The following is a 112,331-nucleotide window of genomic DNA, read 5'->3' on the forward strand; positions in this document are numbered from 1 at the left end:
ACACACACACACACACACACACACACACACACACACACACACACACACACACACACACACACACACACAACACACAACACACAACACACACACACACCTTACTATACTTGTGATGACTTTTTGGGGACCAGCAATTGATTCCCATTCAAAATCCTATTTTTCCTAACCCCTAAACCTATCCCTTACCCTAACATTAACCCCTAATTCTAACCCTAACCCCTTAGCCTAAAATAACCTTTTTACAAGTGAGGACCAGTAAAATGTTCTCACTTCACAGAATTTTAGTTGGTTTGCTATTCTTCTGATGACTTTTGGTACTCACAAGAATATTAAAAGGTGTACACACACACACACAATACAGGCCAGTGTGTTTATTTCTGTCTGTGTGTCCACTCACTCCAGCCCCAGGTGTTGGGTGCCTGGTGCCCCTGTGCCAGGAGGGTGTTGCCGGGCAGCAGCTGTCAGAAGTGTGGACGGTGGTCTATGCCCAGGACATGCTGCTGCAGGGGGGCTGCTGCCTGAGCCACTTTGCTGGCTTATCGACTGGGTGACTGGAAAACGGCAGCCTCCCTGGGCCTGGCCTACACCACCTACTCCACAGATCACTGCGACTTCATCGGGTCAGTGTGCGTTTGTTCGTACGTGTAAGAGTTTCTAGCTCATCAGTTCACCACTGAGACATGTATATGGATTGTGGATTGTGATGAATAGGTTAATGAGATTTTGTGAGTTTCTGATGGCTGTTTGTTGCCACTAAAGTCTCAGGTGGAGAGAACTACATCTCCCAGCAACCCTTTGAGCATCTTTCATGGTCAGCTGCAGTCTCTACTGGGCAGGAAGCCCGGGTCAGAGGAGACCCATGGAGATGAGGATAACTATGAAAGCTTCACAGGTGTGTTGTGCCTGACGGTGGGTTTTTTTGTCATCAGATCCTGAATGTGTCAGTCATGAATGGGGTAGATATGTTATCTCAGCCCCTGGGTACTCTGCTGAACTCAGCCAAAGACCTGTCCTCCTGCCTTCCTGCTCTCGTGCCTATGGGCCTGTGCCTGCCTGCCCCTCCTCTCTGCTGCCCCCAGCCTGCACACAACACACAGGTGCTAAAGAGTATACCCACCCAACTGGGGGGGACTGAATCAATTGTCCACCACCATTCCAAACCTGAAATATAGAAATATCTAAAAACTGGAATTAAACCTGTAGGTGTCAATGCATACACTGGAAGGTCTTATACAGTTGAAGTCGAAAGTTTCCATGCACTTTGGTTGGAGTCATAAAAACTTGTTTTTTCAACCACTCCACAAATTTCTTGTTAACAAACTATAGTTTTGGCAAGTCGGTTAGGACATCTACTTTGTGCATGATACAAGTAATTTTTCCAACAATTGTTTACAGACAGATTATTTCACTTATAATTCACTGTATCACAATTCCAGTGGGTCAGAAGTTTACATACACTAAATTGACTGTGCCTTTAAACACCTTGGGAAATTCCAGAAAATGATGTCATGGCTTTAGAAGCTTCTGATAGGCTAATTGGCAAAATTCAAGTCAATTGGAGGTGTACCTGTAGATGTATTTCAAGGCCTACCTTCAAACTCAATGCCTCTGCTTGACATCATGGGAAAATCAAAAGAAATCAGCCAAGACCACAAGTCTGATTCATCCTTGGGAGCAATTTCCAAACATCTGAAGGTACCATGTTCATCTGTACAGACAATAGTACGCAAGTATAAACACCATGGGACCACGCAGCCATCATACCGCTCAGGAAGGAGACGCGTTCTGTCTCCTAAAGATGAACGTACTTTGGTGCGAAAAGTGCAAATCAATCCCAGAACAACAGCAAAGGACCTTGTGAAGATGCTGGAGGAAACAGGTACAAAAGTATCTATATCCACAGTAAAACAAGTCCTATATCGACATAACCTGAAAGGCCACTCAGCAAGGAAGAAGCCACTTCACCAAAACCGCCATAAAAATGCCAGACTACGGTTTTCAACTGCACATGGGACAAAGATCGTACTTTTTGGAGAAATGTCCTCTGGTCTGATGAAACAAAAATGTAACTGTTTGGCCATAATGACCATAGTTATGTTTGGAGGAAAAAGGGGGACGCTTGCAAGCTGAAGAACACCATCCCAACCGTGAAACACGGGGGTGGCAACATCATGCTGTGGGGGTGCTTTGCTGCAGGAGGGACTGGTGCACTTCACAAAATAGATGGCATCTTGAGGTAGGAAGATTATGTGATAAATGGAAGCAACATCTCAAGACATCAGTCAGGAAGTTAAAGCTTGGTTGCAAATGGGTCTTCCAAATGGACAATGACCCCAAGCATACTTCTAAAGTTGTGGCAAAATGGCATAAGCACAACAAAGTCAAGGTATTGGAGTGGCCATCACAAAGCCCTGGCCTCAATCCCATAGAAAATTTGTGGGCTCAACTGAAAAAGCGTGTGCGAGCAAGGAGGCCTACAAACCTGATTCAGTTACACCAGCTCTATCAGGAGGAATGGGCCAAAATTCACCCAACTTATTGTGGGAAGCTTGTGGAAGGCTACCCGAAACGTTTGACCCAAGTCAAACAATTGAAAGGCAATGCTACCAAATACTAATTGAGTGTATGTGAACTTCTGGGAATATGATGAAAGAAATAAAATCTGAAATAAATCATTCTCTCTACTGTTATTCTGACATTTCACATTCTTAAAATAAAGTGGTGATCCTAACTGACCCAAGACAGGGAATTCTTACTAGGATTAAATGTCAGGAGTAGTGAAAAACTGAGTTTAAATGTATTAGGCTAAGGTGTATGTAAACTTCCGACTTCAACTGTATGTACAGTATGTGTTACCTGCTCAGAGCTATAGAGAAAACAATTACATCTCTATACTTAGGACCCGTCAGGGGTGTTAGGACAGCTGTTGAAGGGGACATACCGTCACAGGTTGTCAGGGGTCCTCCAGAAGGTGATGCTGCTCCTGAGATCTGCCAACTGGTACATCAGCCCCCTGCGACGCTCTCGACATCTCCTGCACAAGGTATTTAGGCCCTTTCTCCTACACAAGGTACTGTACCCTGCTATCTTGCTCCAGCCCTCTGTCCCATAGTTACCTTCAATTTTCTTGAGTGAAATTAGACTATTTGGAGTATTATGTTGAATCTTGTGGTGACTAACTTGGTTGTCGGTCTTTATATCAGTCAGAAGGACTCCCAGCAGCAGCAGTGTGTGGCCAAGGCCAAGGCTTTGATGAAGTTTGTGACCCGCAGTGGATTCTTCAGACTGGACCCAATGGGGATGGAACTCTGGACTCGGTCACTATACAAACTATTAGTAAGAGAGTTTCTATGTTTGTCACACCATTGGACTACATTCATCCATAGAAGCATAGCCTAATTCAGAGCCTTTTTCCTCCAGTCTGCTGCAGGGAGCTGTCTGGCCTGTGCTGGATGCTGCATGTCAGAGACCAGTTCTCAATGTCTTGCAGGAAGTATCAGGCTGCAAGGAACCGTGGGAGAGATCCCCAGGTACAACACAATGTTTTTTTGGACTGTGTATGTTGTATATTATCTTGTTCAGCCTGGAGTGTGTGTTTGTGTTATCCTCTGTCATTTACAGTATAGTCAGTTAACAACCTGCTTATGCATATTTCATCCTGTAGGTCCCAGCAGATGATGGTGAGGTGAAAGCAGCCTATGAGGAGGCTCTCCACTGGGCCTGTCGTTAAATGTGGAAGACACATTTCAGTTGAATGCTTTCAGTTGTACATATGACTAGGTATCCCCCTTTCCCTTTTCCTCCTGAGCTTGGTCTCTGAACTACCCCTGGTAAACCTGACCAGCAGTCACCTCATTCACATGTATTCACAGACATTCCTATTCAGTTACTTGTGTTTTTCCAGGTCCTACACAGGAGAGGTACAGATTAGTGATATCATGTCTCTTTTCCCAGGCTGTTGTCTTCCTCCAGGTGGCAGAGACTGATGCAGGTCTTCACTGAAGAGGAGGAGGAGTCAGTCAGGGTCCCTCTGAGATGGAAGTACAACTCACTGCCGCAGAGACTAAGGCACTGCACTATCCCAGGTAGCTACTGTCTACTACTATCTCTGCTCTTCACCTTCCTGCCCAGCCTTAAGTAAAGGCTAATATTAATGTTTCTTACTGATTTTCATTCTCTCAATGACATTCTCTTTCTTTCTCTCTTCTAGCCTCAGGACAGAATGGCGCGGAGATGATTCAGGAGCGGCTCAGACAGAGGAAGAAGGACCTGAGGCACCTGGCCCACCTGGAGCTCTACCTGTGGGAGAGGGAGGAGGAGGAGAGGGGTAGGAGGGCAGGGGGCTGTAGCCCTGGTAGAGAGGTGGGGACCAGTCTGAGTAACCGCACCCTGACGGACTGTGGGCGCCCCCTGCTGTACAGCGATGAAGACACAGCCGAGAACACGGCTGAGAACTGAGGCTCTCTCTCCTAACCTGTACAGCAGGCCTCATAACAGGTAGAGAGGCTTAGACATTAGCTTTACCTTGATCTGATTCATATCTTCCAGAAATATTTCTCAGCTAATCCTCAGAATTTACAGTGTCAACCCTTTTTGTTTTCAGCAGAAGCAAGAGTGTGATGTTGCAAGACCGAGCAGACAAGCCTGGAAAAAAACAAGTACTGGTGGGTGAGAGCATCCAAGAGGAGGTCCAGAGCCACCCGGGTCCAGCCCAGGACCCTGCAGTGGGGGAGGACAGCCCCTCCCTGACCCTCCTGTGGTAGTGACCTGGGAGTTTGAGCTGGAGGATAAGGAGTACCTGCGTTTCCTGGAGCTATTCCTCAGCTAAGTGGCGGAGAAGGATGGCCCTGACCCAGACTGGCTTTGACCCTCCCCTGCTGAAGGGCTTCTGTAGCCACTCCCTCACCTTCGATGATCTCACCACCCTTTGCCGCCGCCAGAGAGACGGATGCCACGCCCCCATGTTCAGAGCTGGACACTGCTACAAGCCAGTCTGTCTTCATTACCATCCCTGAACCACCCCCTTGGTTTCTCCACAGCGAGCCCACCAACTCCCAGACCAGGCATGTCTGCCAGTGCCCTGCCCCTCCCTGGGCTCAGGATGCAGTCCAGTCCAGCCCAGCTCCAGAACCCACACCTCAGAGGCCTCCTCAGCTTGGAGCCTTTCCCCAGTCAGAACTCTGTTCCCTGGGAGCAGCCATCAGAGTGCTGGACGTTTGGGCCCCAGGCCTCCATGGAGGCTGTGGAGCTGTAGCTGGAGTCCAAGCTGGAGGCCCAGTTCCCCGGGCTTGGCAGGCTGCTGGATGGTGCTCATCCCCAACATCTCTGTCCACATCAAGAGTCTCCACCGAACACTGAGCCCACAAGACCAGGTGGTCTCTGACAATCAGGCCATTCCTGTATGGTTCTAGTCACTAAGTGTGCCTGTCATGTTTCTTCCCCAGGCATTAACACTAGCAGATTTGCAGTGCTCGGAGAGAGAAGAGGACATCAGCTCACAGTGAGTTCTGGGTGTTGGAAACCCAAACAAAATGTCACTGATTTATTATTTATGAACATACTCATGTTCTCATTTAGGTTTTGACACCAGAGCCAAAAGCAATCATGGCTGGTTGGTTGAGGTGAGTTGGTAGGCTAGTGTTACTATGGTGATAGAAGCTATGGTATGGTATGACAGACACGGTGGATTCTAACCAAGGCAGCCAGTTACTAGAGGGGTTGTTTTCTGTCCTTGCTCTTTGGAATAGTATGTTTACACAATGTTTTTGTTTACACAAAGGTTTCTGTGTGTTTTAGAGAGGAGGTAGAGAATATGCTGTCTCATGGCTCCCTGAGAAGACCATCAGATATAACTGTAGAAGGGACAAGAGATATGTAAGCAAGCGTAAACAAAAATAGGGGGATTTATATTGCTTTGTATTCCTTTTGATCCATATTATAACATTGCAGGAATACTTTGGTTCACTTACCTTAAAAATGGCATTTAAAACATTCCCATGGTCTGTTTTCTCCTCTTCAGACCTCCCAGTGAGGGTCCAGGATCTGACTCCCCTCTCCACACCAGCTTCCAACCCCTCCCCATGGCATGGCCTCAGGCGGGTGCTCAGACAGCACACTCTGCCCCTAATGGAGGACTGCCCCAGAGGAGCACCAATACTACCTGCCCAGACAGACCGTCAGACAGCTGCTGCAGGACCAGCTATTTATACTGGTGCAGATAAGTATGAACATCAGACGAGACAGAGGAAAAGGAATAAGGAAATGTATGTAGCTAAGCACTATTTAATGTTTGATTTGTGTTTCTTCAGTTGCAGCAGATCAACTTCATGTGTCTGATGCAGGTGGTTGGATCTTTGTTTGTCAACCTCCTACAGAACAACAAACTCCTGCCTGCTCCCTACAGCTCAGGACTGAAGCTGCTTCAGTTGCACCCTCCCCTGCTGTCCCTCCGGCAGCATGGAAACACGACCCCTGTACATGAGGCCTGGGGACCCCCGTCTGAGAAATCCAGCACTACTGTGCCCCCCCACCTGAACCCCAGAGGAGGAGGAGGAGGGCAAAAAGAGTCCACCGCTCCACCATCACACCACAGTATGTCCACCAGGAGCACAAAGCTCCAGAGGCCAGGGTGGAGAGGTCCAGAGGGGCGGAGCCCCCCCGCAGACCTCCCACTGTCCACGGCCTCCCTCTCTTCCGCTTCCACCCTGACCCCCACCACCTTCCCTCGCATACCCCTCCCACACTTCCCCCAGAACCCTGACTGTCACCCCAGCAGCCATGGACCACAACCCCAGACTACAGCTACTACAGATAGACCCAGACCCTCCTAGGATGATGTTGCCCCATGCCGGCCCTCGTGCCTCATCTCATCCCTCTGGAGGAGCTAATGGACTGTGTTGCAGGAAGACGAGTGGATACATGGACACCGAACCCTGCCCTTGCAACACCCTCCACCAGCACCTCTTCTGCCTCATGCTGGAGTTGGAGAGAAGAGAGGTTGAGGAGAGTGGGAGAGAAAGCAGAGGTCACATTTAGACCAGAGGACTCCATCATACCCCAGCAAGAGAGCAATGAGGATGAGCCTGAACAGCCTGTTCTTGGGGAGGGCTTTGTCTTTCCTCTTGGGACCTTTGACTTCTCCATGTTGACTGGTCAGGGATTGGTGGACAAGGCTCTGTCTACTGCAGCTGAGCTCCATGCCTTTGCCGCCACACAGAAAAGACCTGTGAGACCTGAGAGACACGATGCCTGCACCAACACAGACCCAGCTTCTCCTCACTCAGATAAAGCCATTTCTGCCCAACCTGCTGTCACTATTGCTGTTTCTGGACCTGCTGCTCTTCCTCCTGAATTGTTCCTGAATCTGCGGTTCCCTAGAGACCCTCCTGTCCAGCAAACAGAGACACAAGGGGAGACCCAATTAGAGAGGAACATGGTGAGAGGACTATAATGGCAAAATCTAATGGAACATGTTCAATACACCGGTACAGATTATTTATCCTGTTTCATGCGTTTAATCACTATTTAATGGTCATATCTCTCTCTCTCCCTGACTCTCAGGATGTGCAGGGTCGTCAGTGTATAAATGTGATAGATCTGGAGGATGGGGCCCTGATACAGGAGTTGCCATCATGCCTCTGCGGTGCGGGACCGGGACATCAACCACTCTCAGCCCTCTCCCCCCTCCTCTGCACAACTCCACCTGCTAGCAGCCTCTGTCACCAACTCAGCCCCTCCGGAACTCACTGCAGACACCAGAGCAGAGGATGACCTACCCCAAGCTCAGCCAGGTAGTCTGAGTCAATATCATCCATTCACTCTGCCAAAACAACAATAGAGTTGTAGCTACGTTTCTCCATATACAGTATTGTCTGTCCGTAATATGTCCTCCGGCTCCTCCAGGTAACTCTATAGCGTCCCCTCCACCTGCCCACCCTGAGCCCAGTGGACACCCAGTGAGTCTCAGCCTGCTGCAGGGGAGGAGAGCCCCAGGCTGCCCGCCTCAACAGGTAACAACCTGCACAGTGAATAGCCCTGAACCTGATGCTCTACTGGTTGAAATAACCCCCTAGCACTGTGACTGGCAGTGATGTGTTGTGATTGACAGCAGGCTGGACCAGCAGCAGGGCGGGACAGAGGGGGATGCGAGTGGATGGAGGAGGGTGGAGAGGGGACGCAAACCCTGTCGCGCTGGTGAGATTGGCTTCTGACTCATATTTATATTCTGTTCTTTTAGGGCCTTTGCTCAGGTTGTCACCATTTCTCTCTACAGAAACCAACTTCCAAAGATATACATAAACATCAATAAGAAAAACAAGGAAGAGAAAGACAAGATCTCGCAAGTTTAAACATTTAACTTTACTTGTGCATGTGACAACTTTCATTGAACGGACTATCTCATGGGACAAGAGATGTGCAGGGGTCACAAGGGAAGGATCACAACAAAGGAAACTCATTGATGTGCCTTTATGCTGTTATATTACTTGAAAGTGGCTCAACTGTTCATGGGAGCATGTGGAAGGAAGTCAGTACTGTGTGTGTCATGACTTCTCTTGGTACTAGAGAATCAGCATCATTGTATTATCAGTACTTGGTGCTTTCAAGACAACTGTGTATGTTTTTTTTGCGTAGAGATTCCCATTGGTTGATTCTGATGATGCATTCAAAGTCTGTAATTCAGAGCTCATCTTTCTACAATGAGTCAAGTGAAATTTCTGAGTTCTGCGTTGTCTCTAGCATCAGCATCATTCCACATCTTTGTAGTGTATTGATTGAGTTTGTCATGTCTGTTTTTGGAGATCCTGTGTGTGTGTGTGTGTGTGTGTGTGTGTGTGTATATGACATTTTTGTTTAAAATACCTGTATATTTTTGCATGAACATTCAACGGTTTTTCTTTATTTTTACTATTTTCTACATTGTAGAATAATAGTGAAGACACAAACTATAAAACAACACATGGAATCATGTAGTAACCAAATAGTGTTAAATACATCTAAATATATTTGAGATTCTTCAAATAGCCACCCTTTGCCTTGACAGCTTTGCACACTCTTGACATTCTCTCAGCCAGCTTCACTTGGACTGCTTATTCAACAGGCTTGAAGGAGTTCCCACATATTCTGAGCACTTGTTGGCTGCTTTTCCTTCACTCTGAGGTCTGACTCATCCCAAACCATCTCAATTTGGTTGAGGTCGGGGGATTGTGGAGGCCAGGTCATCTGATGCAGCACTACCATCACTCTCTTTCTTGTTCAAATAGCCCTTACACAGCGTGGAGGTGTGTTGGGTCATTGTCCTGTTGAAAAACAAATGATAGTCTCACTAAGCCCAAACCAAATGGGATGGCGTATCGCTGTGGTAGCCATGTTGGTTAAGTGTACCTTGAATTCTAAATAAATCAGTGTCACCTGCAAAGCACCGCCATAACATAACACCTCCTCCTCCATACTTTACGGTTGGAAATACACATGCGGAGATCATCCGTTCACCCACACTGCGTCTCACAAGGACATGGCGGTTGAAACCAAAAATCTCCAATTTGGACCCCAGACCGAAGGACAAATTTCCACCTTTCTAATGTCCATTGCTCATGTTTCTTGGCCCAAGCAAGTCTCTTCTTCTTATTGGTGTCCTTTACTAGTGGTTTCTTTGCAGCAATTCAACCATGAAGGCCTGATTCACGCAGTCTCCCTGAACAGTTTATGTTGAGATGTGTCTGTTACTTGAACTCTGTGAAGTATTTATTTGGGCTGCAATCTGAGGTGCAGTTAACTCTAATGAACTTATCCTCTGCAGCAGAGGTAACTCTGGGTCTTCCTTTCCTGTGGCAGTCCTCATGAGAGCTAGTTTCATCATAGCGACCAATGGTGGAAAAAGTACCAAGTTGTCATACTTAAGTAAAGGTATCATAATTGAAAATGACTGAAGTGAAAGTTAAGCAAACCAGCACCATATATATATATATTTTTTAATTTACGGATAGCCAGGGGCACACTCCAACCCTCAGACATAGTTTACAAACAAAGCATGTGTTTAGTGAGTATGCCAGATCAGAGTCAGTAGGGATGACCAGGGATGTTCTCTTGATAAGTGTGAATTAGACAATTTTCCTGTCCTGCTAAGTATTCAAAATGTAACGACTACTTTTGGGTGTCAAGGAAAATGTATGGAGTGTAAAATACATACTTTTCTTTAATGTAGTGAAGTAAAATTATAAAGTTGTAAAAAGTAAAGTACTGATACCTAAAGAATACCTAAAGAAAGTAATACCTAAAGAAAGTAAGTAGTACTTTCATGTATTTATACTTAAGTACATTACGTCACTGAAATCAACAACAAATTCACCATACATTTATTTTAAAAGGTGAATACAGAATTTTCATACCAGCCTTTCTCGCTTCCCTCCAGGAAAGAAAGCCTGCACTTTTGACCTGGATGCCATCTTTTGAGCAGACCCAAAGAATGTCAAGAGAGGAGTCAGGAGAAGAGTCAGCAAGTATTAGGTTTGTGACAAATAGCTAAGTGCCTTTTTACTCAGTTTTAGGATAGCTCCAAACAGAGAGACAGCTCCCTCACCCAGGTAACACACACAATCCATCCTAACTGACCAATTACTTTTACATGCTCTGAGTTAAAATAACTGGGTGGGAGGTTCATTCAAATGCACTGGATTTTGTATTTAATGGATCCCCATTAGCTGTTGCTAAGGCAACAGCTACTCTTCCTGGGGTCTGCGCAAAACATAAAACGTGACATAATACAGAACATTAAAAACAAGAACAGCTCAAGGACAGAACTACATACATTTAAGAACCAAGTGTTGTTATTACCAGTATGTGTGATTGGCTGGATTATTATAACCCATGGGACTCTATCACCCACTACCAAGCAGGAAGAAGGAGAGCGGCGGCATCAGTCACTCGGACTCCGAGCTCATCGGCCCCTCAGTTCCCCAACATCTGACTGGTCAGGAGGAGGATGCTGACTTGGTGGGTCCACCACTACCACCAGGGTACAGAGAAAGTACAGCAGACGATGATGAGGATATGCAGATGACAAAGATGATGTAAGTCTGTTTGTTTCTATTTTGAACAAAAGGAAATGACTAAACGTTTTACATTAGATTTCCTTGAGTTTAAAAAACTTCCACTCCCATACTGTTGCTAAACTACTTCTTAAGTACATACATTTACATAAGCAGGCCAAGTATATTCATACTGATGATCTTCACACGTTTCAGTCTGCAACACTGAACATTCTACAGTCATAAAAGCAGCATCATTATTTTAGTGTTGTGTTCTTACTACATTATACCACCAGAGGGTAGCACAGTCTTTTAATTTTTTACCTTTATTTGACTATGACATCCAAACCTGGGCCAATTGTGCACCGCCCCTTTTTTTTACTAGGCAAGTCAGTTAATAACAAATTCTTATTTTCAATGATGGTCTAGGAACAGTGGGTTAACTGCCTTGTTCAGGGGCAGAACGACAGATTTTTACCTTGCCAGCCTAGGGATTCGATTTTGAAACCTTCCGGTTACTAGTCCAACGCTCTAACCACTAGGCTACCTGCCACCCTATGGGACTCCCAATCATGGCCAGTTGTGATACAGCCTGGAATCGAACCAGGGTCTGTAGTGACGCCTCTAGCACTGAGATGCAGTGCCTTAGACCACTGCGCCACTTGGGAGCAAAGTCTTAGCATTGCCTGAGACAAGCTTTATTGTTCCATTTTACACAATGGTCTTGAGTCGACCCAGTGCAATCTAGGTTTACTGGTTCTTCACAATGAATCATGGGGAGCAAGAGTTGGCTTTCTCACACCAAGCTCCTGATAAAACCATAATAAAAAGCCATCGTTTTAAAGTATGTAGGCCACCGAAAGGCACCGACCAGACACTTGGCCACATGGTTTTCTCCTTAAAAAAGCATTCTCTCTCATCTCCTCCTCTCACTCTCTGAGTAGTAAATGTCTCTTTGCTGTGTGTGCGATATGGGTGATGTAGCCCATAGTGTTGTCACGATAACAGTATCACTATACCAGGAAGCAAAGAAAAATTAACAGTACTAATGTTGGAAAAAAACAGCCTTATATTGTCACCCAGAGTCACATTTGTGTCTTTTCCAAGCTATATCACACAATATTGTACCAAAATTGGTTTAAAAGAATATAATCTGCTTCGTGTTTTCTTTTTTGCCAAGGAAAATCTGTTATCGTGACAACACTAATAGCCTAGACACCTAGCGTTCTCAGGGCAGGTGTGATTTGATGGTGGCCTGTGACAGGTAATAACACAGCCCTCAGGCCAAACCTAGACCTCCCATTGGGTGCAGGTGTACCTAGTGGGCACTGCTTTGGTAGAAAACCAGCCTGTAATTTTACCTTTATTTAACTAGGCAAGTCAGTTAAGAACAAATTCTTAATTTCAATGACGGCCTAGGAACAGTGGGTTAACTGCCTTGTTCAGAACAACAGATTTTTATCTTGTCAGCTCAGGGATTCAATCTTGCAACATTTCAGTTACTAGTCCAACACTCTAACCACTAGGCTACTTGCCGCCCCAGGTAACCTAACATATCACACAGCCCACTAAAGCTGAAATATCGTGTTTGACAGAGTGCCAGGCAGCCCACTCCACCACCAACCACCACCACACATGTATGACAGTCAACTTCTTCTCTCTCAGAATCCAGTGAAAAAGATTCCAGACAATCATGAGATCACTCTGCAGCATGGCTCCAAAAACAGTAATATTTCCCTACTTTCCTCCCTTTTAAACCCCCTCTATATTTATTAACTGCCAACGGCTGAGCTGGAGCGAGCTTTCCCTGAAATGTATTAGCAGAACTATACGCCATATTTAGCCTGATTACAGAGCCATCCATTAGCCTTTGCGGTCACTGACACACTGGGCCATATTTGGAGAGCCGTGCAAAGCCCACTGTTCCTCCCTTCATGGCCTGCAGGGCTCACACTAATGTTAGGGTCTTCTCCTCAACGAGGAACCTTGATTGGTTCACTGTTGACTCTTTCTCTAAAGGAAATCCAGTGAGTGATTCCTGCACTGTGTTCAAGTCCCTGGAGATAGGAAACCACTTTATTTAACAATGGTCCCCATCCCTGAGCTTATTGCTTCCCACACGAAAATGTCTCTGGCCCCTCTACCCCCTGCTGTGTTAATGCGGTTTGATATTGACCTGAATTGCTATCTGCACTTTGGGAGAGTAGTTATGTGCGTGCTCCGTGTTGTATGCGTGTGCAGCTTAGTGGGTAACAGTTCAGCAAACAGATTGGTATTGTGAAGGGGTTGCTGGTGTAGCTATATACCAATCTTTGGGCTCATTTGAACCCTCCACTCTCCTTTTGTTGATGGAAAGAAGAAACCCAACTATGTCTAGTGCAGCCAAGGTGTGTTCCATTCTCCTGCCCAGCCTGATGGGCTTTTCATTGTGTTGAGTCTGAGGGACTGGACAGAGGGAGACCTAGACCTAGACATCTCCACTTTCTGTCTGTATAATAGCAGTTTACATTGTTTGTGAGATTAGACATATAACTATAATCTGAGTTTTGATTTTCGGAAGTTGCTTTCATTTAATTTAGCTCATCTAATTTGTAAACATTTCAACTGTATTAAATAGTAACTTTTTTCATTTCCACCAAAAAATGTACAACCTTCAAAATAAACTAATTTCTTCTCTTTCTTGTGCTGTAAGTGTCGAGACGATGCGTTAAATCCCAGACGAAGCTTTAGCGTTCTTATAGATGCAACAGAAAAACAATGTATTCCTTTGAGCCCATTTCAGCCATTACCGGGGTGTGTTTGAGTGGTCATTACAAACATTTCCACAATTATAACATTAACAGGAAAAAAACGACAGGCACAAGCAAGAGTATGAAAGAGTCGCAGAGGTAAAATGAAAGCAATCAATCCAGCAATATTTAAGTGACAAGTGGATTTTGCATCCCTCAAACACAGGAAATAGATGGTTGAAAAAGAAGATCTTCAGGGGGGCGGGGCATGTGCACTGCATCTCTCTATGATGTGTGTTGTCACGGTTCCTGTTTTAAAACTGCTTCAGGATTTAAAGCTGTTATTTATATAAAACGTTACTGGATTTTTGCAACCCTACACAGGAATGAAGTAAAAAGCTTTGCCTTTGTCATCCTCTCACTTTGTGTCCCCTCTCAGGGACCAGATCAGGTCCCTACAATACAGCATCCCCGGTGATGTCATCCTGGTGGTCTCTGGGAATGCCCAGGCCAAGGTGTTGGACTGAGACGGGTTCCCGGTCATAGTGTCCCAAGGGAGACCAGTACATTGTGGACATGGCTAACACCAAGGTATGCTCTCATCTCCTACTCTCAAATATGTGCTCCCTCTGTAGCTGAGCACTGTAGTTTTGAGATCCACAAAGTGGGTGCGGAAGAGTTGATCATTTTATTGCTATCTGTAAATAAGGACAAACCCCTTGTTACCGACAACCTGGATGGTAAATTGCTGAGGTTGGTAGCGGAATACATTGTGACTCCTGTTTGCCACATCTTCAATTTAAGCCTAGAAGACAGTGTGCCCTCAGACATGGAGGGAGGCAAAGGTCATTCCGCTACCCAAACAGCCAACCAATCAGCCTGTTACAAGTGCTTAGCAAACTTTTGGAAAAAAATTGTGTTTGATCAAATACAAAGTTATTTTACAGAAAACAAATCAACAACAGACTTTCAGCATGCTTATAGGGAAGGGCTGTCAACATGCTCGGCATTGACACAAATGACTGATGATTGGCTTTAAGAAATTGATAGTAAGAAGACTGTGGGAGCTGTTTTGCTAGACTTCAGTGTAGCTTTTGATGTCATTGATCATAACCTATTGCTGAAAAAAACATAGGTGTTATGGATTTGTATCCTCTACCTTATTATGGATAGCGCATTACCTATCTAATAGAACAGTGTTTTCGTTATTGGAAGCCTCTCATGCAAATTCAGTTGAGTGTGGTGTACCGCAGGGCAGCCGGCTATGGCCATTACTGCTTTCTGTTTTTACAAGTGACCTTCCACTGACCTTGAATAAAGCCTGTGTGTCTATGTATCCTGACGACTCAACAGTATACACATCGGCTGCAACACTAAAATAAATAACTGAGACACTTAACATAGAGCGCCCGTCAGTTTTAGAATGGGTAACTAGCAATAGGCTGGTGCTAAATATCTCAGAAAATGAAAAGCATAATTTTGGGGACAAATCATTCGCTCAACACTAAACCTTGTTTAGGTCTATTATTGAATAATATGGCTATTGAACAAGTTGAGACTAAACTGCTGGGTGTAACCTGAGATAGCAAACTTTCATAGTTAAAACATATAGACTCAATAGTTGCTAAAATGGGAAGAGGCCTGTCCATGATAGGGCGTTGCTCTGCCTTCTTGACATCTCAGTCAACCAGACAGGTCGTACAGGCCTTAGTTTTGTCGCACCTGGACAACTGCTTAGCTGTGTGGTCATGTGCGGAAAATAAGGACATAGGTTAATTGCAGTTGGTGCAGAACAAGCAGCACGTATCGCACTTAGATGTACACGGAGGGAAAGTGTCAGTAACATGAGATTGACTGCATCACTATTGGTGGCAGGTAACCTAGTGGTTAGAGCATTGGGCCTGTAACTCAGAGTTGCTGGTTCGAAACCCCAAGCTGACAAGGCTCTGCCGGTGTGCCCTTAGGCAAGGCACTTAACCCTAATTGCTCCTGTAACATGCTGACCAGACTGCTCGCGTGTGTCCGCTATCACGTGCATGTTGATTTTGCCCACCCACACCAGACGTGGTCAGGACACGTAGGTTGAAATATCAAAACAAATTCTGAACCAACTATATTAATTTGGGGACAGGTCAAATAGCAAACATTTATGGCAATTTATCTAGTCATCTTGCTGTTGCTAGCTAATTTGTCCTGGGATATAAACATTGGTTTGTTATTTTACCTGAAATGCACAAGGTTCTCTACTCCGACAATTAATTTCTATAATCTCTCCTCCTTCAGGCTTCTTCTTTGGATTTTATACGGTGGTTGGCAACCCACTTTAAGGTGCATTACCACCACCAACTGGACTGGAGTGTGGACCTCAGTTCATCTTTCAATCACCCACGTGGGTATATGCTCCAAAAAAACTATGAGGAGATGGGAGAGGCGGGACTTGCAGCGTCACAAATAGGAGCAAGTTCTATTTTAGCGCCTGGCTACGCAGATGCTCGTGAGCAGTGTGGGTGCAATGATTGAATAACATGTATGTGTACATTTATTTTGCAGCGGGCGGTGTGGTTATCGTGTAAGTCGCTCTGGATAAGAGTGTCTGCTAAATGACTCAAATGTAAATGTGTTGAAGGTACTGAACTGTTTGTTCAAGTTGGCACACAGTTTGGACACTCATCGGTACAACACAAGACATGCAACCAGAGGTCTCTTCACAATCCCCACAATCCCTAGCAATGAAAACAATTATAAAAAAACAGATAAAAGAACACCTTACTGCACAAAGGGGACAGTGAAGAGAGACAGCCATTTTATGTCTTGTATTGTAATTTGCATTGTACTATGTATTCAACCTAGATGGTGTATGTACTGATATGTAGGCTATGTTTGATGTTTTAAATTGATGTATTTCAGTCCTTGTTCTGTACTATGCATTATGTCATGTTTCATGTGGATCCCAGGAAGATGAGCTGATACTTTTGCAGAGGCTAATGGGGATCCTAATAAATACCAAAAACTGAGAAGGGAAGATCAAAATCCATCAGATGCCCCCTATCTGTGGCCACTGAAGCAAGCTTTTGGGGACTAGGCCTAGCTTTGTATCAGTGATGACTCCTGCACTGTGCTCTCTCAGGGTAGTACTGCAGCTGCAGGTTAGTTTGTTTATGGGGGTAATGATGTATACTGTACTTACAGCTGGGAGAGGGTGAGAACAATCACAACTAGTTCATCACGTGGTGACCGACCACTGACCAGGGTTGCGTTCATTCAATACATCTAGGGTGAACTGTTTTGCTGCTTAAAAGGCCATTATTGACTGTCCATTTGCAGAGCATGTTCTGCATGGTGGCTGGTCAATAACCATCCCGGGTAGCTGCGATGCCACTTGCTTACCTAATGAGAATGATGTGGTAGAGATGACTTCCCCAGTAGGAGAACTGTGTTATGTTGACTGTAGCTGGGTGTCTCTCTACATTCCTGTGGATCCCTGCTCCATTGGGGCTGTAACTGGCAGCAGGCTTCTGGTTAGTGAAGATCTGCAGTGGACAGTTAAAGGTGACCCAGCTAATGTCCAAAACAAATTTTCTCACATCACTACATCACCACCACACGCGCACTAGTCTCGCTCTTTCTCCCTCACTCTCTTCTGTGCTCCGTCACTCGCACAACACCTACCAATACTTTTCTGCTGTCTCTCACACTGTACACACACACACACACACACACACACACACAATCTAAAGCAGAGGAGAGAACTTTAGACATCTCTGGCGTTGTGTTGTGTGACAAAACGACACATTTTAGATTGGCCTTTATTTGCTCCCAGCAAAAGGTGCACCTGTGTAATGACCATGCTGTTTAATCAGCTTCTATCTTGCCAAAGGAGAAATGCTCACTAACAGGGGTGTGAACAAATTTGTGCACACAAATTGGGAGAAATAAGATTTTTGTACGTATGGAACATTTCTGGGGTCTTTTATTTCAGCTCATGAAAAATGGGACCAAGACTTTACATGTTGCTTTGATATTTTTGTTCACTATATAAATTGTGCTTTCCTGTATTATACTTATGCAAAAAAATATATTATATTCATATATGCTTGGATGTCGAAAACTAGATAGAAAGTATGTAGAAATGATATTTTCAAATAACTGCCCCTTTTCTGGCCTGCAAATTGCTTTTGACTAACAAATCTGTCCTGAAAAAATCAGTGCTGCCCTCGAGCCAATTTTGAAATCCTGCTGTGGCCCTCGAGCCAACACTACTGTCTACCCCTGCTCTAGGCCCACGTTTGTTTTTTGGAGATTGTGGAGAAGGACCAGAGGCTGGCTAGGCACAGTTATCTCAGGCTGCTATGCAAGGCTTCTGTCTGTAAAGCTGTCCAGTTGTGTTTTGAGTTTGATCTGTTTATGTCCAGATTCCTGTGTGGTACTGGTAACTGGGTATAATAACTATTTTAATGCCTCCCAGTCCCTTCCTCTGACTGCTAAGAGCATTGGTCTATTGGCCTCATGTTATGGGCAATTATGAAGTGCTTTGAAAGGCTGGTCATGACACACATCAACACCATCCCAGACACCCTAGACCCACTCCAATACGCGTACCGCCCCAACAGATCCACAGAGGACGCAATCTCAATTGCACTTCATACTGCCCTCTCCCACCTGGACAAGAGGGTATACAACTATGTGATAATGCTGTTCATAGACTACAGTTTAGCATTCAACACCATAGTCCCCGCCAAGCTCATCACCAAGCTCATCACCAAGGGACCCTGGGATTGAACACATCCCTCTGAAACTGGATCCTGGACTTTCTGACGGGCTGTCGCCAGGTACTGATAGGCAACATCACCTACACCACACTGACCCTCAACGCGGGGGCCCCTCAGGGGTGTGTGCTGTCCCCTCCTGTACTCCCTGTTCACTCACGAGTGGGTGGCCACACACGACTCCTAACTCCAAGTGTACTGACGGTACAACGGTGGTGGGCCTGATCACCGACGGCGATGAGTCAACCTACAGGGAGGAGGTCAGAGACTTAGCAGTGTGGTGCCAGGACAACAACCTCCCCTCAACGTCAGTAAGACCAAGGAGCTGATCATGGACTATAGGAGAAAGAGGGGAGAGCGCGTCCACATCGACGGGGCTGTTGTGCAGCGGGTCGAGAGCTTCAAGTTCTTTGGCGTCCACATCACATTACGACCTAATATGGTCCACACACACTCACAGAGTCATGAAGAGGGCACAGCAGGCAATGCCTTTCCCCCCCAGAGGCTGAAAATATTTGGCATGGGCCCTCATCCTCCAAAAGTTCTACAGCTGCACCTTCGAGAGCATCTTGACTGCACAGCGCTACAGAGGGTGGTGTGAACAGCCCAATACATCACTGGAGCCGAACTCCCTGCCATCCAGGACCTCTATATGAGGTGGTGTCAGAGGAAGGCCTGAAAAATGGCCAAATACTCCAGCCACCCAAGCCATAGACTGTTCACTCTGCTACCGTCCGGCAAACAAATCAATTCAAATTGGTCACATAAACGTGATTAGCAGATGTTATTGCGGGTGTAGCGAAATTCTTGTGCTTCTAGCTCCGACATTGTAGTAATATCTAACAAGTAATATCTAACAAATTACACAACATATACCCAATACACACATCTAAGTAGGAATGAATTAAGACTATATACATTTGGACGAATGACGTCAGAGCGGAACGGACTAATATACAGTAGAATAGTATAGAATACAGTATATACATATGAGATGAGTAATGCCAGATATGTAAACATTATTAAGTGAATGAGATACCGTAGAATAGTATAGAAAACAGTATATACATATGAGATGAGTAATGCAAGATGTGTAAACATTATTAAGTGAATGAGATACCGTAGAATAGTATAGAAAACAGTATATGTCACGTCCTGACCAGCAGAGGGCGTAATTGTGTTAGTCTTGGTCAGGATGTGGCAGGTGGTTTGTGTTTGTTAAATGTTGTGTGGGTGATTGGACTCCCAATTGAAGGCAGGTGTGTTGAGTTGCCTTTGATTGGGAGTCCTATATAGGAGTGTGTGTTTTTCTTTGGGGTTGTGGGTAGTTGTTTGTGATCACTGCTTGTTTAGCCTGTCACACTGTTGCCGTCGTGAGTATTGTTTTGTTGGTTTTCATGTGGATGCTCTACTTGTTTCTCATCAATAAACATGAGTATCCACATTCCCGCTGCGCCTTGGTCCATTCCTAACGACGGTTGTTACGATATACATATGAGATGAGTAATCCAAGATGTGTAAACATTATTAAGTGAATGCGATACCGTAGAATAGTATAGAAAACAGTATATACATATGAGATGAGTAATGCCAGATATGTAAACATTATTAAAGTGACTAGTGTTCCATTTCTTAAAGTGGCTCTAACCAGAATATAAAGAGGAGTGGGAGGCCCTGGTGCACAACTAAGCAAGAGGACAAGTACATTAGAGTGTCTAGTTTGAGAAGTAGACGCCTCACAAATCCTCAACTGGCAGCTTCATTAAATAGTACCCGAAAAACACCAGTGACTCTGGGATACTGGCCTTCTAGGCAGAGTTGCAATATAAAAAGCCATATCACAGACTGGCTAATAGAAGGCCAGCATCCTGGAGTCGCCTTTTCACTGTTAACGTTGAGACTGGTGTTTTGCAAATGCGAAAATGGAGGAAAACTCGCCTCCCTGCGGACCTGGCATCCTTTCACTCCCTCCTCTCTACATTCTCCTCTTCTGTCTCTGCTGCTAAAGCCACTTTCTACCACTCTAAATTCCAAGCATCTGCCTCTAACCCTAGGAAGCTCTTTGCTACCTTCTCCTCCCTCCTGAATCCTCCTCCCCCCCCCCCTCCTCCCTCTCTGCGGATGACTTCGTCAACCATTTTGAAAAGAAGGTTGATGATATCCGATCCTCGTTTGCTAAGTCAAACGACACCGCTGGTCCTGCTCACACTGCCCTACCCTGTGCTTTGACCTCTTTCTCCCCTCGCTCTCCAGATGAAATCTCGCGTCTTGTGACGGCCGGCCGCCCAACAACCTGCCCACTTGACCCTATCCCCTCCTCTCTTCTCCAGACCATTTCCGGAGACCTTCTCCCCTACCTCACCTCGCTCATCAACTCATCCTTGACCGCTGGCTACGTCCCTTCCGTCTTCAAGAGAGCGAGAGTTGCACCCCTTCTGAAAAAACCTACACTCGATCCCTCCGATGTCTCCAACGACAGACCAGTATCCCTTCTTTCATGTCTCTCCAAAACTCTTGAACGTGCCGTCCTTGGCCAGCTCTCCTGCTATCTCTCTCAGAATGACCTTCTTGATCCTAATCAGTCAGGTTTCAAGACTGGGCATTCAACTGAGACTGCTCTTCTCTGTGTCACGGAGGCTCTCCGCACTGCTAAAGCTAACTCTCTCTCCTCTGCTCTCATCCTTCTAGACCTATCTGCTGCCTTTGATACTGTGAACCATCAGATCCTCCTCTCCACCCTCTCCGAGTTGGGCATCTCCGGCGCGGCCCACGCTTGGGTTGCGTCCTACCTGACAGGTCGCTCCTACCAGGTGGCGTGGCGAGAATCTGTCTCCGCACCATGCGCTCTCACCACTGGTGTCCCCCAGGGCTCTGTTCTAGGCCCTCTCCTATTCTCGCTATACACCAAGTCACTTGGCTCTGTCATATCCTCACATGGTCTCTCCTATCATTGCTATGCAGACGACACACAATTAATCTTCTCCTTTCCCCCTTCTGATAACCAGGCGGCGAATCGCATCTCTGCATGTCTGTCAGACATATCAGTGTGGATGACGGATCACCAGCTCAAGCTGAACCTCGGCAAGACGGAGCTGCTCTTCCTCCCGGGGAAGGACTGCCTGTTCCATGATCTCGCCATCACGGTTGACAACTCCCTTGTGTCCTCCTCCCAGAGTGCTAAGAACCTTGGCGTGATCCTGGACAACACCCTGTCGTTCTCCACTAACATCAAGGCGGTGACCCGATCCTGTAGGTTCATGCTCTACAACATTCGCAGAGTACGACCCTGCCTCACACAGGAAGCGGCGCAGGTCCTACCGGCACTTGTCATCTCCCGTCTGGATTACTGCAACTCGCTGTTGGCTGGGCTCCCTGCCTGTGCCATTAAACCCCTACAACTCATCCAGAACGCCGCAGCCCGTCTGGTGTTCAACCTTCCCAAGTTCTCTCACGTCACCCCGCTCCTCCGCTCTCTCCACTGGCTTCCAGTTGAAGCTCGCATCCGCTACAAGACCATGGTGATTGCCTACGGAGCTGTGAAGGGAACGGCACCTCCATACCTTCAGGCTCTGATCAGGCCCTACACCCAAACAAGGGCACTGCGTTCATCCACCTCTGGCCTGCTCGCCTCCCTACCTCTGAGGAAGCACAGTTCCCGCTCAGCCCAGTCAAAACTGTTCGCTGCTCTGGCACCCCAATGGTGGAACAAGCTCCCTCACGACGCCAGGACAGCGGAGTCAATCACCACCTTCCGGAGACACCTGAAACCCCACCTCTTTAAGGAATACCTAGGATAGGATAAAGTAATCCTTCTAACCCCCCCCCTTAAAAGATTTAGATGCACTATTGTAAAGTGGTTGTTCCACTGGATATCATAAGGTGAATGCACCAATTTGTAAGTCGCTCTGGATAAGAGCGTCTGCTAAATGACTTAAATGTAAATGTAAATGTAAATGTAAATAGCTCCACATTGATCTGGTACTGATACTCCCTGTATATAGCTCCACATTGATCTGGTACTGATACTCCCTGTAGATAGCTCCACATTGATCTGGTACTGATACTCCCTGTAGATAGCTCCACATTGATCTGGTACTGATACTCCCTGTATATAGCTCCACATTGATCTGGTACTTATACTCCCTGTATATAGCTCCACATTGATCTGGTACTGATACTCCCTGTAGATAGCTCCACATTGATCTGGTACTGATACTCCCTGTAGATAGCTCCACATTGATCTGGTACTTATACTCCCTGTATATAGCTCCACAGTGATCTGGTACTGGTACTCCCTGTATATAGCTCCACATTGATCTGGTACTGATACTCCCTGTATATAGATCCACATTGATCTGGTACTGATACTCCCTGTGTATAGCTCTATTCGTGTGCATTTTTTATTCCTGTGTTACTATTTTATTTAAAAATGTTTAAACCACATTGTTGGGAAGGGCTATTTTGAATTTATTGCTATTATCAGGTTCTAGTAAATGACTGCTATCTGTATATCTGTGTCACAGTTTTACGTAATTTCCTATTATTTCAGGGTCACACTGCCATGCTGAACAGCGGCTGCTGGCACCCCAAGATAAAGGATGAGTTTATGACCTACTCCAATGATGTGTGTGTGTGTGTGTGTGTGTGTGTGTGTGTGTGTGTGTGTGTGTGTGTGTGTGCGGGCTCGTGCTCATGCGTGTTTGTCTCTGAATCTGAGTGAACATAGACCACTACAGCTGGAGGGCTCAGCTCTCTGAGAGCTGGGTTGAGTGTGATAATTGGTTTAAAAAAGGCAGTGATCATTTGAATAAGAGTCTCACTGGTCTCTCTGAATGGCATCGTGCAACTCATGCCCACTTGGTCAATGATCCTCCTAAAAGCAGGATTATGTGGATCAGGACCCCCACCTGAGAAGACGACACTAAATGATTCTTACAGGGAATAAATTAGTCAGAAAATCTCACCCACTCCTTAGCCCCCCCAACATTTAAGGACAGTAATGCCTATATGTGCACCAGAGTCTTTGTTTGAGCTGGGGTACAGTGGCTTATCCAGGATCAGCTACAGCATTGTAACATAAGATATCCCTTAAAGGCTCATTTTCATTGAGATCACCCGGGCATCAATATGGCCCTCTGAAGTCTCATTTCCATTTCAACAATTACTAGTAGGGCTCTGACTATACTAGTATTGCAATATTTTTTACATGGCTAAAATGAAAACAACTCTTTGGTCCTTTAATAACCGTCTGTATGTAAAATATTGTCTGCTATAAATAAATGTGTTTCTGGATGACAACATAATGTTTGCTTCCAACATTAGGGCTGTTTCCCTAAAGAAGTTTAATCCGCTTTGTGTTTAGTTTCCTTGCCACAATACTAACGAGTATCGCGATACTGGTATAGTCCCGGCCCTAGTTACTTGGAAGTGTACGTTTGAGCTTCCAAAAACAACTCTCTGGGTGCTGGTTTATCAACGCTTCCCCTTCATCTCAATTATCACCAGCAGGGAGTCCCCTAGGCTAAACTATCCTTCTGGGAGCCTTCGTCTGGCATTTCATTTTTTTTTTTTTTTTTGCCATTTAGCAGACACTCTATCCAGGAACAATTGGGGTTAAGTGCATTGCTCAAGGGCACATCTACATTATTTTCACCTGGTCAACTCAGGGATTTCAACCAGCAACTTTTCATTTACAATCCCCAATGTTCTTAACCATTAGGCTACCTGCCACTCACCTCTCTCACTGTCCTCGCCTCTCTCACAATGTGGAGTCCCCTCTGTATCTTTCATTAGGGAAATCTCATGTTTTCAGAATACAATGGTGATACGATACAGAATGATCCATGTAAACCATATCCATCAGTTTCACGAGCCCTCTGTTTGTTATGTTGTCCTCCAACCTATTGGTTCTCCCGTAGAACTTATCTCAGGGGCTGTTGTGTTTCCATGTTTAGGGCTGGGGACCATGTGTGTGTTTCTTTAAATATGTGTATGTGTGAGACGGAGAAAGAGAACCTCAGTGTTGAGTCTAAGTGAGTGTGACAGGCTGCGGTGCAGAAACCCAACACCTCAATCATTCCTGAAAACAAGGCTGTTGAGGGCTCGGGCCGGTGTTTACCACTGCCTACCTCTGCTCACTGCAGCTCTCCCTCCCAGATATGGCGGGGGCTTACTGGTTTATTTATCTTTACTTTATGTTCTTAAAATCTTCCCATGGCACGTTAGCACTGGGTGTTGGTGGCCCAGGTCTGGCAGTGGACAGGGAGCTGTTTGCAGCAGCGACCAGCTGTAAATGTGAAGGGTCCCCAGTGGGAGGGTCTGGAGGGGGTCATTTCAGTTCTCCGGGACCAGGAGAGGAGGTGAATGCCCAATGTGGCCTGCTGTCGGGAGGAGGTCCCTCCTCTCTCTGAGTCTCTTCCTCTCTGCCCCTCTCCCCTCTGTCTCCCTCAATCACATGTCTCACTCTGGGGACTTGGAAGAGTATCGGGGCGGATGTTTTGAAAGGGGATGTTTGGTACTTTCTAGTACTACCTTGTGAGGTACTCTGTTCAGTAACTGAGGTCAGAACTGCAAGGGACTGAATGAAGCATATTGTTGTGTTAGTTGCAATGATTTGCTGCTGACGGACGGATGGGCAAATCAGTATTATGAAGTTGTTCCTCTTATTTGGTATACTCAGTGTAGAAAAGATTATTTGGTTGTCACATGCTGTAGATTCATCTTCTTCCTCTTCCCATAGCCTGTATCTGTCCTCTTTAAGTGTCTTTAAACTATCCCTTCCCGACATGTTTCTTTCAGAGGTATGTGTCAAGAGATGTAGTATCCTGATAAAGAAGCATTGTGGAGTTTTGTTTTGGGGTCGCTGCAGATTCTGTCTTGGATGCTGTTGGGGTGTAGAGAGTCTTCCGTGTGAGTCTGATTTGCCGTTGACACGTTCAATTGGTAAGCACTGAGCAGCAGTTAGAGTTGTACTGTGTTGACGCTTTCATCATTCTCTTATTTGAGATTCAGTTTGCATTCATGCCAAAATGCATTCTAGCTAAATGCAGTAAATAATTACTCATATTTAATGCTTAGGGCCCAATTACCTGCTAAGTGCAGAGTTATCTGCTAATTATCTGCTGAAAGAACACCTGTTTGAAAGCCTTATGGAGAATATGTTTCAGGCCAAAGAGAATGCCCCCAGAAAGTGTAAAGAGTCTATTCCTCTGTGGGAGTATTCCTAGCCAAGATTAAGCTATGGGTTTTACTAAGTCAGACATTTTTTCATACAGGGTAATGGGGATGTAGGCTCACACTCAATAACCCGAAACGCTGTGAGGAATGTTTTTCTGGATGCCAGGGATTCCCTACATGCTGGTCTTGGCTGTAGGACTGGGATGTAGACTAAGACTGGCCCCAGAGAGCAGCATGTGTGCTGGAGGTCCATCCACCTGTCTGCTGTTTTTATCCTATAGTACACCCCACCATGCCATGCATATGATCTAAACAATTTTGAAGAATCAGTATTGTAAAGGGTGTTAAGGTCTCTCACACTGTAGGCCTAAGTGTTTTGTGTCCTGTCTCGCTGTAAACTGACACTCCCCCTGCTCTTGAGATCATCTCTTAGTTGTTAATTTCTGGCATACCATGCTTGTCAACTGAGTATTTCTCCCATTTTTCTATATGTAACCCTAAGCTCTCAGCCCAAATCATGGAGCCTGGAGATTCTTTTTGGAGGGCTTGAGCTGGATCACAGGTCTATTTAGTATGATCTCCATGGCGATAGGTCAGATTGCGGCGGAGGGGATGACTGCCGTTACGGGCTCCTAACCACTTGTGTGTGTTGTGTTTTTTCGCATTATTTGTAACTTCTTTTGCACATAATATTTCTGCCAATATTTCTGTCTCTTATGACCGAAAAGAGTTTCTGGATATGGGAACAGTGATTGCTCACTTTGAAATGGACAAATACTTTTTCTTTAATGAGTCGGACGCAAAGGTTTTAGTGCTGCTCCAGGAACAGGCCCAAATCCCCATCATTCACATCAAATCAAATGTATTTATATAGCCCTTCTTACATCAGCTGATATCTCAAAGTGCTGTACAGAAACCCAGCCTAAAACCCCAAACAGCAAGCAATGCAGGTGTAGAAGCACGGTGGCTAGGAAAAACTCTCTAGAAAGGCCAAAACCTAGGAAGAAACCTAGAGAGGAACCAGGCTATGAGGGGTGGCCAGTCCTCTTCTGGCTGTGCCGGGTGGAGATTATAACAGCACATGGCCTAGATGTTCAAATGTTTATAGATAACCAGCATTGTCAAATAATAATAATCATAGTAGTTGTCGAGGGTGCAACAAGTCAGCAACACAAGAGTAAGTGTCAGTTGGCTTTTTCATAGCCGATCTTTGAGAGTATCTCTACCGCTCCTGCTGTCTCTAGAGAGTTGAAAACAGCAGGTCTGGGACAGGTAGCACGTCCGGTGAATAGGTCAGGGTTCCAGCAGGTCTGGGACAACAGGTCTGGGACAGGTAGCACGTCCGGTGAACAGGTCAGGGTTCCATAGCTGCAGGCAGAACAGTTGGAACTGGAGCTGCAGCACGGCCAGGTGAACTGGGGACAGCAAGGAGTCATCAAGCCAGGTAGTCCTGAGGCATGGTCCTAGGGCTCAGGTCCTCCAAGAGAGAGAAAGAAAGAAGGAGAAAGAGAGAATTAGAGAGAGCATATTTAAATTCACACAGGACACCGGAAAAGACAAGAGAAATACTCCAGATGTGACAGACTGACCCTAGCCCCCCGACACATAAACTACTGCAGCATAAATACTGGAGGCTGAGACAGGAGGGGTCAGGAGACACTGTGGCCCCATCCGATGAAACCCCCGGACAGGGCCAAACAGGTAGGATATAACCCCACCCACTTTGCCACATGAAGAGGAGACGCCAATACAGGGGACGCAGATCCGGGTGCCTTGTGAGAATTTGTTGGCGAGTGGGTAACCCACCTCTACCATCTGTCCTATTGGCCAACGCGCAATAAATTGGAGAATAAATTGGATGAGCTCCATTCGAGACTATCCTACCAACCGGACATTTAAAAATGTAATATCTTATGTTTTACAGAGTTGTGGCTGAACGACATGGAAAATATACAGTTGGTTAGGTTTTCAGTTTATCGTCAAGACAGAACAGCTACCGCCGGTAAGACGAGGGGGTTATGGTCTGTGTCTATTTGTCAATTTACAGCCTTCTTCCATTTAAGATGATGGAGGCCACTGTTCTTGTACCTTCAATGCAGCAGATTTTTTTGTTGTTGTACCCATCCCCTGATCTGTGCCTCGGCAAAATCCTCTATGGACAATTCCTTTGACCTCATGGCCTGCTTTTTGCTCTGGCATGCGCTGTCAACTGCGGGACCTTATATTGACCGATGTGTGCCTTTCCAATTCATGTCCAATCAATTGAATTTACCACAGGTGGATTCAATCAAGTTGAAGAAACATCTCAAGGATGATCAATCGAAACAGGATGCACCTGAGCTCAATTTCGAGTCTCATAGCAAAGGGTCTGAATACTTATATAAATGTGATATAAAAATATAAACATTTAAAATAACCAGTTTTCGCTTCGTCATTATGGGGTATTGTGTGTAGATGGAGATTATTGTTATTTTTGTATTTAGAATAAGGCTGTAATGTGGAAAACGTTGAGGGGTCTGAATACCTTCGAATGCACTGTACCTACATGTTTCAATCAGACCACTATAGTCCCTGTGCCCAAGAACACCAAGGTAACCTGCCTAAATGACTGTCGACCCGTAGCACTCACGTCTGTAGTCATGAAATGCTTTAAAAGGCTGGTCATGGCTCACCTCAACACCATCATCCCAGAAACCCTAGACCCACTCCAATTCGCATACCACCCCAACAGATCCACAGATGATGCAATCTCTATTGCGCTCTACACTGCCCATCCAGACAAAAGAACACCTACGTGAGAATGCTATTCATTGACTACAGCTCAGCCTTCAACACCATAGTGCCCATGAAGCTCATCACTAAGCTATGGACCCTAGAACTAAACACCTCCCTCTGCAACTAGATCCTGGACTTACTGACGGGCTGCCCCCAGGTGGTAAGGGTAGGCAACAACACATCTGCCACGCTGATCCTCAACACAGGGGCCCCTCAGCGGTGCATGCTTAGTCCGCTCCTGTACTCCCTGTTCACCCACGACTGCGTGGCCAATCACGACTCCAACACCATCATTAAGTTTGCTGACGACACTGATCACTGACAATGACGAGACAGCCTATAGGGAGGAGGTCAGAGACCTGGCAGTGTGTTCGTTGGACAACATCCTCTCCCTCAACGTGATCAAGGCAAAGGTGCTGATCGTGGACTCCAGGAAAAGGAGGACCCGAGCACGCCCCCATTCACATTGACGAGGTTGTAGTGGAGCGGGTCGAGAGTTTCATTTCCTTGGTGTCCACATCACCAACAAACTAACATGGTCCAAACACACCAAGACAGTCGAGAAGAGGGGATGGCAATACCTATTCACCTTCGGGAGACTGAAAATATTTGGCATGGGTCCTCAGATCCTCAAAAAGTTCTACAGCTGCACCATCAAGAGCATCCTGACTGGTTGCATCAGCTCCTGTATGGCAACTGCTCAGCATCCTATCGCAAGGCGCTACAGAGGGTAGTGCGTATGTCCCAGTACATCACTGGGTCCAAGCTTCCTACCATCCAGGACCTATATACCGAGCGGTGTCTGAGGACGGCCCTAGTCATAGACTGTTCTCTGTGCTATAGCACGGCAAGTGGTACCAGAGCGGTAAAATTAGGTCCAAAAGGCTCTTTAACAGCTTTTACCCCCAAGCCATAAGAATGCTGAACAGTTAATTAAATGGCTACTGGGACTTTTTACCCCCCTCCCTCTCTGTTTATTATCACTGCATAGTCACTTTACCCCTACCTATAAGTACATATCACCTCGACCCACACACCTTGACTTGGTACCAGTACCCTCTGTATATAGCCTCATTATTGTTTACATTTTTTTATTTAACCCTTATTTTACCAGATAAGTTGACTGAACACATTATCATTTACAGCAACAACCTGGGGAATAGTTATAGGGGAGAGGAGGGGGATGAATGAGCCAATTGTAAGCTGGGGATGATTAGGTGACCCTGATGATTTGAGGGCCAGATTGGGAATTTAGCCAGGACACCAGGGTTAACACACCTACTCTTACGGTAAGTGCCATGGGATCTTTAGTGACCACAGAGAGTCAGGACACCTGTTTAACATCCCATCCGAAAGACAGCACCCTACACAGGGCAATGTCCCCAATCACTGCCCTGGGGCATTGAGATATTTTTTGTAGACCAGAGGAAAGGGTGCCTCTTACTGGCCCTTCATCATCACATCCAGCAGCATCTGGTCTCCCATCCAGGGACCAACCCTGCTTAGCTTCAGAAGCAAGCCAGCAGTGGGATGCAGCGTGGGATGCTGCTGTTTATAGTGTTTTTCCTTTAGTTTTAGTAAATATCTTGACTCTTGTTTTTCGTAAAACTGCACTGTTGGTGAAGGGCTTGTAAGTCAACATTTCATGGTAATATCTACACCTGTTGTATTCGGCGCATGTGACAAATAAAACTGAGTGAGGACAGACTGACGTCCCAGGGGTCGGAGAGAACATGTCTCTGCCTCTCGGGGTGTTGAGACACTGGAACACACCAGGTTCATCCACAGTCCAGTGCGTCTCTCACACCACGTCTCCCGGTGCTCTGCCTGCCTTACAGAGCTAGTGTTCCATGTCCTGCTGCCCTGGAACGTACTACACAAAACAAACCAGATACTTTCAAGTACTGTTGTTGACCTGACTGCTGTCTCACAGCACCGGATGGATTGGATGTTGAACTGATAGCAGTGTCTTCTGTTACCTCAATCTGCTGTTATGGTCAGGCTACTCCTGGCTATTGGAGTGAAACGATCATTTCATAGTCATTTTCTCCTGTTCTTACTTAACTTTTTAACCAATCAACCTGTTTGATTAGGCTTCAATCAAGAGCTACAGTAATTTGGGCTTTGGATGCCACTGCCTTACTTATTGAGGTTAGTGATGATATATTAAACCAAGTTGGCCATATTGATAAGCTTTATCTCACTATTGAGGTGGATTTATATCCAGTGTATACAGACACACACACACACACACACACACACACACACACACACACACACACACACACACACACACACACACACACACACACACACACACACAAGAATAGCATAACAATATTCTGGATATTATATTATGTATACAGTACTATGTTCGTGCACTAAGTAGGCTATATATATAAGTCAACGTCTTATCAGTTGACGGCCTCACCTGGATGTCTGGTTGAACCTACTGTGTTCTTCTCTTGACTGCTCTCTTGACTGCTCCACTTCCTCTTTGACAACCAGCAGTGGCGTTACCCCTGTTTGGACTTTCTCCCTGTTACTTTCCCCTCCTTATCTTTTACATCCCCTGAGATGGAGCAGCTTCCATCTTCCTCTATAATCCCCATTAGTAATAACAGAACCTCAGCGGGCCCCACAGCCTGGCCCCATCCCTTATAACACAGCCTGACACACACAGGCCACAGCGCTTTGATCAGCCTCTCCTTTCTTCGTCTCCTGCTTATCCCTCCATCTGGGGAGCTGTCCCAGACTCCCAGCCACCCTCCCTGACTGTCCCACTGGTAGCATCTGAATGCAGGGAGGAGGTGGGGAGAGGTGGAGGCCTGGGAGTGATGCCTTACCCCTGGGTTGATGTGTGAACAGCTGTGTTACCTCGTAAACCACACGCATGACTGAGCCTGTATGGCTCTCGTCTTTTATCACATTCACCCCTCTGGGTCTTTAAGCGCTCACACAGAAGAAGGAGAGTGCTGATTGAGGGGAAAACAGGCTTGTTGGGGAAGGGAAATAAAGGGTTGAGTGGTATTTTGTGTTTGTTGATTATACTGTACATGAATGTTTTGTCACCTCATTGAATAGAATTGAGTTGCGACTTGTGAGATGGTTGCCAAGTTGTTCATCCATCACACAGGAACGTAGCACCCTTCTAAAGAGGGCAAGGTTAGAGGTTCACAAAAGGAATTCATTAGAAGAAACATGAGGTGCAGCTCCTAAATATCTTGAATGCCCCTTTAAGCCTGTAGTTTACAACCAGTGGCTTTTGCATTACTTTTCTGCCATTACTTGAATCCCTACAACTTCCCAACTAATTTGGGGTAGAGCATGCCGACCACACGCGCCTTCCTTCCCAGCCTTGCTTTCCTAGCTGCTGAGATGTGTGAGAGACCCACGGTCGGACCAGCCGTGGTGGGGTGACAGTGGCCTCTCTGCTCCTGCCCCGGTCAGCCATCAGGGCCATGTTTTAGAAAGAGGCCTGCTGAGATGAATTGAATTCCTGGTGTTGTGTGCGGCTCCATTAAAGGTTCTGTTGTCTTTAGTGTCCGGACAGACGCCTAGGCTCCTATGTAAACACAATAGAGATGTCTGTGAGAGAGCAGGTGGAACAATCTGTCACCCTGCACACTCCTGTCACATAGGACACGTATGCAATGCAATGCATACACACACACACACACACACACACACACACACACACACACACACACACACACACACACACACACACACACACACACACACACACACACACACACACACACACACACACACACACACACACACACACACACACACACACACACACACACACACACACACACACACACCATGACACACACACGCACATATACAAATTTGCAGCACACACTAAACATGGTCAGTGTTTTGTTTCTAGAACAAGGATCAGCCTGAAAGCACTTTGTGCTAGCAGTATTGTTAAACCCTTGTAAAACTGTAAGGTTTATTACATTTCTGCCAATACTCTCTGATGGTCCGTCTTTGGCTGGCATCTGTGTCACCATGTCAAATGTATCTAACCACAGTTGAGTGAGTTTCTGACTGTTGTAGTGTGTAGCAAGCCGTGGAGGAATCCATGCCTGGCTGTTAGTAGCAGCTCTGTCAGTCTGCGTGTTTATGCTCCTCTCCCGACCCCGTGACCCTCAAGGTCAGGCCTGTTGAAGCAGGCAGTGGGTTAGAGAGACATGCCACACCTACTGTGTCCAAGTAGGTGTGTGTTTGGGTCAGAGAGACATACATGGACAAGGCCGGTCTGCTAGGCTGACACATGGCAGCAGGCGCCTCTAGTGTTTGCCCCCTACCACTCATGTTTGAGCTAGTTGGCCTCCACTGACCTCCTATCCTTCTCCGTCCCCCTCCTTACTGTCCCCTCTGTCTCTCCTCTCTACTCCATATCTCTCTTTAGTTTCTCTCATCCTGTCCTTTCACTTATCTTCCACCCTCTCCCCCCACCTCTTGACTATCTCCTTCGCCTCTTGAAAGGGCTGAAGTACTGAGCCTAGGTGCTAAGTGAAGGTTCTAATGTTGAGTGAGGTGGAACCTAGCTCTTTAGGACATCCTTAGGATGGGAAACCAACTGTGTTGATGTTAAAGCAACACTTAGAACTGACTCAACAATACATCATACAAATCAAAGTTTATTGGTTGGTTGTGTACAGTTAGCATATGTTACAGCAGTTGCAGCTACATGTGTGTTACTACTGTAGCTCCTAACAATGCAGTGACATGTGTGTTACTACTGTTCCTTCTAACAATGCAGTGAAATGTGTTACTACTGTTCCTCCTAACAATGCAGTGAAATGTATGTTACTACTGTTCCTCCTAACAATGCAGTGAAATGTGTGTTACTACTGTTCCTTCTAACAATGCAGTGATGTGTTACTCTGTTCCTCTAACAATGCAGTGAAATGTGTTACTACTGTTCCTCCTAACAATGCAGTGAAATGTATGTTACTACTGTTCCTCCTAACAATGCAGTGAAATGTGTGTTACTACTGTTCCTCCTAACAATGCAGTGAAATGTGTTACTACTGTTCCTCCTAACAATGCAGTGAAATGTGTTACTACTGTTCCTCCTGACAATGCAGCCAAATGTGTGTTACTACTGTTCCTCCTGACAATGCAGTGAAATGTGTGTTACTACTGTTACTCCTGACAATGCAGTGAAATGTGTGTTACTACTGTTCCTCCTAACAATGCAGTGAAATGTGTTACTACTGTTCCTCCTAACAATGCAGTGAAATGTGTTACTACTGTTCCTCCTGACAATGCAGTGAAATGTGTGGTTACTACTGTAGCCCCTGACAATGCAGTGAAATGTCAAACAGGTACACAAATAATCAATCAAAAACCTTTTTTAAAAACCCTGAAAGAACAAGAAATCAAGAAATGTCTGAACAAATCCAATTGACAATCAATAGCACTGGAACGGTAATCCAAATGTATCTACACAGGATGAATTTACACTATATATACAGGGAATGATATGTGCAGCAGTAGATACAGTAGGTTAGAGTGAGCTATGTCAAGAATCCAGTATATAAATAAATATGTGGTGTGTACAGCCACCTCAGCTGTGTTTGTGTACAAGTCTGTGTTGGGAAATATGTGTTTTGAATACTTCCCTGCCTGCCCATCCTGCCCAGTCAGTCTGCAGCATGGGTCAGTAATGTGTTACGCAGATGTAGGGAAGAAAATCGGGATTTCATAGAGGCTTCAGACATGCCTGTCAGGCTGATCTAGTGTTCTGTCTCTCTGCTCTCTTACATAACCTCTCACCCTTCAACACACATCTGACTGATATGATATGGAGGGGCTCGGGAGACCAGGGAACATCTATACGATGGGACTTAATGGGTGAGAGGAAGTGGGGAGTTGTAATAGGAGAGCTTTTAGAATACTTGGTTGAAAATGAAATGATGGTATGTTGTATGATGGCGTGTTGCTAATGAATTTGATGAATTTCTAGTAGGGGGTACAGGGCTTGACATTCACTTTTTTTGCCACTTGTCCTTAGGACAAGTAGGACTGATTTTAGTTTTTTACTTGTCCAGAAGATCAAGTCACTGTAACACCATTTTTACATCATTGTATTACGAAAGAAACCACTTTACAAAATGAAATGTATTACTCTCTGTTGATAGAATGAGACAAAATGTAGGCTACACTCTGCCTATTGGCTTTTTTGCCTATTGGCTTTTTTGCATATTCAAGCCTATCTCAAAATACAGCACTGATCCTTTTAAGGCTCTCCTGGAGGATGGTTCACCACCCTTGGTAACCTGTAAAATATTTCAACATTACAACCAAATACTTTTTATGCCTTAATAAAGTAATTCCTCCAGGGCTCGAAATTTGGGGCATCCTGTCATCCCTGGGCCGATTTAAAAATATGCATATGGTTAAAAACAGACTGGGACAGTTCCGGGTCAACAGATCACAAATTCATACAACCAGTGCACATAAAACATTTTTTTAAGGAAATTGCAATAGATCAGACTGTTTAGCTTAATGTTGATAGTTGTATTTCTTCATATTGTAAGCTCAGCAATGTACACATTGTTGTTGGCTACTCGCGAATGTTCCAAAATGTATTTATAGGGAACACACCATTCTTAAAAGCGCACCGCATGGGCAAGCGGTTTCATATGATGGAGATGAAAATATCAATTTGAAATTAAGAAGGGGGAGATCTAAAGATGCAACACTAGCATGGGCTACTAATATGACTAGGATTCTTCCTTTTGGCTGCTGGACAATGAAATAAAGCTGATTTTGAAAAAGTGTTTATAAAATAATTCCCTCAACATTTTGATTGTCGTATTTTGGCTAGGCTACTTTGAAACAAGGTAAGACATGCTTCATAAAATGTCATAAAACATCCAGGTTTTAAACAATTAAGTTTATGGTAAAATAGTTACACAATACTGTCCGCCTCTGCTCAGAGGTGAGTGATGTTGCTGTGTGCAACGGGCACTGGGCACATTCTAATTAGAATTATAACAAAGTTTTATTTTGAGGCTTAAAGTCAAAGCAAAGAGGCTTTGTGGATTGAATTGCAGTATGTATTTAGTTTGAGAATTTATACATGAGCTAGCAACATTTGACAAACTGGTTTCATCTGGATAAACAAAAAGCGGTTATTTAGCAACCAGATAACATTTACATTTACATTTAAGTCATTTAGCAGACGCTCTTATCCAGAGCGACTTACAAATTGGTGCATTCACCTTATAATATCCAGTGGAACAACCACTTACAATAGTGCATCTAAATCTTTTAAGGGGGGGGGTTAGAAGGATAACTTTATCCTATCCCAGGTATTCCTTGAAGAGGTGGGGTTTCAGGTGTCTCCGGAAGGTGGTGATTGACTCCGCTGTCCTGGCGTCGTGAGGGAGCTTGTTCCACCATTGCGGTGCCAGAGCAGCGAACAGTTTTGACTGGGCTGAGCGGGAACTGTGCTTCCTCAGAGGTAGGGAGGCGAGCAGGCCAGAGGTGGATGAACGCAGTGCCCTTGTTTGGGTGTAGGGCCTGATCAGAGCCTGAAGGTACGGAGGTGCCGTTCCCCTCACAGCTCCGTAGGCAAGCACCATGGTCTTGTAGCGGATGCGAGCTTCAACTGGAAGCCAGTGGAGAGAGCGGAGGAGCGGGGTGACGTGAGAGAACTTGGGAAGGTTGAACACCAGACGGGCTGCGGCGTTCTGGATGAGTTGTAGGGGTTTAATGGCACAGGCAGGGAGCCCAGCCAACAGCGAGTTGCAGTAATCCAGGCGGGAGATGACAAGTGCCTGGATTAGGACCTGCTCCGCTTCCTGTGTGAGGCAGGGTCGTACTCTGCGAATGTTGTAGAGCATGAACCTACAGGATCGGGTCACCGCCTTGATGTTAGTGGAGAACGACAGGGTGTTGTCCAGGGTCACTCCAATGTTCTTAGCACTCTGGGAGGAGGACACAAGGGAGTTGTCAACCGTGATGGCGAGATCATGGAACGGGCAGTCCTTCCCCGGGAGGAAGAGCAGCTCCGTCTTGCCGAGGTTCAGCTTGAGGTGGTGATCCGTCATCCACACTGATATGTCTGCCAGACATGCAGAGATGCGATTCGCCACCTGGTTGTCAGAAGGGGGAAAGGAGAAGATTAATTGTGTGTCGTCTGCATAGCAATGATAGGAGAGACCATGTGAGGATATGACAGAGCCAAGAGACTTGGTGTATAGCGAGAATAGGAGAGGGCCTAGAACAGAGCCCTGGGGGACACCAGTGGTGAGAGCACGTGGTGCGGAGCCAGATTCTCGCCACGCCACCTGGTAGGAGCGACCTGTCAGGTAGGACGCAATCCAAGCGTGGGCCGCGCCGGAGATGCCCAGCTCGGAGAGGGTGGAGAGGAGGATCTGATGGTTCACAGTATCAAAGGCAGCAGATAGGTCTAGAAGGATGAGAGCAGAGGAGAGAGAGTTATCTTTAGCAGTGCGGAGAGCCTCCGTGACACAGAGAAGAGCAGTCTCAGTTGAATGCCCAGTCTTGAAACCTGACTGATTAGGATCAAGAAGGTCATTCTGAGAGAGATAGCAAGAGAGCTGGCCAAGGACGGCACGTTCAAGAGTTTTGGAGAGAAAAGAAAGAAGGGATACTGGTCTGTAGTTGTTGACATCGGAGGGATCGAGTGTAGGTTTTTTCAGAAGGGGTGCAACTCTCGCTCTCTTGAAGACAGAAGGGACGTAGCCAGCGGTCAAGGATGAGTTGATGAGCGAGGTGAGGTAGGGGAGAAGGTCTCCGGAAATGGTCTGGAGAAGAGAGGAGGGGATAGGGTCAAGTGGGCAGGTTGTTGGGCGGCCGGCCGTCACAAGATGCGAGATTTCATCTGGAGAGAGAGGGGAGAAAGAGTTCAAAGCACAGGGTAGGGCAGTGTGAGCAGGACCAGTGGTGTTGTTTGACTTAGCAAACGAGGATCGGATGTCGTTAACCTTCTTTTCAAAATGGTTGACGAAGTAATCCGCAGAGAGGGAGGAGGGGGGGGAGGGGGAGGAGGATTCAGGAGGGAGGAGAAGGTAGCAAAGAGCTTCCTAGGGTTAGAGGCAGATGCTTGGAATTTAGAGTGGTAGAAGGTGGCTTTAGCAGCAGAGACAGAAGAGGAAAATGTAGAGAGGAGGGAGTGAAAGGATGCCAGGTCCGCAGGGAGGAGAGTTTTCCTCCATTTCCGCTCGGCTGCCCGGAGCCCTGTTCTGTGAGCTCGCAGTGAGTCTTCGAGCCACGGAGCAGGAGGGGAGGACCGAGCCGGCCTGGAGGATAGGGGACAGAGAAAATCAAAGGATGCAGAGAGGGAGGAGAGGAGGGTTGAGGAGGCAGAATCAGGAGATAGGTTGGAGAAGGTTTGAGCAGAGGGAAGAGAAGATAGGATGGAAGAGGAGAGAGTAGCGGGAGAGAGAGAGCAAAGGTTGGGATGGCGCAATACCATCCGAGTAGGGGCAGAGTGAGAAGTGTTGGATGAGAGCGAGAGGGAAAAGGATACAAGGTAGTGGTCAGAGACTTGTAGGGGAGTTGCAATGAGATTAGTGGAAGAACAGCATCTAGTAAAGATGAGGTCAAGCGTATTGCCTGCCTTGTGAGTAGGGGGGGAAGGTGAGAGAGTGAGGTCAAAAGAGGAGAGGAGTGGAAAGAAGGAGGCATAGAGGAATGAGTCAAAGGTAGACGTGGGGAGGTTAAAGTCACCCAGAACTGTGAGAGGTGAGCCATCCTCAGGAAAGGAACTTATCAAGGCGTCAATCTCATTGATGAACTCTCCAAGGGAACCTGGAGGGCGATAAATGATAAGGATGTTAAGCTTGAAAGGGCTGGTAACTGTGACAGCATGGAATTCAAATGAGGAGATAGACAGATGGGTCAGGGGAGAAAGAGAGAATGTCCACTTGGGAGAGATGAGGATTCCAGTGCCACCACCCCGCTGGCTCGATGCTCTAGGGGTATGCGAGAACACGTGGGCAGACGAGGAGAGAGCAGTAGGAGTAGCAGTGTTATCTGTGGAAATCCATGTTTCCGTCAGCGCCAGGAAGTCTAGGGACTGGAGGGTAGCATAGGCTGAGATGAACTCAGCCTTGTTGGCCGCAGACCGGCAGTTCCAGAGGCTGCCGGAGACCTGGAACTCCACGTGGGTCGTGCGCGCTGGGACCACCAGGTTAGAGTGGCAGCGACCACGCGGTGTGGAGCGTTTGTGTGGCCTGTGCAGAGGGGAGAGAACAGGGATAGACAGACACATAGTTGACAAGCTACAGAAGAGGCTACGCTAATGCAAAGGAGATTGGAATGACAAGTGGACTACACGTCTCGAATGTTCGGAAAGTTAAGCTTACGTTGCAAAAATCTTATTGACTAAAATGACGAAAATGATACAGTACTGCTGGCTGGTGGAGTAGGCTAGCTAGCAGTGGCTGCGTTGTTGACTTTGAACGTGTAGCTGGCTAGGTAACCTCGATAGTTTCAGTACTACACCTTGTCATGATACAAAAGCAACTTTGTAGCTAGCTAACATAACACTAATCAAGACGTTCCTTTGTAATGTATTTAGTTTCTACAATGCTGCTCGTCGGTAATAGTTGGCTGGGTTTGGAAAAATGCCGTCGCGGGGGATGGAAATAGCTGGCTAGCTAACCTCAATAATTACTAAACTACACAATTATCAAGCTATGACAAAGACAACTATGTAGCTAGCTAGCTAACACTGCACTAGTCAAATCGTTCCGTTGTAAAGTATTAGTATCTACAGCGCTGCTAGTCGGTAACGGTTGGCTAGCTAGCAGTGGGTTAATGATGACTAGGTGTGTTGACTAAGTCTGGCGTCGCGTCGCGACTGGCTAGCTAGCCTCGATAATTACTCTAACTACACAATTATCTTAGATGCAAAGACAGCAAAGATAACTATGTAGCTGGCTAACTAACACTACACTAATCAAGTTGTTCCGTTGTAATGTAATAGTTTCTACAGTGCTGCTAGTCGGTAGAAGTTAGCTGGTTGGCTAGCTAGCAGTGTTGACTAGCTAGCTAGCAGTGATGACTACGTTAGGAGGACAAAGATAGCTAACCTCGATAATTACTCTAATTACTCTAAACTACACGATTATCTTTGATACAAAGACGGCTATGTAGCTAGCTAAGAAAAATTGCTCAGATCAAACAAATCAAACCGTTGTAATGTAATGAAGTGTAATATTACCTGTGGAGCGAAGCGTAGTGCGACTGCTCGCTCCAAACCGGAAGTGTTCTGTGGAGAGAGAAAAAGGATAGAGTTCCAATATTTGGATAATTGTTGTGATTAGAGGATAGATATGAGGGTTATCTATTAGAAGATGGCATAAAAGCCAGTCTTGTTGACAAGGAGTGAAATGTTAGTTAAAGAGACTGGTACTCAGGCTAGAATGTCTCTACTGTAACCAAGAAGCTTGATCTTGACATCTTGGCACAAGTTAGCAGGGGGTGGCCCCAACCAGGGCCTAAAATGAACACTTGCCAAATGCGGGTATATACAAATATTATATATATATATATATATATATATATATATATATATATATATATATATATATATATATATATATATATATATATATATATATATTTTAAAAAGTTATTTGCCCATTTGGACAACTTAAATCTATAATTTCTTGTCAGATTTTTTTTATTTTTTACTTGTCCCAGAGAAAAGGGCAAGCGTTAATGTCGAGCCCTGGGATGTGATACACAGAGGTCAGGCTTAGATACACAACATGACCAAAAGTATGTGGGCACCTGCTAGTCGAACATCTCATTCCAAAATCATGGGTGTTAATATGGAGTTGGTCCCCCCTTTGCTGCTATAACAGCCTCCACTCTTCTGTGAATGCTTTCCACTAGATGTTGGAATATTGCTGCGGGGACTTGTTTCCATTCAGCCACGAGCATTAGTGAGGTCGGGCACTGATGTTGGGTGATTAGGCCTGGCACACAATCGGCGTGCCAATTCATCCCAAAGGTGTTTGATGGGGTTGAGGTTAGGGCTCTTGACAAACCATTCTGTATGGACCTCACTTTGTGCACGGTGGCTTTGTTATGCTGAAACAGGAAAGGGCCTTCCCCTAAACTGTTGCTACAAAGTTGGAAGCACAGAATTGTCTAGAATGTCATTGTATGCTGCATCGTTAAGATTTCCCTTTACTGGAACTAAGGGGCCTAGCCCGAACCGTGAAAAACAGCCCCAGACCTTTATTCCTCCTCCACCAAACTTTACAGTTGGCACTATGCATTCGGGCAGGTAGCGTTCTCCTGGAATCCTCCAAACCCAGATTTGTCCATCAGACAGCCAGATGGTGAAGCGTAATTCATCACTCCAGAGAACGTGTTTCCACTGCTCCAGAGTCCAATGGCGACGAGCTTTACACCACTCCAGTGTTGCAACCAAGGAAAGACGATTTTTATGTGCTTCAGCACTCTGCGGTTCTGTTCTGTGAGCTTGTGTGGCCTACCACTTCGCAGCTGAGCCGTTGTTGCTAATAGACGTTTCCACTTCACAGCATTTACAGTTGACCGGGGCAGCTCTAGCAGGGCAGAAATTTGACAAACTGACTTGTTGGAAAGATGGCATCCTATGACAGTGCCACGGTGAAAGTGACTGAGCTCTTCAGTAAGGTCATTCTATTGCCAATATTTGTCTATGGAGATTGCTTGGCTGAGTGCTCTATTTTATACACCTGTCAGTAATGGGTGTGGCTGAAATAGCTGAATCCACTAATTTGAAGGGGTGTTCACATACTTTTGTATATATAGTGTGTTGATGAAGAGTCTGTGTGTTTGTTAATAATTAACCCCTCCCCTCTCTCACTGTGTTCTCAGTATTGTTGCACATGGGGCCTGAGCTCTAACAAGAAGCACAAAATGTGCTTCAAACCCCGCTCTCTGCAGGGGAAAAAAGTCACGCCCACCTGTTGCACCTACTGTAGAGCCAAGATGGGAAGCTGGTGGCAGCCGGCTGACAGGACAGAACCATCCAGATCTGGGACCAGAACCTCAACATGAGTCTCGCTTTCTCGCTCGCACACTCACACACTGACTCACACTCTCTCTCTTACACACGCACACGCACACGCACACACGCACACAAACCACTTCAACGCCGTCTGACACAAACAAACACACACACACACACACACACACACACACACACACACAACCTCAACATTGTCTCACACTGGCGCACACAGTGTGGTTAGTCACACATAGAGGACTGGGAGGAGAAGAACAGGATGTGAGCTGGGTGGTAAAATCTGACTGGACCTCGTAATGGTGTCAGAGTCAAAAGGTCACCAACACTAAACAGGACCCAGCAGTAAATAAAGTGCTGTTTGTGTTTGGTAAATAGCCTTATTTTAAATCATCCTATCTGTTTTTTCCATCTGTCTTGTATCTGGTGTGATACAGAAGAAGGACTGTGTGGTAAATGGATGGATAGGTCTTTACCAATTACGTATATAAACCCTGGATTTCTGATGCTATGTATTGGTTATTGAGAGGCTTTGAATACACCAGTCGGCCATATTGGCACTCCCAAGTAGGAGTAGTCCTCCATAGGAATGAATGGAATTTTACAAGGTCAAAATAAAATGTATTTAAGTATTTTTGATGTTGTAGTGGTGAAAGTAACAGTACTCTCTAAAAAATATATACTTTAAGGAAAATGTTTCTATTTTATTTTTATATATTTTTTGATTTAGGTCACATAATATCATTTAAAAGCATGCATTAAAGTATCTGTAATAGAATATACATGTCAAAAACGAATGTATACAGTAATACATACAGTACCCATCAAAAGTTGACACACCTACTCATTCCAGGGTTTTTCTTTTTTCACTATTTTCTACATTGTAGAACAATAATGAAGACATCAAAACTATGAAATAACACATATGGAATCATGTAGTAACCAAAAAAGGGTTAAACAAATCAAAATACATGTTATATTTGAGTTTCTTCTAAGTAGTGACCCTTTGCTTTGATGACAGCTTTGCACACTCAAGGCATTCTCTCAACCAGTTTCACCTGGAATGCTTTTCCAACAGTTTTGAAGGAGTTCCCACATATGCTGAGCACTTGTTGGCTGCTTTCCTTCACTCTGTGGTCGAACTCATCCCAAACCATCTCAATTGGGTTGAGGTCTGGGGATTGTGTTGAGGTCTAGTGATTGTGGAGGCCAGGTCATCTGATGCAGCACTCCATCACTCTCCTTCTTGGTCAAATAGCCTGGAAGTGTGTTGGGTCATTGTCCTGTTGAAAAACAAATGATAGTCCCACTAAGCGCAAACCAGATGGGATGGCGTATTGCTGCAGAATGCTGTTAAGTGTGCCTTGAATTCTAAATAAATCGCAGACTGTGTCACCAGCAAATCACCCCCACACCATCACACCTCCTTCTCCATGCTTCACGGTGGGAACCACACATTCTTAGATCATCTGTTCACTGACTCTGTGTCTCAAAAAGACATGGCAGTTGGAAACAAAAATCTCAAGAATCTCACTCATCAGACCAAATGACAGATTTCCACCGGTCTAACATCCATTGCTCGTGTTTCTTGGCACAAGCAAGGCTCTTCTTCTTATTGGTGTCCTTTAGTAGCGGTTTCTTTGCAGCAATTCGACCATGAAGGCCTGATTCACGCAGTCTCCTCTGAACAGTTGATGTTGAGATGTGTCTGTTACTTGAACTCTGTGAAGCATTTATTTAGGCTGCAATTTCTGAGGCTGGTAACTCTAACAAACTTATCCTCTGCATCAGAGGTGACTCTGGGTCTTCCTTTCCTGTCACGGTCCTCATGAGAGCTAGTTTCATCATAGTGCTTGATGGTTTCTGCGGCTGCACTTGAAGAAAGTTCTTGAAATTTTCCGGATTGACTGACCTTCATGTCTTAAAGTAATGATGGACTGTTGTTTCTCTTTGCTTATTTGAGCTGTTCTTTCCATAATATGGACCCGCTATTTTACCAAAATAGGGCTATCTTCTGTATACCCACCCTTACCTTGTCACAACACAACTGATTGTCTCAAACGCATTAAAGAAATAAATTCCACAAATTAACTTTTAACAAGGCACACCTGTTAATTGAAATGAATTCCAGGTGACTACCTCATAAAACTGGTTGAGAGAATGCCAAGAGTGTGCAAAGCTGTCTACTTGTTAGCCGACCATCTTTTGTTTTTGGTCACTGGGGGGGATAACCATTTACATAGATATAACCCACCCAGAAGAATATAGGGGATAAATGCTGGTCTAGGTTAAAGCGGAGGTGTGCTGCTTTAAAGATGTACTATGCAGAAATCGCTTCGCCATTCCCTGGTTGCTAAAATTCGAATAGTTCGCTTAATTTCAGTTTGTGACAAAACAAGCAAGTATAGTGTAGAGAATCATTGTACCATTTAAACCGCTGTGAAATATGTTTTCCATGACCAAAAATATTGTATTTTCAGCTATTTGAAGCTGTTTTTCAAAACTGAAACTAAAAGACTCAAAAACTAAATTGAAAAACAGGAAGCATAGACGTAGCACACATAGAATCAATATACCACTTAGACTTGCATTCAATGAGAATGACAGAACTAGAACAAACATTTCTATGTTAATTTTGTCAGGTCGCCCAAAAAGTTACATATTGCAGCTTTAAGTTAAAGGGGAGGTATATACTGTAGTTGTGTAAAGGGAGATGTCCTATTGTTGCTACACCTGGGGAGAAATCTTAGAGTGAAAATGTCAGATTTGAGGGTTCGGCTAATGTTGTGAACAGCTTGTGAGCGAGAACTGTGAATTACTAGCTAGGTTTTCTCTCCAACACACACAGTAAATCAATTCCTAGCTTAGTAGACTTGTTATACAACTCTATTTGGGTGGCTCTAGACTTTAGCGTAATGTTATTCATGGTGAGCTGGAATATTTTGAGTGCATGTAAACAGCACAACAACAGAAGAGTAACATTTCCCACCTGGGGTTTGAGCCACAGAAATAGCCTGGATGTTTTGGTCAACAGTCCAGTCCAACTAGACGATCCTGCGGTCTGACTTAATACCCTGTACTGTAGTACAGAATATAGGCTTGGCTCCATACACTAACCCTCATCCTAACTCTAGCCTCGGGAAAAATAGCAAGTATGTAACAGTCTTCTTTGTAGTGGGGTGTGATGATGGAGTGGGCAGACATGGATGTTGCTGGGAGGCCTAATCACATCTACTCTCTTCTGTACTTTTCCACTATTAGTTAATTATGCAATTAGGTAATCAAAGTGTACATTCCATCTCTCTGATCCCGACTGCATGGTTAATTGTGTATTTTGGCTCCTGGGAAGCATTCTCAACATTCGCCTGGCTGTTCAGTTTTTCTCTGAAAATATGTGATAAAGCCTCACAGTAAGGGCTGTGGCGGTCATGAAGTTTTATCAGCTGGTTATTTTCATGCAAATGACTGCCGGTCTCACGGTAATTGTGCGTTAATTAACATAAACATGTTTAGCTTCTCCACGTATACAAGCTGCTGATGCTCGCCTTTGGAACAGCTACATTTAAAGTCTAATAAATGAATTTAATATACCGTAAATTCCGGACTATAAGCCGCAACTTTTTTCCCAGCTTTGAACCTCGCGGCTTAAACAATGACGTATATATAGATTTTTCTCGCTTTCAATTTTTTTTCTTAAAAAAAACATTCTGTGACGTGCTCAGTTTTTTGGCGGCATGAAGCTTTCATTAGACCAATGAAATTGCCGAACGGGTTAAGGTCAAACAACTTTTTTGTTTACTGTTTAGATTAAATCGAGCACTCTCAAACTTCCCATCATTCTGATTACGGTAGTCATTTTGTCACCCTCATCATGGCAAAGACACGGAGAAATGCATATGATGCAGCTTTCAAGTTGAAGGCGATTGATCTGGCTGTTGGAAAAGGAAATAGAGCTGCTGCACGGGAGCTTGGTCTTAATGAGTCGATGATAAGACGTTGGAAACAGCAGCGTGAGGAATTGACTCAGTGCAAAAAGACAACTAAAGCTTACTGCTAATTTTTTATTTTTTGTGACAAGCCGTGTTTCGTTAAAGCCTATTTATTTTTGTTACAAGCCGTGTTTCGTTAAAGTGCGGCTTATTTATGTTCAAAATAATATATATTTTTTAATTCAGTGGGTGCGGCTTATATTCAGGTGCGCTTAATAGTCCGGAAATTACGGTACACCATCACAATAAGTACATCTTTTATTTTAGGCAGGTTTAAAGAAACATCATATGAAGAAAATGTATTTCAGAAGAACCGACTATGAGTCTGCCTACTGTATTGAAATGAAGGAGGCAGGGAGTACGGCTCGAACCCTCAACATTCTGGCCTGAAGCCCAGTCGATATCTGAGCTTATAAACCAGGGTCACTACACAACTCCCTTCTTTCAGAAGAGCGCGTCCTTTGCGCTAAACCTCACAGGACACCGTTTTATAGGAACGCGCTCACCGGCCAAGGATTGTTGTGGATGTGAGGTCCGATCACTTCCGACACCAATGTAATGAAACAGGCAGGGAGCGCGGTTTGAACGCTCAACCTTCTGGGCTGAAACGCAGCACACCATCGACTGTGCCAAGGAGTTCCATAAAAGCATGCTTGAGTGGCAGAGTCGATATCCGCACTTATAAACAAGGGTCGCTATAGTATGCTATCTGGCTATGCACCATGCCATAGACTGTAGGCTAGTTCATTTAGCTGACAAGATAAGCTTATAAATCCTGTGCCATTATGTTATATTATGATTTTATTGTAAGAATAATATATTTGAATAAAATGTAAAGCATATTTTTCCCATTCTGGATCGAGTGAGCATATTCATCAGGAAGTGTATAGGGGATATTGTTCCAACCATGTCGATTAAAACCTATCCAAACCAAAAAACGTGGCTAGATTGCGGCATTCGTGCAAAACTGAAAGCGTGAACCACTGCATTTAACCAGTACAAAGACAAAGTTGAGTCGTAATTCAATGGCTCAGACACAATATTTATGTGGTAAGGATTCCAGACAATCACAGATTATAATGTGAAAACCAGTCATGTCGCGGACACCAACGTCTTGCTACCAGACAAGCTAAACACCTTGCTTCAAGGGAAACTGTGCTGCCAAGGTCACTCCCGAGGACTGTGCGCTCACGTTCTTCATGGCCGATGTGAGGTAAGACATTTAAGCGTGTTAACCCTCGCAAGGCTGCCGGCCCAGACGGCATCCCTAGCCGCATCCTCAGAGCATGCACAGGCCAGCTGGCTGGAGGGTTTACAAACATATTCAATCTCTCTCTATCCCAGTCTGCTGTCCCCACTTGCTTCAAGATGTCCGCTATTGTTCCTGTAGCCAAGAAAGCAAAGGTAACTGAACAAAATGACTATCGCCCCATAGCACTCACTTCTGTATTCATGAAGGGCTTTAAAGAGGCTAGTTAAGGAACATATCCCCTCAACCTTACCTGACACCCTAGACCCACTGCAATTTGCATACCATCCCAATAGATCCACGGATGACACCATCGCACTGCCCTATCCCATCTGGACAAGAGGAATACCTATGTAAGAATGCTGTTCATTGACTACAGCTCAGCCTTCAACACCATATTTTTTACACAAGCATTTTGCTACACCCGCAATAACATCTACTGACTATGTGTTTGCAACCAATAAAATGTTGATTTATGTTGAGCATAAAAGTGATCATTTGAAAACAGGTCCTATACACAAGATTTAGTTATTTGGCAAATTTAGTTGTGAATAATACAAACCTTAGAATGTCTTAGAAATCAAAACAAACAGTGCCTTCGGAAAGTATTCAGACCCCTTTGTCACGACTTCCGCCGAAGTCGGCCCTCTCCTTGTTCGGGCGGCGCTCTTCGCTCGGAGTCACCGGTCCTCTAGCCATCATCGATCCACTTTTCATTTTCCATGTGTTTTGTCTTGTTTTTCCTCACACCTGGTTTCAATTCCCTCAATCACTTGTTGTGTATTTAACCCTCTGTTCCCCCCATGTCTTTGTCTGGGATTGTTTATCGTAAGTGCTTGTGCACGTGTTGATTGGTGCGCGACTGGGTTTTGTACCCATATCTTGTTATTTTTATGCCGTTGGTTTTGCTATTAAACTGCTCCGGCTATTACCAAGTTCTGCTCTCCTGCGTCTGACTTCCCTGCCACCGGTTACACACCCCTTACAGAATCCCAGACCAACTATATGGAGTCAGCAGGAGCAGGTGCCCCTGGAATAGGGGTGGAGAAGCGCGTCCAGGAGCATGCGGCGATGCTCCACCATCTCGGCGCTGCCATGGACCGCATTGTCCAAACTATGGACCGCTGGGAGAGACAGCGAGTTCCTCCAGCGCCTCCACCAGCACAACCAGGGTCTCCACTACTCGCCCACCCTTCACCCGGTGCCAGTGGGATTCGTCTCGCCCTTCCCCGGGAGTATGACGGGACGGCTGCACGCTGCCAGGGTTTCCTATTACAGCTCGACCTCTACCTGGCAACCGTCCACCCGGCTCCTTCAGGTCGTGAGAATGTGTCCGCCCTCGTCTCGTGCCTCTCTGGGAAAGCCTTGGAGTGGGCCAACGCCATGTGGGGAGAAGGAGATGCAGTGCTGGACCATTTCAAGTATTTCACCCGCCGCTTCCAGGCAGTCTTCGACCATCCACCTGAGGGTAGAGCGGCGGGTGAACGTCTCTTCCATCTGAGGCAGGGGACGAGGAGCGCCCAGGAGTTCGCCATGGATTTTCGGACCCTGGCCGCCGGCGCGGGATGGAACAATAGGGCCCTGATCGACCACTATCGCTGCAGTTTGCGCGAGGACGTCCGTCGGGAGTTGGCCTGCAGGGACACCACCCTCACTTTCAACCAGCTGGTGGACCTGGCCATTCGGCTGGATAACCTGCTGGCCACCTTCGGATGTCCAGATCAGGTTCTATCGGTTCCATCCCCCAGCACCGCCGCTCCGGTACCCATGGAGCTGGGAGGTGCTGTGCGTAGGGAGACTGGAGGAGGTTCTGGCTCATGCACCATCTGTGGCCGCAGAGGTCACACTGCCGGTCGGTGCCGGGTTGGTTCCTTTGGGGATCGAGGCAGCAGGCAGGGCACTCTGGCGTCATCCCAGGTGAGCCGGCACCCTTCTCACCCAGAGCCCTAAGTTGCACACATGTTTTTGTATTTTCTTTCCCTGAGTTTTCCCCGTATTCCCAGCGTAAGGCACTGGGCCATTAGGGTCAGGGTTGATTAGGGAGGCCACCACTCCTCTGGGTATGGTGACGCAGGGGGGTCACAAGGAGAGAATTAGTCTCTTCCTCATTGACTCTCCTGCGTTTCCCGTGGTGCTAGGCCTACCCTGGCTTGTTATGACCCCACTGTTTCTTGGCAACGGAGGGCTCTCACGGGGTGGTCGCGAGAGTGCTCTGGGAGGTGTTTAGTGGAAAGTCCAGACCAGGTCTCCACCGTGCGCATTCCCCCCGAATATGCCGATTTGGCTCTCGCCTTCTCCAAAAAGAAGGCGACTCAATTACCACCCCATCGACGGGGCGATTGTACGATAAATCTCCTGGTAGACGCTGCACTTCCCAGGAGTCATGTGTATCCCCTCTCACAGGCGGAGACGGCGGCTATGGAAACATATGTCCCTGCGTCAGGGGTACATTCGGTCCTCCACTTCACCACCCTCCTCGAGTTTCTTTTTTGTGAAGAAGGAGGAGGGAGGTCTGCGCCCGTGTATTGACTACCGAGGCCTAAATCAGATCACGGTGAGGTACAGTTACCCGCTACCTCTTATCGCCATGGCGATTGAGTCAATGCACGGGCCGCGCTTCTTCACCAAACTAGATCTCAGGAGTGCTTACAACCTGGTGCATGTCTGGGAGGGAGACGAGTGGAAGACGGCGTTCAGTATGACCTATAGCATTATGAGTACCTCGTTATGCCGTACGGGTTGATGAATGCTCCATCAGTCTTCCAAGCCTTTGTAGACGAGATTTTCAGGGACCTGCATGGGCAGGGTTTAGTGGTGTATATTGATGACATTCTGATATACTCCGCTGCATGCGACGCTGCATGTGTCCCTGGTGCGCAGGGTGCTTTGTCGACTGTTGGAGCATGACCTATACGTCAAGGCTGAGAAATGCCTGTTCTTCCAGCAGTCTGTCTCCTTCCTAGGGTACCGCATTTCCACTTCGGGGGTGGAGATGGAGAGTGACCGCATTTCAGCCGTGCGTAATTGGCCGACTCCCACCACGGTAAAGGAGGTGCAGCGGTTCCTAGGGTTTGCCAATTACTACCAGAGGTTTATCCAGGGTTTTGGTCAGGTAGCGGCTCCCATTACCTCACTGCTGAAGGGGGGCCCAGTACGTTTGCAGTGGTCGGCTGAGGCGGACAAGGCTTTTGGTCACCTGAGGGCTCTGTTTACCTCGGCTCCCGTGCTGGCCCATCCAGATCCCTCTTTGGCATTCATAGTGGAGGTGGACGCGTCCGAGGCTGGGATAGGAGCCGTGCTCTCTCAGCGCTCGGGTACGCCACCAAAGCTCCGCCCCTGTGACTTCTTCTCGAAGAAGCTCAGCCCGGCGGAGCGAAACTGTGACATGGGGGACTGGGAGCTGTTGGCTGTCATCAAGGCTCTGAAGGCGTAGAGACATTGGCTTGAGGGGTCTAAACACCCTTTTCTCATCTGGACTGACCACCGCAATCTGGTGTACATTCGGGCAGCGAGGAGAACTCTCGCCAGGCAAGGTGGGCCATGTTTTTCACCCGTTTAGTTTTTTCCCTTTCCTACAGACCAGGTTCCCAAAATGTGAAAGCAGACATACTGTTCCGACTGTATGACACAGAGGAGCGGCCCATGGATCCCACTCCCATACTCCCGGCATCCTGCCTGGTGGCGCCGGTAGTGTGGGAGCTGGATGCGGACATTGAGCGGACGTTACGTGCAGAGCCCGCTCCCCTCCAGTGTCCCGCTGGGCGTCTGTACATTCTGTCTGCTGTCTGTGACCGGTTGATCTATTGGGCCCACATGTTTCCCTCCTCTGGTCATCCTGGGATCGGTCGGACGGTGCCCTGTTTGGTTGGGAAGTACTGGTGGTCTACCATGGCCAAGGACGTGAGGGTTTATGTTTCATCCTGCTCGGTGTGCGCCCAGTCTAAGGCTCCTAGGCACCTGCCCAGAGGGAAGCTACATCTCTTACCCATTCCACAGTGGCCTTGGTCGCACCTGTCGGTGGATTTTCTTACCGACCTCCCCCCTCACAGGGAAACACCACGATCCTGGTCGTTGTGGATCGGTTCTCTAAGTCCTGCCGTCTCCTCCCTCTGCCCAGTCTCCCTACGGCCCTACAGACTGTGGAGGCGTTGTTTACGCACGTCTTCCGGCACTACGGGGTGCCTGAGGATATAATGTCTGATCGAGGTTCCCAGTTCACTTCGAGGGTCTGGAAGGCGTTCATGGAACGTCTGGGGGTCTCGATCAGCCTTACCTCAGGGTTTCATCCCGAGAGTAATGGGCAGGTGGAGAGAGTGAACCAGGATGTGGGGAGGTTTCTGCGGTCGTATTGCCAGGATCGGCCGGGGGAGTGGGCAGCGTTCGTGCCCTGGGCCGAGATGGCTCAGAACTCGCTCCGCCACTCCTCCACTAACCTCTCCCCCTTCCAGTGTGTACTGGGGTACCAGCCGGTTCTGGCGCCTTGGCATCAGAGTCAGACCGAGTCTCCTGTGGACGACTGGTTCAGGCGCACGGAGGAGACATTGGACGCCGCCCATGTTCACCTTCAGCGGGCCGTGCTGTGCCAGAAAGCCAGCGCAGATCGTCACCGCAGTGAGGCCCCGGTGTTCGCACCGGGGGACCGGGTCTGGCTCTCGACCCAGAACCTGCCCCTCCGCCTGCCCTGCCGGAAGCTGGGTCCGCGGTTTGTGGGGCCATTTGAAGTCCTGAGGAGAGTGAGCAAGGTTTGTTATAGGTTACAGCTTCCCCCTGATTACCGTATTAACCCCTCATTCCATGTGTCTCTCCTCAGGTCGGTGGTGGTTGGCCCGCTCCAGGAGTCTGAGGTGCGGTAGGTTCCTCCGCCACCTCTGGACATCGAGGGGGCCCCGGTGTACTCAGTTCGCTCTATCCTGGATTTGAGGCGTCGGGCGAGGGGCCTTCAGTACCTTGTGGAATTGGAGGGGTACGGTACGGAGGAGAGGTGCTGGGTTCCGGTGGAGGACGTGTTGGACCCTTCAATGCTGTGGGAGTTCCACCGTCTCCGTCCGGATCGCCCTGCGCCTCGCCCTCCGGGTCGTCCCCGAGGCCGGCGTTGGCGCGCTGCTGGAGCTGCACGTCAAGGGGGGGGTACTGTCACAACTTCCGCCGAGGTCGGGTCCTCTCCTTGTTCGGTCGGCGCTCGGCGTCACCGGTCTTCTAGCCATCATCGATCCACTTTTCATTTTCCATGTGTTTTGTCTTGTTTTTCCTCACACCTGGTTTCAATTCCCTCAATCACTTGTTGTGTATTTAACCCTCTGTTCCCCCCATGTCTTTGTCTGGGATTATGTATTGGAAGTGTGTCTAGAGTGATACTGTTTTGATGATGAGTGTTTGTGATTTTCAATTGCATTTGCGTTGATGTCAGTGATTAGAGGGTCAATAAAGCATTGAGTTCCAGGCCGTTAGCGACCTGATGGTCGTTAGCGAGTTGGGTACTTCCGCTGTGTTTACCAACGCTTGTCCAGAGTGTATAAGAAGAGTTTGCCATGACTCTGCGGTCATGTGGAATTTGACTGCGGTCATGACTCATGACTTCCAGTGTGGTGGTAATATGGTCACCGCAAAGCCCTACTCATAGCATTCAGCACTTGAATATGAGTCGATCTGCTTGAGTCTAGTTGTTCTCATGGAGTAGAGTTTCCTGTCTGGTTACAGAGTACGGACTGAGGAGAAACAGGCCTTGTCTGCTGGCTCAGTCACATCTTCACTTCTCCTCTTCCCAGACTCTCCAAGCTCTGCCCTGCTCAGCCGTCTTCCCATGATCCTCCCTGCCTGGGGGATTTTGCGGCCAGTGGGTGACACATCTCTGGTCAGTGTCGTGGTGGTGGGAGGAAATTACACGCCACAGTTTCCTGTGGAGGGATCAGTGGATAGAGCAGGTTTGGCAGTCTATCACTCACTTCCTCACTCACAGCTGTCACAGACAGACCTGACTATCCAAGTGGGAGGGGGTGGGGGGGTCTCAAGACCTAGCAAAACCATCTCTTTAAGCTTGAGGTGTCAGAACATCAGGACATCACTCGTTTGATTTCCTCCTAGTTATGGCCATTTCTGCTGTGCTTATTGGCAAGTTTCACAAGTCTTATTTTCCCAACAGAGTAGGCTATTCACAAAGTACTCTAGTATCCAAGGCTGGACTCAAACTGTCATTTTGTCTTTTTTTGTCTTTTTATTTTCCCATGTTAGCTTTTGTTTGTTTTTTTTCCCCTCCCTCCTATTTACGATTAACAAACAAAATCAGGTCAACATTAATCCAAATTTCAATGATGATTACCGTCATTCAGACTTGTCTGCCTTGCTAACAGACACTGTACATCTGGAGAGTTGTAATTGCTTGAAAGAATGTTAGGAGATAATACAGAGCATATCGTCGTGTCTGATAACCTCATCTCCAAAACAGGACTTTTCAGGGAAAAAAACACATTTTCCTATTTTCCTACAGGTCCCCTGTGGGAATCAAACCCACAGCACTGCAAGCTCCATACTCTACCAACTGAGACACAAGAGGATCACCACACGGGATCATGAAACTTCAGAAGCTATTTTGAATACATGTTATTGGTTCTAGAGTCATGAAATGTTCACAGTACATTTAGGGGAGTTACTGCTTTCAATAAATGTAAAAAAGAAATGAAAATATGCAAAAATGTAGTTACAAGGATTTCATCAGACAGCGACAATATGGGGTTTCCCTTACCCCTCCACCAGCTCCCTCCATCCCTCCCTTTCTCTGAGGACCTTTCTGTAGACAGGGTTGAGTAGCTCTGAATGTGTTAATAGTAGTGTGTGTGTGATGTGACAGTTATTTAGTGCTAGGGGAGGTATGTGAGACCGTGACAGGCAGGCCTGATATCCACAGGCTCTCTGTGCAGTGAGTCAGAACAGGTAGGAGTAGGGCTCAGACATATTACTGTTTTGAGGTTAAAACCTCCTATATACACACTTTTTCAAAGTATTTATTTTTATTATAACGATCCCCATGAACCTTTGATTATACTGTATCTATAGCAGTCATGCTTTTAGTTTCACATTTGGTCACTACTAGTAGACATGCATGCGTGTTTACGAGACCAAGAGATTTTCTCACTCCGTCTGTGACTTGAGTGATACTACAGAGTTTTCTGTAGCTTGATTCCTGTCCTGTCAGCAGCCCTAGCAGAGCCCAGAGCCTTGCCCCGCCTGCTGCATGGCTGTAACAGCAGGCTCAGAGAGATTGAGTAAAAGCTCTTTAATTTATTACTGTTCCTTCTCCTTGACTAAATATTTACCCAGCATCCCATAGCAGCTTACAATAACACTATGTGTTCCCTGGCCACTGCTGCCTGGGCTGGAGGGGCAAGTTTTCACTGGATGCCCCATGACATGGGCTGTGTCCTTTGCCCTGTGCCATATGCACTGCTACAGGCTTGAAAGAGCCCTAGCCCTGGGACATGCCCAGGACATGTTTGTGATTTTTAAATGGAGGAACCCAGAAAACGTTATTACGTTATGACGAAATATAATCAATTCACTTGTTTCACTCTCATTGATTTAGACCCTCTTCCCAGCTAAGAACGAGACACCCTACCAACCCATCACTGGTGGTATTCTCCACTCTGAAGAGGTTAGGACAAGGGTGGGCAATCATTTTGGCTCGAGGGCCACATCAGGATTTTAAGAATACAGGGGAGGGCCACAAATATTGTTTTTTGGAACTATTGTTTTTTTTTAATCTGCAACCTCCCGCAGACCAGATTGAATGGGCTCGCTGGCCAGATCCGTCCCTCGGGCCGTATGTTGCCCACCCCTGGGTTAGGAACAAGTCCATCTCTTGCCATATCACTACTATTACTCATGGGCAGAAAATGTCGACAGACAATATCAATTATCCAGCCGACCTTGATCTAGTTATTTAGACTAAAGAAGGATTATTGAGGATGACAGATCAGGCTCTTGAACCCATTACGTGGGGTTGATTAATCATAAAATGGGACTCAAGGAGGTCTCTCAGCCTTACTGGGTAGGCAGTGATTGCGTGGCTTGTTCTCCGAGCTGCTCTTACTCTATTTTGGCCAAAATTACCCAGTTTCATGTCCAGGGTTGCGAGATAATGTCCCATTGGTACTTGAGGGTGCTGCTAGGAATGGGTGACGTTCGGGTGAAAACGCTGCTCTGCTGTGCTGGCCTCAGTTCCAGAACATTACCACAGAAACGTAAGGAATGTTATGTCGTCATTGTTCTCCTCGTAGCACTCCAGACTACAAAGTGCGTCCACTCAAGGTGTGGTTTCCATGAACCTTTGCAACTTTACGATCAAGTCAGGAGATGATTAGGGTAATACAGAGACGTCACGCAATGTTCTGCACACCTTATTAATAAGGAGGCACATACACTATTTGTGATATTCATATTTTCAAGCCATAGTGTTCATATGAATTGTGACTGAATTAAGTAACATTTGGTGATAAGCCACCAACTTGTTTTTATTCTAATCACACACTGTATCCCTGCCTGTGTAAATGGACCAGAGCTGGCCAACATATCATTTGCAGTCACCGGCCTAATGGGACCTCAACGCAGCAGCAATGTGACTCTGCACAGTGTCACTGTAAACCAGTTAATCCCTAAGCCATAAAAGATGGTGCCGGGGAGATTGGCTAGGAACTGCCTACAGACTTCTAAAACACAGGCCCTATGAAAATGTTTAGAGGAGAAGCCCAGGCCCTAACAGCCTGCTAGAGCAGTTACTCAGCTTGCTTTACGAGTCCATCTTCAGCGAACCCTTTGGAGTGTGAACATACTGCCCCAGCTGGGCCTAGCTGGCTAATTGCAACCTGCCTCCTACAGACCCAGACCCAATACCACAGCCTCTATCACAGCTGGGACTGGGAGACTAGTCGCCAGCAAGTTAGGGAACTGGGAGATTTGCCTTGTGGAAATGGAATGCCACAGACAGCCTGCAATATGGTTCTTAACCAGTTTCTCCATCCTACAGTGAATAGGTTTTATTCCCTGCATTTTGGCTGAGGTTTAATGACTCAGAGAAAGGTGTTGGAGATAAGATAGAGGAAAGGAGCTGTGAAACACTGGCAGGAATGTGACACACACACACACACACACACACACACACACACACACACACACACACACACACACACACACACACACACACACACACACACACACACACACACACACACACACACACACACACACACACACACACACACACACACACACACACACAGAGGGAGAGAAAGTATCAGTTGTTTATTTCCATGAAGGATCAGAGCAGCTGTTCGGGGCTGGAGTTGGGCCACTTGATCCTCGGAACACAGCAATTCATAGCCTGATCTGACTGTACAGAGGTCATCACACAGTGGTTCAGGTGTGTGTATTAGTCTGTGGGTGTGTTGGGTGTGTGTGTGTGTGTTGGGTGTAATATAAATAGAACTTTACTAGGATAATAAAGTCAGGAATAGTTGTGCTTGGGGTAGATCTTTATCAGACCCTTTCGAGGATGAAACCTAACCCTAACTCTGAGCCTGGTCATGCACCACAACCCCCCTCCCCCAATTGAAAATGTGTGAAATCTCCATTGATGTCCCAGGGATCAGCATTATAAGCTCTGAGCCCTTTAATCTGTTTTTGTCCATGCATGTATGATAGTGTGGGTTTTTGCGAGGTTGCTTTTGTGTGTGAGGGACTGGAGGCTCTTCCTCTATACTGAGGAAGAGCCTCCAGCCTCATAACCAGGTGCAGAACAGGAAGCTAGGCTTAACACGGGAAACAAACCAACATGGAGTCTGCTGCCATCCAACATCAGGAAATGACCACATAAAACCTTGAAACCTGCACACCTTTAAGAATGTATTCAGGAAAACCCTTTATATGATTGTAATAAGTAACACAATTGCATTATGTGATTTGTTGGCACAATGATGGTTGATTTACCATCACTTACCATGAATGACTTAGGTAGAATAGCTAAGTCAGTGTGATTTATTGGTCACTGTTAGGAAGGTTCTTTCCCAAGGGCTCTACAGTGCAAACATTTTACTGGCATATGGGCCAAAACATTTTGCTGTGAAACCTGGAATTTTTATTTAGGAGCACCAGTGCGCCTAGAAAAACGAAGAATTCTAGCTTTAATATATTTTTTCAACTTAGCCGCGCACGTGCTCCTTATATAAAAAAAAAAAAGGTCTGCGTAGAGCCGCCAATGGGTGAAATCAGAAGAATTTGGTGCTCTGCATACAGCAAACAGGATTCGCAAATTTCAGAAGAGCTTTTCCTGGTGGTTGAAAACTTGACTGTCACGAAGGCACTATCTTTGGTTTTTCTTCATTCCTCTTCATCTCTCAGCTACTCTCGATCTCCCTCTTCCCCTCTCTCTCTGTCTCTCCCCTCACCTTTCACTTTCCCCTCCTGATGATGGGGTGCAGAAAAAGGGCTGAAATATGTCATGTCAACAGTAATCAAATCTCCCTGTAATCAAAGCTTACCTCATGCCTGTATTTTGGGCTGGGAGAAAAAAGACCCCACTTCCCAAAGCTCAAGTAGAGGTCACATTGCTCAGTTTAGCAAAAGTAAGAACTGATTGTTATTGCTTGATTTTCAAGAATATTTAGGAGCTCTTAAATTAGATAATTTGACCCAAATATGAACTTAGTTCTTGGTTGTCACATTTATCACAGTTAGAAAAGTGAATTTACTTCTTGTGGTATGCAAAATGTATTATTTGTAGGTTAAGAGAGTTACCAGATGTTGTCTTAGTTTTAATCTCAACACAGAGAGAAATTACAATTTGCCAGTTTTTCATTTAACATTGTGAACTTTTGAACATGAAAAACAAATCACTGTGTCCAATAAACAAGTTCAAAGAAAATGGATTAAGCAATATGAGGGGAAGTATTATAATGCTAAAATAAAATTAAGTTAGAAAAATGTGCAAAGGCCAAGTGGTAGAGAGGACTGGAAATAAACGGAGAGAGAGAGACGTTGAGGGATAAACAGTCTGGATACGTGTGTGTGTGTTATCTCAGGCTGAAGGTACAGTGCATTCGGGAAGTATTCAGAACCTTTTGATTTCTTACACATTTTGTTATGTTACATCCTTATTCTAAAATGGATTAAATAAAAAAAAATTGCATCATTAATCTACACACAATACCCCATAATAAAAAAGTGAAAACAGGTTTTTGGAAATATTTGCAAATTTATTAAAAATAAAAAACAGATACCTTATTTACAGAAGTATTCATACCCTTTACTATGAGACTCGAAATTTAGCTCAGGTGCATCCTGTTTCCATTGATCATCCTTCCATTGATTGGAGTCCACCTGTGGTAAATTCAATTGATTTGACATGATTTGGAAAGGCACACACCTGTCTATTTAAGATCCCACAGTTGACAGTGCATGTCAGAGCAAAAACCAAGCCACAAGGTCGGAGGAATTGTCCGAGCGTTCCGAGGCACAGATATGGGGAAGGGGAAGAGTACCAAAAAATATCTGCTGCATTGAAGGTCCCCAAGAACACAGTGGCCTCCATCATTCTTAAATGGAAGAAGTTAAGAACCACCAAAACTCTTCCTAGAGCTGGCCGCCTAGCCAAACTGAGCAATCGGGGGAGAAGGGCCTTCATCAGGGAGGTGACCAAGAACACAATGGTCACTCTGACAGAGCTCCAGAGTTCCTCTGTGGAAATGGGAGAACCTTCCAGAAGGACAACCATCTCTACAGCACTCCACCAATCAGGCCTTCATGGTAGAGTGGCCGGATGGAAGCCACTCCTCAGTAAAAGGCACATGACAGCCCACTGTCATCAGTTTGCCAAAAGGCACCTAAAAGACTCAGACCATGAGAAACATTCTCTGGTCTGATAAAATCAAGGTTGAATTCTTTGGCCTGAATGCCAAGCGTCACGTCTGGTGGAAACCTGACACCATCCCTAAGGTGAAGCATGGTGGTGGCAGCATCATGCTGTGGGTATGTTTTTCAGTGGCAAGGACTGGGAGACTAGTCAGGATCGAGGGAAAGATGAATGGAGAAAAGTACAGGGAGATCCTTGATGAAAACCTGCTCCAGAGCGCTCAGGACCTCAGACTGGGGCAAAGGTTGGGGCAAAGGTTCACCTTCTAACAGGACAATGACCCTAAGCACACAGCCAAGACAACGCAGGAGTCTCTGAATGAGTGACCCAGCTAGAGCTTGGACTTGAACCCGATCAAACATCGCTAGCGAGACCTGAAAATAGATGTGCAGCGAAGAATGGGAGAAACTCCCCAAATACAGGTGTGACAAGCTTGTAGCGTCATACCCAAAAATAATCAAGGCTGTAATCGCTGCCAAAGGTACTTCAGCAAAGTACTGAGTAAAGTGTCTGAATACTAATGTAAATGTAATATTTTTTATTTTTTATACATTTGCAAACATTTCTAAGAACCTGTTTTTACTTTGTCATTAATGGGTATTGTGTATTGATTGAGGGGGGGAAAACAATTCAATACATTTTAGAATAAGGCTGTAACGTAAAACAAAATGTGGAAAAATTCTAGGGGTCTGAATACTTTCCGAATGCACTGTATATCGCTATCAGCGTTATCGCTCGGTTCCAGCTTAATAACGTCCCTCCACTTAGTATGGAAGTGCTTACGGCCCTGTTTCATCTCTATCATCAGTACACCACCACTTGTTCCACTCCTCTCTTTTCCTGGCAATATTATTATTTTGTTTTCTTGCTCTCGGTCTTATCTTTTCCCTCCCTTTATCCCTCCATCTCAAATACCTTCTCTCGCTGACTGAAAGTCCCTTGTTGCTATATTTGACCATTTATTTATTTGGTTATTGTTTAGAATTGATGAATGTTTACATACATAAATACTGGTTGTCTATGTTTGAGTGATGGGAAGTCCTTTACCTCTGTGTTAAAAGCTGTCTGTTTGTGATTTATCTTGGTAGTCTGGTTGTACTCAGCACAGGTAAAGCCAAGGTATGCTGGCCAGAGCTCACTGCCAAGTCACACAGGAATGAAGCAGGTAGAGGGCAGAGGCAGATATGTCTTTATATCATAGAATAGAGAACCCTCATCACTATCATTCCAGTCTGGTTATCTTCAGTTTCAAATTTAACCTCACTACTAGCTGGGCTGTACAGATGTTCATCTCTAGAGTTTTTTTCTCATGCACTTTCTGAGCAGCTTTGTTTTTTTGTGCTGAGCAGCATAAGGTTATAACTCTCTGTGCCATTCCATGCTGAAGGCACATTGGGGCAATGCCAACAGTACAGACCTGTGGGCCTTGGCACACACAGCCACTCTACCACCACAGGAGCTGCTGCACTGTAACAAACTGAGTAAGCAGTAAGCACAGAGGAACCATATTTGATGGCAGGGAGGCCATCTTGGAAACACCTTCAGGCAGGCTGACTGGACATTGTTAGGGAGCTGAGATGAATGTTGGTGGCCACTAGCTTTTATCTCAAACTTTACCATAACCCCATCGAGACTCCTAAAGAGAGATGGCGCTGGAGGGAATAGCGGCCGTTTTCTTTCCTCGATGCTCTTAACTTTTTTGTACATAATGTTTCCGTGGATAAGCCGCCTCTACCCTCCGTTCTATTGGCGAACGTGCAATCACTTGAGAATAAACTGGACGAGCACCTGTTCGAGACTTTCCTATCAACTAGTTTTTCTATATATCAGCAGGACAGAACGGCAGCTATGAGTAAACTCAGGGGAGGGGGCATGTGCCTTTTTGTTAAGAACAGCTTGTGCGTGATCTCTAATATTAAGGAAGTCCAGAGGTTCTGCTCCCTAAGTTAGAATACCTCATGATCAGCTGTAGACCATACTATTTACAGAGACAGTTTTGAAAAAAAACGGTCTATTTACCACCACAAACTGATGCTGGCATAAAGACAAGCTGTACAAGGCCATAAGCAAACAAGAAAAGGCTCATCCAGCGGCGGTGCTCCTAGTGGCCGGTGATTTTAATGCAGGAAAGCTGAAATCTGTTTTATCTCATTTCTACCAGCATGTCAACTGGGCAACTAGAGGCGAACAAACTCTAGATCACCTTTACTCCACATACAGAGATGCATACAAAGCTCGCCCTGTGGGGCGAATATGTTCCGGGATTCATCTGATGGCATTGAGGAGTTTCCCACATCTGTCACCAGCTTCATTAATAAGAACACTTACGATGTTGTCCCCACAGTGACCGTACGTACATATCCCAACCAGAAGCCATGGATTACAAGCAATGTCCGCACTGAGCTAAAGGATAGAGCTGCTGCTTTCAAGGAGCGGGACACTATTCCGGACGCATATAAGAAATCCCGCTACTCCTTGCAATAAACCAGCAAACAGGCAAAGTATCAATACAGGACCAAGATCGAATCCTTCTATACTGGCTATGACGCTAGTCAGATGTGGCAAGGCTTGCAAAATATCACAGATTACAAAGAGAAACCCAGACGCAAGCTGTCCAGTCACGTGATCTTACCAGATGAGCTAAATACCTTCTATGCTCAATTCGAGGCAAGCAACACTGAACCATGCATGATAGCACCAGCTGTTCCGGACAACTGTGTTATGCCACTCTCCGCAGCCGATGTGATTAAGACCTTTTTAAACAGGTTAACATTCACAAGGCTGCAGAGCCAGATGGAATACCAGGACGCATAATCAGAGCATGCACTGTCCAGCTGGCATGTGTCTTCACTGACATTTCCAACATCTCCCTGACCCAGTCTGTAATACCAACATTTTTCAAGCAGACCACCATAGTCCCTGTGCCCAAGAACACCAAGGAAAACTGTCTAAATGACTATCAACCCGTAGCACTCATATCTGTAGCCGCCATCATTCCAGACACCCTGGATCCACTCCAATTCCCATACTGCCACAACAGATCCACAGATGACAGAATCTATTGCACTCCACACTGCCCTTTAACCTGCGTGAGAATGCTGTTCATTGAGTCCAAGCTCATCACTAAACTAAGGACCCTGGGATTAAACACCTCCCTCTGCAACTGGATCATGAACTTCCTGACGGACCGCCCCCCAGGTGGTGAGGGTAGGCAACAACACATCCGCCACACTGACCCTCAGCACGAGGGCCCCTCAGTGGTTCGTGCTTAGTCCCCTCCTGTACTTCCTGTTCGCCCAGGACTGCGTAGCCGCGCACGACTCCAACACAATCATTAAGCTTACCAATGACATAACGATGGTAGGCCTGATCACCGACAACGATGAGACAGCCTACAGGGAGGAGGTCAGAGACCTGGCAGTGTGATGCCAGGGAAACAACCTCTCCCTCAATGTCAGCAAGACAAATGGAGCTGATAGTGGACTACAGGAAATGGAGGGCCGAGCACACCCCCATTCACATTGACGGGGCTGAAGTTGAGAGGGGTCTAGAGCTTAACCTGATATGGATAGGGGGCAGTATTTTCACAGCCAGATGAAAAAACGTACCCGATTTAAACTGGTTACTACTCTTGCCCAGAAACGAGAATATGCATATAATTAGTAGATTTGGATAGAAAACACTCTGAAGTTTCTAAAACTCTTTGAATGGTGTCTTGTGAGTACAACAGAACTCATATGGCAAGCAAAAACCTGAGAAGAAGTTAACCAGGAAGTGTAGGATCTGAGAAATGTAGGTCTTCTTTCTAGTCCCTTTCGAAACTACAGTATCTGTGCTGTTACGTGACACTTTCTAAGGCTTCCATTGGCTGTCTAAAGCCTTCAGAAAGTGGATTGAGCCTTCTCCTGTCTCTGGGCAGAGTATAGGAGCTCAGTTACTGAGTGGTCTGCCTGAGGACAAAGAGATTGGATATGCGCATTCCCGAGAGCACGCTGTTTTTCTTTTCCTCCTTGAATGAATACACTATTGTCCGGTTGGAATATTATCGCAATTTTACGTTAAAAATACCATAAAAATTGATTTTAAACGGTGTTTGACATGCTTCTAAGTACGGTAATGGAACATTTTGACTTTTTGTGTCTCGAATTGCGCTCGCGCGTTACCCTTTGGATAGTGACCTGAACACACGAGCAAAACGGAGGTATTTGGACATAACTATGGATTATTTTGAACAAAAACAACATTTCTTGTGGAAGTAGCAGTCCTGGGAGTGCATTCTGACGAAGATCAGCAAAGGTAATACAATATTTCTAATACTAATTCTGAGTTTAGGTTGCCCCGAACTTGGTGGGTGTCTGAATAGCTCACCGTGATGGCGAGCTATGTACTCAAAATATTGAAGAATGTTCTTTCGCCGAAAAGCTATTTTAAAATCTGACACAGCGATTGCATAAAGGAGTACTGTATCTATAATTCTTAAAATGATTATGTATTTTGTCAACGTTTATGATGAGTATTTCTGTAAATTCACCGGAAGTTTTCGGTGGGAATACATTTTCTGAACATCACGCGCCAATGTAAAAAGCTGTTTTTGGATATAAATATGAGCTTTATTGAACAAAACATACATGTATTGTATAACATCATGTCCTAGGAGTGTCATCTGATGAAGATCATCAAAGGTTAGTGCTTCATTTAGCTGTGTTTTGGGTTTTATTGATATATATGCTTGCTTGGAAAATGGCTGTGTGGTTATTTTGGTCTATGTACTCTCCTAACATAATCTAATGTTTTTCTTTCGCTGTAAAGCCTTTTTGAAATCGGACAACGTGGTTTCGATTCAGGAGAGGTTTATCTTTGAAATGGTGTAAAATAGTCGTATGTTTGAAAAATAGAAATTATTGGATTTTTGAGGTTTTGTATTTCACGCCATGCGATCCCATTGGCTGTTGGCTAGGGAACGCCTAGCGGAATGCCTAGATGTAAGAGGTTTTAAAGAGCTTAATCAAATGGCTACCCGGACTATTTGCATTGACACCCTGACTCTACCCATACCCTCACGCATAATACACTGACACTCCAACACACACACACACACACACACACACACACACACACACACACACACACACACACACACACACACACACACACACACACACACACACACACACACACACACACACACCTGCATATTGACGCCACACACACACACACACTTTCACATACTTCACATACGCTGCTGCTACTCTGCACAGAGACTCGGTACATTTATTACTTGTATGTAGCCTCATTATTTTGTGTTACCATTTATTTTATTTTATTATTTGCCATTTTTTATTTATTTGTTTTACCCTGCATTGTTGGGAAAGGGCTTGTAAGTAAGCATTTCACTGTAAAGTCTTCACCAGTTGTATTCGGCGCATGCGACAAATGAAATTTGGTTTTATATCCTTTTACACTACGTGATCTATAAATGTAAAGTGAAGTTCTGCATTGGTGTTTTTAACCTGTTGAGGACAACAGCCAATGGCATCGCACGGCGTGAAATACAAAACCAACTAAAATACCACAATTCAATTTTCTCAAACAATCAACTATTTTACACCATTTTAAAGATAAGACTCTCGTTAATCTAACCACATTGTCCGATTTCAAAAAGGCTTTACAGCGAAAGCAAAACATTAGATTATGTCAGGAGAGTACCCAGCCAAAAATAGTCACACAGCCATTTTCAAAGCAAGCATATATGTCTCAAAAACCCAAACCACAGCTAAATGCAGCACTAACCTTTGATGATCTTCATCACATGACACTCCTAGTACATTATGTTATACAATACATGCATTGTTTTGTTCAATGAAGTTCATATTTATATCAAAAAACAGCTTTTTACATTAGCATGTGATGTTCAGAACTAGCATACCCACCGAAAACTTCCGGTGAATGTACTAAATGAATGTACTACTCATGATAAACGTTGACAAAATACATAACAATTATTTGAAGAATTATAGATACAGAACTCCTTTATGCAATCGCTATGTCCGATTTGAAAATAGATTTTCGGCGAAAGCACATTTTGCAATATTCTGAGTACATAGCTCGGCCATCAAGGCTAGCTATTCAGACCCGCCAACGTCGGGCAGCATAAACTCAGAATTACTATTAGAAAAATTGGATTACCTTTGCTGTTCTTCGTCAGAATGCACTCCCAGGACTTCTACTTCAACAGCAAATGTTGTTTTGGTTCCAAATAATCCATAGTTATATCCAAATACCTCTGTTTTGTTCGTGCGTTCAGGTCACTATCCGAAGGGTAACGCGCGAGCGCATTTCGTGACAAAAAAAATCAAAATATTCCATTACCGTACATAGAAGCATGCCAAACGCTGTTTAAAATCAATTTTTATGCTATTTTTCTCATAAAATAGCAATAATATTCAAACCAGGCAACGTTGTATTCATTCAAAGAGAGAAAGAAAAAAATGGCGAGTTCTCGTGACCGTGCATCTCCAGTCTCACTGTCCCCAGGCTGACCACTTACAAACTCTGCTCCTATACTTTGCCCAGAGACAGCAGACACCCCATTCCACTTTCTAGCCGCTTTAGAGAGCCAATGGAAGCCTTAGAAAGTGTCACGTAACAGCACAGATGCTGTAATTTCGATAGAGATGCAACAGAAGGACAACAAATTGTCAGACAGGGCACTTCCTGCATGGAATCTTCTCAGGTTTTGGCCTGCCATATGAGTTTTGTTATACTCACAGACACCATTCAAACAGTTTTAGAAACTTTAGAGTGTTGTCTATCCAAATCTACTAATTATATGCATATTCCAGTTTCTGGGCAGGAGTAGTAACCAGATTAAATCGGGTACTTTTTTTTATCCGGCCGTGAAAATACTGCCCTCTATCCCAAAGAAGTTAACCTGTGAGTGAGTCTTAGCCCGCATTAGCACTGTCAGGCAATTTAGCAGATGCTTTTTTCATGCAGTCATGCGTGAATAGTACATTTTACAAATGAGTGGTCCCGGGAATCGAACCCGCTATCCATGGTCTACCAACTGAGCTAAAGAGGACCACCATAGTGGCACGTGTTGATCATGTCAACCATATTGTCATTTAGGTATTGTTAGGTCAGTGGACATATGACGCTCCTGACACATTGGCTACAGTGTTATTGATATTATTATGACTGACCCCAGTCACATGTAAAATCTATTAACTTGTAAGCTTTCCAACCTACCCAGGCCTAAATGTCCTAAATGCGTTAGGACAAAGTGGTTTGTCTGCAATGTAATGTGGTGTGGGACTTCTGGCTTGAGTTATGGCAACTGTAGTGTGTTTCGAATTTGAATTGAGAAAAACAAAGACTAGTAGTCAGGCAGCTCAGCTTGCCAAGGTAAACCCCCGGAGTCTAAAATCAAACAAATGTGTGTACTGTATGTGTCCTGTCTGCAAAGGTTGGAGGATTTCATACAGAATGGAGGTATTGAGGGTATAGTGTTTTAGGATGAAATGGAAACCGTATGTTGTCTTGAAGATATGGAGCATGAAAATGGCTTCATGTTACTGGAGTGGAGTTCAACATCCGTTTGTGAAAGAAAACCTCTAGCAAAGTGTTTAGAAGTTCACTAAGGATGGTTGACAGTCTAGGGAGCATGCATTTCCTACCTCAGTCACTGAGACAATGTCCTGGGATGTTCACTCTGATACAATGTCTGTGAATGTTGGGTCGCCTTCACTTGTCATACCTTTGACCTCTATCCTCTTCCATCCCCAGGTCAACACCAATTTCCACTGTCGCCAGGCCCACGCCCCAGGAATAGACACTTCCTGTCTTACCTTCTCCTACGACGGTACAACACTGGCATCTCGAGGAGGTGAGATCTATCAGCCTGCCTCACTGCCTATGCTTTCCTGATTCATTCCTACTACAGTACACCACCAATCTAACATGAACATCAGCATTGCCTGACTGTGCATTCAACAGCACTGTACTGTAGCTCTTTGCCTGTGTGTATATACAATGGAGCGAGTCCCTCTTCTCCAGCCCTGACTCAGCGCTTTCAGGGAAGCTGTAATGTCTGAACACGCATCCTACATTCTCTGTTGTTTCAGCGGGGAAAGAGCTAATCTTTTTCCCCAAGTGCAAATAAAGACTGCCAGTCTGTCATCATCAGCAAAGCTGTCCAGCACACATTCTATACACAGAAGCAGAGGGGTTCCCCTGGAGTCTTAATGAGTGTTCTGTTATAGCCGTATGTCCCTCTAAGCTGGACTGTCTGCTTGGCCCACCAAGCCTCAGACTTCGATATGCCTGTGAGGACTCTCTCATCGTGGTGCCAGTGTTCTTAAACCATTATAGTTCCAGGAAGGTCACTGTTGAGTTAAGAACACTGTACCAGAATTACCAGGCCATGTGACCTATAGTATGTAACACAGGAGAGAGTTGTACTTCAGACCACCATTAAATAATTACAATAACTCTTGAATAACTCCCATGTCAGGTGATGACACTCTGAAGATCTGGGACATCCCTAATTTCAAGAAACCTCTTCCAGCTTAGACAATGGTTCCGGCGCCGACAGAGATGGCCGCCTCGCATCGCGTTCCTAGGAAACTATGCAGTATTATGTTTTTTTATGTGTTATTTCTTACATTGTTACCCCAGGAAATATTAGGTTTTATTACATACAGTCGGGAGGAACTATTGGATATAAGAGCAACGTCAACTCACCAACATTACGACCAGGAATACGACTGTCCCGAAGCGGATCCTCTGTTTGGTCCACCACCCAGGACAATAGATTGGATCCCAGCCGGCGACCCAAAACAACGGCGCCTCAGAAGGGGCAGACGGAGCGGTCTTCTGGTCAGGCTCCATAGACGGGCACATCGCGCACCGCTCCCGAGCATACTACTCGCCAATGTCCAGTCTCTTGTCAACAAGGTAGACGAAATCCGAGCAAGGTTGCCTTCCAGAGGGACATCAGAGATTGTAACGTTCTTTGTTTCACGGAAACATGGCTCACTCGGGATACGTTATCAGAGTCAGTACAGCCACCCGGCTTCTTCACGCATCGTGCCGACAGAAACAAAACTCTCTCTGGTAAGAAGAAGGGCGGGGGTGTATGCCTTATGATTAACGAGACGTGGTGTGATCATAACAGCATACAGTAACTCAAGTCCTTTTGTTCACCTGACCTAGAATTACTTACAATAAAATGCCAAATGCATTATCTACCAAGAGAATTCTCCTCGATCATAATCACAGTCGTGTATATCCCGCCCCAATCAGACACATCGACGGCCCTGAAAGAACTACATTTGACTCTATGTAAACTGGAAACCACATATCCTGAGGCTGCATTTATTGTAGCTGGGGATTTTAACAAGGCTGTTCAACGCTGGTCCGAACAATCGGATTCCGCGCTTCAAGATTGCTTCGATCACGTGGACTGGGATATGTTCCGAATAGCGTCGGACAATAACATTGATGAATACGCTAATTCGGTGAGCGAGTTTAGTAGGAAGTGCATCGGTGATGTTGTACCCACAACGTCTATTAAAACATTCCCCAACCAGAAACTGTGGATTGATGTCAGCATTCGCGCAAAACTCAAAGTGCGAACCACTGCTTTTAATCAGGGCAAGGTGACCAGAAACATGACCGAATACAAACAGTGTAGCTATTCCTCCGCAAGGCAATCAAACAAGCTAAGTGTCAGTATAGAGACAAAGTAGAGTTGCAATTCAACGGCTCAGACACGAGAAGTATGTGGCAGGATCTACAGTCAATCACGGACTACAAAAGGAAAACCAGCCCCGTCGCGGACCACGATGTCTTGCTTCCAGACAAACTAAACAACTTCTTTGCTCGCTTTGAGGACAACACAGTCTCACTGACACGGCCCGCTACCAAAACCTTCCCTGCGGCTCTCCTTCACTGCAGCCAACATGAGTAAAACATTTAAACGTGTTAACCCTCGCAAGGCTGCCGGCCCAGACGGCATCCCCAGCCGTGTCCTCAGAGCATGAGCAGACTAGCTGGCTGGTGTGTTTACGGACATATTCAATCAATCCTTATCCCAGTCTGCTGTTTCCACATGCATCAAGAGGGCCACCATTGTTCCTGTTCCCAAGAAAGCGAAGGTAACTGAGCTAAATGACTATCGCCCCGTAGCACTCACTTCCGTCATCATGAAGTGCTTTGAGAGACTAGTCATGGACCATATCACCTCCACCCTACCTGACACCCTAGACCCACTCCAATTTGCTTACCACCCCAATAGGTCCACAGACGACGCAATCGCAATCACACTGCACACTGCTCTAACCCATCTGGACAAGAGGAATACCTATGTAAGAATGCTGTTCATCGACTACAGCTCAGCTTTTAACACCATAGTACCTTCCAAACTCGTCATTAAGCTCAAGACCCTGGGTCTCGACCCCGCCCTGTGCAACTCGGTCATGGACTTCCTGGCAGGCCGCCCCCAGGTGGAGAGGGTAGGTACAACATCTCCACCCCACTGATCCTCAACACTGGGGCCCCACAAGGGTGCGTTCTCAGCCCTACCTTGTACTCCTTGTTCACCCATGACTGCGTGGCCATGCATGCCTCCAACTCAATCATCAAGTTTGCAGACGACACTAGAGTGGTAGGCTTGATTACCAACAACGATGAGACGGCCTACAGGGAGGAGATGAGGGCCCTCGGAGTGTGGTGTCAGGAAAATAACCTCACACTCAATGTCAACAAAACAAAGGAGATGATCGTGGACTTCTGGAAACAGCAGAGGGAGCAGCCCCCTATTCACATCGACGGGACAATAGTAGAGAAGGTGGAAAGTTTTAAGTTCCTCGGCATACACATCACGGACAAACGGACATTTTTTCACTCACACAGACAGCATGGTGAAGAAGGCGCAGCAGCACCACTTCAACCTCAGGAGGCTGAAGAAATTCGGCTTGTCACCAAAAACACTCACAAACTTTTAGATGCACAATCGAGAGCATCCTGTCGGGCTGCATCACCGCCTGGTACGGCAACGGCTCTGCCAACAACCGTAAGGCTCTCCAGAGGGTAGTGAGGTCTGCACAACGCATCACCGAGGGCAAACTACCTACCCTCCAGGACACCTACACCACCCGATGTCACAGGAAGGCCAAAAAGATCATCAAGGACAACAACCACCCGAGCCACTGCCTGTTTACCCCGCTATCATCCAGAAGGCAAGGTCAGTACAGGTGCATCAAAGCGGGGACCGAGAGACTGAAAAACATCTTCTATCTCAAGGCCATCAGACTGTTAAACAGCCATCACTAACATTGAGTGGCTGCTGCCAACATACTGACTCATCTCTAGCCACTTTAATAATGAAAAATGTATGTAATAAATGTATCACTAGCCACTTTAAACAATGCCACTTTATATAATGTTTACATACCCTACATTACTCATCTCACATGTACAGTGAGGTAAAAAAGTATTTGATCCCCTGCTGATTTTGTACGTTTGCCCACTGACAAAGAAATTATCAGTCTATAATTTTAATGGTAGGTTTATTTGAACAGTGAGAGACAGAATAACAACAACAAAAATCCAGAAAAAAGCATGTAAAAAATGTTATAAAATGATTTGCATTTTAATGAGGGAAATAAGTATTTGACCCCTCTGCAAAACATGACTTAGTACTTGGTGGCAAAACCCTTGTTGGCAATCACAGAGGTCAGACGTTTCTTGTAGTTGGCCACCAAGTTTGCACACATCTCAGGAGGGATTTTGTCCCACTCCTCTTTGCAGATCTTCTCCAAGTCAATAAGGTTTCGAGGCTGACGTTTGGCAACTCGAACCTTCAGCTCCCTCCACAGATTTTCTATGGGATTAAGGTCTGGAGACTGGCTAGGCCACTCCAGGACCTTAATGTGCTTCTTCTTGAGCCACTCCTTTGTTGCCTTGGCTGTGTGTTTTGGGTCATTGTCATGCTGGAATACCCATCCACGACCCATTTTCAATGCCCTGGCTGAGGGAAGGAGGTTCTCACCCAAGATTTGACGGTACATGGCCCCGTCCATTGTCCCTTTGCTGCGGTGAAGTTGTCCTGTCCCCTTAGCAGAAAAACACCCCCAAAGCATAATGTTTCCACCTCCATGTTTGACGGTGGGGATGGTGTTCTTGGGGTCATAGGCAGCATTCCTCCTCCTCCAAACACGGCAAGTTGAGTTGATGCCAAAGAGCTCCATTTTGGTCTCATCTGACCATAACACTTTCACCCAGTTGTCCTTTGACTCATTCAGATGTTCATTGGCAAACTTCAGACGGGCTTGTATATGTGCTTTCTTGAGCAGGGGGACCTTGCGGGCGTTGCTGGATTTCAATCCTTCACAGCGTAGTGTGTTACCAATTGTTTTCTTGGTGACTATGGTCCCATCTGCCTTGAGATCATTGACAAGATCCTCCCGTGTAGTTCTGGGCTGATTCCTCACCGTTCTCATGATCATTGCAACTCCACGAGGTGAGATCTTGCATGGAGCCCTAGGCCAAGGGAGATTGACAGTTTTTTTTTTGTTTCTTGTTGTCACCTTCTCACCAAGCTGCTTGGCGATGGTCTTGTAGCCCATTCCAGCCATTTGTAGGTCTACAATCTTGTCCCTGACATCCTTGGAAAGCTCTTTGGTCTTGGCCATGGTGGAGAGTTTGGAATCTGATTGATTGATTGCTTCTGTGGACAGGTGTCTTTTATACAGGTAACACGCTGAGATTAGGAGCACTCCCTTTAAGAGTGTGCTCCTAATCTCAGCTCATTACCTGTATAGAAGACACATTGGAGCCAGAAATCTTTCTGATTGAGAGGGGGCCAAATACTTATTTCCCTCATTAAAATGCAAATCAATTTATAACATTTTTGACATACGTTTTTCCGTATTGTTTTGTTTGTTATTCTGTCTCTCACTGTTCAAATTAACCTACCATTAAAATTATAGACTGATAATTTCTTTGTCAGTGGGCAAACGTACAAAATCAGCAGGGGATCAAATACTTTTTTCCCTCAGTGTATATACTGTACTCTGTACCATCTACTGCATCTTGCTTATGCCGTTCGGCCATCGCTCATTCATATATTTTTAGGTACATATTCTTATTCATTCCTTTATACCTGTGTGTATAAGGTAGTTGTGAAATTGTTAGGTTAGATTACTTGTTAGATATTACTGCATGGTCAGAACTAGAAGCACAAGCATTTCGCTACACTCGCATTAACATCTGCTTACCATGTGTATGTGACAAATAAAATTTGATTTGATTTAGATTTTGAGTATGGCTACAGGGCTTTCCACCTTCTTCCCCATGTGAGTACTACTGTCATTATTCCCTTGACATTAATCATTGGTGATTTTAACACCCTTTATGGGATTTCTTGTGATTACTTCAATGTAACTGGTTGGCACACTACCTACATGTGCAGGGTACAGTTACTGAAGACAACTGTATGACATTACGTTTTGTGCAAACGTGCTTGTCTAGTATCAGCTGGCTGAACTGTGGTGTGTGACTGTGTGATGCCCACCCACAGGACAGACTGTTTTTTCAGCCCTGATGACAAGCTGCTGGTGATGGGGACGTCGGTGAAAAACGACGAGGGCAATAGGAAGCTGGTGTTCTTCGACAGAGCCTCTTTCCAGAAGGTGTATGAGATAGATGTCACCAACATGGTGAGTAACATCCTTTAACTTTGACTGCAACACTAATAATAACTGACCAGAATGGCTACATCGTATCCTAAAGTTTCATTTAAATGTATTGGTTCACAAACATAAACAACCATGGACATAGATAATCAAACATTATTTGGTTGAAGGGACAACATTAATTTGTGTACATTGCAACAGATGCAGTATTGAGGACTTACCTAGAAAGATCCTAGAATTTAATTTCCTCTCAGGATTTGTGGTTTGTCCTTGTGTTCCATCCTAAAACTCTCCTACATCAGTCTAAGCTCTCATTTGGGCAGGAAAGAAGTCTTGTCTGTTTAGATTAAGAGGTTTAAGGTAGTTTCTTTAATCTCCCATTTAACCAGAGCTGAATTATCCCCAGCAGGGATTAGCGCTACAGTACAGACAGTACTGTGACTATACAGGCAGGAGAGGAGAGTTGGCCTGGGGAATACTGGATGCTGCTAAACTCAATTAGTATGGTCTAATACTGTAGGTACTGCTGTACTCAATTAGTAAGGTCTGATACTGTAGGTACTGCTGTACTCAATTAGTAAGGTCTGATACTGTAGATACTTTTGTACTCAATTAATAAGGTCTGTTACTGTAGATACTGCTGTACTCAATAAGGTCTGATACTGTAGGTATTGCTGTACTCAATTAATAAGGTCTGATCCTGTAGATACAGTTGTACTCAATTAGTAAGGTCTGATACTGTAGATACTGCTGTACTCATTTAGTAAGGTCTGATACTGTAGGTACTGCTGTACTCAATTAGTAAGGTCTGATACTGTAGGTACTGCTGTACTCAATTAATAAGGTCTGATACTGTAGATACTGCTGTATTCAATAAGGTCTGATACTGTAGATACTGCTGTACTCAATTAGTAAGGTCTGATACTGTAGATACTGCTGTACTCAATTAGTAAGGTCTGATACTTTAGATACTGCTGTACTCAATAAGGTCTGATACTGTAGATACTGCTGTACTCAATTAGTAAGGTCTGATACTGTAGATACTGCTGTACTCAATTAATAAGGTCTGATACTGTAGATACTGCTGTACTCAATTAGTAAGGTCTGATACTGTAGATACTGCTGTAGTCAATTAGTAAGGTCTGATACTGTAGATACTGCTGTATTCAATAAGGTCTGATACTGTAGATACTGCTGTACTCAATAAGGTCTGATACTGTAGATACTGCTGTACTCAATTAATAAGGTCTGATACTGTAGGTACTGCTGTACTTAATTAGTAAGGTCTGATACTGTAGATACTGCTGTACTCAATTAGTAAGGTCTGATACTGTAGATACTGCTGTACTCAATTAGTAAGGTCTGATACTGTAGATACTGCTGTACTCAATAAGGTCTGATACTGTAGATACTGCTAAACGCTAAACATAATTACTCAGGCCAGAGGGGTATATTACACAGACCAGTACACACAATGCAACAGAACCAGTAGCCACCAGAGGGGCATTCTACAAAGTAGGATCAATGAGTTAGCCAGCTAACTTGCCTAAATATTCTGAAATAACATTCTTTTTTGGAAAGATGAGCTTGAAATGGGCATGCTCTAATTGACTCAACAACCAAAACACATCTAAGTTTAGCGTTTTTAAATGATGCAGAAAATCAATAGTTATTTCAAATCAAATCAAATGTTATTTGTCACTTGCGCCGAATACAACAGGTCACCTTACCGTGAAATGCTTACTAGGTGAATGTTAGCTAAGCATCCTCGCACTTCAATAAATAAAGTTAAGAAAATATTTGCTAAATAAACTAAAGTAAAAAATGTAATAAAAAGTAACACAATAAGATTACGTGACAATAACCAAGCTATATACAGGGGGTACTGGTACTGAGTCAATGTGTGGTGGTACAGGTTAGTCGAGGTAATTTGTACATGTAGGTAGGGGTGAAGTGACCATGCATAGATAATAAACAACGAGTAGCAGCATTGTTAAAACAAAGGGGGGGTCAATGTAAATAGTCCGGGTGGCCATTTGATTAATCGTTCAGCAGTCTTATGGCTTGTGGGTAGAAGCTGTTAAGGAGCCTTTTGGACCTAGACTTGGCGCTCCAGTACCGCTTGCCATGCGGTAGCAGAGAGAACAGTCTTTGACTTGGGTGACTGGAGACTTTCACAGTTTTTTGGGCCTTCCTCTGACACTGCCTAGTATAGAGGTCCTGGGTGGCACGAAGCTTGGCCCCAGTGATGTATAGGTCTGTACGCACTACCTTCTGTAGTCGGATGCCGAGCAGTTGCCGTACCAGGCGATGATGCAACCGGTCAGGATGCTCTTGATGGTGCAGCCGTACAACTGTTTGAGGATCTGAGGACCCATGCCAAATCTTTTCAGTCTCCTGAGGGGGAAAAGGTTTTGTCGTGCCCTCTTCACGACTGTCTTGTTGTGTTTGGACCATAAGAGTTTGTTGGTGATGTGGACACCAAGGAACTTGAAGTTCTCGACCCGCTCCACCACAGCCCATCGATGTTAATGGGGGCCTGTTCGGCCCTCCTTTTCCTGTAGTCCACAATCATCTCCTTTGTGTTGCTCTCACTGAGGGAAAGGTTGTTGTCCTGGCACCACACTGCCAGGTCTCTGACCTCCTCCCTATATGCGGTCTCATCGTTGTCGGTGATCAGGCCTACAACTGTTGTGTCGTCAGCAAACTTAATGATGTTGTTGGAGTCGTGCTTGGCCACGCAGTTGTGGGTGAACAGGGAATACAGGAGGGGCCAAGCACACACCCTTGAGGGGCCCCGGTGTTGAGGATCAGCGTGGCAGATGTGTTGTTGCCTACCCTTACCATCTGGGGGCAGACCGTCAGGAAGTTGGAAGTTCTGGGTTGTTAATTATGGAACAATTGACTAAGGCTTTGTATTACATTGTGTAATTCAAGCCATGCATTTGTGTCTGAACATCATAATTAGCCTACATGTATCATTGTTACATTTCAATAGAAAGCCTTTCATTAAAACATCTAACTTGAGTTATGTGACCAACTGTGCTACTTGTGGATGAGACCAGAATGGTGATGTTCCCCCAACACTATGGTTTGCCAGTAGCATGATCGTCTTTCAGTGCAGGGACAACCGGAAAACCCAGCTCAACCCAGCCAAGCCCATCTAGGAGAAAGAGAAGAGAGGAGAAAAGAGTCAGGAACACGATTTGAAGGCCCAGCCGAGCCAGAAAAGAGGGTAGAAATGTACCCCTATTCTCTGCCTGTCATCTCCATCCAGTGTTGGCAGGAGAGGCACAGTAGATGCTTTTCCAATTGCTTCAGTAAACATTAGATAGAGAATGAAATAGTATAACTAGCTAAATTATTATAGTCCATTCACACACATATTAATGTGCATGTGAAGTAATGTTCTACACAATCTGTCTGCATGTAGAGAACCTACATGCTATGTGTTGCCAAGGCAAAGTGCATGTATCCATAACATAAAATGGAGTAGCAGTTATTTACACCTCTCTAACGCTTCTAGAGATACAGCAGCTGTAGGTGTTCTCCTCACCAACACTCCACTGCAGTGGCTGTCTTGCATTAGCCAATCAAAATAGCTCTCTTCATCTGGCTAAATAGAGGTTCAGATCAGAGGGAGAGGTCTGTCGATAATTGAAACCACACCACCAGCCCATCGTTGGAAATGTTCTCTCTGTTGTCTGTGATGTCATACAGTACAGTATGCACAGCTCATCGTTGGGAGAATGTTCTCTCTGTTGTCTGTGATGTCATACAGTACAGTATGCACAGCTCATCGTTGGGAGAATGTTCTCTCTGTTGTCTGTGATGTCATACAGTACAGTATGCACAGCTCATCGTTGGGAGAATGTTCTCTCTGTTGTCTGTGATGTCATATAGTACAGTATGCACAGCTCATCGTTGGGAGAATATTCTCTCTGTTGTCTGTGATGTCATACAGTACAGTATGCACAGCTCATCGTTGGGAGAAGGTTCTCTCTGTTGTCTGTGATGTCATACAGTACAGTATGCACAGCTCATCCTTGGGAGAATGTTCTCTCTGTTGTCTGTGATGTCATACAGTACAGTATGCACAGCTCATCGTTGGGAGAATGTTCTCTCTGTTGTCTGTGATGTCATACAGTACAGTATGCACAGCTCATCGTTGGGAGAATGTTCTCTCTGTTGTCTGTGATGTCATACAGTACAGTATGCACAGCTCATCATTGGGAGAATGTTCTCTCTGTTGTCTGTGATGTCATTCAGTACAGTATGCACAGTGCAGCTCTTTTTCTCCCTCCCCTCTTCCACCTCAATCCCTTTCCATCGCTCCTTTTGGCTATCTGAATACAGAGACTAACCTGTACCCCCGCACATTGACTCGGTACCGGTACCCCCTGTATATAGCCTCGTTATTGTAATGTGCATTTCTTGTGTTACTTTTTGATTGATTCGATTGTTTTTTTTTACTTTAGTTTATTTAGTAAATATTTTCTTGATCTGTATTGTTGGTTAAGGGCTTGTAAGTAAGTGTTTCACAGTAAGGTCTACACCTGTTGTATTCGACGCATGTGGCAAATACAATTTGATTTGATTTGTCTCCCTTCCTCTCTCTATCTCCATCTCTACTGTCTCTGTCGGCCAGGGGATTTAGCAGAGTGTATTTGTAGTCATAACAGTGAGGTCTGATGGAGGCTAATAGCTTCTAACTCAGTATCCCTCTGGTCCAGGCCTGACAGCCAGGTTCGGCTATCCTCTCCTTGGGGTTACAGCGGCCATGTTGCACCCTGCTTGCTCTGCCTCTCTCCTCTTCCAGCCGGCTGCCATCACCTCTCCCTCTCCTGTCTGACAGCAGGCCTGGCACAGCCTACAGAGAGAGACACACCTCTAAGTGCATGTACCCATGTATATTTAGTACCTTCCCCATCCCAAACCAGTTAAGCAGAGCTAGGTAGTAAAGTTAATTTTGGGGGGTTGGGGGGTGCACTCAGGGGACCTGACGAATGAGCAATTTACTGTGTTTACACTAGCCGTCCCGCTCTGAGATGGGTTAAGAATTTAAGTGCTGTCTTTATGAAGTGGTGTACCATACAGTCGAGTGAAAGGCAAGGTAACTAAACAGTCTGCATAAACCCAGACCTGGGCCATAGGCCGTGCTAAGGAACGGAGGATTTTTTTATCCTGGATAAGGTAAATACTCCATCCACTCTTAACTTCTCTGTCTATCACAGGAGGCCATGAACCAGGTGACAACTCACAGACTCACTCCCACTGAGGTACAGTGGGAAATATCTCAGAGAAATACCTCTCAGTGAGAGTACTAGTGGATGTAGCAGTCCTGGAAATCCTACAGTAGATTGCCCTGGGGAGAAATGGAAAAGACCTAGATAAGTTGTGTTTAGTTGTGTTGTGTGTCCCTGCCTCACATTCCCATAGTGTGTCTGTGTGTTGATGTTTGTACTTTACACTTCACTTCTCACGCGTGGTGAAACAGAAGCCTGCCTCTCCCTCTCCTTCTTTCTTTGATGGAGAGATTTAGGCCTTCATCTTTAGAGGGAGGAGGAGGGTGAAAGGTGGGACAGGGACAAGTGGGCTATGGTTCTCCACTTTGTGGGTCAGTACACTGCTCCTCCACAATGGCCTATTTGGAGTTCATTCTGATGTTGGTTATGGGGTGCTAAGGCAAACTCACATTTTAATTGAGATTTCCCCCTTTAGTTATACCTGTGGTCCTTTCTCCCTTCTGTTTCTGCCGGGCCACCATTTATCTCTCTAAGGTCAACAGCAATACCCTTGTTAACCCTTGTTAAAATTAACACACTGGCAGCTAACCAGGGGCCAGGAAGTCCTTTCTGAAGATCAAAAACATGCTCAGTTTGACTAACCAAAATCTAACCAATTAGTTTCTCTTCATCAGCCACACATTGATAGATGCTATCCACTACATGTTCTCTTTTCAGACAGGAGGCAGCGAAAGAATGCTATTGAATAGCTGATTAAAGAGCCTCTCTCATCTCCTTCATGGTGTGATGTAGTGGAGTAGGAGTGTAAACAGTGTATTCCCCACACTATAAACACACTATAAACACATGGCTCTGAATATCCACATTGGAACCCTACTGCTAGGTCGCCTGGGTGAGGCTACTGCATAGCTCTGCTGGCCTGGGCTATACTTGACTGGGCTAAGTCAGTTGGGTTGGAACAGACTGGACTGTTGTTCTACTTGGTTATTGCCTGTGTTAGGCTACTGGGTCAAGTCTCTGAGCTCAACTGGAGTGTAATGGAAATCCTCATGTGATGTAAATGAAATGATCTATAATCTCCAAGCTGATAGGATAGATTACCTAAAGACCCTGTCCTGTTTGGGAGCGTTTTCTTGATCTTTCTAAATCATCAATTACTCCACCACATGGTCAGTGGGGCAGATTAACCCCTATATGTCCGGTACACTTACTCACCCGGCACACACACAGCTGCTGGTGGTGCTTGCAGTGGGTGGGGGTGTTTGGCTGACTGTTTACATAAGTGCATGATGTGCCTATGCATTGTGTAAGTATGTGCATTTATAAGGGTGTTTTGTGTTGCTGTGTGTGGGGGGTTCCCCCTTACCACTGGGAGCCTGGTGGGAGGCTGAACAGCTGCGCGTTAAGCAGCTTTGACACTGTCACAAACCCTCCCCACAGCACAGCACCCTTAGTCCTGCCCTTCCCCATCCTGTCCCACCCGTAGAGCCAGGGCACGCCATGCCACAGCTACACCACTCTCTCTCTGGCAAACACACCTCACGCAAAAAAACACCACACTGCTACACATGTACATACAATCACTCCCTCCAACCACACGTTGTCAAACTGGGATTAACTAGGGTCTTCCAATCCACACTAATACTCCATCCATGCCCACTGCTTGTAATGCTCCCTATAGCTTGTAATACTGCCCACTGCTTGTAATACTGCCCACAGCTTGCAATACTACCCACAGCTTGTAATACTGCCCACAGCTTGTAATACTGCCCACAGCTTGTAATACTGCCCACTTTTTGTAATGCTCCCTACAGCCTGTAATACTGTGCACAGCTTGTAATACTGCCCACTTTAAAAATATATATATACTGCTCAAAAAAATAAAGGGAACACTACAATAACACATCCTAGATCTGAATGAATGAAATAATCTTATTAAATACTTTTTTCTTTACATAGTTGAATGTGCTGACAACAAAATCACACAAAAATAATCAATGGAAATCCAATTTATCAACCCATGGAGGTCTGGATTTGGAGTCACACTCAAAATTAAAGTGGAAAACCACACTACAGGCTGATCCAACTTTGATGTAATGTCCTTAAAACAAGTCAAAATGAGGCTCAGTATGTGTGTGGCCTCCACATGCCAGTATGACCTCCCTAACAACGCCTGGGCATGCTCCTGATGAGGTGGCGGATGGTCTCCTGAGGGATCTCCTCCCAGACCTGGACTAAAGCATCCGCCAACTCCTGGACAGTCTGTGGTGCAACGTGGCGTTGGTGGATGGAGCGAGACATGATGTCCCAGATGTGCTCAATTGGATTCAGGTCTGGGGAACGGTCGGGCCAGTCCATAGCATCAATGCCTTCCTCTTGCAGGAACTGCTGACACACTCCAGCCACATGAGGTCTAGCATTGTCTTGCATTAGGAGGAACCCAGGGCCAACCGCACCAGCATATGGTCTCACAAGGGGTCTGAGGATCTCATCTCGGTACCTAATGGCAGTCAGGCTACCTCTGGCGAGCACATGGAGGGCTGTGCGGCCCTCCAAAGAAATGCCACCCCACACCATGACTGACCCACTGCCAAACCGGTCATGTTGGAGGATGTTGCAGGCAGCAGAATGTTCTCCACGGCGTCTCCAGACTCTGTCACGTCTGTCACATGTGCTCAGCGTGAACCTGCTTTCATCTGTGAAGAGCACAGGGTGCCAGTGGCGAATTTGCCAATCTTGGTGTTCTCTGGCAAATGCCAAACGTCCTGCACGGTGTTGGGCTGTAAGCACAACCCCCACCTGTGGACGTCGGGCCCTCATACCACCCTCATGGAGTCTGTTTCTGACCATTTGAGCAGACACATGCACATTTGTGGCCTGCTGGAGGTCATTTTGCAGGGCTCTGGCAGTGCTCCTCCTGCTCCTCCTTGCACAAAGGCGGAGGTAGCGGTCCTGCTGCTGGGTTGTTGCCCTCTTACAGCCTCCTCCACGTCTCCTGATGTACTGGCCTGTCTCCTGGTAGCGCCTCCATGCTCTGGACACTACGCTGACAGACACAGCAAACCTTCTTGCCACAGCTCGCATTGATGTGACATCCTGGATGAGCTGCACTACCTGAGCCACTTGTGTGGGTTGTAGACTGTCTCATGCTACCACTAGAGTGAAAGCACCGCCAGCATTCAAAAGTGACCAAAACATCAGCCAGGAAGCATAGGAACTGAGAAGTGGTCTGTGGTCCCCACCTGCAGAACCATTCCTTTATTGGGGGTGTCTTGCTAATTGCCTATAATTTCCACCTGTTGTCTATTCCATTTGCACAAGTAGGCCAGTTGAGAACAAGTTCTCATTCACAACTGCGACCTGGCCAAGATAAAGCAAAGCAGTGAGACAAAAAAGTTACATGTGGGATAAACAAATGTACAGTCAATTACACAATAGAAAAATCTATATACAAATGGAGTAAGGAGGTTAGGCAATAAATAAGCCATAGTAGCGAAGTAATTACAATTTAGAAAATTAACACTGGATTGATAGATGTGCAGATGAAGATGTGCAAGTAGAAACACTGGTGTGCAAAAAAAGTAAATAAAAACAATATGGGGATGAGATAGGTAGTTGGATGGGCTATTTACAGATGGGCTGTGTACAGCTGCAGCGATCGGTAAGCTGATCAGATAGCAGATGCTTAAATTTAGTGAGGGAGATATAAGTCTCCAACTTCAGCGATTTTTGTAATTCGTTCCAGTCATTGGCAGCAGAGAACTGGAAGGAAAGGCAGCCAAAGGAGGTGTTGGCTTGGGGGATGACCAGAGAGATATTCAGTTGAAGTCGGAAGTTTACATACACCTTAGCCAAATACATTTAAACTCAGTTTTTCACAATTCCTGACATTTAATCCTAGTAAAAAAATCCCTGTCTTAGGTTAGTTAGGATCACCACTTTATTTTAAGAATGTGAAATGTCAGAATAATAGCAGAGAGAATAATTTTTCAGCTTTTATTTCCTTAAATTAGTCAAACTGGGGTTAATTACTATTTGGTAGCACTGCCTTTAAATTGTTTCACTTGGGTCAAACATTTCAGGTAGCCTTCCACAAGCTTCCCACAATAAGTTGGGTGAATTTTGGCCCATTCCTCCTGACAGAGCTGGTGTAACTGAGTCAGGTTTGTAGGCCTCCTTGCTCGCAAACGCTTTTTCAGTTCGGCCCACAAATGTTATATAGGATTAAGGTCAGGGCTTTGTGATGGCCACCCCAATACCTTGACTTTGTTGTCCTTAAGCCATTTTGCCACAACTTTGGAAGTATGCTTGGGGTCATTGTCGATTTGGAAGACCCATTTGTGACCAAGCTTTAACTTCCTGACTGATGTCTTGAGATGTTGCTTTAATATATCCACATAATTTTCTTTCATCATGATGCCATCTATTTTGTGAAGTGCACCAGTCCCTCCTGCAGCAACGCACACCCACAACATGATGCTGCCAGCCCCGTACTTCACGGTTGGGATGGTGTTCTTTGGCTTGCAGGCCTCCGCCTTTTTCCTCCAAACACAACAATGGTCATTATGGCCAAACAGTTCTATTTTTGTTTCATCAGACCAGAGGACATTTCTCCAAAAAGTACGATCTTTGTTCCCATGTGCAGTTGCAAACCGTGGTCTGGCTTTTTTATGGCGGTCTTGTAGCGGTGGCTTCTTCCTTGCTGAGCGGCCTTTCAGGTTATGTCGATATAGGACTCGTTTTACTGTGGATATAGATACTTTTGTACCTGTTTCCTCCAGCATCTTCACATGGTTCTTTGCTGTTGTTCTGGGATTGATTTGCACTTTTCGCGCCACAGTACATTCATCTCTAGGAGACAGAACTCGTCTCCTTCCTGAGCGGTATGACGGCTGCGTGGTCCCATGGTGTTTATATTTGCGTACTATTGTTTGTACAGATGAACGTGGTAGCTTCAGACGTTTGTAAATTGCTCCCAAGGATGAACCGGACTTGTGGAGGTCTACAATTGTTTATCTGAGGTCTTGGCTGATTTCTTTTGATTTTCCCATGATGTCAAGCAGAGAGGCAGTGAGTTTGAAGGTAGGCCATGAAATACATCCACAGGTACACCTCCAATTGACTCAAATGATGTCAATTAACCTATCAGAAGCTTCTAAAGCCATGACATCATTTTCTGGAATTTTCAAAGCTGTTTAAAGGCACAGTCAACTTAGTGTATGTAAACTTCTCACCCACTGGAATTACATTGTGATACAGTGAATTATAAGTGAAATAATCTGTCTGTAAACAATTGTTGGAAAAATTACTTGTGTCATACACAAAGTAGATGGCCTAACCGACTTGCCAAAACTATAGTTTGTTAACAAGAAAATTGTGTAATGGTTGAAAAACAAGTTTTATTGACTCCAACCTAAGTGTATGTAAACTTCCGACTTCAACTGTACCTGCTGGACCACATGCTACAGGTGGATGTTGTTATGGTGACCAGTGAGCTGAGATAAGGCGGAGCTTTACCTAGCAAAGACTTATAGATGACCTGGAGCCAGTGGGTCTGGCGACGAATATGTAGCGAGGGCCAGCCGATGAGAGCATTTAGGTCGTAGTGGTGGGTGGTATATGGGGCTTTGGTGACAAATCAGATGGCACTGTGATAGACTGCATCCAGTTTTCTGAGTAGAGTGTTGGAAGCTATTTTGTAAATGACATCGTCGAAGTTGAGGATCGGTAGGATAGGCAGATTTACGAGGGTATGTTTGGCAGCCTGAGTGAAAGAGGCTTTGTTGCGAAATAGGAAGCCGATTCTAGATATAATTTTGGATTGTAGATGCTTAATATAAGTTTGGAAGGAGAGTTTACAGTCTAACCAGACACCTAGGTATTTGTAGTTATTCTAAGTCAGATCCATCCAGAGTGGTGATGCTAGTCAGGTGGGCAGGTGCGGGCAGCGATTGGTTGAAGAGCATGCATTTAGTTTTACTAGCATTTAAGAGCAGTTGGAGGCCACAGAAGGAGTGTTGTATGGCATTGAAGCTCGTTTGGAGGTTTGTTAACACAGTGTCCAAAGAAGTCCCAGCTGTATACAGAATAGTGTCGTCTGCGTAGAGGTGGATCAAGGAATCACCAGCAGCAAGAGCGACATCGTTTATATATACAGAGAAAAGAGTTGGCCCGAGAATTGAACCCTGTGGCACCCCCATAGAGACTGCCAGAGGTCCGGACAACAGGCCATCCGATTTGACACACTGAACTCTATCTGAGAAGTAGTTGGTGAACCAGGCGAGGCAGTCATTTGAGAAACCAAGGCTGTTGAGTCTGCCTGTAAGAATACGGTGATTGACAGAGTTGAAAGCCTTGGCCAGGTCGATGTAGACGGCTGCACAGTACTGTCTTTTATCGATGGCGGTTATGATATTGTTTAGTACCTTGAGCGTGGCTGAGGTACACCCATGACCAGCTCGGAAACCGGATTGCACAGCGGAGAAGAAACGGTGGGATTCGAAATGGTCAGTGATCTGTTTGTTAACCTCTATGGGCTAGGTGGGACGCAAGCGTCCCACCCGTGGTGCACTCCATCAACAGCAGGTGCATTTCAAGAGCGGCAAATTTGAATCCAAATAAATGTCAAAATTCAAATTTTTCAAACATACAACTATTTTACACCCTTTGAAAGATAAACATCTCCTTAATCTAACCACGTTTTACGATTTCAAAAAGTTTTTACGGCGAAAGCATACATTTAGAGTATGTTAGGACAGTACATTTACAAGAGTTGTGTGTAATGTTGTGCCAATTCAAAGACAGGCGTCACCAAAACCATAAAATCAGCTAAAATTATGCACTAACCTTTTACAATCTCCAACAGATGACACTCCTAGGACATTGTGTTAGACAATGCATGCATTTTTAGTTCTATCAAGTTCATATTTATATCCAAAAACAGCGTTTTACTGTGGCGTTGATGTTCAGGAAATCGTTTCCCTCCAATAACCGGCATTCAAGTCAGCACCACAAATTAAATAATTAAAATTAGAAAACATTGGTCAAATATTATATTGTCATTTAAAGAATTATAGATTTACATCTCTTGAACGCAATCAACTTGCCAGATTTAAAAATAACCTTACTGGGAAATCACACTTTGCAATAATCTGAGCACTGCGCCCAGAAAAATACGCGTTGCGATACAGACTAGCCGCCATGTTGGGGAGATCTAAAATCGAAAATACTATGTAAATAATCCATTACCTTTGATTCTCTTCATCAGATGTCACTTCCAGGTATCACAGGTCCATAACGAATGTAGTTTTGTTCAAAAAAGCTCATCATTTATGTCCAAAAATCTCCGTCTTGTTAGCACATGATCTAAGCCCGCCGGACTTCACTTCATGAACGAGGGGAAAAATTATATTTACGTTCGTTCAAACATGTCAAACGTTGTATAGCATAAATCATTAGGGCCTTTTTTAACCAGAACATGAATAATATTCAAGGTGGACGAATGCATTCTCTTTTATAACGTATTGGAACGAGGGTACCCAACATGAACTCGCGCGCCAGGTGTCTAATGGGCCATCATCGTTCCATGGCTCTTGTTCGGTCAGATCTCCCTCCAGAAGACTCAAAACACTTTGTAAAGGCTGGTGACATCTAGTGGAAGCAATAGGAAGTGCCAAAATATTCCTCAGCCCCTGTGTTTTTCAATGGCATAGGTTTAAAGGTAATACAACACATCAGGTATCCACTTCCTGTCAGAAAATGTCTCAGGGTTTTGCCTGCCAAATGAGTTCTGTTATACTCACAGACACCATTCAAACAGTTTTAGAAACTTTAGGGTGTTTTCTATCCATATATAATAAGTATATGCATATTCTAGTTACTGGGTAGGATTAGTAACCAGATTAAATCGGGTACATTTTTTTATCCAGCCGTGCAAATACTGCCCCCTAGCCCCAACAGGTTAACTTGGCTTTCGAAGACTTTAGAAAGGCAGGGCAGGATGGATATAGGTCTGTAACTATTTAGGTCTAGAGTGTCACCCCCTTTGAAGAGGGGGATGACCGAGGCAGCTTTCCAATCTTCTTGTAATACTGCCCACTTCTTGAAATACTGCCCACTGCTTGTAATTCTGCCCACAGCTTGTAATTCTGCCCACAGCTTGTAATACTGCCCACAGCTTGTAATACTGCCCACTTCTTGTAATACTGCCCACTTCTTGTAATACTGCCCACTACTTGTAATACTGCTCACTGCTTGTAATTCTCCCTACAGCTTGCAATACTGCCCACTGCTTGTAATACTGCCCACAGCTTGTAATACTACCCACAGCTTGTAATACTGCCGACTGCTTATAATGCTCCCTACAGCTTGTAATACTGCCCACTGCTTGTAATGCTCCCTACAGCTTGTAATACTGCTTGTAATACTACCTACTGTGCCCAGCATCAGTCATAAACCTTTTTCATTATGTGTGGGATTATTGCATCCTCTTCCATTCCTACATTAGGCCTCTTTGTTAAAGAGGATCTTAGAGAGACGGAGAGAGCACAACAAGCCTGAGTGAGAAGACTGCTGTACATTCAGAAACATCCAACATCCAGCCACTAATGTGCTACCTGCCACACATCTGCTTATCATCGCTCAGAATTTCCACCTATAAACTGGAAGTCTTGCACAAAAATAGTGCACACGTGCACTCTCAAGTGCTTCATCACTGCTAAACACACACACACACTTGCGCGTGCACACACACCACACACACTCTGGATGAGCGAGGTCACATTTGCCCTTGGCAGCAAGCCATCTGTCACACACAGACTGAGGGATCCAGGCCCCGTCCTGACGACCAAATATAGTCAACTAATGCAGAGACCACTCCGACTGATAAAAACCTGCCCGCGTCCCAGTCTACATCTACAGTCTACCGCGGTCAATAGCACAAACTACTACCACAATGTATCCGCTCCATCGCTACGAATCATTTGAATCTCATGTTAAGATGAAATGTTCAGTATGTCTCTGTATAGCTCATCTCCTGTCTCTGTTTCTCTGTGTCTCTCTCAGGGTGTGGTGCGCTGTCTCTGGCATCCCAAGCTGAATCAGATTATGGTGGGGACTGGAATCGGATTGGCTAAATTCTATTATGACTCTGTCAAGAGTCACAGGTACACTGAGCTGAGAATGTTTACCTTTGTAGTGGCTGGGACGACAGCTGTTATTTTTTTTTATGGCATGTTTTTAGCTGTCCTGTACATCGTCAGTCTTTTTCTCACTTCACTGTACAAACTCCCAGCGAGAAACAATTGTGTGTATATTTGATAATGGGCCTGAAGTGGGTTGTCTAGACTCCATCCTGTTAGGAGCAGAGCAGAAGAGACTTTCTTGTGGTCCATCTCTAACCTACAGGCAGCCATGTTTGAGAATGGTGTATAAAGCTAACCTTGTCTCTCACAGAATGAAATATGAACTGTGTGGCGTCGCTAACTCTCTGTGTGCAGGGGGGCTAAGCTGTGTGTGGTGAAGAGCAAGATGAAAGAGAGACACTGACGCAAGAACACATCATCACACGTAAGTACCTCAACACACACACAGTCACACACACAATAGGGCTGGGCAGTATACCGTATTTGACGATATACCAGTATTGATGCATGGACCCGTTTGGGTTTTTACTTTACCTTATATAACATTATTTGAATGTTTGGTTTGTTAAATGTGATACGCTGTGTGTAACTTCCATATTTATAGTTACCTTCGCTACTTGAGTCATCTCTCCTCTCTCTCTCAAGAGAGAGAGCCCTGCCCCATGTCACTCAAGGAGCGCGTTTGTTGTTCCTCCAGTCTCTCCCTGGTCAATGCAGCACATGCAACAATGTTGACATCAACGATGCTATTTTCACTTTGCGTCTTAATCAAAATCCACTAGCATTCTATAATTACACTATTAGTTTGTGTTTCTTACATCTGCAAAAAGCTAATTTGTATTTTCTTAGCTAGTTGGGCCTAAATCATCTTAGCCGCTAATGCTAATTGCTAGCTAGCTCAAAAAGCTCTGAGTCAGAGCAAACGTAACTAGCTATACAGCCTGATAATACCAGTGATGGTGTAGACCTACATCTGCATGCTTTTTTTGTGCAACAGTATCTTCTAAATCAAAGAGGAATAAGCAAAGCCCTAGGAAACACTTGTCAACACTTTGGTTCCTACCCTGTCACAATAACACCTTCCTGGCATTTTAATTTGCTGTCATGTCAAACACTGTATTCAAAGCGCCCACTGTTATATTCTAACTGTAGAATTAGAATAATCATTATATTTCCATGATTCCAACAGTTCACCCAAGTGTTTTACTCTAAATCACAAGTCAAATCGTAATTGCAACATTTTGGTTAAAAATAAACCTAGATTGTTTGCCTAATATTTTGCCGATATCGCCCAGCCCTGACACACACACACACACACACACAGACAGACAGACAGACAGACAGACAGACAGACAGACAGACAGACAGACAGACAGACAGACAGACAGACAGACAGACAGACAGACAGACAGACAGACAGACAGACAGACAGTATCAGCCACAAACATGCTAGCAGTATCACACAACACTCACTCTCTCACACACACACAGCTTTCAGAGGTGACATCAGGCAGTGTTCAGTCAGTGTTGACACAGTTCAGGCCCATTAGCTGATGGTGACCGTGAGTGAACAGACGGCCACAGGGCATGATGCCACGCGTCAACCACCAGGGCTCCAGTCACGCCAGGGACAGCCACCTCTCCCACCTCAGGCAGCGTGATACCCCCCGCTTACACACACACTCCCATATCATACTCCCACTCACCCCTCTCCTAAATCAACACCCCCCCTTCCCTACAACCCACCACATTTGACCAGTCTTTAACCCAGACAGTCTGTCATTTCCACACAAATCACTGCTGCACTATGCATGGACGATGCGTGGCTCTCATCTGTCAGCCTTGTATATCTCTCACTGAGGTATGAACAGGAATAGGAGGACCAGACACCTGGCTGAGCCGTGATTGACTAATAGAGAAACACAGCTTATTGTTTAGGCGACAGAACCCTTTTTAATATCCATCATGTGATTTCATCGCCACGCTGACAGGCAGTAAGAGTAAAGGTCATGGTCGCTGAGTGACAAACCTGTGCCCTAGCGCTGGAAAATTAGAAGGAAGAGGAAGCGTGGTGATGGCCCATTGAGAAAAGAGTGGGGATCTGTTAACAGTAACCTTTTTGTTTAATGTAGCGTGGAGGAGAAGAATTAACACTGAGCAGTGACAACAGGAGCTCCTGAATGGAAAATCACTTAATCTAGCCCTACACTAAGTGTGTCTGTAACCCTTGAGGAAACACACACACACACACACACACACACACACACACACACACACACACACACACACACACACACACACACACACACACACACACACACACACACACACACACACACACACACACACACACACACACACACACACAGTGTTACTCAGATATACACGCATACGTATAATGTTGGGGACACGCACAGACACACAAAACGTGGATGTGTAAATATAAACCTGGAAGTGATAATGACCCTGTTGGGGTCCAACATGGCAGAAAGAGTACACTGAGAGGACATGGACCTCGCCAGTGGCCACTTGGTGTGTTTGAGTGTAATGCTTTGCTTTCCAGTATGACCTGTTGACATGTTTGTTAGTCTATGTGTTTTGTATTTGTTCCCTCTATCCCTCACGTTCTTTCTCTCTCTCTCTCTCTCTCTCTCTCTCTCTCTCTCTCTCTCTCTCTCTCTCTCTCTCTCTCTCTCTCTCTCTCTCTCTCTCTCTCTCTCTCTTCACAATGCAACCCCTTTTGGGTTCCCCTACTAACACATTTGGTGATTGTCTTATTTACCTAACTGCTGAGCCACTGCTGCCCCAAGGACCTCTGTGGACTCCTATGCTCACTGTATGTACAGTCTATCACACACACAAACACTCTGCCTGACCCTCAGTCAATAAGCTGAGGTGCTGTACATTTCCTGACTAAATGGCTGCCAGCTGTCAGTTTAGCTGTGATGCTTTGAGAGAAGTTTGCAGCCCAGCTGTTCTCTTGAATGCTCACATATTCCCTTCCTCACTATTATATGAGAGAGAGAGAGAGAGAGAGAGAGAGAGAGAGAGAGAGAGAGAGAGAGAGAGAGAGAGAGAGAGAGAGAGAGAGAGAGAGAGAGACTTATTGGATAATTCACTGTAATTTCTTTATCATCCTGATTTAAACTACTCTTAAAAGTGTTGTGTAATGTTTGAGGGGTTGGCTGGGTGCTAGGGATGAATATTTCCCCAAAAATTGACCAAGTTTCAATACCCGGTAATAATTCATATTTATCCCGGGAAATACCCGTAAGTGCCCATTTTAAACCAACATATGGTCACTATGCCAATGTTCTCCCGAAATAAGAGGATCGCTGCTATGTAAAGATTTCAGAGCAAAGTAAACGGATATTTAGTAATGAGGGAGTAGGCTAACTATCTTTGATCTCCAATTACATTGTGAATTGCAAAACAGGCCATTCATAAAAAAATGTCAAATGACCAAAGTTGCTAACCTTGCTAGATAACCTCCTTCAACAAAAGACAGAATACCTCCTACATTTGTCTAAATTGAGTTGATGATCATACAGACAGCAGATCAGCTCATTAATAACGGGGAGATGAAGAGTGGAAATAGTTTAAATATCAAGGTATCTTAATGGGGACCAACTCTGTTTAAAAAATATCCATACTAAATCTACTGTCAAAAGTTATATTTAGTCTCAATAGTTAGATCTACTCTCAATAGTTAGATCTACTCTCAATAAATCTACTCTCAATAGTTAGATATACTCTCAATAGTTATATTTTTTTATTTAACTAGGCAAGTCAGTTAATAACAAATTCTTATTTACAATGACGGCCTAGGAACAGTGGGTTAACTGCCTAGTTCAGGGACAAAATGACAGATTTTTACCTTGTCAGCTCAGAGATTCAATCTAGCAATGTTTCGGTGACTGGCCCAACACTCTAACCACTAGGCTACCTGCCGCCTAGGGAAAGGGGGATACCTAGTCAGTTGAATACAACTGAATGTATTCAACTCAAATCAGAGTGTTATGGGGGCTGCCTTAATCGACATCCTCATCTTCGGCGCCCAGGGAACAGTGGGTTAACTACCTTGCTCAGGGCTACTCTCAATAGCTATATCTACTCTCAATAGTTATAGCTACATCTACTCTCAATATGTAACGGCTGTCGTAGAGAGGGGACCAAAGCGCAGCGTGTTGATTGCTCATGATGAATATTTATTTTAACTCAGAACACTAAAGAAAAAATAACGAGAAAACAAAAGCGCACAGTTCTGTCAGGTACATAAACTAAACAGAAGACAACTACCCACAAACACAGGTGGGAAGAAAAACCTACTTAAGTATGATCTCCAATTAGAGACAATGAGGACCAGCTGCCTCTAATTGGAGATCCTCCCAAAAAAACACAACATAGAAATAGCATAATTTGCAAATAAATTAATTCAAAATCCTACAATGTGATTTTCTGGATTTTTTTTTCTAATTTTGTCTGTCATAGTTGACGTGTACCTATGATGAAAATTACAGGCCTCTCTCATCTTTTTAAGTGGGAGAACTTGCACAATTGGTGGCTGACTAAATACTTTTTTGCCCCACTGTAGGTAGAGTTATTAAAGTGACAATGCATATATAATAACAGAGAGTAGCAGCAGCGTAGAAGGGGGGCAATGCAAATAGTCTGGGTAGCCATTTGATTAGCTGTTCATGAGTCTTATGGCTTGGTGGTAGAAACTGTTAAGAAGCCTCTTGGACCTAGACTAAGTGCTCCAGTACCGCTTTCCATGCAGTAGCAGAGAGAACAGTCTATGACTAGGGTGGCTGGAGTCTGACAATTTTTAGGGCCTTCCTCTGACACCGCCTGGTATAGAGGTCCTGGATGGCAGGAAGTTTGCCCACGGTGATGTACTGGGCCATACGCACTACCCTCTGTAGTGCCTTGCGGTCAGAGGTCGAGCAGTTGCCATACCAAACAGTGATGCAACCAGTCAGGATGCTCTCGATGGTGCAGTTATAAAACCTTTTGAGGATCTGAGGACCCATGCCAAGTCTCCTGAGAGGGAATAGGTTTTGTCGTGCCCTCTTCACATCTGTCTTGGTGTGGTTGGACCATGTTAGTTTGTTGGTGATGTGGACGCCAAGGAACTTGATGCTCTCAACCTACTCCATTACAGCCCCGTCGGTGAGAATGGGGGCGTGCTCAGTCCTCCTTTTCCTGTAGTCCACAATCATCTCCTTTGTCTTGATCACGTTGAGGGAGAGGTTGTTGTCCTTGCACCACATGGTCAGGTCTCTGACATCGTCCCTATAGGCTGTCTCATCATTGTCGGTGATCAGGCCTACTACTGTTACGTCATCAGCAAACTTAATGATGCTGTTGGAGTCATGCCTTGCCATGCAGTCATGAGTGAACAGGGAGTACAGGAGGGGACTGAGCACGCACCCCTGAGGGGCCCCCGTGTTGAGGATCAGCGTGGCGGATGTGTTGTTACCTACCCTTACCACCTGGGGGTGGCCCGTCAGGAAGTCCAGGATCCAGTTGTTTAGTCCCAGGGTCCTTAGCTTAGTGATAAGCTTTGAGGGCACTATGGTGTTGAACGCTGAGTAGTCAATGAATAGCATTCTCACATAGGTGTTCCTTTTGTCCAGGTGGGAAAGGGCAGTGTGGAGTGCAATAGAAATTGCATCATCTGTGGATCTGTTGGTACGGTATGCAAATTGGAGTGGGTCTAGGGTTTCTGGGATGATGGTGTTGATGTGAGCCATGACCAGCCTTTCAAAGCATTTCATGGCTACAGACGTGAGTGCTATGGGTCGGTAGTCATTTAGGCAGGTTATATGGGCAGCAAGTACGAGACAGCGCAGAGAAGCGTAAGAATTGTTATAGAGGTATTTTGTCATGCATAGGCAAGAGATGTGATTTGTTAATGCAACCTATCGATAATAAAGTTAGGAATTTTCATGCGAGACAGGAGTCAGGATTTAGGGTTTCGGTCGGATTTGGACTGATATGAAAATAGCCTAGGCTCTAGATCAGGAGAAGATCTACTCATTAAGACTGCATGTCTGTGACAGAGATGCCTATGTAGTGAATTGTGCATATGCCTATGAAATTTGTGACATAATGACAGCTCAAAGAGGCACACGTTATTTTATAGGCTATACTGTAGCAGTTTATTAGGGTAGTAGGGTTTATGGGTTTATTAACCGCATTCTGGTCACGACTCGCCTGTGCAGTCCGGCAGTGTCAATTATGTGTGTGCTTTGAATTCAGGGTGACTTTGTGTGAAGTAAATACGCTAGGCTAACAGCTTCCATGTGACAACCTGTTTGGATAATGTGCTATTTAATTTTTTGCTAATCTGCTGCTGTGCATATTGGGTATTTTATGGAATTGCATTAGTGCGATATTGGGGATAATTGGATTTTGAATGGGAATCAATAGTTTGGTCCCCACAAGGATAGTGTGAGTGTGGCAGTCCATATTTTAACAAAACATAAATACTCTTACGACAATGAGTACATTTTTCCTAACATGCTCATGTGTGTATGTTTTGGAGCAGGAGGAATGTTTTTCCTTGTTTGTCATTAAATCACAGCTCACAGATCACTGCACCTGTACATAGCCCATCTGTAAACAGCCCATCTATCTACCTACCTCATCCCCATACTGTATTTATTTATTTATCTTGCTCCTTTGCACCCAAGTATCTCTACTTGCACATTCCTCTTCTGCACATCTACCATTCCAGTGTTTAATTTCTATATTGTAATTACTTCGCCACCATGGCCTATTTATTGCCTTATCTTACCTCATTTGCACTCCCTGTATATAGACTTTTTGTTTTCTTTTGTTCCACTGTATTATTGACTGTATATTTTGTTTATTCCATGTGTAACTCTGTGTTGTTGTATGTGTCGAATTGCTATGCTTTATCTTGGCCAGGTCGCAGTTGCAAATGAGAACTTGTTCTCAACTAGCCTACCTGGTTAAATAAAGGTGAAATAAAATAAATAAATGTGAAACTGTTTTCATCTGTATGCATGCTTTTGGGTGGATGTTGCTAGTGTGTCTGTCTGCCTGCCTGTCAGTCTGGGCATGTGTATGAGTTATGTGTGTGGGTGGAAGGTAGCCTAGCACTTAAGAACTTTGTGCCAGTCAACCAAAGGTCTCTGGTTCGAATCCCTAAGCTGACTGTCGATGTGCCCTTGAGCAAGGCAATTTACCCTAATTGCTCCTGTAACTTGCCCTGGATAAGACTGTCTGCTAAATGACTAAAATGTGTTTCTAACCCAGTATTCCTCTCTTCCTCTCAGGTCGTGGTGGTCGTGTGGCAGCCCATGGAGGTACTCTGCCCTCCATTGTGAAGAACATTGCTCTGGACAAAATTGATGACAGCAACCTTTGCCAGGCCTTCCTCTGACACGCCAAGGAGCCCTCCAAAAACCCCTACTGGGTCGCCCATGCCTACACCAAGTAAAACCGACCCCACACAAACACACTCCCGTGATGACACAGAGAGACAGGCTGTAAAATGAGGCTGCGGTGGGTATAGTTTATGGCAGTGTGGCTGTGCTAAGGTTGCAGCCTGCCTGGCTTGGTGACACATGGATGTTTAAAGTGCTGCAGGCTGCAGCCCAGGTCTGGAGGCCCACGAACCACCATTCAGCTACCTAAGAGGGCTCGTGTTCCACCTTGATGTCCACAGACACCCTGGCTAAGGGACAGGACATTTATGGGCTGAGGATCTAAAGGTGTTTAAGGAAAACGTCCACATTCATCTGTAGGCATCCCAAACCTAGTCATGATAGGCCCATATAAATGTCATTAATGGCATGATATTTGACAGGAGACAGTATATTTAGTTAGCACAAACCTCTCTTGGGTTCGGCATCTGCTTGGTTTGGAGTTCACATGCATTATGCATCAGTTTAATTCTGGCGACACAATCCCAATGGACTGTCAATATAGCTCATCACCTCACCAGTCGACAGGTGTATACATGAGTTATGGAGATTTCATCGTCATCATCCTTTTCATCATCATCCATGCAGGTACGCTTGCTGAGGTATTGAGTGTCGTGGACACTGGGGTAAGACACACCAAGGTACCATGTCTAGTCTGGGCTAAGAAAACATCCTAATCCATGTAACCATACCTGTAGCCTCTTACCTGAGTGGCCTTGCTCAGCTGATCCGCCCTGTATGGAGATGATCACTCATTAGTCATTACCACTGCTAACTGGAATGTTGACACTAATGAGACACATTGTAGCACTTGGGCACCATGATAGATTCATGACCAACTGATCTGGTTACTTCCTTTGTTGGGCTCCCTTTAATTAGTTATCTCTGGTATAAGTACACACACACTAGTGATGCGTGGGTTGAATAAAGAGAAACAATACCTTTAAAAAATCCATACATGTATAATTATTGTGCAATTTATATAGGTACATTGAGGTTTTTCTTTAATTATTTTAGGCTATCTGGTGTTACTGCATAAGCCTGAACTTTAGGGCTAAACTGTACGCGCCAAATAGCCTACACAGCCAATTGCCAAATAATGCTTTTGGGAACAGGCAGAAAAAGTTAATGTCAATCCACGGAGGCAAAAAGGACATTGCCGAAGTATAATTCATTAAGACAAAAGCTGCGAAAGGAGAGTTGAAAATAAAGAGAAGTGTGGGGGGGACTTCAATTAGGCCTATGGCATGTCAAAGGAAATGTTGCCTACTGTTTAGATGGGTTAAATGCAAACTGAAATCTGGACATTGACTAACCAGAATAACCGGTGGGGGATTTAGGTGTAGGCGACATGAGCATCTTGCCGGGGGCGGCACTGGGGCCTGCACAAAAAAAAATCAGAAATGGTGACATTTGCGCGATTGGTTTTCTATCGCTCATTTGCACATCATGTCAATGATATCATGTCACCGTGTGGGACTGTTGGTCAATTAACCTTGTCGGAGTGGGCGCCCTGATTCTAGTTTGTGAGCTAGGCAGGCTACTGCCTGGGAAGGTCTCCCACTCACAAGTACGAGATGGGGAGAGGGGCGGAGGTAGGTTATAGTGCACCTCTAACTTTGTACAGTACTAATGCAATTAATAAAATCATTAGTAAAATCAGTTACACTACGAAATGCTACGAAATAAACCACAATTCATTCATAATACTGTGAATATATAGTTTCAAAGACATATTGTTGGTTTGTGCGAAATAGTTTAGAATAATATAAAACCAGTCTGCACATCACCAAGGTGAATTGGTTTAGTCTTGACTCTTGGTTGACAGTGTTGGGGGATGGGTAATGTAGTGATGCTCGAGTGCCAAATCAACATTTGTCTTTGTTACTTCTTTTGATAGTCTTATTTTTGTATATTTTTATTTTATTTATATAGTTTTAAATGTTATGATTATTTATTTGTGTTGATCCAAATGTCTGAATAAAAATGACAGTTAGTGCAGAATTTGTTGGGGGGGGGGGGCTCTCAAAGGGGGGTTTGCCCAGGGAGCCATACAAGCTAGAACCACCACTGAGAATAACCTACAGTTTTTTTGGCAAATTCCAAAGTCCTCTGATAATACGAGTCCCGTGCGAATCCACATCCTTGTGTTTTGAGAGAAATGTCTGTTTGACAGTTGTTGCTCGCGATTTGACCAAGAAAACAATAACTGATTCGATAAATTGAACAAAGTTCTATGCATAGCCTATATATTGCGCCTCTGTAATAACAGACATTCTGGGCTAGTAATTACATAACAGCGTGGCAGCGTGGCAGACGTGTTGTTGCCTACTCTTACCACCTGGGGTGGCCCGTCAGGAGGTCCAGGATCAAGTTGCAGAGGGAGGTGTTTAGCCCCAGAGTCCTTAGCTTGGTGATGAGCTTTGTGGGCACTATGGTGTTGAACGTTGAGCTGTAGTCAATGAACAGCATTCTCACATAGGTGTTCCTTTTGTCCAGGTAAGAAAGGGCAGTGTGGAGTGCAATTGAGATTGCGTCATCTGTGGATCTGTTGGGGCGGTATGCAAAATGAAGTGGGTCTAGGGTGTCTGGGATGCTGTTGATGTGAGCCATGACCAGCCTTTCAAAGCACTTCATGGCTACCGATGTGAGTGCCACTGGGCGGTAATCATTAAGGCAGGTTTCCTTCGCTTCCTTAGGCACAGGGACTATGGGGGTCTGCTTGAAACATGTAGGTATTACAGACTCGGTCAGGGAGAGATTGAAAATGACAGTTGGTCCGTGCATGCTTTGAGTACAAGTCCTGGTAATCCGTCTGGCCCAGCGGCTTTGTGAATGTTGACTTGTTTAAAGGTTTTGTTCACATCGGCTACAGAGAGCGTTATCACACAGTCATCCAGAACAGCTGGTGCTCTCATGCATGCTTCAGTGTTGCTTGCCTCGAAGCAAGCATAAAAGGTATTTAGCTCGTCTGGTAAGCTCGCGTCACGGGGGAGCTCGTGTCTGGGTTTCCCTTTGTAGTTTGTAATAGTTTTCAAGCCCTGCCACATCCGACGAGCATCAGTGCCGGTGTAGTAGGATTCAATCTTAATCCTGTATTGACGCTTTGCTTGTTTGATGTTTCGTCTGAACTCTAGCCTTTAGCTCGATGCGGATGTTGCCTGTAATCCATGGCTTCTGGTTGGGATATGTACGTACAGTCACTGTGGGGACAACGTCATCGATGCACTTATTGATGAAGCTGATGACTGAGGTGGTGTATTTCTCAATGCCATTGGATGAATCCCGGAACATATTCCAGTCTGTGCTAGCAAAACAGTCATGTAGTGTAGCATCCGCATCATCTGACCACTTCCATATTGAGCGAGTCACTGGTACTTCCTGCTTTAGTTTTTACATGTAAGCAGGAATCAGGAGGATAGAATTGTGGTCAGATTTGCCAAATGGAGGGTGGGGGAGAGCTTTGTATGCATCTCTGTGTGTGGAGTAAAAGTGGTCTCAGGTTTTTTTCCCCCTGGTTGCACATGTGACAGGCTGGTAAAAATTTGGTAAAACGGATTTATTTTTGCCTGCATTAAAGTCCCCGGCCACTAGGAGAGCCGCTTCTGGGTGAGCATTTTCTTCTTTGCTTATGGCCTTATAGAGTTCGTTGAGAGCAGTCTTAGTGCCAGCTTTGTTTTGTGGTGGTAAATAGACGGCTACAAATAATACAGATGAGAACTCTCTTGGTAGATAGTGCAGTCTACAGCTTTTTAGGTACTCTACCTCAGGCAAGCAATACCTCGAGACTTCTTAATATTAGACCAGCTGTTATTGACAAAAAGACACACCCCCACCCCTCGTCTTACCAGAGGTAGCGTCTCTGTTCTGCCGGTGCATGGAAAATCCTGCTAGCTCTATATTGTCCGTATCCTCGTTCAGCTACGTCTCGGGGAAACATAAGATGCTACAGTTTTTAATGTCCCATTGGTAGGATAATCTTAATCGTACGTCGTCCATTTTATTGTCCAGTGATTGCACGTTCGCGAGAAGATTGGGAGGCAGTTGGAGTTTACCCGCTCGCCTCCGCATTTTCAGAAGGATCCCCGATCTGCGACCCCTTTTCCGGCGTCTTTTTTTTTCATGCAAACGGAGTGGATCTGGGCCTGTTCCAGTGAAAGCAGGAGATCCTTCTCGTCGGACTCGTTAAAGGAAAAATGTTCTTCCAGTCCGCTGTGAGTAATCGCTTTTCTGATGTCCAGAAGTTATTTTCGGTCATAAGAGACGGTAGCAGGACATTATATACACAATAAGTCAAAAAATAAGTTACACAAAATGCAAAAGAAATAACAAAATAGCATAATTGGTTGGGAGAATGTAAAACGTCAGCCATGTTCTTTGGCGCCATCTTTCAAATACTCTACCAAAATGTTGGATATTCTAAGCAGATATTTATCTAAATCGGGGACCAAAAAAATCCAGCACCCCTGTCGAATAATCGTTCTGCAGTCTTTGACTGTAGCCTATAGCGCTTTTTCATTATTTGCTGTTTAGAGTTAGGTGTGAGCCTCAGATTTTCACTTTATCACAGTCGGGCGGTTGCAGATTGGTTATTAGCAATTGCGGGCGGTTACGGGTGAACAAACAGCTGACCCGCGTACCACTAACACACACACACACACACGAGACAGAACACTATAAATATTGTATTACAACTCCCTCACCTGATCATTGAATGACCTGTTAGAAAGTTCTAAAAGAGAAGGTATGGTCTATAAAACATCTTAAGGAAAGAGTCATTGAGTAGGAGGCATACTACAAGTGTTTTAGGAGGTGCTGCCTGGACCCTAGTGGAGGTATTGGAAGAACATATTCCTAATTTCCCTACTCTCTCCTTCCTATAGTCTAACCCAATGTGTGCTTTTCGTGTGTGTCTGTATGTTTCTGTGAGTGTGTGTCATGTCCACTCCATTACTCACCTAGGACAGATGTTGGATTTTAATCATTGCTCAGAATGAGCAGAGTGATAACAATAAGGAAATGGTTTAATCTCCTGCCGACCTACCTCACTGGTTAATGTCCTATCCCTTTCACTAAAATCACTAAAATCTTGTCCCATTATTCCTTCTCTCGGTCTGTATCAGTTTAATTTTCTGTTGTGTTGACGCTGAATAAGACTATCTTATTTGTATCGTGTAAGGATGGTTGTAATGTACCGTACCAAAGTAAATTGTCTCCCCTCCTCCCTGTCTTCTGCCAGTACCAACCAGTTGCAATCTTTCAAGATGAGGAAGAGTCTGATGAAGAGGCTGACAATGAACCAGATTGGAAGAAACGCAAGATTTGAGCCGCAGCAACTCCTTTGTGTGTGCGTGTGTGCATGCAAGTGTGAGTATGAGTGTGTTTTTGTGCGATTGTGTGCTAGTGTGCTGGGGAGTGTTTCTATATGAATATGTGTATGCTTTTTAACTTTCTGTACTTGAATCAAATTTTGTGTCGTTTATGATCTCCTGAGATACAGTAATTAAAGGCATAGTTCATCCAAATTATACATGTAGTGTGTACTTTACTCCACCTCACTTTATCCCACCTCATTGAAGCCTATAGCATGACTTTGGACTTTCATTCCCAGATCAAGACTTTCAGCTAGATTTTATTGAGATGCAATCTCTTCCAATTAAAATCCATCTTGATCTATCTGGTGTCTATCATGGAGTTAACCTCTTAGACATCCACTCAGTCTTAGTCATAGACTGAAGGACATGCATGCATTTCCTTTGAGTCACTCCTTCAAATAAATATTTATTTAGATGTTATTTCTGTTGCGCAGTTTCACTTGCAGGACTTAACCAGTCCTAAATATTGATGGGAAAAGAGAACATTTTGCATGGAAATGGTTTATTGAATTCGGAAATACCAAGACAACTTAATGCCATGTGGTGTTATTTACGATTCATCATTTGGGGAATCGTTTTGGGGTATGAATTGAGTTTAGAAAGTTACTCCATGTATAATACTTTTGTCAATATGAACAGGTACTTTATCTAGTATACAGTACCAGTCAAAAGTTTGGACACACCTACTCATTCCAGGGTATTTCTTTATTTTTTACTATTTTCTACATTGTCAAATAATAGTGAAGACATCAAAACTATGAAATAACACATGGAATCATGTAGTAACCAACACATTTTTAATCAAATCAAGTTATATTTTATATTTGAGATTCTTCAAAGTAGCCACCCTTTGACTTGATGACAACTTTGCACACTCTTGGCATTCTCTCAACCAGCTTCATGAGGTAGTCATCTGGAATACATTTCAATTAATAGGTGTGCCTTGTTAAAAGTTAATTTGTTGAGTTGTGTTAAGTTGTGCTGTGACAAGGTAGGGGTGGTATACACAAGATAGCCCTATTTGGTAAAAGACCAAGTCCATATTATGGCAAGAACAGCTCAAATAAGCAAAGAGAAACGGCAATCCATCATTACTTTAAGACATAGTCTGTCAATCTGGAAAATTTCAAGAACTTTGAAAGTTTCTTCAAGTGCAGTCGCAAAAACCATTGAGCTCTATGATGAAACTGGCTCTCATGAGGACCGCCACAGGAAAGGAAGACCCAGAGTTACCTCTGATGCAGAGGATAAGTTCATTGGAGTTACCAGCTTCAGAAACTGCAGCCAAAATAAATGTTTCACAGAGTTCAAGTAACAGACACATCTCAAGATTAACTGTTCAGAGGAGACTGTGCGAATCAGGCCTTCATGGTCGAATTGCTGCAAAGAAACCACTACTAAAGGACACCAATAAGAAGAAGAGACTTGCCTGGGCCAAGAAACACGAGCAATGGACATTAGACCGGTGGAAATCTGTCCTTTCGTCTGATGATTCCAAATTTTAGATTTTTGGTTCTAACCTGTGTCTTTGGGAGACGCAGAGTAGGTGAACGGATGATCTCCTTATGTGTAGTTCCCACCCTGAAGCATGGAGGAGGAGGTGTGATGGTGTGTGGGTGCTTTGCTGGTGACACTGTCTGTGATTTATTTAGAATTCCATGGCACACGTAATCAGCATGACTACCACAGCATTCTGCAGCTATACGCCATCCCATCTGGTTTGCGCTTAGTGGGACTATCAGTACTGAGCAGCTGTCTTCATCGACCTGGCCAAGGCTTTCGACTCTGCAGACAAGAATGCGGTGATTGACAGACTCAATAGCCTTGGCTTCTCAAATGACTTCCTCGTCTGGTTCACCAACTACTTCTCAGATAGAGTTCACTTTGTCAAATCGGAAGGCCTGTTGTCCGGACCTCTGGCAGTCTCTATGAGGGTGCCACAGGGTTCAATTCTCGGGCCGACACTTTTCTCTGTATATATCAATGATGTTGCTCTTGCTGCTGGTGATTCTCTGATCCACCTCTACGCAGACGACACCATTCTGTATGCATCAGGCAGTTCTTTGGACACTGTGCTAACAAACCTCCAAACGAGCTTCAATGCCATACAACACTCTTTCCGTGGCCTCCAACTGCTTTTAAATGCTAGTAAAACTAAGTGCATGCTCTTCATAAATAGAATTTAAAGTCATGTCTCATTATGATATGTGGAGAAATAAGTATAGCCAGTTACAATTGTAATGGCCTAGCGGATAATAAGAAAAGACGATCAGTATTTACCTTGTTAAAAGAGAAGGAATATAATATCTATTGTTTACAGGAAACCCATTCAACAATTTTAGATGAAGTTTTGTGGAAAAAGAACTGCGGGGGCGAAATATATTTCTCCCATGGGCAAAGAAATTCAAAAGGGTGGTTTTAATTAACAGTAATTTTGATCCAAATGTGCAAATTGTCCAAACAGATTATCAAGGTAGATGGATTATTTTAAATATGTTATTGGACAATAAACAGATATGGCTTATTAACCTATACGGTCCGAATAATGATGATCCAAGCTTCTTTGAAAATATATATAAGAATTTATCAACTCTACAAGCAACACTAGACTCTATTATTATGGTGGGAGATTTTAATACAGTCTTAAATACCTCTATGGACCGGAAAGGAAATCACACTACAAACTATGACCCTCAGGCACTTAAGGAAATCATGAATGTCATGGATATATTGGAATTAGTGGATATATGTAGACTTAAATACCCTGACCTAGTGAGATATACATGGCGGAGGCTTAATCAAGCTAGTCGTCTTGACTACTTTCTTATGCCATTCTCTCTGGCACCAAAAGTTTAAAAAGTGTTGATAGGGGACAGAATACGGTCGGATCATCACATAATTGGCATATATATTACTCTTACAGAATTTCCACGTGGGCGAGGATATTGGAAATTTAATCAAAGCCTACAAGATGATAAATTGTTTAGAACTAGGACAGAAGAATTTATAACTGACCTTTTCAGACATAACATAGGTACAGCAGATCCCCTTATTGTATGGGACACTTTTAAGTGTGCCTTTAGAGGCCATGCAATTCAGTACTCATCTATAAAACAAAAGCAATTTAGATCAAAAGAGTCCATATTAACAAAGGAAATTGAAGGACTAACAATACAGTTAGATAGCAATAAAACCATAGAGGCACAGAATAAGTTAGATGAAAAACAAAAAGAAATGGAGGAACTTATCCTGTTAGGGCTAGGGGGCAGTATTTGCACGGCTGGATAAAATTTTTTACCCGATTTAATCTGGTTACTAATCCTACCCAGTAACTAGAATATGCATATACTTATTATATATGGATAGAAAACACTCTAAAGTTTCTAAAACTGTTTGAATGGTGTCTGTGAGTATAACAGAACTCATTTGGCAGGCAAAACCCTGAGACATTTTCTGACAGGAAGTGGATACCTGATGTGTTGTATTACCTTTAAACCTATGCCATTGAAAAACACAGGGGCTGAGGAATATTTTGGCACTTCCTATTGCTTCCACTAGATGTCACCAGCCTTTACAAAGTGTTTTGAGTCTTCTGGAGGGAGATCTGACCGAACAAGAGCCATGGAACGATGATGGCCCATTAGACACCTGGCGCGCGAGTTCATGTTGGGTACCCTCGTTCCAATACGTTATAAAAGAGAATGCATTCGTCCACCTTGAATATTATTCATGTTCTGGTTAAAAAAGGCCCTAATGATTTATGCTATACAACGTTTGACATGTTTGAACGAACGTAAATATATTTTTTCCCCTCGTTCATGAAGTGAAGTCCGGCGGGCTTAGATCATGTGCTAACAAGACGGAGATTTTTGGACATAAATGATGAGCTTTTTTGAACAAAACTACATTCGTTATGGACCTGTGATACCTGGAAGTGACATCTGATGAAGAGAATCAAAGGTAATGGATTATTTACATAGTATTTTCGATTTTAGATCTCCCCAACATGACGGCTTGTCTGTATCGCAACGCGTATTTTTCTGGGCGCAGTGCTCAGATTATTGCAACGTGTGATTTCCCAGTAAGGTTATTTTTAAATCTGGCAAGTTGATTGCGTTCAAGAGATGTAAATCTATAATTCTTTAAATGACAATATAATATTTTACCAATGTTTTCTAATTTTAATTATTTAACCTGTTAGGGCTAGGGGGCAGTATTGACACGGCTGGATAAAAAACGTACCCGATTTAATCTGGTTACTACTCCTGCCCAGTAACTAGAATATGCATATAATTATTGGCTTTGGATAGAAAACACTCCAGAGTTTCTAAAACTGTTTGAATGGTGTCTGTGAGTATAACAGAACTCAAATGGCAGGTCAAAACCTGAGAATATTCTGTACAGGAAGTACCCTGTCTGACCATATCTTGGCCTTCTTTGCCCATCTCTATCCAAAACAAAGGATCTCTGCTGTTACGTGACACTTCCTACGGCTCACATGGGCTCTCAGAAGGCGGCAAAAAGCTGAATCGTGGCTTTGCATGCTCTGGCTGAAAAAAAGTAGCGCGTTTGGGTAGTGGCTGGTTACAGTACTGTGAGATTCAGGCGCGTGCCCGCGTCGACCGAATGCTTTGTTTTCTTTCCTCTGTTTACCTAAACGCAGATTCCCGGTCGGAATATTATCGTTTTTTTACGAGAAAAATGGCATAAAAATGGATTTTAAACAGCGGTTGACATACTTCGAAGTACGGTAATGGAATATTTAGATTTTTTTTGTCACGAATTGCGCCATGCTCGTGACCCTGATTTACCATTTCGGATAGTGTCTGGAACGCACGAACAAAACGCCGCTATTTGGATATAACGATGGATTATTTTGGACCAAACCAACATTTGTTATTGAAGTAGCAGTCCTGGGAGTGCATTCTGATGAAGACAACAAAGCTAATCAAACTTTTGTAATAGTAAATCTGACTTTGGTCAGGGCTAAACTTGGTGGGTGTCTAAATGGCTAGCCGTGATGGCTGGGCTATCTACTGAGAATATTACAAAATTGCTTTCACCGAAAAGTATTTTAAAATCGGACACCTCGATTGCACAAAGGAGTTCTGTATCTATAATTCTTAAAATAATTGTTATGTTTTTTGTGAACGTTTATCGTGAGTAATTTAGTAAATTCCCCGGAAGTTTGCGGGGGGTATGCTAGTTCTGAACATCACATGCTAATGTAAAGAGCTGGTTTTTGATATAAATATGAACTTGATTGAACAAAACATGCATGTATTGTATAACATAATGTCCTAGGTGTGTCATCTGATGAAGATCATCAAAGGTTAGTGCTGCATTTAGCTGTCTTCTGGGGTTTTGTGACATTATATGCTAGCTTGAAAAATGGGTGTCTGATTATTTCTGGCTGGGTACTCTGCTGACATAATCTAATGTTTTGCTTTCGTTGTAAAGCCTTTTTGAAATCGGACAGTGTGGTTAGATTAACGAGAGTCTTGTCTTTAAAATGCTGTAAAATAGTCATATGTTTGAGAAATTGAAGTAATAGCATTTCTAAGGTATTTGAAAATCGCGCCACGGGATTCAACTGGCTGTTGCGTAGGTGGGACGAATTCGTCCCGCCTAGCCCCCACTCCTATATAAATGGTAGATTATCAGACACGCAACAAGAAGGTCTGATATCATTATTACTGAAACTGGACCCAAATGGTATATACACTGCTCAACAAAAATAAAGGGAACACTTAAACACACAATGTAACTCCAAGTCAATCACACTTCTGTGAAATCAAACTGTCCACTTAGGAAGCAACACTAATTGACAATACATTTCACATGCTGTTGTGCAAATGGAATAGACAACAGGTTTTTTGCACACCAGTGTTTCTACTTGCACATCTTCATCTGCACATCTATCAATCCAGTGTTAATTTTCTAAATTGTAATTACTTCGCTACTATGGCTTATTTATTGCCTAACCTCCTTTCTTGTCTCACTGCTTTGCTTTATCTTGGCCAGGTCGCAGTTGTGAATGAGAACTTGTTCTCAACTGGCCTACTTATCCAAATGGAATAGACAACAGGTGGAAATTATAGGCAATTAGCAAGACACCCCCAATAAAGGAGTGGTTCTGCAGGTGGGGACCACAGACCACTTCTCAGTTCCTATGCTTCCTGGCTGATGTTTTGGTCACTTTTGAATGCTGGCAGTGCTTTCACTCTAGTGGTAGCATGAGACAGAGTCTACAACCCACACAAGTGGCTCAGGTAGTGCAGCTCATCCAGGATGGCACATCAATGCGAGCTGCGGCAAGAAGGTTTGCTGTGTCTGTCAGCGTAGTGTCCAGAGCATGGAGGCGCTACCAGGAGACAGGCCAGTACATCAGGAGACGTGGAGGAGTCCGTAGGAGGGCAACAACCCAGCAGCAGGACCGCTACCTCCGCCTTTGTGCAAGGAGGAGCAGGAGGAGCACTGCCAAAGCCCTGCAAAATGACCTCCAGCAGGCCACAAATGTGCATGTGTCTGCTCAAACGGTCAGAAACAGACTCCATGAGGATGGTATGAGGGCCCGACGTCCACAGGTGGGGGTTGTGCTTACAGCTCAACACCGTGCAGGATGTTTGGCATTTGCCAGAGAACACCAAGATTGGCAAATTCGCCACTGGCGCCCTGTGCTCTTCACAGATGAAAGCAGGTTCACACTGAGCACATGTTGTAAAAGCATTCCAGGTGAAGCTGGTTGAGAGAATGCCAAGAGTGTGCAAAACTGTCATCAAGGCAAAGAGTGTCTACTTTGAAGAATCTCAAATATATTTTGATTTGTTTAACACTTTTTTGGTTACTACATGATTCCGTATGTGTTGTTTCATAGTTTTGATGTCTTCACTATTATTCTACAATGTAGAAAATAGTAAAAATAAAGAGAAACCCTGGTACTGACTGGTACTGTACATAAACAGTAGAGCTATCTTACGCAACATGTATGGTATGGCCACCCAAATGTGTCAGAGCTGAATAGCTAGAAATGTTTAAAATATCCTTTAATTGCTGCTTTCACCTCACCCAGAAACTAAATAAGTGATGACAGTCAGCAGTGTTGTCCTAAATCTCCTGTCCAACCTGTAGATTGTCTATAATTATGTTAGTGTGAGGGAAAAAGCTAGTAGGGTACAGTGCATGGATCACGTCTATGTTCATTACAGTCCTCTGGAATGTAGCCTCTGGCTTTTACCCACCTTACAGTTTCATCTATATTTTTCGTTGCTGAATATTTACCACCACAAACCAATGCTGGCACTAAGACCACACTCAACAATTTGTATACGCTACAGTTCAAAGGTTTGGGGTCACTTAGAAATGTCCTTGTTTTTGAAAGAAAATCACATTTTTTGTCCATGTAAAATCACATCAAATTGATCAGAATACAGTGTAGACATTGTTAAGGTTGTAAATGACTATTGTAGCTGGAAATGGCAGATTATTTTTGAAATACCTACGTAGGCGTACAGAGGCCCATTATCAGCAACCATCACTCCTGTGTTCCAATGGAACATTGTGTTAGCTAATCCAAGTTTATCATTTTAAAAAGGCTCATAAGAAAAAACTTTTGCAATTATGTTAGCACAGCTGAAAACTGTTGTTCTGATTAAAGAAGCAATAAAACTGGCCTTCTTTAGACTAGTTGAGTATCTGGAGCATCAAATCAAAGTTTATTTGTCACTGTAACGAGTATCGTGTGTGGAGGACCAAGACGCAACAGGGAAGTGTATACTCATCTTCTCTTTTTAATATATAAGAAGGAGAAACAAAATAAACACGCATACAATTAACTGAAACGACACTAACAGTTCTGTCAGGTGACAAGCACAAAACAGAATACAACTACCCACAATACAATCACACCCCTAATTATAGGACCTTCAATCAGAGGCAACGATAGACAGCTGACTCCAACTGAAGGTCCCAACACCAATTAACTAAACATAGAAATACAAATGACTAGACAGAACAGAAATAAACTAACATAGAACAATAACCAAAACCCTGGACTAATAAATCAAATACCCCTCTCCACATGGACACATACACACAACCACCCTGAACCACATAAAACAAATACCCCCTGCCACGTCCTGACCAAACTAAACACTAACAAATAACACCTTTACAGGTCAGAACGTGACAGTCACGTGCGCCGAATACAACAGGTGTTGACCTTACAGCGAAGTGCTTATTTACAGGCTCTAACCAACAGTGCAATTTTTAAGTAAAAACAAGTTATTAGGTGAAAAATAGATAAGTAAAGAAATAAAAACAGAGTGTGATTACACAGTCGTCCGGAACAGCTGATGCTCTCATTCATGCCTCAATGTTTCTTGCCGCGAAGCGAGCATAGAAGTGATTTAGCTCGTCTGGTAGGCTTGTGTCACTGGGCAGCTCGCGGCTGTGCTTCCCTTTGTAGTCTGTAATAGTTTGCAAGCCCTGCCACATAAGACGAGCGTCGGTAGTAGTAGTGCGATTCAATCTTAGCCCTGTATTGACGCTTTGCCTGTTTGATGGTTCGTCGGAGGGCATAGCAGGATTTCTTTTAAGCTTCCGGGTTAGAGTCCCGTACCTTGAAATCGGCAGCTCTACCCTTTAGCTCAGTGCGAATGTTGCCTGTAATCCATGGCTTCTGGTTGGGGTATGTACGTACAGTCACAGTGGGGATGAAGTCCTCGATGCACTTATTGATAAAGCCAGTGACTAATATGATGTACTCCTCAATGTCATCGGAAGAATCCCAGAACATGTTCCAGTCTGTGATAGCAAAACAGTCCTATAGTTTAGCATCTGCTTCATCTGACCACTTTTTTACTGACCGAGTCACTGGTGCTTCCTGCTTTAATTTTTGCTTGTAAGCAGGAATCAGGAGGATAGAATTGTGGTCAGATTTACCAAATGGAGGGCGAGGGAGAGCTTTGTACTCTGTGTGTGGAGTAGAGGTGATCTAGAATTTTTTTCCCTCTGGTTGCATATTTGACATGTTGATAGAAAGCATTTGTGGGTTCGATTACAGGCTCAAAATGGCCAGAAACAAATAACTTTCTTCTGAAATTCACCAATCTTTTCTTGTTCTGAGAAATTAAGGTTAATCCATGTGAAAAATTTCCAAGAAACTGAAGATCTGTTACAACGCTCTGTTACGTACTACTCCCTTCACAGAATAGCGCAAACTGGCGCTAACCAGAATACAAATAGGAGTGCACAACTGAGCAAGAGGACAAGTACATTAGAGTGTCTAGTATAATAAACAGACGCCTCACAAGTCCTCAACTGGCAGCTTCATTAAATAGTACCTGCAAAACACCAGTCTCAACGTCAACAGTGAAGATGCGACTCTGGGATGCTGGTCTTCTAGGCAGTGTTCCTCTGTCCAGTGTCTGTGTTATTTTGCCCATCTTAAACTTTTCTTGATATTGTCCAGTCTGAGATATGGCTTTTTCTTTGCCACTCTGCCTAAAAGGCCAGCATCCCGGAGTCGCCTCTTCACTGTTGACGTTGATACTGTCAGAAACATCTCAAGAAAGCTCATCTGCGTGCTCGTCGTCCTTACCAGGGTCTTGACCTGACTACAGTTTGGCGTCATAACAGACTTCAGTGGGCAAATGCTCCCCTTCGATGGCCACTGACACGCTGGAGAAGTGTGCTCTTCACGGATGACTCCCAGTTGAAACTGTACCGGGCAGATGGCTGATGGCGTGTATAGCGTTGTGTGAGCAAGTGATTTGCTGATGTCAACGTTGTGAACAGATTGCACCATGATGGTGAAGGGTTATGGTATGGGCAGGCAGGCTTAAGTTAGGGACAATGAACACAAATGCATTTTATTGATGGCAATTTGAATGCACAGAGTTACAGTGACGAGATCCTAAGGCCCATTGTCCTGCCATTCATCCGCCACCATTACCTCATGTTTCGGCATGATAATGCACGGCCCCATGTCGCAAGGATCTATACACAATTCCTTGAAGCTGAAAATTTTCCAGTTCTTCCATGGCCTGCACCCATTGAGGATGTTTGGGATGCTCTAGATCGACGTGTATGACAGCGTGTTCTTGTTCCCGCCAAATCCAGCAACTTCGCACAGCCATTGAAGAGGAGTGGGACAACATTCCACAGGCCACAATCAACAGCCTGATCAACTCTATGCGAAGGAGATGTTGTGCTGCATGAGGCAAATGGTGGATACTGACTTGTTTTATGATCCACACCCCTACTTAAAAAAAGGTGCATATCTGTATTCCCAGTCATGGGCCTAATGAATGTACAGTGGGGGAAAAAAGTATTTGATCCCCTGCTGATTTTGTATGTTTGCCCACTGACAAAGAAATGATCAGTCTATAATTTTAATGGTAGGTTTATTTGAACAGTGAGAGACAGAATAACAACATAAATATCGAGAAAACGCATGTCAAAAATATTATAAATTGATTTGCATTTTAATGAGAGAAATAAGTATTTGACCCCCTCTCAATCAGAAAGATTTCTGGCTCCCAGGTGTCTTTTATACAGGTAACGAGCTGAGATTAGGAGCACACTCTTAAAGGGAGTGCTCCTAACCGCAACTTGTTACCTGTATGCACATATAACTAGGAATAAAGTTACAGATGGAAAACAGTAGTATGTGACGAGTCAAAAAGGTTTTTGCAAAAAGGGTCAATGCAGATAGTTAACCAAATAGCTCCTCGGACTAACTACATTTAACAAAAATATAAACACAACATGCAACAATTTCAAAGATCTTACATAGTTACAGTTCATATAAGGACATCAGTCAACTTAAATACAGTGGGGGGAAAAAGTATTTGATCGCCTGCTGATTTTGTACATTTGCCCACTGACAAAGAAATGATCAGTCTATAATTTTAATGGTAGGTTTATATGAACAGTGAGAGACAGAATAACAACAAAAAAATCAAATACTTATTTCTCTCATTAAAATGCAAATCAATTTATAACATTTTTGACATACGTTTTTATTCTGTTGTTATTCTGTCTCTCACTGTTCAAATAAACCTACCATTAAAATTATAGACTGATCATTTCTTTGTCAGAGGGCAAACATACAAAATCAGCAGGGGATCAAATACTTTTTCCCCCCACTGTATCTACCTCAACTACCTTGTACCCCTGCACATCGACTTGGTACTAGTACCTTGTGTATATAGCCAAGTTATCATTACTAATTGTGTATCTATTATTACGTGATTTACTTTTCTATTATTTCTCTTTCTTTCTCTCTGCATTGTTGGGAAGGGCCCGTAAGTAAGCATTTCACTGTTAGTCCATATCTGTTGTTTACGAAGCATGTGACAGATACATTTGATTTGAGTTTTGAGGGATTGAGAAGACCATTCAGTTTTGACAAACACTACTTTAGTGTCTTTATAAAGTAGCAGTTCTCATTCACCAGTGTGAATACCCAGTCCCTAGATTTTGTTAACGTTTTTAAGAAAACAGGCATGAAAAGGGTTAGTTTTGTCTTTCCTTAGTGAATCAAATAGCACTGTGAATCAAATTGTGCTGTGCTTTGTCATGCACAATCATCCCAAGAGATCATGACTAGAAAGCGTGTTCTAAACACAAACCCTTGAAAGCTGCTCATCATCTGGACTGTGACCAGTTCGCCATGAAAAAGCCTCAAACGTCCTGAAAACCGTAATGAGTCCCAAAGGAACGTGGCTCAGCCAACCGCCAAGCCCTAAGGCCTAATCTTCTTGCCCAGCACTACTATTCCAAGGGGTGATGTCACCAGCCAGTGGCTGCAGCAGTGTCGGTTACCAGCCCAGGAATGCCAAAATGTTAGAATGCAGGATCAGTGAGTGACGTAACAGTCCAGCAATGTCCAGTGGGATCATCTGCCTCTTTTAGTAGTGGGCAAAGGGTGTGTTTTGGGCTGGATGTGGCACTACAATCCGTATAAGTCATGGAGCAATCAGAGGATCAAATCTCTCCTCTGGACAGGTCCCAGGTTTCTCCTCATCTCCTTGCCCCCAATCTTTGGCTTGTTTTTTAGTTTTTTGTTCAAAAGAGGGGCAGGTTTTGGACTAAAGAAATGTGCTTGTCGATGGTCCAGGCCTGAAGTCATCATCCTCACACAGCTTGATGGACAGCTGTGTGTACATAATCAGGGCTTTCCTTTTATCCACTGGAAAAACCAAGGTACATAAACCCACCTTGAGGTGTATACACACTGGCAGAAATTGACTGACTCACACCGCCTGTGCCATTTTTCTCATCAGTGTTTACACATCTTCTCTGTGCGGTGGAAACATTTTCCCTGAGTGCCTCGATTTCCAGCATGGTGTCGCTTTCCAGCAAGCTTTTGTTTACCGTACAGACCTGGCCCCGGCATTCAGGAATACACAACAGGAGGATGCAAAGCACTGGCGAGCCTCTCCTCCCTCTAATCTACCCCTACAACCCCCTAACACACACCTAAAACCCTCAACCACCCCTCCCTGACCCTTCCTATAAAACCTCAAACCCCCTCTTACCTGACCCTCCCCATAAAACCTCAAACCTCCCCTGCCCTGACCCTCCCTATAAAACCTCAAACCTCCCCTCCCCTGCCCTGACCCTACCCTATAAAACCTCCCCTGCCCTGACCCTCCCTATAACACCTCAAACCTACCCTGCCCTGACCCTCTCTATAAAACCTCAAACCTCCCCTGCCCTGACCCTCTCTATAAAACCTCAAACCTCCCCTCCCCTGACCCTCTCTATAAAACCTCAAA

The 112,331-nt window shown here is 44.7% G+C and overlaps 1 pseudogene; it reads left to right on the top strand.

Moving 5' to 3' along the window:
* Positions 1–10,863: 10,863 nt before the first annotated feature.
* Positions 10,864–96,000, top strand: LOC106568246 (WD repeat-containing protein 70-like; annotated as a pseudogene).
* The last annotated feature ends 16,331 nt before the right edge of the window (positions 96,001–112,331 follow it).

The sequence above is a fragment of the Salmo salar genome, chromosome ssa13 (genome assembly GCF_905237065.1).
Source record: "Salmo salar chromosome ssa13, Ssal_v3.1, whole genome shotgun sequence".
Classification (NCBI taxonomy): domain Eukaryota; kingdom Metazoa; phylum Chordata; class Actinopteri; order Salmoniformes; family Salmonidae; genus Salmo; species Salmo salar.